The sequence below is a fragment of the Tinamus guttatus genome, unplaced genomic scaffold (genome assembly GCF_059628265.1).
Source record: "Tinamus guttatus ecotype Peru unplaced genomic scaffold, ASM5962826v1 Tinamus_guttatus_pri_ptg000214l, whole genome shotgun sequence".
In the NCBI taxonomy this organism is placed as follows: domain Eukaryota; kingdom Metazoa; phylum Chordata; class Aves; order Tinamiformes; family Tinamidae; genus Tinamus; species Tinamus guttatus.
Window position 1 is genome coordinate 259,932 of NW_028288748.1, and position 144,179 is coordinate 404,110.

The 144,179-nt window shown below is 42.2% G+C and overlaps 1 pseudogene; it reads right to left on the reverse strand.

The window, feature by feature from the left end:
- Positions 1–1,646: 1,646 nt before the first annotated feature.
- LOC148594685 (GTP-binding protein Rit2-like) lies at positions 1,647–118,787 on the reverse strand (annotated as a pseudogene).
- Positions 118,788–144,179: the final 25,392 nt, after the last annotated feature.

The following is a 144,179-nucleotide window of genomic DNA, read 5'->3' on the forward strand; positions in this document are numbered from 1 at the left end:
AGATCGGCAAGAGGTCGGAGGCCATTCAAAACGTAGGATCAGATCTGATACAGGTGATAAGACGTAACCCAGGAAACTGGAGATGGCTTGAGAGCACAGGCAACAGTATCTGGGCATGATTACTATCCTGGTTCAATTGGATTGATTGTGGAAGCTTGGGTTGATTATCATTATGGTATTGATTGGTGTCTTTTGCGGCATGTCTATTTTGTCATGTATAACCCACTATGTATTGCATCAGCTACGACGCTCACAGAAACAAGGCAGTCACAATGTACGCTATCAGCATCTTGTTCAAAGTAGTGATATTTAGGATACTTAGATTAACATGGGGAGGGGGAGATGTAGGGTACGGCGCTCGGAAGATCTCGCGATGTACGGGAAGAATAGGGAACTAAGGCATATGCCATATTAGGTAAAGAGCAACGCTTATTGGCTATATAGGCATGCTTCCGCCTTCGCTACCTTTATAAGATCCAGCCTGCGTATATTAAACGCCATTTGCAGCATCCTCATATTGGTGTCTGTGCTCTCTGGCCCAGGCACGGGTTGGACGTGCCTGGCCGCCTCGGCAGACGGAGTCGATTGCCAATGTCAGGCAACACCATATTGAAAATGTCAGGCACTCAGGACAAAAATAAAATTATTTTCCTGTGCTGTGTTTAGGGGAATATAAAGCCCATTAGCATCTGTTCTTCAGTGGAGAAAGCAGCTAAACTGCCATGTAGCCCAAATCAACAGTCTAGTGCCACTGAATACTCATTTCACCCCAAGAAATACACATTTCTACCCCCTCTTCCAAACTCCTGCATTTCCACCTTTTCTTCTGACTCCAGCAAGCACAGAACAACCTGAAAACTCTTCCCAATGTATGACATATTTAATGTTTTTCATGAAACAGAAAAACTTCACAATCATCTCCTTCATATGAGATGCCAAGAAGGAGAGCAGAAGAAATCAAGACTACCACCTGAATCCTACAGGATTCCTACTGCATCAGTATGGAATTTATTAAGTGAAAATGCCCAGATAATTCTGAGAATCTGGCCATACCTCTCAGCCTGAAGCCAGTGTAAGCCTTGTGTCTGACTTCAATGGGAGATAGATCAGGATTTCTGTGTCGATATCTCTTATATGGTTTGACACAACCAATAGCATATAATGATCAGAGGTGATTAGATTTGGCCTGTATTTTTAGTGGTCAGGACTCAGAATACCTGGGATAAGATTATTTGGATTTCAGAGGAGAAAAAAAAAAAACCTCTTATTTCATGCATTCCTCAGATTTAAAAATTCCAAGAAATTGTGGGATGCAGAAAAGAATGAGGAAAAAGGCATATATTACATTGTTAACAATGATGGAATATTGTATGAATCACAGCTAGAAAAGAAATAGGTAAATCGTCCCATGGTTTCAGTTATGACAAGCATCATTAAATGTAAAGACAGTCTTCCCCACCACCTCAGAGGAGATGTAAAACAAATTCAAAATTTCAGTCATTAACTACACATGACAGGAACACCCAAAGGGTGCCCTGTGGTGCCGGTGCATATCCTATACCGAGCACATCATTGATGCGAAATTATAATGTTAAAACACATACACATCAGTACATATAATACCCCACATATTTCTGACAGTGTTACTAGCAGACAATTAAAAAATTTGACACAACATATTTTCTCCATATTAATTTCTGGATTGTAGTATGTGGTAAAAATGAGATAGAGATGGAAACAGAGACAGACTATTTCCTGAGCAATAGATGAAACAAATGCAGTAATGATGCAAAAAATCCCAACTCTTTCTCATCTTTGAAATAACAGCAATCTGATGGGGATACAGGTAGGTTGTTCTATCATTCATTTAATCAAGATATTAAACATTGTCAACCCCCATACTGACCCCAGAGGAACATCACTCACAACCTACCACCATCCATACACTGAATTGCAGACTGGTACTCTGTGGGCCTGGTGCACCCACTAATTTTCTACTTGTCCTGTAGTCAACTCATTTGGCCCTGCCTTCCAGATTTGGCTATCAGGATACTATGGGAAACTATATTACATGCCTTGCTAAAGGAGTGTTGAACTCTAAAATCAGATTGGCTCTACATTCATGCCACCTCAGGCCTCCCCTGGGTATGTGAAGAATGAAACATTTTGTCTGAGTAGGTTCATTCATTCTCTGAAAACACATATTAAATAAATCATGCCACAGTAAATACCTTTTCTCACATTATTCCTTTTTCAAGACCCAAAACTTGTGTTGTCCTCTAAATGGATATCCTGGTAAATAATTTCAAAAGAACAAAATATTAGATACCCTAACTACCAGACTGGATCTGAACTTCTGATCAATATATACTGCATGCTTAATGCTGTTAGTGATTTTAATACAGGAACGTGAATTCTGTCATTTTATAGATGTTTGATGTCTTGAGTTGCAACCGTATAATATGTTTTAATGTCATTTTATCACGGGCAATATCCTGAATCTTCTTGAATTAGCTATGTCATATCAAACTATTTAGACAGGTTTAGAAGCTAATAGTCCACCATAGATTCTTTACTGTAAAGTTTGGAACTGTATGACTGAGAGATTGGAGGTTTCTGGTATCATATAGAATGGATAGAAATAAATAGACTGATTAGATAGAGATATTTTCCACTTCCTTTTCTTTTTCAGATTTGTTTTATTGAGACAGGATTTTAGGATTTTTTTCTTGCCTGTCATGACTGAACAGCTTAAACAACATCGCAGTGTGTGAAGTCAACATGCAGCTTTTCTTAGCCAAGTTGCTAGATCTGCTTAAAAAATATCTCTAACTTACCAGTTTATCTGGAAAAAAAAAGCAAGTCAATAAGACAAGAATACAACAAGTTTTTTTAAAAATAAGAACATTAATTAATCCTTTTTTTCTTAAATGCTAGGTCACAATGTTATTATTTGTGACACCACGATGAGCTGTAATTAATTCTGGCAAAATTTATTTTCTTAAGTAATTTGAGCTACTACTGCAAAATAATAGAAGAAACTACCATTGTTACCAGAAATCAACTTTTTTTTTTTTTTTTAATAAACAATTCACTCAGTAATTTACTGACCTTTATAGGAATCTTGGCTGCCTTGCCAAGGGATTTTCATTTTTTCAAAGTTGCTCATTACTATCTCAGCTTCAGGACAGCATCTTGGCTCAAATACAGATTAACTTGAAGAACAGGCATTAGCCCCACTCTAAGTGTATGCTTAAATAGTTTTCTGAATTGGAACTGTACTGAATAATATATGAGAGTTAGGCTGAAATCTTGATTTAAGGATACCTTCCCAGTGCATGCCATTCTATTTCACATTTATGTGCCTCTGTAGAGAATATGAGAGGATAAATCTTGAGAGATGGGAGATCATATTGCTTCAGGCATGGATGGTGGAAAGGCAAAACTGCCCACCAATTAGTACTGCCTGATGTGGTATGTTCATGCCTCTTCCCTTTCAGCAGTAAGATGAGGCATCATAATGTGCAAGAGGAAGATTCACAGACAGGATACTCGAGACCGCAGCAAATGAACTGAAATAGAATAAAATGTAATGAAGCACTGTCCCCAGTGCTGTGTCCCCAGGACTGTCCCCACTCCTTTCACATGAACTTTGCTTGAACTTTGCTCATTATAATGTGAAAACCACACCTCCATCCCAAAAGTTACCCGCCTCTGAGATACAACCACCCCTCACTGAGCATGCGCTCTAGATTTTCGGTTGACTGTACCTTTAAATGAAAGTGAGAAACTTTTTCACCAATCAATAACAATATTAAGTATGACTCTAGTCACTCAAGCTCCACCTGAATGTAAAGAAAAGTATAAAAGGTGAACTAAGGATGAAAAGTCTGGAAGGGAAGAAACCATCGTAACTCTCGGGTCAGTCGACAGGCTGAGCCCCCTTCCCTCCCCTCGCGCTGGGACGCTGCCTGAGGAGACTAAGGAGTGAGGGGGGAAGAAACCATCATAAATTCTGGATCAGTTGATGCGCTGATCCCCCTTTCCTCCCCTTGCGTCAGGACGCCGCCTGAGGAGACTCGAGACTGAGAGCCCTCTCCCATCTTCTGGGGTGAGTGATGATTGCACATTTGTACATCAGAGCTAGCTAAAACCCCACGCTCTAGTAGAGAATTTCCTGTACTGACATCCGAAACCTGCTTTGTAAATGTTGCATTTGAATAAATCATACTGCTTGTGAACTCGGCTACTTGTTTGGGGGGAGGCGATCGGACCTACAGTTGACAGACTGTTCGTGAATCTGATACTGCCAGAGTTGAGCTTATAGTTAATCCCACTATTTGGGAACTCGATTTGTTCCTAGGAAGGCGATCGGACCTACGGTCCACAGACTGTTTGTGAATCTGATATTGATTTGATATCTCCTTCCCCACCACCACTACGGCTTTCAAACTGCAACATTTTCACAAGCAGAACAACTGAATCCCTGTCCCTCCGCCATCTGGAATATAAAGCCACACATCGTGCACATGACACTGTTTCTAAGATCTCCAGCTAAGTATTAAGCTACAATTGGATTGCCACCATTAAAGTTTTGTCATGGTTTGATTTAAGGAGAAAGTCAATGGTCTGGAAACTCACGTGAAATTCTTTAAATGTACTTCATTGTATCTTCAAAGCCAATTTCAGGCTTAACACTGCCTCGGATTTTCTTAAGGCAAAAGGAAGAAAAATAAAGGGGGAGAGGAGTGACAGGATAAGTGGTAAAAGAGAGAAGATCATGTGAGCACAGATGCTAATGGTCTGAAAAATACCACTTTATTAAGCTGTTACATATGTCTGAACAGAAGGTCAGTCAGTCATTTGAAAGCAACTTTTATGTGTATAAAGATCTTCTTAGACTTTCACATAGAAACTATTTTTCTTCCCATTCAAAGCTTCCGTCTAAGATTAAGGACATTTCCCATCTTGTATTAACCCCAACCAAGCCATTTCTAAGAGAATCCCTCTCTCATTCACTATCTTGCTCACATACATACACAAACACATAGAGGAAGGGGAGAAGAAGCAATGGGAAAGGTGAGAAAAAATTTACTCCAAACTGACAGCCATATCTGTGCCCTCATAGTCAAAGAAATCTATATTTGATATCCATATCTATATATTGATATATATTGATATCTAGAACTGATAAATGGATGGTGGCAGCTGAAGTCTTGCATACAAATCAAAGTGAATTTAAGTCTTATATCTCCCCTTCTTACATTAATATTGTAATTGGCTTTTCAGGCAAAGATAATCTTTTACGGATTTATTTATCTTAAACTGGAATTGGTTTCAGTCTGGCTTGAGAAAACTTTAATCAAACAATTGTACAATTTACAATTTAATTGCACAATTGAACATTGTACATTTATGGAAAAAGTATGTCTTTAATAGAACTTTCAAGAAAACAGTTTCTTTTACCATTAAGATCCTGGCTGAATCTATTTCTACACTTATGAGATAAATAATATCCAAAGAAAACAGTGAGATCATTTACAAGTAAAAAGCAAGATCATTTGGATTTGGCCAAGAATACTTTAAGACCCATGTTATCTGATTGAAATGTATTGCTAAGGCCTATTTATTACCAAACCCAGTGTGTTGCTCTTTGATTAAACTTCATTTCGTGCTATTAATTCCCAGGAGTACTGCACAACATATGCTACAGAAATCCCTGAGGTAGCCAAGGGAAAATGAACCCAAAACAGCAGAGAAGTCTCTTACCTGTCTGAACTCTTCAAGATCTATTTTGTTTCCCACCAGCACCAAGGGGATGTCATAGTTGTGTCGGACACGATAAATGAGTTCCTTAAACTCATCGGCTTCTTGAAAACATTGGTGGTCTGTGATGGAGTAGCAAATAATGAAGCCTTCTCCACCTCGCATATATTGGTCCCTCATGGCTGTGAATTCTGCCTGTGGAATAAGAATATGTACAGCAATTTGGCAGGCAAAATTATCCATCTGTAAATAGTGGACTGACTTACTGAAAACTTTCCCCATTCCCAAATAATTACACATTGCTTGTTTTCATGTTTTAAATATTGCTTGCAGACAGTTGTGCATTCTTGGGACTCATCATCCTGGATAACACCCCACTAGGATTCTTCTTAGGACATTTTCTTCTTTTTCCCCTTAGGGGAACTCTGTCCTCTAAAAATATCAACTTCCTGTACTGGTTCCTGCAAATGATGCCTCATGTATTTCTTGAACTTTCAACAGCACTTCTGGTACACAGGGGTGACTTTCAATTCACTGGATACTAACAAGTATAAAAGAAGAACCATATCGGCGTCTAAGGATAGGAGGCAGGTACAAACTCCTTATTATGCACTTGATTGAAAAGCCCAGTAATATCAAAAAGACATTCACTAATTCCCACCAGCTTTGGAATAGTGCCTAAAATTATAGGAATGTAATCTGAAAATAAATAAATAAATAAATATTTGCTCTTTCAAATGTTTCCGAAGAAGCTGTGGTTTTCAATTCAATGTGGGATAATACCATTAAAATTAAATAAACAATTTTGAATAAAGTGAGAATTATCCTCTAATTTCTACTCCTGAATTTTTTTTGGGGGGTTAACATAACACTTTTTAAAAAGCATTTAAACTATGCCACATTCTAGAAAATCAAGTTTTACTCACACACTGTGGCTTTAGAATATGTTTTAAAGCCTGTTTCTTTTTCAAGTTTGTTTTCTCTTCTTGATCACAGCCCAAAATAACCCAATGCCATGGCAACAGTCGGTCAGAATCAGAATTCTCCTGACAGAATCAGTTCTCCAGAGATATTAAGATGCAGTCTGATAAAGTCTGATAAAGCAAGGAATACACATATCAATGCTGGACCATTCCTATGAATAGCAGCATACAATATCAAGTCCAGAAAATTTTAATCTGTTGAGAATTTAGTCTAAGATTCTTTAAAACAGTTTAAGATATATATACATACATAGCCTCAAATCTTACTGAAAATTGAAGGGAAATGGATCATTCATGCTTTTTTTAAAGTCTCAGCCTTAAATCTCTCTCAATAGTCACTCATGTTGATTGATAATACTTGCTGTGAATAGACTTTCATGTTGACCATTATCATTTATTCATGATGTATCTTCTACCCAAGGGCTTTCTTATATTTTGAATGATATATTTTACCTGCTGTGGGAAAAAGATCATATACTAAGCTCTAAAATAGCAGACTAATAGGCAATTTAAGGGCAAGATTCTGCTTTGAGACTTATTCAGAATTTCAAAATGTCTAAGCTAGCACCACAGGCATCCCAGGAGAGTTTATTAACTACTGAGCTACATGATAGTGTGGGTTAGGCCATGCTCTACCCCATCCTGTTGACAAGAAGGACACTAGAGTCTGTTGGATAGGGCAAGAAAACAAATGGTCTTTTCTCAGGTCTTTGCCTGCCATTTACATTAGAGAGCCATATTAAACAGAGATAGCCATTAAACAAAGCAATACCAAACCAGAAACCAGACCCAAAGTCTCCTGGCTATCAGTAGAAAGTGTTAATGACTAAACACAGAGACTTTTGCTTGCTTAATTATCCCCAGATCCTAAGACTTCCTGCTGGAACAGGGTTCTTTCCACCTATTCCCCTACTTTATTTTTCTGTTTGCATCCCTCACCTTGATTTAGTCTCTATCCTGATTAGAAGGACACTCTCCTCTGCTGCAGGGTTTGAACAAGGCCAGGATCTCCTCGGGTTGGTGAGAAAATTGAAACCTCACATAGAGTTAAGTTTGCAGATCAAGGCTTATTGATTTACCTGTCTATGGGCAGTTGTAGGCTGGTATCTAAGCTCCTTTTATATTTAATGGAAATCTAGTCAATACAATTAATGGACTACAGATTGCTTCTACTGATTAAAAATAGTTATGTATTTGAGGGTGAGCTGAGCATTTAGACAACAAAATCAAGCCTCTAGCTCCCATGCAGTTACTTAAAAGTAGATGTTTTGGTCTGGAATTTAAGTCCCAGCCCAGATTTCTCTTCTTCCTGGGTTAGGCCTTTCATAAGTCAACTGCTATAACACTGCATGATTATCTTACTCAGCTTCTTGCAAAAGATGAGCCCTGTGCAGTGAGACGATCCACCTATAGGAAGTGCTCCTAACTTCAGACATTCATTTATAGCCTTAAAGGACAATCAAAGATGGAATTCAGACTCATATTCCTGTTTAAGCTCTAAGTCACTTATATCACCATGCAGACTCCCAAGATCACTCCCCAAAAATGCTTAATGACCTTTAAAATGGTACTTTTAGGCACTGGCATTCTTGAGTTGGAGTCACCTATGTAGGTGCTCTGGTTCATACATGGGCATATTTATGACTGTATGAATATGAATCAATTCTGCATTTTTGTTATTATGACATGTTATTTCAGTTGATATATTAGACTGAATAGCCAAAACACTTTAGTGTCTTGCTTCCAGTGATCCATTTTTGCACGCACTAATTATTATATGCAACGTGGACTGGGGACACCCACATGTATTTTTTGTTGTTGTTAACTGAATTAGTCATTTTCTTTCTTATTTTTCATCCTAATTTCACCTAATAGTTTTTTTCCCCTTGGCATGATAACTCATTATAGAGTCAAAGTTAAATATAGGAGAACCAGAGGAAATATAAATATAGGAGATAAATATAAATATAGGAGAAATATAAATATAGGAGAACCAGAGGAAATATATTTGAGAAAAAGAATAAATACAATTCCCAATAAACATAATATAACCCTTGCAATAATTATGTATATTACACAATAAAACATTAAATTTCTTTGATCAACTTGTCCAAGTCTTTTTCCAGATTTCACAGTTTACAAGTATCTCTACAGCAAGTGGAACTAAAATCCAGAGGTTCAACTGCATTTTGTGGAAATTCAGAGGTAGATGGAGATGGTTTTGGAAGTTTTTATTTTTGTATTTCCCTGGGTTTTCTTATTAAAAAAAATGCATCTGTGCAACTAGCACACTAATATCTTCTCCAAATTTTTCCACACTAATATATTCTCCATTTTTTTCCTGCTATTATTGTGTCTTTTTTGTTAATCATTCAGGAATGGTACTAGATGCCATTTTTTCATAATAGGAGTCAAAAAAGAAACATTCCCATGTCAGTAAATGCCAAAGGAAATAGACAGGAGGAAATCATACCTCCTCAAGATGAAATCAATTCTAAGAATTAAAGTGAAGATTTGTCATGCTTGTAGCACTGGCAGCTTGACATCAGTCTATAATATTCTGCTGTGTATTATGACTAAGACTTAACTGAAAAGTGTAATAAAAAAAACTTTTGAAACAAAATAATCTTCCTACTGCTGTACTTCAGAACTAAAAACAAATTTTGATCGAAAGAGAATAAAACTTTTTTCAAAGTTTAAAGAAGGCAGCATAACTTTTTTCTTTCTCTAATCTAATTGATTGCTGTAAAAGCTGATGATAATCTTCATATGGCAACATGCAAGTCAACATTGTTAAAGAAAGCAGGAAAAGCAGCCTGTGATTATTTCATTCCTAAATGGATGTGACATTTGTCTTTCTCCAGCCATCTCATCTGATCTTTCAAAGAAGATAGTTACCTCAGAATGACATGGCACAGCTCCCTCAACATGCTTAGATGCATCTCACATGGTGTATTGGAGATGGAAATTTCTGTGATCTGTAGAGTCATAGCAATCTCCTGTGAGAAGAAGGGGCCAGACCTTGGGAAAGAAGATGTTTGCCTGCCTAGGCTGAGCAATAAGGAGCAGGGATGCAGCTGCTCAGCCCAGTTCACAGGCAGCACCCCCTGGAAACCTGTTGAAGCCGGACGCTCGGCTGGGCTTGTAGCCAACTTAACTGCAGACGTCCTCCAAAGTAGCTTTGGAGGTCAAACACCCAGAAATGAGGAAGAAGAGGAGAAAGGTAGGACCCTCGAATTGAGGGCTGGGAACCCCAACTGGTATGCACGCCTGCGCACCCAGAGGGGAGAGTTGCGCAACTAGAGGCAGAGTTTGTCCACCCCCCAGGCTGCCTCCTGGGTCATACTGACCCTACATGCCAGGATGCACCGGGCATAAAAGTGGACAGTGCGGAGAGAGCGGGGGCGGGGGGAGGGGAAATAAACTCATAACTCTGAGGCCTACGCTGTCTCCGCGGGAGCTGGTCAGCAACTCTCTCTCTCTGGTCTGCCAGCTCGAGAGGATGTTCAGATCCAGATCAGCAGGTATCCCCTCGTGAGTAGTTATCCATACTTTGCTTCTTTTTTGTGCTTTCACCTGAATAAATGCTTGATGTAGTCACCTCATTCTGGCTGATTATTGCCAAATCCCAAGCCCATCCGGAACACCTGCCTACATCAAATTCCCTTCTCTCAGCTTAACTAACCTCTTCCCAAATAACTCCCACCCCTGCTCAAGGGTATTACATCTCTTTCAGAAATTTTCCTGCTAGGCATGAAGACATGGGAGGTCTAGCCTCAAAATTTGCCAGTAAAGGCCAGAGTAAAGAAGACCCTGCAGTTGTTAGCCCTTGTTGTCATTATGCCACCCATTCCTTCCAGCAGTAGGCTCACATCTTTCCTCTTATCCCTTTAGCTACCAACAGACCTTTGGAGACGCATTTGGTTGCTTTTCACATATCTCAGCAATGCTTTGGCCTTCCAATCCCACGTTTTCAGGCCCAAGAAATACTTCTATATTCCTCTTTGGGAGCCTGTCCCTGCTTGTTCAGCCAAACTGACCTTCTGCCAATGTCCTCTTTTCATCTTAGATTTTAAGAGAACAACTTAGTGAGGAAGAAAATAGTTATCCTCCGATTTATATCTGTCACCCTGATTTGTCCTCTTTTATCCTGCTTTTCATACAGAACAATTTTTAATTAGCTTTTAAGTTAATTTTGTTTTCATATAAACAGAAGAACTTTTGCACAGCTCAGAATAGGGGTTGTTAGAAGCAACCTCTTTCACATCACCATTTTACAGCAGCAGAACTAAGAGCAGAAGCCAAGTCTCCCATATCGCACTCCTACACATTAGGCAATAGGCAGACTTGTCAGCACCTAAGGGATAAAACAAGAAATGGGAAAGGAAGAAATAATAAAAAGAACACAAGCAATGTAGAGGAGGTCACGGTATGTTCATTTTTTCCCATGTATGTGGTTTGCTTGAGGAGGAAATGTGGTGCAGTGCTTAGAAGTGCATGGCTTATCTGCACTCCTCAGAAGTGCAGCATTTAGGAATTTAAAGTTGTAGCCCCTCCAAAACATAGGTGTCATGTTTTTTCAAACGACACATGCACTCCACACCTTCTGATGTCTGTTCTTTTTTATTTATTTATTTATTTTTACAATCTTGGCTTGTATCTCTGGGAAAGGTCAGGGCCTCCCCAGAGAGGCCATCCTCACCGTTTGAGAAATGCCACTTTCTGTATCTTCTCGTCTTCTGTTCAGCTTGATTTTTAGAACCAGAAACCTGCTAACAGATATTCTTAATCAAAGCTGTCTCCCTGATTACCACAAGAGTCATTCTTATTATGAAGGGTTTCTTCCCCCCCCCCCCCTTAAAAAAAAAAAAAAAAAAAAAAAAAAAAAAAAAAAAAAAAAAAACACAAAACTCTAGAGAGCACCAGGGGGCTGTTTTTGGAAACAGGCAGGATATTGTTCATGTGTGACAATGAACAAATGAGGGTAAAATGAACCAGAAGGACAGGGGAAACAGCATGGAAAAATAAATCCTTCCAGAAGTGCATCAAGACTACAAGCCATATATCATAAAAGAAGCATGACAAAATACACTGATATACTGTTTTTATTCAGAAATTTGTTTACAAGACAGAAAATTCTTCAGTCTCAGGAAAGATTTTGCCAGTGTAGTCAAAATTTAATTTTTAGCAGCTAATGCTTTTTCAAAGCCAAAGTGCCATCCTCCCTTATATCTGTGTTAATAAACTTTCTGTCAATAAACATCCCAGCTGGCTTCACTGGAATTAGATATCATTCATCTGTCACAGTTTGTTAGAAAGTAAAAGAGCAGCATGGTTTACTGAAACAGATTTATCTAAGGAAAATTTATAACAATGTCTGAGAAGTGTTGTGATATTTATTTGCTATTTCACTACTTTTTTTTAGTCTTCTTTTTGTGTATAAAAGCAAGTGGCCTTTAGAAGCTTTGAAAAGTTTCTTTGTAAAATCAAGTACTGCATCAGTTTCCTTCAGAATAAGCAAGCTTCTAGAAGGAAGCAGCATGGATATTACTTCTTAGAAACTCCACCATTCATCTACTAGCATAGACATGAAGGATGGGACATTTTTCATCTGACTTCTGTTATGGGAAAGGTAGAACCTCTTCTATATATGTCTTCAAGTTTCTCTCTGCAGTAAACAGAGAAGACCAACTCCAGAATGATTCTTTCCATCCAGAGAAAAGTCTTTCAGACATCAGAGATGGCCTTCCCTCCTACCTCGCTCTATACACCAGCGGTACATAAATTGCACAGACTAATCCTGCACTTTGAGGCCTGCAACATGGGCCACAGCTCCTGCTCAGCCACATCCCTCATGCACTTGGATAATAAATTTTAATCTTCTTGTTCATTCTAAAGTCTGCACAAAGCTTCAGCAAGGCTGTTGTGTTTCCAAAGTTGTTCTTAGGGTCAGGAAGAAATAACACCTAACACCTAAATGCAATGGGTGATTTTTCCTATCATGGCCCACAGCAGTAAGAGATGCTATTCCTTAGCACGGAGTGAGGTGCATGAGGAGATAACAAATAGATATCAAAGTTGCAAACCTGCTATTTTGCCTGCATAACTCTACCATGCACCAGCTATAGGTTACCAATGACAACAGAACAGAGAAAAATAAAAGCACTGAATGATATCAGCATCCTATCACTTCACTTTTTCTTCCCTCCTTTTCCCAGTCATCCTTTGCAAACAGCAGGGACAAAAGGGACTGTACAGAAAAAGATACCAAAATAAGTTTGCAACAGGTGGTACTAGGCCACCTGTGCCAGCCAAAAATCATCTGCCACATCACTGAAGGAGAGCTCAGACACAGAGTGAAGAAAATGCCAGGGCTCTAACTTAAGTGCTGGAAAGCAGAGATTGATTCTTCCCTGCACCATGTCTCTATACTCTTTTGGCTGTACACCTAACCCCCTCTCAGTATCCCTTTTGCTTGCTCTAGCAATGATCCAGAAACAGTTAAAAATAGGATTAGTATAAATGAGAATTAGCCCATGAGTCTGCAGTAGTATAATAGTAGTATAATATTATTATTACTATTCCCTTGATTAATCATCAGCGTCTCATGCCTTATACTTGCAGGAAGCAATTCTGTTATAAAACAGCAATATCTCTTCTTTGAATTTGTAACAGGGACAAGATGCACTTCACAGAGGATAGGATCAGTACAAAGATGACATGAAAGATGCAGTCCATGTTCCTAGCAAACAAATGTCTTTCTGAACTTAATCTGACAGCCTTCCAAGGCAATATGATGAACTCCACACTGTACAAAATCAGTAGTCTCTTCTTAAATCTGGGAATGTAGAACAATTAAAAACCTGAGATGAATATTGAAATTAATCCATGATTTGGAGGGCAGCCAACAGCATCAACCCTGCTGAACTCAGTGCCTATTTATTTGGCCACTTCTCCACTTGTTCAAACTACTTATCTGGAAAGGGAAACAGATTGGCAGAAGGAGAGTATTTACAAGAGGCAATCAAAACTGGAAGATGAGGCATGATTTTCAGTTTTGTGACAAATAGAGGTTCATTTCTTTGCTGCTACTTCCCAGGGTTTTTTATGGGCAAGTACATACTCTGGAAACTGAGAAGTTAAGCTCCATCGGGTAGACCCAATGAAAGGATCTTCAGCACCTCAAGACCTGGCCTACAAAGACGACCACCCTTCAAGCCAAAGCATGTCAACTGAATGGATGGCCAGCAAGTTTTTTTTTTAAAAAAAAAAAAAAAAAAAAAAAAAAGCAACACTCGGAGTGAACATGCAATGCAAATATAGTTTTGCTTTCCTAATTATGTCTGAAAATTTATAAACTTTTCTCTCCTATTATTCTCCCACAATTACCTTCTTCAGCATCAATCTGCTCCCTCTAATAAAAGGTCTTCAAACCCTCATAGGAGATGGTATAACACTAGACCTCAATTCATTTTTATTTCTGGAGAAGACTAATGAATTTGCCTGGAATGAGATGGATTCCTTCACACTGGTTAATATACTTTTAATCCCTGAGTGCTGGAAATAATTTATAAACTTTTGAAGTAATGAATATAAAGATTTTTTTTTTTTTTTAAAGAAATAGGTCTTTATTTCTTCATCTAAATTACTATACCAGGTTCATTCATGGGGGCTTTAGCCTCATCTTCATTCACATAGGTCCAAGATTTTGATTCGTAAGTGTAAATTTTCACCCTAACTAAAAGCCACTAGAGTTTGTTATGTTAGTTCACTACTAGCTTTTTTTACACCATTGTGAGAAATTTCTTTCTATCACTTGTGAATTCATGCCCTTTTCTAAATAAGAGCTTAAGGGTTCACCTTCCTCTTTGCTTTCCAGTTATGATACATTTTTCCATCATATCTAGTATTGCTATCATTCACAGACACACCTGGATTAAGCCTTATGAAAGGCAGGTGGAGAGGCCCCTTCATGCCCTGAACATCAAGGGATGCCTATTGCCACACTGGCCAGCAGCAGAACATTTTGTTTTCCCTTGCTGTTCTGTACTCACACTGCTCTGCTTTCACAAAAACTAAACATCTTAGCTAGACATAAAGTAAGATTGAACCACATCAGCCTAATAGAAAAAAATAAGTAAAGGAAAAACACACACACACACACATATATATAAAGACAACTCAGAAGAACTTTCCAATAAAATAACACAGAACCTTAAAAAATAATATTCATAGAGTCTTCATAGCAGTAGCATCAAGAAGCATAGCAGTAGCATGAAGTAGCAGTCTAAAATATTCATAGCATCTGCTCTTCATTAATGTTCCCACTCTAATTGCCCTCTAGCCCTCAGGTGATAATGTATTTGCTAGTTTGCTGCACCTGTGCTAGGATCAGAAGCTTTTTTTTTAATGCTGCTTTTCTAAAGAGAGCAAACAGCTTGTCATATCCAGCAACAAAAATATACAGTCCATCACTAGGAGATCATATTGACTTTCCATTCACACCGAAATATGGATGATATCACCATAGCAGTTCTCCACAATGCCAGCATAAATGCCTCAGTGCTCCAGCCCCTAACTCAGAGAACTGTCTTTTTCTTTCATATTAATGCTAATGGAGTTTTCTTTAGGGATAAACACCTTAGTAATTTTCTCTTAAATGCATACACTGAAGCAATCTTCATCACTAACTATTTCTAAAACCCCCAATGCATTTAGTTTATCATGCTCTAAAAAACACTTTTTTTCCTCTCTCCTCATTGGTATGCAAGAAAGAATGAAGCCAATTTCCACCTTTTATCACAAAGGCATCATAAATAGGAAAGGGAGAGAATTAATAGCTCGGTAATTACATTTTAGTAAACAGCAGAGGGAAAAAAAAAAAAAGACAATAACGGGCTAGTGAAGAGGTAATGACTGCAGCTGCAAGCAAGGGCTCACCAGGGATTCCAGCGAGCTCCTGTCAGCTGACATGGGGCCTGCTGAATTGACGCTTCCCCAGCAAGGCTGGTGCAGCCTTGCAGCAGCAAAGCAGGAGGCCATAGGGTCAGGCATGCTAGTGCTGGCTTGCATATATACTCTCTCCTGATGACTTCCATTATAAGTTTGCTTACCTTAAAACCTGGGTACTTCCTCTCCCTTCCATTATGCCCTACTCATCAGTGGAGATACAATCTGAACAAAGAATCAAAAAAAAAAAAAAAGGGGGGGGGGGAAAGAAAGAAGATAAAAGAAAAAAGAGGCAAGCAGGCTGTGTGGTGGCTTCTTTTAGACTTTTGTAGCATTTAATCAATCGTGGAATCATTCTTGCCCTTGAAATTTAGCTCAGAGCTTATCTGAAAGATGTAATCCCTGGGGAATACATAAATCATCACCAATATGAATGCAAAACTAGCTGTTTTGTTATAGTTGCATTGATTTTATATTGCTCTCAGGATTAAAATCTGGTATGAATCTGTGACCGAAAAGGCCTGAGTTTTCATGTCCCTATGACTTACAGATTTATTCCTATGCAAAGGAGATCCTACCTTTTTCTTTTTTCCTTGAAGTAGAAAAATGGTTCCAGGACAAGTGATTAAATATAGTGAAACTGCTGTTTTTTGTTTTGTGTTTTTAATATTATTATTATGAATGGGTAAGAAACTTCAGTTGGAAAAATTCTTCTCTAACAATGCAAATTAATATCCAACATTTTATGGAGCTGATCATCACTCGGCATTCACTGAAGATTTCATCCATATCCATTACCAAGATATCTAGGTTTCAGAGTAAATTAGGGGCAATTTAACTGAAGATAATTCACTTCCAGTGAGGTTAATGAAATGGCACCATTTTTGGACCCACAGGCTGCATGTCTGCCTGTCAAACAGGACAGTAGTTTTCATTTCCTTGGGAAAGAGCTGTGAGGGTAAAGACAAATGTATAAAACTGTAGTCACAAGGTATCTAGGATCAAAGAATACTGAAAGATGCTGAGTAGCTCTTGAGAGATGCCAAAACTGTCCTATACAAGAACACAACTTGCCTACAATTTGGCAAGTGGAGTTTGACTACTTCAGCTTGCTACAATGCCATATTATAACTAAGACAGAAGAACTAATTTCATCGGCACAGCCAATGTATCTACTGATAACCTTTCATTTCTTTGTCTCTTTTAAAAGGAAAGATTGCTTCCTGACATGGTTTGTTTCACATCATCCTGCTGTTCTGGTAATGACATGGATAGCCTGTGGCAACAATTGGTTCTTCCCAGCCATTAGGCACAAAACAAAGCAGGAACAAAAATCCATACAAACTTATGAAGCAAGAAAAATACACATCTGAAATATAAATAGCTAAAAAAAGCAAAGCAAATAAAAAAAACATGAAGTGCTTCAAAATTTAATTAATTATTTTATTGTATTTCAACTTTGTTTTTCATTTCTTCTTCTATGAACCTAGGTAGCTGCAAAGTGTTCTGAAAATTGTAAAGGAGAGATGACAAGCGGTGAAGTTCAGATGGAAACATTTACTGAGGTACTTATTTATTTATTTATTTTGGAGATGGCACTTCCCCATTCTGGAGTAAGTGCTGGAAATTCAACTGTGAAAGATGGATTTTGTTTTTATATCCACTTCCACCAGTCCAAAGCCTGAGAGCATCCTCCTCTCCTAGTTTTTCTCATTGTCAAGGCAAATGGCACCAGGTGGTGCTGTTACACGTACTTGTTCCCTTAGCCTGCACGCCACGTTTTTAGTTCTGGAAATCTGTCTTTAATGTGACTTTTGTGAAAATTGCTACAGGTGGAAAGCAATTTTCTGCTCATTGGAATTACTGGTCCATGCAGAGCTGCTTTGTAATAACTGGCTTTTGATGGGCAAAACTTTGTAAAATGGGATTCTCTATGGGATTATCCAGGACAGTTACATATGTATAAAGAAATCAGGATGCAGTTAGGGCATGCCAAATGTCTCCTGGAAGCAGACTTCCAAGGGCTTCAATCTCATTTAACAGTGAGAAGAAAAGGTGTAAAATATGGTTTGTAACGTTACAACAAAAGGCAAGTTTAAATAATCATAAAGTTTTGTGGAAGACCTGGATAAGTTTAATTATATGGGATTTACTTATAAATGTGGTCTTAGTACACTGTATACTAGAATACAATTGCAAACATGGAAAATACTACAAATACCATATGGAAAGCATGGATTTTTTTTGACTAGAGTAATTTCTTCTTTAAAAATGCTCTTATTTTGTTCTTATATATATATATAAACCAAACCCTTTCAGCAATATCACTAGATGTTTGCCTACTTTTGGAAGAAAAAGTTACTAGATAAAGAGAGAAGCAGATTTCAAGAACATAAAAAAAAAGGATTTGTTGAAAAAAAAAAGAAGGTCAAGAATGCAAAGTCTTCTCCCATTTGCAAGATGGAACCACCAAAAGCATTGGCTTTTCTGCAGAGGAATGGGAAGTGAGGGGCAGGAAATCAGTACCTCCACACTCAGTACACCCTGATGTCCACCCTAAATAAACACTCCTTACAATGGGTTATTACATCTGTTTGAGAGAAAGATAAATGCAGGACTAGAAATACCACCTGATTCACTCCTTATTACAACATGATTCATTCATTGACAGAAACAGGACAGGAAATTGGGAATCTTAGTTGCTAGTTGCCCGTTCTTGCTAAACTAATAAACTTTTCACAGTATATGCCTAGATATTTTCCCACTGAAGCCAAAGTATATTTTGTCAAGAATTTGTAGGAAATTGAATTCAGATCTGCGATTTAATCTATGATATATTGGAACACTTTTCTTTCACTCAATATCTGTGTCCAATAAATATTTCTTCAAAATCTACCCTTCCACAAATCTAATGATCTGATCAGAGGAGTGATTTTAGTGGCCTAAAAAGAACAGCTAAAAAGAACAGCTGTTCTAAAAAGAACAGCTTCACTTGAGAAGCAATCAACCAAGTTTTAAACAAATAAAACTAATGATGTTCTTCACTAATAGACTGTATTAATGTTTGCTATTGAATTCACCGCTAAAAATAAAATGGATTTAATTTACTTACTACGGTACATAGCAAAAAGTATACTAAAATTATTTTCCTCTTAAAAGTACAAGCTGTAAAGACCCATTAAAATATAATGCCAAAAAGGCATTTTACATTTCCTTGAGATAAGCTGCAGTAGCTTAGTCTCAGATTCGACTTCCATTGATTCAGGATTACAGAGCAGCATGTTTAGATAATAAGCAGAAGGATCTCAGATAACAGCCTGAGTGAGTCACCGGACTATAGTGTTTAGTCTGAGAAAGTGTGTTTATCTGAAGGGCTCTTGGGACTAATATGGTTCCTCTTCAAAGCTTGAAGCAGGGGGCAAAAATCACAGTCCTGGAGGTTGGCAGGATAAAAATGTGCCGTGATTTGCTAGCAAATTGAGAGATGGATTTCACTACAGAGCACACTGCTGTTGTCACATTGAAAGCGTCTGCCTGAAAATGAATTCACGTGCACACAGTTCCAGACAAAGGAAAATCTCCCTGAAATGACATGCCAGCACATTTTAAGACCAATTTTTCAAGTCTCTGACTCACACTTGGGAAAGATACTGGTGCACTAAGTTTATCATAAAAAGCTCACATTTTAACATACAAAAATTGGTGCAATAATCTTGAAATGCACTATCACTGACAGGTACACAAATCTATTTTTCTACATATTTGCCTGCTTTGTGTCTGAGGAAAAAAAAAAAAAAAGCCTTTTCTACAATTGAGGCACCTCAGATGACTGTTTTTCAGTGAAGGTAATTCTGTCTGATGCTCTTTTAAAGTTTGGCTTGAGGTCTAAATTGGGAGCTGGGTGGTGAGTCATAAGGAGCAAACCTGTGCGAAGAATAAAAGTTCCTGTGTTGGTCAACAGTCTATAAATATAGCAGAAAAGATAAACGCTGTGTATGTCCCAAAAGGAGGAATCCAACCTGAGCCCCAGAAGCAGCAGCATATTTTTAAGTTTAAAGAGAGAATGAGAAAGCGTAAAGGAGTGAACATAAGGTTTCTCTAACTCCGTGTGGAGGCTTTTGTGCATGGTTGGAGCAGTTGGGGGTTGTCAGTCTCTGATGACAGTTGGGAAGGGAACTGAGCAAGGAATAAAAGCTTCAAGGTCTGACTGTCCTTTTATTTGCACCTACAGATATTCTGGAAGGCAAACAATTCATACTAGTTTAAAACAATTATGTGTATAAGCAGATGAGGCTTATGACTCACCGAAGAAGGAAAACCTCCAGAAGACCCTCCCTATCCCCGCAAGTCTTAGGGACAGAAAAGTCCATGGGGGAGTTTCAAGGGAGAATTACTTAAGAAATGTCCCAAGAACAAGATCAAGAACAAGACAGTATGAGCTGTCTTTCCAGTAAATAATTTGCATTTCCAGCTTTCAGTTAAAATTCTGATGCTTATTCCACGTGCCAAATTTCAGTCTACAGAATTAAAAAAAATAATTTATTTTCCTCCTAAAGCTCAGTCTCACATTTGCTCTCTCACATTTTATTTTATTTTATTTTATTTTATTTTATTTTATTTTATTTTATTTTATTTTATTTTATTTTATTTTATTTTATGTTTTGGAGCATATCTCACCTATATTCAATCCTTCAGTCTGCCCCTTCAGAAAGTCACAGCTCTCCCACTGATTCTTTGGCATATTTAAGCAAGGTTAAGCAAAGCTTTGGGTATCTTAACATTTCTGAAGTGGAATTGGATATCTATGTTTAGACTGTTGAATTCTACCTTTAATTACAATAAAAGATTGACAGGTTTGTGTATCACTGTTTCCATTTTCTCCCTTGATATTTTCATTTTAGTGAAAATCCCACTTAAATTTTTACCTCAGTGTTCTAGGAAACCAGATGTAGAAGTATTCGTATTTACTGCGCAAGGTAAAGTAACAAAGAATCAAACTTTAAGATGTTAGTTAGAAGATAATCATACATCTTGGCCTTCAGAAGATAAGTCCCAGAGTCTCAGAAGTGATTTTCAGAGAAGAATTATGTAAAAAGGAGCCAAAGGAATCAAGCTTCTTCAGGAAGCAAATATGAGGCTAAATATAGATGTCTTCTTCTAGATTCAGTTGTATCACTGAATATGAAAACCAACGTAAATTCCTGAAATTCTTATTTTGCCTAAAGTTGATTACAGAGGGCTCAGACAGGCTACCCTGCTGCTCAGACAGCTACCTAACTTTGTTTAAAACGACGTTTTTAACTCTGTTTGAATGTAACTTCTGAAAGCTGAGAACCAAAAAAAGTATTTCTGAAGTCCCATCTATTCTTTTGAAGCTCCAAACTACACCTATCAATTAAAATATTGAAGATTTGTATCCAGTTTCAGATATGAAATCAGATGTGGATTTTCCATTCTGGACACGGCAATAACAGAATTATATTATCACAATATCTTATCAGTGTTTGAGTGTGCACATGCACAGCAAGGAAAGGAGAATAATATTTGGTGAAACATATTCTATTGAACAGTGACTAAATATATTAAATTCAGTTGGTTTCTCTGATGACTTCTTGTGTTTCCTGAATGTGAGAGAATTACAGTTTTAGCTCCTTTATCTCCTAAGGAGATTAAAATCATGATACAAAGTTGATGATAAAGTATTTATGACTTTGAAGGCACCAGAGAGAAATGAAATTTCCACTGGATGATTTAGAACTTGTATAACCATTTCTGACTTTACATAAAATGCACAGAGGTTATCACGGAGCACACCATCATCAGCATAAATAGATGCTTTTTTTTTTTTTTTTAAAGCCACAAGAGAGTTTCAGTTTGAACTTGAGTGAACGTAACATTAAGCCCTCTGTGTGTAAACAGGCTATTTTAGCTGTTGACTTCAATAAAATTTGGATTAAGCTTTGATTTCTTTCTGGGTTGTGTTCTGAAGATAGAGAGACAGCAAATTCAAAAAGCCTAACAGCATTTACAAAGAAAAACAGCTAAATCCAGGATTTAGCTATTTTTCAGGACTTTCTAAAAAATAGGTGCCTAGGAAACTGGGAAGAGCTTCCTTCCTAGAACACCTGAAACATTTTCTTTAAGAGTAGTCCAGAAATGGAAGTAAAGGGAAACTTAAAGCAGAGCTTTTCTCATATCAGTCTAACTTGGAGCTTGAAACTGTATAGCCATACCCATATCTACTGAGTATGGTGCTACTGACACAGGCCTCTGTTTACACCAAAATCTCTGCATCACATTTCATTACACTCTAGGCCTCTAATATTATGGACATTTTGGTCTCTTTTTAATTGGTCTCTCCTTTCTCAATTGTTCTTATCATGAGTTTTCTGTACACATGCTTCTGATTTACTCTACTTGCTTTACAGCTGGCAGTTCTGATAAAATTTGTAATATTGGCAATACCTTCCCACCACAGACTCCTGTGAAGTTGGTTAATCCAAACAAAATTCAGAAATTGTACTGTTTTGTGATTAGTTTTTCCTAAAAATGTACTTGACTGAGAAAAAAAAAAATGAGCCTTGCTTAAACTGTGAGGCTTTATTTTCAGCTGCTTATCAGAAGGTCAGTGCACAGGGTCATTTTTTTCCCCTTTCTAATCTGAATCTAAAAATCTTTCAAAAGGCTTGACCATTTACCTCCAGTTTTCTTTTTTTTTCATTTTAAAAGAACCCATCAGACAATCAAATGTTCTCCCATTGGCCCCCCAAATTGTTATTCTCATGAAAAGAATGGGTGATTTGACATCTTTTTGGTAGAAAGGAAATCTTGATCATCTGGTTCTATCTTTTTTCAATAAGACAGACCTTCATGTTTCTAGTAAAAGAAAACACCTGGAAAAAATCAAGGTAGAAGGAATGATTCCTCTTGTCTTTTACAACATGCAACCTCCCCAGCTCAACTCACTACTTCCCTATCTCAAAATAAGAGAACTTTATCCATTTTTGGCTCATTCATCATCCATTCTTTGCTTTCATTTTAAGCTGGTTTGTTTCCTTTGTATATATGTTGTTTGCATGACAGTTACCGATTTGGGATCAGATAGCTCATGTCTGCACATCTCTATGAGCACAATGTAAGGAGGTTCATACCTTTTGTACCCTCCATGAAAGGAAAGACAAAATTGCAGTTACTATGGTTCATAGAGAATAAGTCCTACACTTTCTAAGAGTCTCCAGGGAAATAAAACACTAGTAAACTGGGAAGGCACTTACAAAGATGAGGAAATCCTCCAGAATATTTAGCTCCTCTTTCTATTAGCAAGTAGCTTAGTAGATAAATTATGATTCATCATTACTCTTGATCTCTGGGTAAAGAAGTATGTCACTTTAGCATTTTAACAATTATACGAAATCTGACTATAGTGCATTAAGCAGTAGAATAAGTGGACCTCAGTGATGAACTATAATAAAGGATAGCAAGGAAGGTTCCTAAACATATGGAGTTTTACAAGAGTAAATAGCTAGAAATATAACTCCCCTAGTAATTGCATGCTAATGACATTATACAGCTGAAGTTACTAGGGTCAGATTTCCTGAGTCAGCAAAGAAGATCTCTTTCTCCATCAAAAATATACGTATTTTCAGCCATGTTAATCAGGAACAACTGTGGTGTCCCTTCCTCTTCTCCCTGTTGAATCATGGCTGAAACTAACTTAAGGCGATTATGTGCAAGAAACTTCTGGGCTTGTTTTAATATTAAGCTCCAGGCCAATTAGATTCATAGCTTTGGAGTGCTGCCTTGAAATTTAGCTTAGATTTTCTGGAGAATCAAGCCCTTTCAGAGGATACTCGGCAGCAAATCCCCAGTTAACTGCTGGAACTATTTTAGGACAAGGAAGAATAATTCAGGGCATCTTTTGATTCTTGAAATTGTGTTGAATTCACTTTGAAGTTGGCCTATATTTCATTCACAAGTAAAACTCATGAAAACAACAATCTCTCTGAACTACATATGACCTTATATAACTTGATACTGTTCCAGTTCTGACAGATGATTGAATTTTCCACCATTTGCAGTACTCAGCTCAGATACTTAGGAAGCTGAGATCAAGGCTTCCAGACTTTTATTTCTCAAATCATTTTTAAGGACTCGTTCTTGTACAAGTTGCATATAAACTATGACAAGAGTGATCTCATGAAACTATCAAAGCCTTCAAAGAGAACCTGACACACGCCTCAGAAAGAAAATCAACCTACTGCAATATTTTCAATAAATGCTAAAAAAAAAAAAAAAAAAAAAGCAGGAAAGGAAATAAATTGAATCAGGTAGAGGAACTCTTGCATTTAACTTCTTCCCTTGCCTTACCATAAGCAAAAATGTATTTCCTTGACTGATGTCCATACACACGTCCATACACACATATATTCATGTTATATGTACACTGTATGTTCTTTTTTGCAGTAAGACCTTTTCTTAAGGGTGAACATTTGATGATAAAATATAAAGCAGAGAGAATAATGGCTACAAAACACCTGACCTATAAGCACACCAGGATATTCCAGTAATATATAGAAAGGCAGGAATAAAAAACATTTAAGAGAAATGAACAACAGCATTCATTCATTCCATGATTGTGGCAGATGTTTCTGCATACAAGAGAAAAAGAAACAAATATTTTTTTAACTACTACTTGATTAATTTTGTCTATCTCTTCTGGTCCAATTTTGAAGGTATATGATACCACTGAAACACTCCTTTAATCTTCTCCTCGATATTATTCTGACTCTGCTTACTTGTATTTGAAAAGGAAAGTTTGTTTCTAGCCTTGTGACCCATCTATCTGAGGTCAAGATCTTTGTTTTTCTCTGTTTATTTTTCTCTGGTAGAATGGTTTATATTGGAAAATTACTCACCTGTCCATCAGTGTCTAGGATGTCCAAATAAGCTGGTTCATCATCAATTCAGACTTGAGTTTTATAGGCATCCTCTGAAAAATAGTGCAGTGTTGCTAAGCATAGGAGTGGCTCAGAGGGTTGAAAATGAAACAGCTTCACTAACAGAATAGGTTTTTCAAAATCTCTCCAGTCTGACCTAACTTGGCTTTCTTTCAGGTCAAAGAGAAAGAGAAACCTTTTGAAATCCTTCCAACCCTGAAAAGTATAAGCAAAAGGGATGTCATCTAGTTTTCTCTGTCAAATATTAAAACCTCATATATTGAAGCAGTAAATTTGCCTCTGTTTAAAAGGACAGCACAGATGGTAGGTGCCGGTTAACTCGCAAAGTCAGGGGATCTTATGCTTGTTTTAACCTACTTCAATTGTACTTCTAGGAAGTTTTTCAAGCAGATACTCCAGTTCTGAGCTAAACATTGTCCAAGTTATTGGGAAAATCTCCCTTTGGCTGAGTATCAGATTTTCAGAGCAATTAATTACACCTTAGCAGATCTCTGCAGAGTATGCAAATTGACTTTTTAAAAATAAATTCAGTAATCAGTGTCCTCACACTCATAAGGGTTGGGAGGAGTGGAGGGATGAGCTGTGCTTGATAGATCATTCCCTTAGCTCATGATTTTGTCAAGCTAAATTTGGAAGGAGAAAAACAAAAAAGGTGAACTAATATTGGCATAAACTTTTTTTTCTCACATTTCTATTTCATTCTCCTCTCATTATTTGCATGTCCTGCCTAAGGTAAAATGCAGCTTAGATACAAGGCCATGTTTATACTCAAAATAGTCCTGGAAATTATCTGTGTTTAATTAAACACTAATGCAAAGCAGTTTGAATGGTCTGGGTGACGGGGATTATGCTTTGGCTGTGCAGTGAGGCATGAAGTAGAGACAAGTGCATTTTAATACATCTGTGAAGTGTCATTAATCAGCAGGAACATATGGCTGGGCCTGTCCACTTGCTCAATTCTTTAAGTACCAACTACCAGAAAACCATCAGGACTAGGCTCTTGATGATATTCTATTGCAGGTAGCAGGAATTATGAGGATATTCAAATTTGTCCACACATTTGTTACATTACATGAAACACTATAAAAGTATGTAAAAACCTCATTTGCATCTACTGAAAAAGCACAAAAAACAGTCAGTTATGAAGAATTCTACATGGCCTTCACTCTGCCCATTTCTGTGTGTTCAGTAGTGTGTTCAGCTATCTTTAATAACATAACACATGCAGTAAATTCCATGGGTATCATTCTTCTTTTAGGCCTCAGTTCAGTAAATTGTGTTGACACATGCCATGCTGAAAACACATACATAGTCCCATTGATATTAGGATGACCCAAAGGCTTAATTAAATATGGGATACACTGTCTTGCTGAGCAGGGCCAGAGCATTTTAACCCGCTTATATTTCAGTTAATGGATCTCTTTCTTGGAGAGAAAACCCAGCGCCAAAGAGGGAATGCATAATGAAATAAGCTATTGATAGTTTAAGCAAAATATTATAAGATAATGTGCCATGTACTAGAACTGTTACCTTTTAACCAAAAGTGAAAATCAAAATATATGAAATCATGCAAATCAAATACTGCTATTTCCTCCATATAAGCATTATTAATACTTTATTAAAAAATATCTTGACATGAAGATGGGTGCCCATTTGCATTATATTCATGTATATATAATTAACAAACAACTCACATAAATGTAGCTTGCACTCTTGGTTCTACAGCTAGATACCCTAAGGCCAACATGCTCTGGTCCTATTTCTCTCTTCACTTAGACCAATGTAAGTTTTAATACAGTAACTTCAAAGGAGTTACTGCAGAGAGACATTTGCATAACTAGAGAACTTAGACAAAAATAAAGCTGGAATCTAAAGAACCCCTGTCTTATTTGCTAAGTAAATGAATTAAGATTCCAGGGATAGTTATAACTAAAAGATCTATTGGCCTCTGTGAAAATGTCATAACTTTGAGTGTCTGATTCCCTGCTGAGCTGCTCCAGCTGTACCCTGATATCATGCCTGGAATCAGTAAAGTTTTAACTGTGAAAAGACAGAACAGGGCTATAAGACTGTGTTTAAAGCTCTTTTCCTTTGCAAAGATAGCACTGAACATGCAAAAATGTGTCATTTTTATTTATCTTGTTTTATCAATATACTGGTCCAAAAACACTTCATGAAGATGTGCCAGAACCATGATCCTATTTTTATTCTTAAAATATGCTAAAATAAATGAGTATGCTTTTATTCTTAAAAAATGCTTTTTTTTTTTTTCTTTTTGGTGAAACATATGCTATTGAATATTTACCAAACACATTACCATAAATGATTTTCTGGATAGTTGCATATGAAACATTATTTTTGTTTGTGAGATTTCTCTTTGCCACAAGAAATGCAGAGATGAAGCAGGAAGAGGATATGACTTCCATTTGTAATATTCTTTCTGTATATGTGCAAAAAGCAGGATATAGCAGAGAATTTAGAAAAGCTAAAAAGTATCCTCATCTGAGATGTGCTTAGCAGGTGTATCCTTGACCTGTATTTGCATGGGGAAGAAAATGGGAGACTCAGCACTCACTTTTCTTATGACAGTCACTGCTTGGATTTATCAGGGGAAGTACTAGACACAGCCCACTGCTCAAACACATTTGATCCCAGTACTTTGGAGCTCTAGGACCCAGGCAATGTATTTCTGTTTCAGCAGTAACTGTAAAGCTGCTAATCAGAAACCATGGAGTCTTTGCATCTATCCTAAAGGGCCTCAAAGGGGACTACAACATGGCCAGTCTTCCAGGCAACATAGTGCACATTATGGTCACACTAATGGATTTGAGAAACTCTGAATTAAAATCAGTGCGGAACATGTTGTTTAGACAGAGAAGAACAGATGAGAAGATGTCTCACTGAAAGAACATGTGAATCTATTTGATAGGATACAGGAAAGTCATCATCAGGAGCACCAGCAAGCCTACTGTCTAATGTGCTCTCTTTAAAAACTATTCATATTATTACAAATGCTCTCTGGTATATTTATAATGTATGAGTTCATTGCATTTTCTTTCACTTAATTAATAAATCAAAATCACTATTAGTCTTCTGTGAATCTATTTGTAAGGTCCCCGACTTCTTACATTTATGTAAATGCAGCACGTGATATTATATTGAGGATGCAGCTTATTGATGTTTCCATACATATATTTATAAATCTGTGCTTCCTTAAGAATTTCATTTTCTACAATAAGTTAAAACTTAGAATGAAAATAGGTAAAACATCAGCTTTAAAACTATACTATTTGTCTTGATTTATTACTGAGCTTTTCCTAATTTCAAAAGGGAAAAAAGTAACAACAAATAGAATCTCAATTGTTTTCTGATTGGCTCAAATTCTTTTTTATTATCAATTCTCCCCTGTTTTAATGAATATCTCCTTTAAACCAAGAAGAAATTTATTTTTCAAACATGTTTTCTTAATTGTACTACTGTCCTTTGCTGTATTATATTTCAAAATGAATTAGTGAAAAGAAATTTTTATTTATTCCTGTAAAATGAATACATTTTCTCTTTTTTTTCAGTTTTCCTTTTTAAAGAACATCATTCTGAAGACAGAAGAACAATAATTAATGCAAGCTGGTGCTGCTATCAATTATCTTAGCACCAGAGAAGCTGGATTCATAAAAAATATATCAAGCAGCTTTTTCAGCTATGAGCAGGTAACTGCTTCATGACAAATATACTTGGATAGCATACAACTTAAAGGGGAGCTGGAATGGACTTTTCATCTGCATGAGAGACATGTTCCAATCCCTGAAATCTAGGTCAGTTGCCTCATTCTCCCATTAGTTAAGTTTGCTTACATTCCTTCCCACAAAATATTCTCTCTTCTTCTCTCTCTTGCACACTATTAACTGCACTTAAAAACAAGCAGATTCTCGCAAATATAGATGAGCCAAAAAGTGTTTTATTTGTCTCAGGAGGTGCCAATCCAGCAGAAGGAAGCCCAGGCTCAGTAAGTCACACCCCGAGTTCTGCCTCTTGTTGTTCTTTTTGTGTGCCAAAGGCACAGCAGGAGACACAACTCTTGGTGTGCTTGGATTATCTGCTACATATGCATTTTAATTCAGAAATGCTTTTGAACGTGGGACTGATCTTGAATCTGGGTGGGTGAGGGTTGTTTCTAGTCAAAACAAGAATTTGTTTTTCAGTAAGAAAGGAATAGATGGACAAAGACTTAACTGGCCGAGATAAAAATTTGCATGTCACAGGAACTGTCCATCAAAATATATTGGCCTTATGATTTCCCATTGCATATAATCATTTTCCTGGAGTATGACTGTTTGGGTAAACATTGCTATCAGCATTCTGCAGACAAGGACAAGTCACAGAGGTTGCCTTCCTATGAGCCATGCACATATGATAAGCAATGAATCGCCACAGTAAAACTTACAATTTTGATTACCTTGTACCTTGAAAATACCTGTATACATTGGACTATCCTTAAAAATAAGGCAAGTAGGAATTGTTTAGGAATGTGCCTATCACATCAGACTAGTTGTCACACTACTTCAATATTCTATTTACAATTCTGCATATTGTTTCATTGTTCTCTATTATACCAGCAATTATGAATATTTCAGGGTGTTCTTTGCAGTACTGGCTGCTTTTTCTTTCTCAGCATTGAACTGCTTTTGCCCCTATACTGCTATTTTTGTAGCTTTGTCAGGTCTTTCAGATTTTGTGCAGTTTTTAGATATCAGCAAAAGTTGCTGGCTCTTGTTTATAATAGACAACATCATTCCAGGCAGAAGAATCTTGTTGATGGTTTACAATACACTGAAAAGATGACCACTGCCTTCCAAAACCTACAGATGGAAGCTGTTTCTTCAGTAAAACACACACACTTTGGGCATTTTTACTGTTGTCTACATTTCAATGAAAGAGAAGCAGAGAATTGATACATTCATTGATACATCGATACATTCAATGTAGTTAGTGTCTCTCTCTAAAGCTTATTCTTACAAAACAATATAGTGTAGGCCTTGGGAAAATTAAAAAAAATAATTAAAATATTTTATATTTATATAAAATATATAAATTAAAATAATACAAGAGAAAACAAAGCATTAGTCAAGTGTCAAGGAGCGTTGAAAACAAAAGTCAAGGAATTCATGCATTTATTCATTATACAGAGTTATATAAGAAACACAGCACTTTATTTCAGTTTTCATTTTAGCATTCAGATTAGCATAAACATATTTTCAGATAGGATATTAAACTAAGATCTTACCCGCATATGTCTTCAGAAAAGATTCTATAATGTTGTTTTCAAATGACCTTGCCAAATCCAAATGCATATTACTGCTATGCTCTCCAGCTCTGCTTACTAATCTCAGCTGAAGATGCAGTTCTCCATTTACTTTATTTAGCCCTTGTTCAGCATCATGACATGTTCTTAAATGGCCATCACATCCCATTTTAGATTTTCCTGCATTTCCAGTGATACTTAAAAGCCAACCCTTGAGTGTTCATAAAATACTTTATGATTTTAGGGAGTAAAGATGCAAATAGAAATATTTTAAAATATTTATATTCTGCAAATCTGAAATTAAAAAAAAAGAGTAGAACACCTCATAATTTGTAGGCAATTTTGACCTCCTAAAATAAGCAGTACTTTCAGTGGAGAGCAGAAGCATAGCCAAACTATGCCCAGGTTCCCAATGATTTTATGCCCTTAATCCTGCTGCTGCCAACGCGAAGTAGTGCCTAAATACCTTGAGCGACAGGACCTAGGTTACTTGTAAAGCATCCAGAATTATTGCAGCATAGTAAAGGTTTGGTTTTTGTCCCAGGGAATGATAATTCTGATTATTTATTATTACTTTTTGACTGAGCCACCTTCATTTTCATAATGTGGTCCCACTCCTTTCCTAACTTAGGCTCCAGCTGCCATTGACTGTGCTCTATCTGTGTCTGGTTTCAATAACAAAACTATAAAACTAAAAGATTCTTCAGCCTAAAGGGCATATTGTTTGGTTCTCACCTCACCACAGTGCTTCTCTTTTAATGCCATTATGTATCTGCCTTAAAACAGCTGCTCTCAAATTATGTTTCTCCCTATTATTGGACTGCTTAATGTTTCAGATCTGTGTATTGCAGGGCAAGACTGAAAACAGACAGCTGCTCAAGGAGCCTGATAGATTGATTTTCAGCACTGGGTACTAATGCCACTGCTTTTTCTGTGACCTGAAATGCACTCCATGCCTTCCAAACTGGGAAACGCATTATCCATTGCACTTTCTGTCTTCCTTTTTTTTTGCTGTCATGTCTATATGTACCTGCAAGAATCTCTTCTTCAGAGTCGGCTTGCAGTTTCATTACTGTGATACTCTTTCATTCTCTGCTCAGAAGCAGGGGGAGCACAAGCCAATTAATCTCACATAGCCTGCAGTAGGCACAAAAAAACAGCATTATTTGTTCTCTAAAAGGTGTGTGAACAAAAACCTGCGTGAATTGGAACCAAAATCAGAACTGGTTTGTCTTCTCCCATTGGCTCCTTATTGTCATGTCGTTTACTAACAAACCATAGGAAAAGTAGCTTTTCCAGCCAATAATGGTCATTTTCAAGAAGAACCAAAATTGAGTTAATTTATAGCACCAAAAGTTGTTTGTAATATGGTAAATTAATTCATATGTGGAGTACCAAAAATGTTTATCTATTTATTTATTTATCAGGACTATTTATCTAGTCCTGAAAACACTTAGGGCTAGGATGTGACTGAAAAAAAAAATCCAATACAGCTGTCTTCCGCTATGGAAAAATAGGCTTTTTTATCCTAGTAGTATATAATATTGCTATATATATATATATTTATATGCATATACATTATTGTTTTCCAGTTACATTTCTTTTACTTAAAATTCAGGATGGGAAGAAGATCAGTTACTAATAAAAACAAAATACTTGTTTACTAGAGATCGTGAGAAGCAAAATCATAAGAGTTATAGCACTAACTACAATTCATATAATCAAGATAAGTCTAGAAAACAAGGTGTTCCCCTTCCTTCTTTCCCATAGACATAACTATGGAGAAGTGGATTGCTGTATGGCATAACATACTATGAAATACAGGATTCCCTTAGAACTGGAGGAGGTCACTCTCCGTTAATAACAATGGGCTTTTGACAGAGATGCTGAGGTAGAGCAGAAGACTGGCAAAGTCTATCAAAAAAAATGGGCCCAGTGTAGTCACTACCAGTATTGATACAAATATGGTTTTCAACAAAGCCTCTGTTTATGATTTTCATTTGCAAACATTCACAAAAGTGAATATATTTATGTAAGGCTATGATTTGCTGCCCAGAAAATTCACTCCACACTTTATCAAACCTTGGATTACAACCTTTTAAGCAGGCTAAATTTTGCTTATAAATTGTGAATAAGACTACTCATATGATTTAGGAGTATTTTTTCCAGAACGAGATCTATAAAAGAAAATATGATTCCTTACAAATGTTAATATTTTTGCAAGTCAAGTCTAAAGGTAACTTGGAGAAACCATTATTGTAGCTCTTCCTTTTCTGTTAGAAACCACTTAGAATCATAGAATGCTTAAGGTTGGAAGGGACCTCTAGAGGTCATCTAGTCCAACCCCCCTGCACACTCAGGGTCACCTAGAGCATGTGGCACAGGACTGCATCCAAGCGGGTTTTGAAGATCTCCAGAGAAGGAGACTCCACAACCTCTCTGGGCAGCCTGTTCCAGCGCTCTGTCACCCTCACTGTTAAGAATTTTTTCCTTAAGTTCCTGTGGAACTGTTGATGCTTCAGTTTCTGGCCGTTTCCTCTAGTTCTATCAGTGGCCACCAGTGAAAAGAGGCCAGCACCATCCTCCTCACTGCCTCCCTTGAGGTACTTCTAGACACTGATTAGATCCCCTCTCATTCTTCTCTTCTCCAGGCTAAACAGGCCCATCTCCCTCAGTCTCTCCTCATAGGGCAGATGTTCCAGGCCCCTGATCATCCTTGTAGCCCTGCGCTGGACTCTCTCCAGCAGCTCCACATCCCTCTTGTACTGTGGAGCCCAGAACTGGACACAATGCTCCAGATGTGGCCTCACCAGGGCTGAGTAGAGGGGCAGGATCACCTCCCTCGACCTGCTGGAGACACTCTTCTTAATGCACCCCAGGATCCCATTGGCCTTCTTGGCCACGAGGGCACACTGCTGCCTCATGGTCAACTTGTCATCCACCATGACACCCAGGTCTTTCTCCGCAGAGCTGCTCTCCAGAAGGTCAGTCCCCAGCCTGTACTGGTGTCTGGGGTTATTCCTCCCCAGGTGCAGGACCTTGCACTTGGCCTTGTTGAATTTCATGAGGTTCTTCACCGCCCAGTTGTCCAGGTCCCTCTGGATGGCAGCGCAGCCCTCTGGGGTATCAGCTACTCCTCCCAGTTTCATATCATCAGCAAACTTGCTGAGGGAGCACTCTATGCCTTCATCCAGGTCATTGATGAATAAATTGAACAGGACTGGACCGAGGACTGACCCCTGGGGGACACCGCTAGCTGCAGGCCTCCAACTAGACTCTGCACCGCTGATCACCACCCTCTGAGCTCTGCCATCCAGCCAATAAATAAGAATAAAATAAACATTTAACAATAAATAACAATAAAATAAAAACTTACAATATGGATAATACTAATATTTTATCAAGGCATATAATTACTTTCTCTGCTTCCAGGAAGATGTCTTTTACTTCAAAGATATACATGAACAAAGTGATCAAAGTGAGCAAAGCACTCCTGATTAATCAAAGCATGATAATTAACAGGAGTCCAAATATCCTTATCTTGAGGAACAAGAATAGCAGGTAGCAATTTCACTACTCTGAAGTCTTCACTACTCTTTCAAGTCTGCGAATATGCTACCAAGTGGATGGATCTTACAGCTACAAATTCACTTCTTGTCATTTCAGGGAGAGTAATTAACAAGTTGACTGCATCTGCGTGGCTCTTAGCTTGGACGGTGCCTTCATTTTAGTAAGATGTAGAAGGCTTCCAGCTTCTATGAAAGAAAGGTTAATGGAGACATTTGTCCCGTGAGGCAGAACTTTGAATAAAGCAAGATAAATCAATCACCTCTAGGATATCAAACCATGAATGTCTCCTCCAAATTCATAAATCATTTTAGGAGGTATTTTTACAAATCATAATATACAGAAAATAAAAGATCGAGTCTTTCACTAGTGATCCCATTTGAGGCGATACAAGTTTCATTTCAGTTCAGCTTCTTTTAAGTTTATCATCCCAGTCACATTTGTCATGACTCTCCTAGTAGTAGTAGTAATAGTAGTAGTAGTAGCAGTTGTAGAGAATATTCCTCAGAATTGCTTTGACTTTGTCACAGTTAAGGGAATTGGTGTTCTAACACAGAACACTGTTATAAACAGATTTTGATTAGCAAAAATTGTGTTTAGCAGATACACCATTAAATTCTAAGGTATCTGTGAGCAATGCAGTGGCTATGTATCATACTTTGATCCTCCACGGACACTTTTCTCATTGGAGAGGAGAAGATAGGCAAGGCAGGAATGTATCCTAGCTCTAACATAAAGAGAGTTAAGGGACCTTTGGATGAAAATAAGTAATAATCACTAATAGTTAAGAGGTAGGGGTGCTTTCTTTTATATGACCATGCAGCATGTCTCTTGGCACCACAGAGCAGAAAGAGTTTTCTCGCCTGCTCCAGCCATGGCAGGCAGATGTTGAACAGAGACATTTGGGAAGTATAGGGGTCATTTATCCACTTGATTGCTTTCTAAAATGGGGGAGAAAGGCACAGCAGATCACTGGCTAGAGTATCAATTAATGTCATTTACAACAGGTAAAGGCTCTAAATGAGAATATAAGAGTAAAGCCATAGCAGACCAAGAGTCCATCTAATCCATTTTCCTCTTTTGGAGAGTGATCAATAGTCCAAAGAAGCCCATTCAGTGATTCCTGCCTGGTATACTCCCTCAGCTTCCAGTTATTTGCACCTCAAGGGCCCTTCTGAGCCAGAAGCAGAATCTTTGTTTTAAATTGCCCTTAATGGATTTTTTTTCCTCCAATAGTTTCCTAAATGTTTTTTTGAAATCATCTATACTTTTGGCACAGATAATTATCCCTATTCTCTTTGAGAACAGAAATCAGCTTGGGAAGGGATTTGGGTTCAGTGATTAGTGTCTGAGTGACAAGTGAGGTTAGATTCAGTTTTGACAGCTTGCCTCTCCCAAAATGAAAAGCTTTCTTTTCTCCTCTTTCATTTTAACTTATGTTCCCCAAATTTGTGGTTCTCCTCTGCTTCCTCTGGAGCTTGGTGAACTGTTTGCTAAACTGATGCAACTCATTAACTTGGTAGACAAATATGTTGTTTGGGGGTGGTTTAGTTTTCTAGTCTTCTTCTGGACTAGTTTTGAATCAGCTTGGAAAGAAGTCCAGTGTGGCCATAAGACAGGGAGAGGAGTGTGGAACGTCCTCCTTTTCTGCAGGAACGATTTGGTTCACCTTGTCTTGTAATACCAAAATTAGTTGTGAGCCTCCAAAATCTGCTCCTAAGATGTGATAGCTCATGAATCCTTCCTTGTTCATGGCTCAGGATAAAGAAATAAGTTATCTCTACACTGTTTCTCCTCTAGTTTTTCCCCACTTGAGAAGTCATAGCATATTGCAGATATTCAAAGGTGAAGCTGCCTCCCAGTAGCTCTGTGGATGAAGTGCATCTGGCACCACAGCTGCTGCTTCATGCTTTCTGAGGGCATGAGTGATGAACACAGCCAGGCGACTGCATTCCCAAGATTAGATTGCAGACTCAAATGCTAATGAATGATTTCTGATTAACCTCCCACCTCTGAGCAGCTGTATTGGTGAAAAGATAGGGGAAAATGACAGGTGTAGGAACAGCTCTCTGGGCCATCTAGTCCAGCCTTCACTAGAAAGACACAGCCTGCATTTGTAGTTTATATCTGAGGTATTAGCACAGGAAAATTACTTCATTAAACACAGTTTCCTGAGCCTCTGGAAATGCTAAGTGACAAGTAGTTGTCAGCGGCAGTAAACAGCTCTCAAATAATTGTTTTGAAAGTTGCATTTGTAAGAAAATACGTGACAAAAAAGTAGCAGCTTTAAATGCGTGCCCAGGATTTTAGATGTGATTACCTTGGGTAAGCACCTCGAAATTTAATGGTTGCCTTGGTTATTTCTTACATGAAGTCTGCAAACTGTTTAAGTCTGGATAATTGGTGTATCAAGAAAAAGTCCTGAAAAAGAAAGTTTAATAGCAGAGCTATAGAACATGTATCTAAGTAACACAGTATATTTAGAATGTCTGGACTATTTCATCAATGGGGTAACATAGTGAAGTTCTTAAGGAATGAAGGAACAAAAACAAAGATTACTTTGAACTAAGAATATCTAGAGCTGAAACTGTTACGTTGAGACATGATCCAACTATCATTATCGATTCTTTAAAGTAAAACTGCTACCTTTCAAAAATTTATTTTGGGAGAGAAATGGGAGTTTTTGTTTTTCTGTTATTTTTTGTTTGATTGATTTTTTAAACTGTTTCCACTACAGATCTGCTAAGATTTTACAGTCTCCATCCTCCATGTCTTCCATGGCTTCAAATACTTTGTTTCCCCTCTTGGAAGGATGTTATAATAATATAAAGCAGAGAGTTGACAATTTCACTGCCTTGTAGTCTAAACCAATGGAGCAGCTTACAAGCTTCTTGCATGCCTACCTTCTCTGCTGCTACTCCTTTCTTTTTTATTATGCTTTCCTTCAGCCTTCCAATGGGAGCACCCATGGTGCCAGAGACATGCCAATATTCTCCTCTCTTTGCTCACCACAAGGATACTGCATCACCCTCCTATCCTGTTTTCCTCCCTTTGCTGAGGGACATCTATCTGGCATTCATAGAGACACCATCAAGATCTGTGAAGGCTCTTGTTATGATCGTCTACCATGGAAGATCTGTGCTTCAGATTTAGGCATCAAACTTTAGACAGCTACAAAATGGATGTCTACATGGGAGGTCGCTATCTAAGATGCCCTTATAATTAACGGAATTACTGTATTAAATGGCCTACACGCAGATGATATTTGCTATTTGATATAGTCTAAGGTGTCTAGTCTTATTTTCTGTGTCTAGATTAGAAGGGCATGAATTCTCCATATGTCCTGTGACATATCATATCCACAGAGGACCAGATGATATGACAGAAGACTTACAGGAGACCTAAAGATTTCTATTAATTCCTTGATGTGACATATAATGCAGATGACAGCAACAGATACAAAAAAGAAAACTTAGTAATACCACACAAGTTTAAGAATATGGTTCAAATGTATTTCTTAATTTTCCATTCTATATGACGATAAATATGAAACATAAATGTGAGTAATTTAGATAGATCTACAAAAGGTTAGGTCTACAGTCTACAGCAGGGATCCTCAAACTACGGCCCGTGGGCCGGATACGGCTCCCCAGGGTCCTCAATCCGGCCCGCTGGTATTTACAGAACCGCCCCCAGCCCCTCCCCTGACGGGGGTTCAGGGGGGAAACCAAGCAGCCGCAGATGACTTCCTGCCACTTAATGCGCGCCGGCCTCCGCAGCCCCCAAGCACTCGCCGGGACTGGGCTGAAACCAGCGCCTCGTCCTCGACCTGCCCCCCCCAGGGGGCGCCTCTCGGCTACAAATCCCTCCTCCCCCTCCTCCTCCTCCTCCTCCTCCTCCTTCCCCTCCTCCCCCCCCCCTCCTCCTCCTCCTCCTCCCCCTCCTCCCCCTCCTCCCCTCCTCCTCCTCCTCCTCCTCCTCCTCCTCCTCCTCCTCCTCCTCCTCCTCGATGCGCGGCAGGCGAGAGGCGCAGGCATCTCCTCTGCCGGGCAAGCTCAGTCGGCAGCCTCTGGACTGCGAGGTCAGCCAACTCGGGCGAATCGCCAGAGCCCCGGCGCGGCAAAGTTCCTTCGGTCCCTTCTGGCCACCCTTTCCGGACTGCGCTCCCGGGCTGAGGAGGGGGGCGGCGGCATCAGCATCAGCGAGGTGGGCGGCTCCCCCGTCTCTCCCTCCCTCCCTCCCTCCCTCCAGCTCCCAGGCAGGACAAGTAAGCCAGCACCAGTGGGAAGCGCGCGCACCATCATGTCAAAAAAAAAGAAAAATTGATTCTGAGTGCAGGGTATTCCAAGAAAAGTGGACTTCTGATTATTTTTTCACGGAGTACAAAGAAAGAGCTGTTTGTCTGATATGCCAGAATTCAGTGTCTGTGTTCAAGGAATACAATTTGCGTCGACACTACGAAACTCAGCATAAAGATAAATATGATTCTTTGGTCGGACAAGTGAGAAAAGATAAAATATTAAGACTGAAACATGGATTGACAACTCAGCAAAATACTTCTGTGAAGCAAAAGCAGCTCAATATATCATCACTTTGAGCAAGCTATCAAGTTGCCAAGCTCATAGCGCGCACTTGCAAAGCATTCATAGAGGCAGAATTTGTTAAAGAATGCCTTTTTTCTGTTGCCAAAGAGATGTGTCCAGAGAAGGCGGATTTATTTAGTACAGTGAGGTTTTCAGGACCTACAATGACACGAAGGATTGAAGAAATGGGGGAAAATTTGAATCTGCAGTTGCAAAACTCCTCAAGAAAACTTTGCTATTTCTCATTGGCGCTCGACAAAAGCAATGATGTTCGTGATTCTGCACAACTTCTGATTTTCATTCGTGGGACAAATGATTCTTTCGAAGTCACAGAGGAGCTTGCTGCACTGAAAAGCATCAAAGGAACAACTACAGGAGAGGTTATCTATGAGAAAGTTTGCCAAACTATGAATGGTTTGGAGCTGGACTGGGGTAAACTATTCAGTGTGACAACTGATGGTGCTCCTAGCACGGTGGGGTCCATGAAAGGAGTGGTTGCGTGCATTAACAAAGAGATGGACAAACGCAACCATTCACATCCAATAACCATACACTGCATCATCCACCAACAATCACTGTGTTGTAAATCACTGAAGCTGGACTCTGTCATGAAAATTGTAGTTTCTTGTGTTAACTTCATTAGAGCTCATGCACTAAACCACAGACAGTTTCAGGAATTTCTGTCTGAGCTAAATGTTGCCTATGAAGATATTCTGTACCACACAGAAGTCTGTTGGCTGAGTCGAGGGAGAGTTTTGAAACGGTTTTATGACTTACTTCCACAGGTTTATGATTTTATGCTTTCTAAAAACAAAGAAGTACCACAGCTCAAAGATGCAGAATGGAAATGGCACCTTGCGTTTCTGACAGATGTAACAGAGCTACTCAACAATTTCAATGTCCAACTTCAAGGAAAGGGGAAGCTCATCTGTGATATGTATTCACATGTGAAAGCATTTCAAGTCAAATTAGACCTGCTCATTAACCAAGTAAAGGAGGGAAACTTCTGCCATCTCCCCACAACTCAAAACCTGTCTGCAGAAAAACCTGCAGTTGCATTCCCAAACAAAACATGTATGGATGTACTAGAAATGTTGCAAAAGGAGTTTCAAATTAGATTTAAAGAAAGAGCTTTGTCTCCATGAACAGGACGTACAGCTTTTCCGGAACCCATTTTCTGTCGACATTGAAACTGTTGATCCGATTTGCCAAATGGAATTGGCCGAACTACAGACTTGTGACTCGCTGAAAGATGCATTCAAATCAAGCAGCCTTACTAATTTCTATGCATCTCTCCCCTCAGAGACATATCATAATCTCAGGAACCATGCACTCAAAATTGCAACCGTCTTTGGCAGCACCTATGTCTGTGAGCAGACTTTTTCCCGAATGAAACATCTGAAATCTCCAATCAGATCCAGACTAACTGATGAACACTTGCATCACTTGCTACGACTAGCAGTGACAAATATGGAACCTAACATTGACCATCTCATTAGCCAAAAGCAAGCCCATAGTTCACATTGAAATATTAGTTGTTTTTGTTGATTACAATTGTTCTTCATTTTAAATATTGCATTATTTTCCCTGTTTTTTTGGTGCACTACTACAAATAAAATATGTGCAGTGTGCATAGGAATTCGTTCATTTTTTTCCAAATTATAGTCTGGCCCCCAACAGTGTCTGAGGGACAGTGAACCGGCCCCCTGTTTAAAAAGTTTGAGGACCCCTGGTCTACAGGGACAGTCTCTGGAGATCATTTTTAGATGTTTATCCAGTTTCAGACAAGGCTGATAAATGTATGGAGAATGATAAATGAAAAGTGGTCACCATTGGTTAGCTCTAGAATACATGAAACTTGTACAACAAAAAATAATTCCTGTCTTCAAAACCAGTTTTAATATGTGAAATCTTGTTCAGCTCAGCAGAAATACATTACCTATTATGGGAAAATGAATGAGAGATTTTATATGAGAATGAAATTAGGGATGGAATATAAACATATACACATTTGAGACAGTTGTAGAAATGATCTAAAAACTTACTTTATATGTACCCTAAAAAGGAATCTGAACAGTATGATTTGGTAAGAGGCTTCTCTACTGATCTAGTGGATGATCCCCATCTTTGTCTTTTTTCACTCTATCATTATTAGTGACATCTAAATTCCCTTGTTTTGCACTCTTCGTTATAGTACCCTGACAAAAAGTAAAAAATTCCTTGTTATACAGACATTTTGGGAATGTATTATATAAACTTAGAATATTTTCAGTCAAATTTTTTCTCAAATTTACCCATACATTTCCATCATCTTATTAAAGATGAGTTCAAATGTGTTTTATTTAACGCACTAGTGGATGCATTACTACGCTAGGAAATCTCATGGAAATTCATGTGCTTAATGCTAAAGTGCCTCCCATCCAACACCCATTTCAATTAAAGCGTGACATTGACACAGACTTAATGCCCTCAACTGCTCATTTGACACAATCTCATGCAGCGATATCTCCCCAAAACAGGAAGTCGCCTTCGCATATCCTTTGCATTATGTATTCATTTTAAGATTAGTCACATGGCTAATGAGCAGCTTGGAGGCTGTCCAGTTTGCTACACTGTGTCATGCTTACTTTCCTGCCACTCTGCTTGCATTAACTCCCTGTGATATTGCCAAAGAATGTATGGAGCAAAAATTGCTCTTATCCATTTGTTCTAGAAAATGATTGCATTCTCTGCCATTTGGAAATCGTACGTGTTGTTGATTGCAATTAAATATTAAAAGCATGCTGAAATCATTTCCTTTTCATGAAGTGCTAACCTCTGAAATTGTGCTCGCATATGCTCTGTCCAGTACTAAAGGAATTTTTCACCTTCCCCTCCTCGTTTACTTACAAAAATAATGTTCCTGTCTCAAAAGGTATGGCTACAAGAAGTCTAAAACACAGAAATTATTCCTGCTTTATCTGGAAGTACAATTATATTCAAAGTGAAAACATCGAAATTAACATTTCAGATATCCTTTAACTACTCAATATTCTATATAAATATGCAAACACCTATTAATATATTTAAGTGTATGTTTATTTATTTACATTTGTACATAATGCCAAATGCTCTGTTTATCAAGACCTTACAGCTTTTCCAAACTGTGACAATCAGATAAGACAAAGAGAAGTTTTATAGCCCTTTTTTAACTACGATCACTTAATCTGACAGGGTCACTAATCAGAGGATTTCTCTGAATAAACTCCCACTGCAGCAAAAATGCACTGAATAACAGAACAGCAGTCTATGACAAAAAAAAGGAATAAGAATGTGTCTGGATTTTTAATGATGCATGAACATTATTACACTTTTATATGGACTGAACCTGCTTTGGCTTTGTTTTTCACCTAGAATATCAACAAATTATATCAGTCGTCCTCATGTGCCTTGGGAATAGGCTTCATTGTCTCATCTTCTCTAACTACAGATAATGTTCACGGGTTTTATTTTACAAGAAACTATAGATGAAAAAAAAAAAAAAAACTAAAATTGTTATTCCACTCCCATGACAATTTTAAGGTGGAGAGTGAAAAATTAAACTGGGTCATGGTCTTAAATAATCCACAACAAAAACTGTTTGCATATCGAGAAATATTATGCAGTTTTCAAGGTACTGTAAGAGGTTCAAACGAGGACAAAACAAGGGGAAGGAGGGCAAAAAAGGGGAAAGCTAATTGTTTAAAGTAGTTAAATGGACAGCAAAACATTAAATATTTATAGTTAATTGGTCACGGAGGATATTCAAGTTTTTCAAGTTTTAAAGTGATTAGCCTCTTGGATTTGAAAGACAGTAATGTTATTTACAAAGGTACCTCCAATTGCTTCCCTTCCCTGTTTCCTCCTCCTCATTTTATTAATATATCTCCTAGGAAAATCCCTGTCACAAGGCAGGCAGGTATAATATCCTTCCTGTCAACACTAATCCACTTAAATCGAGGCTAAATTTGCATGGAAGAACAGTGATTACTGCTCCATCCCCAGAGAGAGTTGGGTAGCTGGTGTATGAACATTAAGGAAATGCATTGAGGCTTTTATTAGATTCTTATGCCCATGTAAAGCAAAGGAAATTATAGACTGTACCCTAAAGATTAACTAACTGCAGCAGAGTAGACTCAGCTGGTTGGTTAATATTTGAAATATGTGCGTTATCATTCTGTCACATAATATAATACTTTTGTTATTTCCATTGAATGTCACCTTTTCAGTGACATTCACAGAAACTGCTGTGGCTTAAAATTAAAACTAATAATACCACAGGAGGGCAGGAAATGATATTTTCAAAGAGGCATCCAAGGGCAGTGTGTCTAGAAAATTTTAGGACAGACAGCTCATGAGTTGCACAACTAGGATACGAATTCCTGAGAAACTAAAAAGGGGCCTAAAATGCATGACATAGAAGAAAGGCAATATATTGATTTTTACAGAGGCCAGTGATCTAAGTCATAGCTGAAAATCTAAGTTCAATTTTGTGCTTTATCACTCTGCTGCAAGGTGGGAGGGTGTATCATGTAAAGGTTTATTTTGTACATGGCCTGGTTTTACTTTTTTTCCTCAGCATCTCCTGCTGGGTTACTGTGAAAACAAACAAACAAACAAACAAAATCCTAACTAAACAGATCACTGTTCTGTCTCAAAAAGATAACTTTTCTGTTACATAAAACATCTTTTTGTGGCTTGTTCCTTGAAACCTTAGAGGAATAATTTCCCCTCAGGCAACTCCTGTTATCAATACAGCTTTGGTCCTGGACACGGAAATTCTGGGTCACCATTTATTCTGTCAACCCAGAAAATTCGCTAGAGCTCTAATATCTTAGCAGACATCTAGAAAATAACTTACAATATCCCTACCTGTCAATGTACAAAAAACATTGAGATGAATTCTAGGATTTGAAACCCATGTCTAATGAAACTTCTAGTCATATAAACTTTTTTCAGTGTAATGGGATTTTTAAAAGGTATTTACCACTATATTTCATACAACAAATTATTTCTTCTATTTTTTATTTTATTTTATTATGTCCAATGTTGAGGGGTGATACCAGAAATACATCCAACAGGACACACAGGTACTTATAGCAAAAGATTATACCTTGCTGTTTAGTACATATTCTAAAGTATGAATAGAAAATAAGCCAGTCTCAGGATGTCCTCAGCATGCTCTGAGAGACAGAAGTGCTGAGTGGATAAAACTCACAGTCCTACTTCCAGCTCTGCCCCTGGCAAGCTGCGTGAATTTGAATTCAAAATTTCACATCTCTTCCTATCATCTCCCTCTCTTTTCCTCTTTAGAGTGTTGGTTTTACAGGGTAGAAGTTGCCTCTTACTCAAGGAGACCTTCATCCTGATTAGGTCCTCTAGGCATTCCTGTCATGTGCACTTATAACGCATCATAAGCTTTCTTTCTCTTTATGATTATGTGTCAGTAGCTACTAATTCTCTTCTCTTTTCCAATTACATGTGATTAGATTTTTTTTTTCCTGAGTGCAACAAATGAATTGGCTGAAATGCCCTTGTGGCTTTGCCTTCTTTAGAGTTGTTGGTAAAAGTAGGAAATTATGGAAGGAGCAGGGGCTTAAGGTTTAGGACCAGAAGCCATTTTATTGAGCATCAGACCAAACATATATTCTCAGAGTATGTGAGCATACACTGTACACGCGCTCCCTCCCCCTGCCTCCAGCCAATTCCTTGACTCTATTGCTATCTGGGTCCAACCCTGCTAACGGACAACAGGTAAACAACCAGAGATCGGTGCGTCCAGCCTGTGTTTTAGGTTTCTCTCTCTGCTAATCTGTCATTCCTAACTTTCACAGTTTCTCACTCCTAACTTTCACTGTTCCCACAGCTTCCCACAGTTTCTCATGGTTTCTCAGTTTCCCACATCTCCCCCCTTTTTGTTTTCTAGCACCAGGCATAGTTAAGGACCCAAAACGCAATAGCCAAGGAGTTGGCTTTGGCAATGCTGTAAAACCTCCCAACAGTTCAGCAAGTTCTTCTTCTTTCCTTCAACGGTAGTGACTAAATTCGCATTCTTCTTTAGAACAGTTGTTATCGTTCTTTCCACTAAGGCACGTATCAATTGTATGAGACATGGCAAATACATACAAGGGATTATGATTACAGTTAGCACTATACATCCCATTACAAATATTCGTTTGAGTCCGGTTGCCCAGGTGCGCCAAGGTTACCCACACATTCTCTCGAGGTTGAAGTGGTGGTGCTGGCATTGCAGTGATCGCTTTGGTTGCAGCAAGTCCATAGAGGATTAGTCCTTCGATGATTGTTGGAACTCTTCCTTGGGATCTTCTCCTCTCCCCGCAGCCGTTGGTGTTGATAATGCCGGCTTTATCCATCGTGCTGGTACCCAACGATTTTGCCCTGCAACATGAATACAAGCATACCCTCGCCCCTAGGTTATTAGAGGTACTGGGCCCTGCCATTTTTTGCGTGTGTAAGTCTTTATACGTTACTTTTGCCTGTCCCTCACTTTGTGGCCCTTTCCTTGCCTGATGATGATGTTCAATCGGGATCAACCTGTGTTCTTCCCGATTTAGAAAATTTAATACATATATTGCCTTATTTAAACGGTCCTGGGAGGTGTACCCTTCACTCCCCCTTTTTTGTTTTTCTAGCATTTTTTTTTCAGAGAGCCATGAGCACATAATCGCCATTTCCTGCTTTTCATTTTGATGACAAACACAGGTGTGTCCCACAGGCTGGTGGACGGCCAAAGGTGGCCTTGACGTAGTTGGTCTGCAACAAGTTCACGAAGGTGGTGCAGCTGGTGCAGCTTCTCCGCAGGGAGGAGCCACCGATCCACCCACACTGGCTTGTCCGTGAGCCACGTGAGGGCAGGAGTCAGCTGCGTGTCAGTGGCCCCTAGGGAAAATGCAGTGTCGCTCCCCATTGGCTGAGAACATCCCAGCCCCAGAGGGTTACAGGAACAGGCAGGATATAGGGGCATGGAGTTGCTACCCGCCCCTCAGGACCTTCAATCAAACTCGAATGGGAGCTGACGCACAGAGCTGCCACGCCTGCCACCCCCCCACCCCGTGACTTCCAGGGGCGTGGCTTGGGTCGGCCATGTTGACGGCCAATCTTTCTGAGCAATAATAGTTGCATTGGCCCCGCTGTCCATTAAACCCGTGATTGTGCACTTGGCTGCCCCAGCTGTCAGCTGGGCGGACCACATGGGTCATGGTTCTGCTTGTATCTGGGTCAGCCAATAGACCTGGGCTATCGGATCCCCAGCACACACCTTTTGGGGTGGACATGGTGCCGAGACTTGAGCATATATTCCGTGCTTTTCGGGTGAGGGGATTAACCCAAATGCCCGACCCTTCTGATCCCTATACTAGAACTGGTCCCTCCTTTCGCTGTATGACCCACAAAGGAACCTTTTGGGGATCAGCGGTGGTCCACTTTACTGTGTGCCCTGCCTCAGCGGTGGTTCCCAGTTGCAATTCATGGGAGCTGCTATCTCGGGATCCACGTTCATGGCGTGCATTATTTGTGTCCTCACGCGAGCACCCCCCATGCTGTGCTTCCCGTTTCCCCCCCCCGACGCTGTGCTTCCCGTTTCCCGCCTTAGGCAAAATTCGTCCATCTTGATGAGTTAAAGAGCGGCATTGATGTGCGTAATGCCTTCCCTTTCCACAGCGGGGGCAGAGTCCCGGCGCCGCAGGCGGTTTACAGCGCCATGGACAGTCTCGCTTAAAGTGACCCATCTGCCTGCACACATAGCAAGCCCTGGAACCCACCGACCGAGTTCTGGCAAGACACGCATAAGCTCCAGCAAGCATCTGCAATGGATCGCCCGAGTTATCCTCCATTTCCTGCCCTGCTGCCTCTCCTATATGAAAATCATCGTCCTGCAACGCCTCACGCCTAATCATTGCCCACGGTTTCTCGATTCTTTCCCTTTAACGATCCCCACCCAGCTCAACGGGTGATGACACTACAACCTCCTGCTGCTAGTCCATAATCTCAATAATCACCCGCACACTCAACCTGGTGGGTTGAAAAGCAAGCTTTTATTAGCCGGCCGGCGACGGACCTCTTACAGTTTGCCTGAGATCTGCGCCGTCTTAGGAAAAAGTTCGTGTTTTTATAGACAGCTGCAACTCCTTCATACATTATTTGCAGTTACCAGTTCTTCACGGCTGATATCTTATCTCATGGTTGCAGCAAGAGCATGTTGGCTCAGCATAAGTAGCAAGCTATGCTCATAGAAGCAAATAGCAAAATTAGGTACCTAGTCAACCTTAATAACCTCTTACATGGCCTCTCTTTGCACAGGGTCCTACATTTCCCCACTGGCTGTTGTCCCCTACCTCAAACCACTGAGGTAATACTCTTCTCCTGGGAGTGGGTTATAGTATGTCCTCGTGTATTGGAGATGGAAATTTCTGTGATCTGTAGAGTCATAAAAATCTCCTGTGAGAAGAAGAGGCCAGACCTTGGGAAAGAAGATGTTTGCCTGCCTAGGCTGAGCGATAAGAAGCATGGATGCAGCTGCTCAGCCCAGTTCACAGGCAGCCCCCTCTGGAAAGCTATTAAAGCCGGCCTCTCGGCTGGGCTTGTAGCCAACTTAACCGCAGACGTCCTCCAAACTAGCTTTGGAGGTCAAACACCCGGAAATGAGGAAGAGGAGGAGGAAGGCAGGACCTTCGAATTGAGGGCTGAGACCCCCGACTGGTGTGCGCGCCTGCGCACCCAAGGGGGGGGAGAGTTGCGCAACTAGAGGCGGAGTTTGTCCACCCCCCGGGCTGCCTCCTGGGTCGTACTGACCTTATGTGCCAGGATGCACCGGGCATAAAAGTGGACAGTGCGGAGAGAGCGGGGAGAGAAGAAACTCCTAACTTTAAGGCCTACACTGTCTCCGCGGGAGCCAGTCAGCAACTCTCTCTGGTCTGTCAGCTCGAGAGGATGTTCGGGTCCAGATCGGCAGGTATCACCTCATGAGTAGTTATCCATACTTTGCTGCTTTTAGGTGCTTTCAGCTGAATAAATGCTTGATGTAGTCACCTCATTCTGGTGTGATTATTGCCGAATCCCAAGCCCATCCAGAACATAATTGGCGACGAGGATGGGATTCGGCAATTAAACAATGGATCTCACTAGTGGAGTGCGCAGCTAGGTGAGGTCGTGCCACTGGATAGAAATTGTGTTCATGCTGTTTGTGTCTGTGATCTTTATTGGCTATCGAAATAGTGGAACCCACTAGTAGGGTGCATAGCTAGGTGAGGTCGTGCCACTTGACAGAAATCGTGTTTGTGCTATTTGTGTTTGTCGTCTTTATTGTGTGAGTGACATGCCGTGGTCCTTTTTCGGGAGAGCTGCAGGCAGTACTGGCGACTGCAGGGAGGCTTTGACTCTGAGGGAGTGTCCTGAATGGGGGCCAGAACCATGGAATACTCTGTGGAACCGATGGGAGACCTGCACCCGGGTATCTCCAGAACCATGGACACAGAAGGTCCCCATGGCGGTGTTACAGTTATTGGGGTCAGTTTGGGGAGACTGACCGTACTAAGAACTCGGTCCGACTGGAACATACCGGTCGGATGGGAGGTGCTCTGCTGTGTGCATATAAGATTTTAGCGGGGCAGCTAAAGGAGGAACAGGAGAGGAATCAGCTCCTCCAAGAGCAGTTACAAGCAGTCTGAGCCACCCAGGTGGTGCAGAGGCAGGCTCTGCTGGAGGTCAATGATCAGAGGGAGCTCCTGGAGGAGAAATGTGCTAAATTGGTGACACATTACGTGATACGAGTGGTAAAAAAACAGGAGAGGGAGAAAACCAGGGCAGAAGTGGAGCCGAGTGCAGACTATCACCGACCCTGACGGGGACCCGGAAACTTGGGATGGGGATATTTGGGAATCAGACGAGGAAGGCCCCACACCAGAGGAGAAGAGCCCATCGCAGGACAAACCTAAAAGGCGAGCTGCCCCAGTAATACGAAGGAAAGCTGTGCTGACAGGGCAGGGACAGGTGGTGCGACAGGATGAACTAACCAATTTTACCCCCGAAGATTTTAAGAATCTGCTAGCGAAATATAAACAACAACCGGGGGAAAAACCACAGTCCTGGTTGGTGAGATTAATGGAAGAATGGGCTGATTCAGTGATAATTGACAATGTCGATGCCTCGAGGTTTTTGGGATTAACTAATGACATTTATGTACAGTCCGCCCTGTGAAGAGTGGACGGAAGCGGCAAGAGTCTTATTGCTGTGGTAGCCAAGGGTCTCGCTTACCGCCACACTAATGACGGCGATTGGCCCCCATCCAGCTCCTCCTGGGTAACAATAAGACAAGCATGCCAGATGCTTAAGGCAGAGGCCATGAAGATTGCTGTAGAATTGGGAAGTCCGGAGCTCTATCTGCAATAGCCATTGTTACCCGGGATGCGAAATAAGTTGTAGGAGGGCTGCCCAGGAGCGTGGCGCCCCTATCTAATTCCAGTTCTGATGTCAGAACAAGGAAACCCTATTGAGAACGCAATTGAAAAGTTGCAACAGATAGGGGACCTTCCAGGATTGGCGTTAGAGGTGGATGGAGAAGGCGGCAGTGAGATAAGGGGGCTGAGTGGGAACGCGGGGTCGGAATGTGGGGAGCGAGCTCGGCTCTTCCGTCTGCTTTTACAGAAGGGCGTTAATAGACAGGAAATTGATAGGAAACCAACAGAAATATTACGCCAAGTAGCACACCGGTATAATGTCCGTGCAGTCCAGACTGCGAAGCAACGCTCAGGAATAATGTCTGAGGTTGATAGATCACGGGTGCTGTACCCGTGGGAGGATTTAGAGCAGACAGTGTTAAGATTCAGACCGAAGGAGAAGCTGGAGACAGTTTCTCCCCCTCAGGAGGGGCTTGGACGCCCGAAACAAGAATAGGGGCGTGGCCAAGCTCCAGTGTCCGAAGGGTTCCAATGTAACATCGCTCGCCGAGACAATCGACCGTTCGTTACACGTGCCATTTGTTGTTCGGAACAAGATAGACAAACGGTTTGTGCCTTGGTGGACACGGGAGTGGAGGACAGTAGTGCACGGGAACCCAAAAAAGGGCAAGGGGGAAGTAATCCCTGTTTGGGGTTTGAGTGACCAGCCTGTCAAGGGAAAACTTGTGACTGACTGCCATCAAGCCATACACCAGACTCTTGAAGCTGCTGGGGTGCTGCGACCAGGGAAGGTCCAGGTGATCCAATCAATCAGGGTGCTCAACAACAGAGGGTTGACCAAAGAGTGGACACCCCTTACCCTGATGAGAGGGATACCCCGTGTGAATCGTGCGATAGCCACCTTGACTGTAGCATATGAATCTGGAGCGAACTCTAGTCTCTTCCCTGCTAGGGAAGGGTTGGTATTAAACCATAGAGGAATACTTGAATGGGATCCCGGGGGAGGACTTCTCGAAAATTAAAGCAACCCCCCCCTCCCCGCCCCGCCTCGCCTTCCCCTGCGAGTGGACCAGATGTTCTGGGGGGAGGAGGAGGATTGAGAGCTCTACTCTGACTTGTATCCTTGCAGAGAGATTAGGGACATAACTTCAGTATAGAATACAAGAATGAAGCGACAGCCAAGCTCCAGTATACGGGGCACAGAAGGGGCCAGCGACCCCATGTAGAGATCATTAGGTGTGCTGCAAGCACTGGGAATTGAACAAAATATGTTTCCTTTGTTCTTAGTTGCACCCAGACCCAGACATGGGTGCAGAGTGTCGTTGCAGGTATATTGAGAGACGGAGACAACAGAGTCCTGCTCACCGAGATCTGAAGACATCATGTGGGACGCGGCCACAGAGAAAGAGCGACAGCTTCAAGCGTGATGGAGAGACCTGCAGACTTCACCCATCAGCAGGTCCTCCGTGCAGTCATCACCTACGTACTGGCCCTGGCAGATGTCACCATTGAGAAGGTCTATCTGTGCTCTACCCGCCCCACCCCCACCCACCCATCCTCGAAGATGATGCCCTTAAAGCGAGCAATGTTTCCTTTTGATACTGAAGAGGGCTGATGCCATTATGGAATGAATCTGCAGAGTAATATTCAAACCGTATTAGCTTATGTAGGAAAAGGATGCGTGTGTTCTAGAACAAATTGTAAATACGTGTGCTAAGTAATGAAAGTTGTAATCAGACTCTGTTCAATGACTCTAATATGTGTGCTCACAATGTAGTTATTATTAGAGGCTGTGATTTTGTGTATGTTACCCATGTTTAATGACAATCTGTATGTGCGCTGCCATAATAGTGCCTTGTTACTGCATGAGGCAAGTGAGACACTATCTTGATGACCAGCTGAAGTCTAAGTGCCTCCTACCATAGTCAAGGGCAAGACTGAGTTGACCTCTGTGTTTGCCACCAAGAAGAACCTCGAGCTCCGCTGTTGGCTGCAACCCATTAGGCGTTGAGCGGTGGGGGCACATGCCATGCCAGACCTTGATGTGAGTGATGGCCACCTCTCTCTCTGAGGGACATCTAGGAGGCGAATGTAGGCCAAGCGGCCTGCTGCTGGCATGAGTGACAGCTAGTGTAATTAACTTCTGCACAGAACCACAGAAATTGCCTGAAAAATTGCTTATGCTAACTCTGCTGCACGTAGGCCCACTGGACTGCTTATGCCACTCTGCACAGTAGGGCGGCTTACTATTTTAGGTACCAGGTTTCCAAAAAAAAAAAAAAACTCAAATCAAAAAAACTCACGTCATTGCTCCAGGGATGACTGCCGCACAAGCACTGACCATGCTACACAGACCGGAATGCTGGCTAGCAAAATCCTGCAGTGCTACAATGACAGCTTTGCCATCATTGTTAATAGATGTAGACTCGGCTCGGTATGCAACCTTGCTGCAATGGGTATGCTTCTGCTTATGCATGGCCACAGATGTGAGAAGGCAGGGGCATGTGCTGCATGACTCTAAGCGATCATACCACATCTATGCACGCCTAGGTCCGGACGTTACAGGACCTGACTCATCAATTGAGAATGGATGGTGATTGGACTCCATTCGGACAATGGACGTGGGGTTGGCCATAGCTATAGAAACTGTTATTCGAGCTGTTATTTCTATTTCCAATATTATCATATGCTGTATTCCTTGCATAGTGATGCTGACGAGAGGCATGGTTGTACTGCTTTGAAAACATTATCTGTTCGGGTGGTGGCTATGACAGATTGACCTCTACAGATCACGGGGTGGTATGTATAGGAGGTGAGAACCTTTATGATTGTTTATGATCTCTACAGATCACGGGGTGGCATGTATTGGAGATGGAAATTTCTGTGATCTGTAGAGTCATAACAATCTCCTGTGAGAAGAAGAGGCCAGACCTTGGGAAAGAAGATGTTTGCCTGCCTAGGCTGGGCGATAAGAAGCACGGATGCAGCTGCTCAGCCCACTTCACAGGCAGCACCCCCTGGAAACCTGTTGAAGCCGGCTGCTCGGCTGGGCTTGTAGCCAACTTAACCGCAGACGTCCTCCAAACTAGCTTTGGAGGTCAAACACCCGGAAATGAGGAAGAAGAGGAGGAAGGCAGGACCCTCTAATTGAGGGCTGAGACCCCGGACTGGTGCACACGCCTGCACACCCAAGGAGGGGGAGAGTTGCGCAACTAGAGGGGGAGTTTGTCCCCCCCCAGGCTGCCTCCTGGGTCGTGCTGACCCTACGTGCCAGGATGCACCGGGCATAAAAGTGGACAGTGCGGAGAGAGCGGGGAGAGAAGAAACTCCTAACTTTGAGGCCTACGCTGTCTCCATGGGAGCCGGTCAGTAACTCTCTCTCGTCCGCCAGCTCGAGAGGATGTTCGGGTCCAGATCGGCAGGTATCACCTCATGAGTAATTATCCATACTTTGCTGCTTTTAGGTGCTTTCAGCTGAATAAATGCTTGATGTAGGCACCTCATTCTGGCGTGATTATTGCCGAATCCCGAGCCCATCCGGAACACCTCGTGACCATTATTTTTGCCTCTGAAATTGTACTAGCGATATGAGTGTGGATGAATTTTAAGATGCAAGGGATAATGATCATAAAAATAAGATTATGGGACCAGCTATTGCGGACATTAGGGTGGTGAGCCATGGGAAGCAGTTCATAGAATCATAGAATGCTTAAGGTTGGCAGGGACCTCTAGAGGTCATCTAGTCCAACCCCCCTGCACATGCAGGGTCACCTAGAGCACGTGGCACAGGACCGCATCCAAGCGGGTTTTGAAGATCTCCAGAGAAGGAGACTCCACAACCTCTCTGGGCAGCCTGTTCCAGTGCTCTGTCACCCTCACTGTTAAGAAATTTTTCCTTAAGTTCATGTGGAACTTTTGGTGCTTCAGTTTGTGGCCATTACCTCTAGTTCTGTCGGTGGCCACCAGGGAAAAGAGATCAGCACCATCCTCTGCACTCCCTCCCTTGAGGTATTTATAGACACTGATTAGATCCCCTCTCAGCCTTCTCTTCTCCAGGCTGAACAGGCCCAGCTCCCTCAGCCTCTCCTCATAGGGCAGATGTTGCAGGCCCCTGATCATCCTTGTGGCCCTGCGCTGGACTCTCTCCAGCAGCTCCACATCCCTCTTGTAGTGGGGGGCCCAGAACTGGACACAATACTCCAGATGCGGCCTCACCAGGGCTGAGTAGAGGGGCAGGATCACCTCCCTCGACCTGTTGGAGACGCTCTTCTTAATGCACCCCAGGATCCCCTTGGCCTTCTTGGCCACAAGAGCACACTGCTGCCTCATGGTCAACTTGTCGACCACCATGACACCCAGGTCTTTCTCCGCAGAGCTGCTCTCCAGAAGGTCAGTCCCCAGCCTGTACTGGTGTCTGGGGTTATTCCTTCCCAGGTGCAGGACCTTGCACTTGGCCTTGTTGAATTGCATGAGGTTTTTCACCGCCCAGTTGTCCAGTCTGTCCAGGTCCCTCTGGATAGCAGCGCAGCCCTCTGGGGTATCGGCTACTCCTCCCAGTTTCATATCATCAGCAAACTTGCTGAGGGAGCACTCTGTGCCTTCAAAGAGGCCGTTATACCACGACTGGAACAGATTCTGTTCCTGTGTCCCATGGTAATATTTTTCTTTTAGATTTCTGCGCTCCATGGCTAATGTTTCCCTAATGACTCCTGACTGGTTTGCATAAAAGCAGCACGTTTCTCCAAGAGCTACACATAGGCCTCCTTGCTTCATAAAGAGAAGATCTAGTCCCCTTCTATTTTGGAGGACTATTTCAGCTAAAGAGTCCACTTGATTTTCCAATCTTTCCACTGTCTCTTCCATATATCCCATATCTTGGGCTACACGTGAGCTTAAGTCCTGCAATCCCTCTTTTTGAGTGATTAACGCAGAAGGCCCGGCTGCGGTGGAGCCAGCTATTCCTGCCCCAACCAGTAATGGAATTAAGATAGGGGCAGCTCTTTTCTCTCTCCCGTTATGATGTTCAATGTAGCTCAGGTGGGCCCTTCCGTTATCCCCGTCATACAAATACACTTAGGGTAGAATATATACTAATACACAGAAATCAGGCCCTGCGCCCAAGGATTCAAGTTGCTGGGTATTTACACAGTCAGTCAGCCTGCTCATATAGGCCCACCATGCCCTTTTTCAGGGCCTCATAATACCTGGTTCTCGTAACATTAACTCTTAATGTTCAGTTACAATTTTTCTGGTACAAGGAGGTTATCTCTCGCCTTGCAGCAATCAAGCATAGTCCTGCTCCCTGCACATCCCCAAGGGTCAATCTGGGGTGATCCCATGTACACTTGTCAGTGCTTCCTGGGAGTAGGTGCTCCTTCAGTAGCTACGCCTATATAGTAAGGAGGTCTCAGATGTAGGCATAGCCAGCAATCTTTCTCAAAAGTAGGGGAATGCTTCTGTATTGTTATGGAGACCCCTGGGTCAGGCCCGCAGACATACAGCCGTAGTCCCCATGTCCTGCCCGTATTCCAGGTTATTCCATATCGGCCCCAATACTGGGGTTTAAAAAGGATCGGTTTGCAGGTTTCGGGTATACTGCATTTACCCTTCGGACCCCGCTCTATTCTTATGAAGGGGTCATGATGCCCCCAGGAGGATTCTGTTTCACAACCCCATTGGGCACAGTGAAACTGGCCATCCCCTTGACACCCAGGATTTCCTATAGCAGGGCATATGTAGTATTGTACCTCCTGTAGTAATTCCTCCCCCACAATGGGGACCACATCCCTGAGCCGCTGCTGCCTGTGACCCCCTGTTTGGTATGCTGTTCCTCCTGTTGCCAAGGCTCGTCGTATGGGTATCGCTATTTTGCATAAATCAATTGTTATTTCAGGGGCATCACTAGTGCTTATTGACTGGATTGTGCTTCCCATTTACAGTATCCCTAATTTTCCATTTCCAGTTAATGGGGCAATAAGGACTGTGCTCATACCTTAACCCCAAAGTTTGCATACACACTGTTAAAATTTACCAGGCTCCACATATCTGTCTACTGATTTTCTCCATATTGTGACCCTTAGTGGGTTACTAGGGTCCTTGGAAATAGTCCACTTATCTGAATCTGGATTCGGTTGAGGAGGAGTTGGTTTCACATGGGAGTGATGAATCCACGCAGTTTTTCCGGCGACCTTTACCGCTGTTGGAGTGTGAAGTATCACTTGGTGTGGCCCTGTCCACCGAGGTTCCAATGATGCTGTTCGGAACCTTTTGATGTACACCAAGTCCTCCGGTTGGTTTGGGTGAGCTGGCTCTTGTATAGGCTTCTGGCTCTCGTAGTGATCTCGCAAGCCTCGGTGTATTTGCTCTCGTACCTTTTGTAATGACTGGAGGAACACTGGAGAGCTGTTAGTAATGCTCATGGTTTTTGGGGAACAAAGGCGGGGGTCTCCCACAGAGTATTTCATAGGGGGATAGTCCTATCTTATATGGGGTGCACCGTGCTCGCAAAAGCACCATTGGGAGTAAATCGACCCAGTTAGCCCCTGTTTCAATATTCCATTTAGTAAGTATTTCCTTTAAGGTGCAGTTCATTCTTTCTACCTTTCCTGAGCTCTGGGGGTGGTAGATACACCTCATTTTCCAGGTGATTTCCAAGGCTTTTGCTACTAACTGTGTAGTAAACCAAACCGAGGAATTATTTCTTGCATGAGCTTTTTCGCAGTTATAGCGGCGGTTTCTGCTTTTGTTGGGTAAGCCTCCACCCATCCCGAGTATGTGTCCACAAATACCAGTAGATACGTATATCCTAACTTTCCGGGTTTTATCTCAGTAAAGTCTAGTTCCCAGGGAACCCCCGGTGCGTCCCCCACTTCTTTAGTCCCCTGGTTTGGTGAGGATATTTTTGGGTTCACTTGAGCACATGTAGCACACCAGGCAGAGATCCTCTCCAACTTCTGACGTAGACCTGGCGTCCAGAGGTGAGGTCATACCAACTCAAGTGCCTTTTTAGGGGAGAGGTGCATGCTGGAGTGCAAGTCTCGTAGCCAGGTTTCTGCCATCTGTTCAGATAAACACAGCATTCCTCCTGGCAGCTACCACCATCCTGCATCTCCCTCTTCCCCTTGATGGTCCTTTATATGAATCTTTCTCGGCTTCAGTATATTTGGGGGCGGTATTTCAGCCACTGGGTCTGAGGCATTAATGTTAATATTTGTAGTGGCCCCACTGCCTGTTGAGCCACCTGTTTTGCTTCTCTAAAGGCTAGAGCATTGCCCTGTATCTGGGGGCTATTTCCCTTTTGGTGTGCTGGCCAATGGATAATGGCTACTGCTCGGGGGGCCCACACAGCTTCCAGTAGGGCTGAGATCTCTTCTTTATTTTTCTATGCATTTTCCTTCTGATGTTAATAGTCCCCTTTCTTTGTATATCTGCCCATGCACATGGGCAGTGGCAAAGGCGTACCGGCTATCAGTATAGATGTTTATCGCCTTTCCTCTTGCCCATCGTAGCGCTCGTGTCAGAGCAATGAGTTCAGCTCTTTGTGCCGAACTACCACGCGGCAATGATTAGGCCCATATTACTCAGCCTTCTTGTGTTACCACTGTGGCCCCTGCATACCGGACTCCATCTTTTACGCAACTGCTGCCATCCGTCTGGTGGCACCCTGTACCCTAGTTGTTTCTTGGGACAGGGGGCCTAATGGTTCTTTAAGTTACTGAGTGTGACGCTCCGGTGCCAATAAGGAACGACACAGGTTGCCCCCAAACCTTCAAAGTTACCCTGGGCTCTTCAGGCTGTCAGAGCCCTGGCCCCGGCAGTTGTTTACTTTTTTTTCATAAATAGAATTTCTCGCGAGTTTAGTGGCACATTTCGGTAAGGACAATCATTTTTCCAATGTCCTTTCTTTTTACAAATCTTGCACTGATCTCGGTCAAGAATGGATCGTCTGGGTGGTTCCCCATATTATCCTTCCTTTCCCTTCCTTGGGGAAGCTTCCTATCTATAGGACGATGGGGTGGAGCGGCTTGTAAAGCTGCCACTGTTGCTATCGTTGCCTTGGTGTTTTTTTTTTTTTTTTTTTTAAGGCATCCTCAGGTGTATCCCAGCTATCAAATACTTTCTGAGAAATTTCTACTAGCTCGGTTCTAGTTTTTCCTGCAAACCCATCTTGTTTTTGTATCTTTTTTCTTATTTCTGGGGTTGATTGAGACACAAAGGCCAGATTTATAGCTCTTTGGTTTGCAGGGTCCTCTGGATCAATAGGGGTATAAATTCGATATGCCTCTAGCAGGCGTTCCAAGAATGCAGTTGGGGATTCAGAGGATCCCTGTTTAATTTCTGCTACTTTTGACAAATTCGTAGGTTTTCTGCCTGGTAGGTTTTTTTTTTTTTTTTTTTTTTGAAGCCCTTATATCAGAAACTGCCAATACTACTCAGTGGACCTTCACGCATCCACTGTATGGTAAGCCCACTCCGGCCGTTGGAGGGGCACACATTCATCTTGAACTTTTCTACGACCATGTTCGGTCAGGTCTTCTATACCTGGTATCAATTCTGTAGCTCTTCTTAATATTCTCTCCCTCTCTTCCAATGTAAATAGAGCATGGAGGAGGTGCTGACAATCATCCCATGTGGGTTGATAACTATACATTACAAATTTAAGAAGGGATATCATGCTCCCACGATCTTGTGAGAAGGGAGGGTTTTGTTGCTTCCAGTTATACAGGTCCGTGGTAGAGAAGGGCGTGCTCCCACTTCCTCCAGGGACCTGCCTTTGCTGTAAAACTGATACCAGGGAGCTGGTGGAGTCAGGAGGGATGGCTTCACTAGTTCCCACCTGGCCATAAGTTTGACCCCTTCTGGTGTGGGTGGGGATAAAGGGTCGTCCTGGAGAGGATCACCGTGTTGATCCGGCACCACAGGGGGGCTTTGTGCTTCTTGGGGGTTATAGGGTGGTAAAATCGGATCTTCGGGTAGCTCCTGGAGGACAGGGAATTTTGGCACAGATGGCGCAGATGGAATGGGGGGCTTTTCTTCCCGCCCCATTCTCATTGCTAGTACTTTGTGCCCGTTTCCACATTTTACCATACACATTTGTAGCCAAATGGGGGGTTCTTTTAGGATATCATTCCACGGAATGATATAAGGAATCTGATCGGGGTGGCCAGGATCCCCCATAAGGATAAAAAGTACTCTTCGGACTACATCGGGGTCGAAAGACCCCTCGGGAGGCCAACCCACTCCAAAAGTTGGCCATTCACTTTTACAAAAGATTTTCAATTTATCTGCCTTAATATTAAACCCATAATTTAGGAGGGTCCATCTCCTAAAATTTTGAAAATTTGACAAAAAACAATCAAGGGGTCCTTCGGGAACAGAACTCGATTGTCCCATTCCGTCTGGATCAAAGTGATTTAGAACACAACACAAATGACACAAATAACACTTAGTACGACAACTGACACAAATAACAATGATCATGATACTACTTGCGGAATGTTCCAACCAATTTCAACCTTTACCCAAGGCAACCCAGTGGCATCCCACGCGTGCCAGTGGCGGGGAGTTATTGTCTCGTCAGACCTCCCACAGTCCACCACACCAGAAATGGGGGAGCCCCTTAACCTCCTGAATCATACGATACCTTACCTCGAGGTTTTTCGAGATCCAGGGACCTGGAACGTCATCAGGTAGCACTCCCCCTGGACCTCGGAGTTCCCTTAAGCTTGCGAGGTGCCGCCCGGTCACCAAGGGAAGGCGGAATCCAGGGACCTGAAACATCATCGGGTAGCGCTCCCCCTGGAAGCGTTCCCCCGGAGAAGTCAGGCGGCCCTTCCCAACCAGGGAGGGCCTGGCGATTACTGAGCTCCTGGACAAGCCCCCAAAATGTTAGTCCATAATCTCAATAATCACCCACACGCTCAACCTGGTGGGTTGAAAAGCAAGCTTTTATTAGCTGGCTGGCGGCGGACCTCTTACACTTTGCCTGAGATCCGCGCCGTCTTGGGAAAAAGTTTGTGTTTTTATAGACAGCTGCAACTCCTTCATACATTATTCGCAGTTACCAGTTCTTCACGGCTGACATCTTATCTCATGGTTGCAGCAAGAGCGGGGTGGCTCAGCATAAGTAGCAAGCTATGTTCACAGAAGCAGATAGCGAAAAGCAAGAGCACGGTGACTCAGCATAAGTAGCAAGCTATGTTCACAGAAGCAAATAGTGAAATTAGGTACCTAGTCACCTCAACCCTATTAACTTCTTATATGGCCCCTTTTTGCACAGGATCCTACACTGCAATCCCCCTCCGGGGGGAGGGGAGGCTGTGTGTGAAGACCCGAGGCTGGGGGGGGCGGATAAGTATACATTGGTGGATAGCAGTCCTCCGCACAGGTGGCAAAGATAGCAAAGATAGCAAGGGTGAAGGTTTTGAATCGCTTGGAGGGGGTGGGGGCCTCGCTCGCTTCTATCCCTGTTTTTGATGTAACCGCATATTCTCGCAATGCCTCACATACAATACGCCACGAGGGCAACAGTGATGATGCTGTGAAGTCCCCTCGGGTAGCCCAGTCCCACAAAACAGCACCGAACTTGTCCTAAGCCCCAGGACCGCATATTGTTGTCTCACTTAAAGCGTCACAATTATGTAATCTCCATTTTAAAAGACAAATCAAATTCCCGGTTTGGATATCCTGACCTCTCCCGGACCTATCTAAAACATGCTGCACAGCCTGCAGCAACTTTTCCTGCTCCTTTGTCATGGATCCCCCCATCGTCCTCGACAGCTAGGCTCCCACTTCCCAGTGCCAGAGCTTCCGAGGCTCGCACTCCTGAGTGCCGGAGCTTCCAAGGCTCTCACTCCTCTGTGCCAGAGCTTCCGAGGCCTGCAATTCCCAGTGCAGGAGCTTCCAGGGCTCACACTCCCGAGTGCCGGAGCTTCCGAGGCTCGCACTCCTCCGTGGTTCAGAGCTTCGTTACCATTTATCATTTGTGGCTGCGTAGATGTTGTCCTTCGTCCGTCCTGTCTGGTTTTCTCCACCTCATGATCTTCCCCGTTTGCCTATCTCGGTCCCTGTTCGGGCGCCATTTGTGGGAAATCATCAAAGGAGCAGGGACTTAAGATTTAGGGCCAGAAGCCAGAAGCCATTTCATTGAGCATCAGACCAAACGTATATATTCTCAGAGTATGTGAGCATACACTGTCCACACGCTGTCCATGCGCTCCCTCTCCCTGCCTCCAGCCAATTCCTTGACTCTATTGCTATCTGGGTCCAATCCTGCTAACGGACAACAGGTAACCAACCAGAGATCGGTGCGCCCAGCCTGTGTTTTAGGTTTCTCTATCTGCTAATCTGTTATTCCTAACTTTCACAGTTTCTCACTCCTAACTTTCACCGTTCCCACAGCTTCCCACAGTTTCTCATGGCTTCTCAGTTTCCCACAGATAAATTCAATTTTATTCTGAGATTTTTGCAACAATTATAAAATTTCTACATGTGTAAATATTTCATAAATAATTGTTTCCTTCATTAAAAATCACCATTCATCAGAAGCTAATATCCAGGGAATGTACTATAGACATGAAAAATTAAAAGAAATACTACCGTTGGCTGATCTACTTAGCCATGCAGTAATTTTGTAGAGGTTGGTTGTACTAGTCTTAATATCCACAATATGAAAGCTAACTATACTAGATAATCTTTCTCGCCCTCAGACTGGGGAGGTGAAATACACTTTGAATATAAGTGATATGCTCTATGCAAAGACTAACTCGTCATCTTTCTTGAGTGAATGGTGAATTGTTAAATTCTTCAAGACTCTCTTGTCCACCTCCTTCATCTAGATATATCAAATATGGCAGTACATATTTCAGGTCACTGGCAAACCATGCTAAGCTCTGTAAAAGAGTCATAATCTTTCTTTTTTATTTCCTCTTTTTAAAAATTTAATAGACACATAATTAGATTTTTATTCGAAATTACCATTTTGTTGGCTTTATCTTATACCTTTTAATACTTCAATTAAATCAGTGTAAATGACCCAAACAAAAATGTATGGCAATGACCTTAGAGGTTTGCTGAGAAAACTGATCTTGGATTTATCTGAGACTGATGATTTCTGAGAATTCTTGAGTTACAGTTTACTATGCTGAAACACTGTTTTCCCTCTTGTGAGGTTTTTGTTTTCCTTTCTGAGACTAAAATTAAACAGTCAGTATGAGTTATAAAGCCAAAAACCTGTTATTAAGAGAGTTCTTCTGCAAAGCATTTCAGGAGCCAATGACTCTGATATGACCATGACACAATCATTGCCAACAGACTAACAAGGTTTAATCTAATTTTACAAATCTTACTTCTAACTCCAGAATATCTCAAACAGGCAGAAAGATTGAAAGGGATGAAGGGCAGAATAATCCTTACTCACCTATAGTTGGATCATGATAGTCAGGGAACCAACGGCTTATGAACTGCATTGTCATTGCTGGAGAGAAGAAAGAGAAGGAAAAAAAGTGGGGTTAGTCTTTAAATGACAACAAGCAAAAGAACAAGCAGGGAATTCATTCACCCAAATACCAGGCTAGAAAGTGAGTCAAAAGTTCTGTTTCATGGCTACAGATGTCAGAATGCAGTTGTATTACAAAGATAACTAAGCACTGATGAATAGAAGAAATAATAATAATAATAAATATAAATAATATAGAAGAATTATATAATAAATTATATAACTATATAATAAATTATATAATAAATAGAATATTTTTTTTGTAATTCTTAATGTCTTCTTTTTAAAAAGTCCATTTATCAGTTTCTTTATTAAAATATTACATCTTTTTAACACTTGGCAAAAAAAATGTTAACCTATTAGAAACTATAGAGGAAAATCAAAACTAAACTTTTTTTTCCCCTAGGATTTCCTCAGTTACATCATAGACCAGCGTAACTAACCCTAATTAGGTCCTCTAGTAACTGATATCTTCACAAAACTGGAGATTATAATTGTGAATCACATCTTTATTATGCTGAGTAATATAGTATACTAAGATAAAAAAAATCAAGATTCAGAACTTTTTTTAGTATATAAAAACTCTGTCGGGTCACTGAACTGTCTTTGTGCAGAATTTTCTGATGACAAATATTAAAGTTTTCACTGCAGCTGCCGATCTAAATACACAAACACAGAAACAGATCAGGATAGTCTGACCTGATGTAAAAGGAGGAAGTTTTATTTATTTTCTTGACTATTGGAAATTCCTAAAGATGTCATTCCCATAACTTGTAAAAATAAAAGCATTGAAAATGAAGTGTTATAATAATAAAAAACCCTTATCAATAACAAAAACTCACTAAGCAGTGAGTAGCTAAAAGGCAAAGTGACAATCTAGAAAATGTCGGTTTGTTTATACAGTGAATTTGAAATTATTGTGAATCCCCAACAATTATATCCAAAAATCGTGCCCCAAATGTCATGTATTGTGATACAGACAGAAACCCAGAATGGTTGAGGTTGGAAGGGACCTCTAGAGATCATCTAGTCCAACCCCCCAGCTCAAGCAGGGACACCTAGAGCACAGGATGGCATCCAGGCGGGTTTGGAAGATCTCCAGAGAAAGAGACTCCACAGCCTCTCTGGGCAGCCTGTTCCAGTGCTCTGGCACCCTCACAGGAAAAAAGTTCTTCCTCATATAGAGGTGGAACTTCCTATGTTTCAACTTGCACCCATTACCCCTCGCCCTGTCACTGGCCACCACTGAGAGGAGTTTGGCCCCATTCTCTTTACGTTCTCCCTTCGAATGATGAATGATCACAAGGTGAAAGTCACTGTCCCTAATTAAAACTATTTTAATTGCTATACAATACTTAAATAATTGAGAAACTACTGGAATTTGAACAAAATGGACGAACTTGACTATCTCGCACTTTCTCACAAACCAGCTGAGTACTCTCACAATTTTATACAGAAACCAAGACAGCAGGCTTGGCGATTCAGTGTGTTGCTTAGATCACAGTAGTACATCACTCATCAGAACAACATAGGAAGTTCTGCTCTCTCTGAAGTTTTTCCATAAGTGTTTAAATACTAATTTCAGCTCAGTTGAAAGGTACAAGTAGCTCCCTAACAGTGAGAGCTGTGAAGCAAAGAGAATGAGAAATGGGTAAATTCTAATGTCAGAAACATTAAGTAAAACTAGAGTCTAACATATATTTTAAACTACTACTTGATTTTAAGCCAATTTCCTGATATTTAAAGGATTATAAGTCATGTTTTTTAATGTTTGCATTAATTTTTCAATACAGATGCTACGTGGCCACTTGTATATATATATACAAATATATATATATATATAATATATTATATATATATTATATATATATTATATATATATATTTATATATATAAAAATGGTAACCCAATCCTACCTGAGTTATAACTATCAGTCCTAACACATTAATTCAAAAATAGGATTCTTACATCTTGAATATCTTACGTGCATTGAATAACAGAAGTTCTGAACAAAAAGCTTCACACTTTCAGATGGACATCAAGATAGTGTCTCACTTGCCTCATGCAGTAGCAAGCCACTATTCTGGCAATGCACAAACAGTTTCTCATTAAACATGGGTAACAAACAGAAAATCACAGCCTCTGGCAAAAACTACATCGTGAGCACACGTATTAGAGTCATTAAACACAGTCTGATTAAAACTTTCATTTCTTAGCATGTATTTACAAGTTGTTCTAGAACACACGCATCCTTTCCCTACATAAGCTAATGTGGTTTTACTATTAGTCTGTGGATTGACCCCAATATGGCATACGCCCTCTTTGGTATCAAAAGGAAACATTGCTTGCCTTAAGGGCATCATCTTCAGGGGTTTGGGGTGGGTAGAGCACAGATAGACCTTCTCAATGGTGACATCCGCCAGGGTCAGTACATAGGTGATGACTGCGTGGAGGCCCTGGTCATGGGTGAAGGTCTCCATAATGCTTGGAGCTGTCGCTCTTTCTCTGTGGTTACGTCCCACATGATTTTTTCAGGTCTCGGTGGGGACGACTCCATTGTCTCTTTCTCTCAATATACCTGCAACGACACTCTGCACCCACATCTGGGCCTCGGTGCAACTAAGAACAAGGGACACATTATTTTGTTCAATTCCCAATGCTTGCAGCACACCTAGTGATCTCTATATGGAGTCGCTGGCCCTTCTGTGCCCCTCATACTGGAACTTGGCTGTCGCTTCATTCTTGTATTCTATACTGAAGTTATGTCCCTAGTCTCTCTGCAAGGATACAAGTCAGAGTAGAGCTCTCAATCCTCCTCCTCCCCCAGAACATCTGGTCCACTCGCAGGGGAAGGCAGGGATGGGGGCGGGGAGGGGGGGGAGTGGATTTGCCTTAATTTTAGAGAAATCCTCCCTCGGGATCCCATTCAAGTATTCCTCTATGGTTTAATACCAACCCTTCCCTAGCAGGGAAGAGACTAGAGTTCACTCCAGATTCATATGCTACAGTCGAGGTGGCTACCGCACGATTCACACGGGGTATCCCTCTCATCAGGGTAAGGGGTGCCCACTCTTTGGTCAACCCTCTGTTGTTGAGCACCCTGATTGATTGGATCACCTGGACCTTCCCTGGTCGCAGCACCCCAGCAGCTTCAAGAATCCGGTGTATGGCTTGATGGCAGTCAGTCACAAGTTTTCCCTTGACAGGCTGGTCACTCAAACCCCAAACAGGGATTACTTCCCCCTTGCCCTTTTTTGGGTTCCCGTGCACTACTGTGACCTCCGCTCCTGTGTCCACCAAGGCACAAACCGTTTGTCTATCTTGTTCCGAACAACAAATGGCACGTGTAATGAACGGTCGATTGTCTCGGCGAGCGATGTTACATTGGAACCCTTCGGACACTGGAGCTTGGCCACGCCCCTATTCTTGTTTCGGGCGTCCAAGCCCCTCCTGAGGGGGAGAAACTGTCTCCAGCTTCTCCTTCGGTCTGAATCTTAACACTGTCTGCTCTAAATCCTCCCACGGGTACAGCACCCGTGATCTATCAACCTCAGACATTATTCCTGAGCGTTGCTTCGCAGTCTGGACTGCACGGACATTATACCGGTGTGCTACTTGGCGTAATACTTCTGTTGGTTTCCTATCAATTTCCTGTCTATTAACGCCCTTCTGTAAAAGCAGACGGAAGAGCCGAGCTCGCTCCCCGCATTCCGACCCCGCGTTCCCACTCAGCCCCCTTATCTCACTGCCGCCTTCTCCATCCACCTCTAACGCCAATCCTGGAAGGTCCCCTATCTGTTGCAACTTTTCAATTACGTTCTCAATAGGGTTTCCTTGTTCTGACATCAGAACTGGAATTAGATAGGGGCGCCACGCTCCTGGGCAGCCCTCCTACAACTTATTTCGCATCCCGGGTAACAATGGCTGTTGCAGATAGAGCTCCGGACTTCCCAATTCTACAGCAATCTTCATGGCCTCTGCCTTAAGCATCTGGCATGCTTGTCTTATTGTTACCCAGGAGGAGCTGGATGGGGGCCAATCGCCGTCATTAGTGTGGCGGTAAGCGAGACCCTTGGCTACCACAGCAATAAGACTCTTGCCGCTTCCGTCCACTCTTCACAGGGCGGACTGTACATAAATGTCATTAGTTAATCCCAAAAACCTCGAGGCATCGACATTGTCAATTATCACCGAATCAGCCCATTCTTCCATTAATCTCACCAACCAGGACTGTGGTTTTTCCCCCGGTTGTTGTTTATATTTCGCTAGCAGATTCTTAAAATCTTCGGGGGTAAAATTGGTTAGTTCATCCTGTCGCACCACCTGTCCCTGCCCTGTCAGCACAGCTTTCCTTCGTATTACTGGGGCAGCTCGCCTTTTAGGTTTGTCCTGCGATGGGCTCTTCTCCTCTGGTGTGGGGCCTTCCTCGTCTGATTCCCAAATATCCCCATCCCAAGTTTCCGGGTCCCCGTCAGGGTCGGTGATAGTCTGCACTCGGCTCCACTTCTGCCCTGGTTTTCTCCCTCTCCTGTTTTTTACCACTCGTATCACGTAATGTGTCACCAATTTAGCACATTTCTCCTCCAGGAGCTCCCTCTGATCATTGACCTCCAGCAGAGCCTGCCTCTGCACCACCTGGGTGGCTCGAACTGCCTGTAACTGCTCTTGGAGGAGCTGATTCCTCTCCTGTTCCTCCTTTAGCTGCCCCACTAGAATCTTATATGCACACAGCAGAGCACCTCTCATCTGACCGGCATGTTCCAGTCGGACCGAGTTGTTAGTACGGTCAGTCTCCCCAAACTGACCCCAATACTGTAACAAACACTGCCATGGGGTCCTTCTGTGTCCATGGTTCTGGAAACACCCAGGTGCAGGTCTCCCATCAGTCCCATAGAGCATTCCACGGTTCCGGCCCCCATTCAGGGCATTCCCTCAGAGGCGCAACCTCCCTACAGTCGCCAGTGCTGCCTGCAGCTCTTCCAAAAAAAACCCACCGCATGTCACTCACACAATAAAGACCACAAACACAAATAGCACAAACACAATTTCTGTCAAGTGGCTCTACCTCACCCAGCTATGCCCCCTACTGGTGAGTTCCACTATCTCAAAACTAATAAAGACCACAGATGCAAACAGCACGAACACAATTTCTATCCAGTGGCACGACCTCACCTAGCTATGCACTCCACTAGTGAGTTCTACTGTTTAATTGCCGAATCCCATCCTCGTCGCCAATTATATTCCAGATGGGCTTGGGATTCGGCAATAATCAGCCAGAACAAGGTGACTACATCAAGCATTTATTCAGCTGAAAGCACCTAAAAGCAGCAAAGTATGGATAACTACTCACGGGGTGATACCTGCCTATCTGGACCCGAACACCGTCTCGAGCTGGCAGATCAGAGAGAGAGTTGCTGACTGTCTCACGCGGAAACAGCGTAGGCCTCAGAGTTAGTAATTTCTTCTCCTCGCCACTCTCTCCGCACTGTCCACTTTTATGCCCAGTGCATCCTGGCACCTAGGGTCAGTACAACCCAGGAGGCAGTCCGCCTCGAGTTGCGCAATTCTCCCCTGCCCCGCCGGGTGCGCAGGCGCGCACACCAGTCACAGGTCCCAGCCCTCAATTCGAGGGTCCTGCCTTCCTCCTCTTCTTCCTCTTTTCTGGGTGTTTGGTCTCCAAAGCTAGTTTGGAGGACGTTTGCTGCTGGGGTGCTGTGACCAGGGAAGGTCCAGATGTGTGAATTGTGCGGTAGCGACCTCGACTGTAGCATATGAATCTGGAGGGAACTCTAGTCTCTTCCCTGCTAGGGAAGGGTTGGTATTAAACCATAGAGGAATACTTGAATGGGATCCCAGGGGAGGACTTCTCAAAAATTAAGGCAAACCCCCCTCCCCGCCCCGCTTCCCTCCCGCCTCGCCTTCCCCTGTGAGTGGACCAGATGTTCTGGGGGGAGGAAGAGGATTGAGAGCTCTACTCTGACTTGTATCCTTGCAGAGAGACTAGGGACATAACTTCAGTATAGAATACAAGAATGAAGCGACAGCCAAGTTCCAGTATGAGGGGCCTGGAGGGGCCAGTGACCCCATGCAGAGATCCTTAGATGTGCTGCAAGCACTGAGAATTGAACAAAATAATGTGCCCTTTGTTCTGAGTTGCACCCAGACCGAGATGTGGGTGCAGAGTGCTGTTGCGCATATATTGAGAGACAGAGACAATGGAGTCGTCCCCACCGAGATCTGAAAAAATTGTGTGGGATGTGGCCACAGAGAAAGAGCAACAGGTTCGAGCGTGGTGGAGGCCTGCAAACTTCACCCATGACCAGGTCCTCAGCGCAGTTATCACCTATGTACTGACCCTGTCGGATGTCACCGTAGAGGAGGTCTATCTGCACTCTACCCACCCCCACCCGCTCCGAAGATGATGCCCTTAAGGTGAGCAATGTTTCCTTTTGAAACCAAAGAGGGTGTATGCCCTTTTGGGATTAGTCCACAGAGCAATAATGAAACTGTATTAGCTTATGTAGGAAAAGGATGCGTGTGTTCTAGAACAAATTGTAAATACGTGTGCTAAGTAATGAAAGTTGTAATCAGACTCTGTTCAATGACTCTGTGTGCTCACAATGTAGTTATTATTAGAGGCTGTGATTTTGTGTATGTTACCCATGTTTAATGACAATCTGTATGTGCGCTGCCATAATAGTGCCTTGTTACTGCATGAGGCAAGTGAGACACTATCTTGATGACCAGCTGAAGTCTAAGCGCCTCCTACCATAGTCAAGGGCAAGACTGAGTTGACCTCTGTGTTTGCCACCAAGAAGAATCTCGAGCTCCGCTGTTGGCTGCAACCCATTAGGCGTTGAGCAGTGGGGACACATGCCATGCCAGACCTTGATGTGAGTGATGGCCACCTCTCTCTCTGAGGGACATCTAGGGGGTGAGTGTAGGCCAAGCGGCCTGCTGCTGGCATGAGTGACAGCTAGCGTAATTAACTTGTGACTAAGTACACAGAACTTGCCTGAAAATTGCTTATGCTAACTCTGCTAACTCACACGTAGGCCCACTGGACTGCTTATGCCACCCTGCACAGTAGGGCAGCTTACCATTTTAAAGACCAGGTTCATTTAAAAAAAAAAAAAAAAAGAATTGTAAGAACGTCATTGCTCGAAGCCACTGGCTCCAGAGATCGCTGCCAAGCAAGCATTGACCACACTACGCAGACTGGGATGCTGGCTAACAAAATCCAGCAATGCTACAACGACAGCTTTGCCATCATTGTTGGTAGATGTGGACTTGGCTCGGCACGCAACCTTGCTGCAATGGCTATGCTTCTGCTTATGCATGGCCACAGGTGTGAGGAGGCAGGGGGCATGTGCCGCCTGACTCTAAGCGACCACACCACATCTATGCATGCCTGGGTCTGGACGTTACAGGATCTAACTCATCCATTGAAAGTGGATGTTGATTGGACTCCAGTCGGATGATGGACGTGGGGTTGGCCATGGCTACAGAAACTGTTATTAGCTCTGTTATTTCTCTTTGTAATATTATCATATGCTGTATCCCTTACATAATGATGCTGATGGGAGGCATGGTTGAGACTGCTATGAAAAACGTTACCTGTTCGGGTGCTTGGCTACAATAGATTGACCTCTACAGATTGCAGGGTGTTATGTATAGGAGGTGGGAATCTTTATGATTGTTTATGATCTCTACAGATCACTGTGGAGGCTCCTTCAAAGACAATAGTGCCTTGTTAGCAGATAGTTAACCGCAAGGATGTCAGTCTTCTCAGCAGATGGGGGAGAGAGCCGAAAAAGGAGGAGGACTGCAGAACACCTCCCCCTGCCCCGTGTGGGGAGTGTCTTGTCAGAAGAAAAGAAACAAAGCCAGGACAACACGCGCAGGTGGCAAGATGCTGATTGGTTGTAAGCTTTGCAACACTTGTGTTAAGAAAGTATAAAAAGAAGTTGGTTTGAAAATAAAGTTGCCTCACTCTGCACCCCAGACTGAGTCCGTTTCTTCACAAGGTGCAACAAATGGCGTCCAACGTGGGGCTCAAAGACTAGCTGTCTCTCCGGTTGCACCGCCCAGCTGAACTCCCGGGAATCACGCTGAAAGGAAGCGTAAGGATCAAGCTCAAAGGAAGCTTACTTTGTGTGCACACTAAAAGCCTCTCGAAAGGAAAGAGGTAAGCGGCTGGGAACTATGGGTTCATACCTAATGAAGGAACAGAAGCATGATTTAGAAGCTTCTCCTAAAATCTTGAAACCGCAAAGAAAAAATTTAGGTGAAGAAGAGCTGCAAAAGGTTCTTGCATGGGCTTCTAAAGACGATCCTTCGGTGAATAGTAAGAATGTTTTTAATCTGGAAAGGTGGGACCAAATTGGGGTCCGACTGTGGGGTAGTGCCACTCGCGGTGATAAGGCTGCTGCTAACCTGTTGCCACAATGGCGAGTTGTATTCGAAACACTGAAATTTCATAGTGGGTCACAGTCGAACATAAATGACGAGGTCAGGGCCCCTGCCATCCCCTCCGCGCCTCCTTTACCTCAATCATGTCCTGATGAGAATCAGAAAAGAAAAAGTGCCGCAAAAGCCTTTGCGGTACAGTCACCTGATGACCAGGACGATGATCCTTTTGACCCAGGTCCTACTGACCCTGGAAAGGAGCCAGACCTATACCCCCCACATCCTCACGATAAATGGGCCTCAGCAAAACAAGGAGCAAAATAGGCAGGGGATGTGGGCATGCTGAAAACCTTTTCCGTTATCTATGCGCTGGACCAGAATCCGTGCTGGGAAGGTCTGTCGTATAATCTTATTAAGGATGTGCGATGCACGGTGACAGATCATGGCCTTGGCGCACCATATACCACCCACCTTATACAATCTCTTTGTGATTCTTCAGTTTTTACTCCCCATGATTTTCAAACTTTGCTTCGCCTCATTATGACTGATATGCAATATACGATGTGGGAATCGAAAATGAGACAGCTTGCTCGAGCACAGGAGGAAGAAAACCAGCGGCTGTCGAAAAAAGGTCCTTTATGGGCTGTTACTGTGGAGGTGCTAATGGGGGAGGGTGATCGCAGTGCTACAACAGCACAAGCAGAAATTCCCTCTGAGAGCCTGCAGCAAGTTAAGGCACTTGCTCTCCGTGCCCTTAAGGCCGTCCCGGAGAGTGGTAAACAAAGACAGCCTTTTGTTAGCATAAGGCAAGATGGGAATGAGCCATATATGAAGTTTTTGGATCGGTTTAATGAGGCGCTGGAGAAACAAATTGATAATGAACAAGCACAAAGCTACATTTTTAAGCAACTAGCAGTTGAGAATGCTAACCCCGATTGCCAGAGTTGTGTGGCCACTAAAGGATCCTACTATTGATGACATGCTAAAAGCATGTATTAATGTCGGTACCAAACAGTATGAATATTCACTGATGGCCGAAACATTTGCAACAATGTCTATGAAAAATCCATGTTTTGCTTGTGGCCAATTTGGGCATATTCATAAATACTGTCCAAAAATGCAAGTGAACAAAGGAGGAGTGCCTGGAATATGTCCGCGCTGTCACAAAGGACGACACTATGCTAATCAGTGTCAATCAAAATTTGATAAGGAAGGTCGACCGCTAGCCCCTTCAGGAAACTTCAAGCGGAGGGCGGGGAGGGGTCGGGCTGTGACAGCAAATCACCCCTAGGAGTGGCCCCGTCGGGAAGCAGCCGCCACCTGTGTGCCAGCACAGGCGGCAATACGGGGGTGGACCTGGCCACCACAATAGAAGTGCTAATTACTGATACATCAGTTGTGCTAATTCCAACTGGTGTCCACGGCCCCCTGGGGTGAGGAATGGCAGCACTGTTGATTGGGCGATCTTCAACAACCAGACAAGGGCTGTTTGTGTTACCTGCAGTTATCAATGCAGATTTCAAAGGAGAAATTAAGATAATGGTATGGACTCCGATACCACCCTGTACTGTGCCAGCGGGAAGCCGAACAGCACAATTAGTATACTTTTTACCACAGACACCAAATGCTGCAAACACTAACCATGGCACAGGCTCTTTTGGGTCCACAGGGCATGAGATTTTCTGGACTCAACAGATAACTATGAATCGCCCGCAGATATCTTGTACGTTACAAGCAGGACTGATAAAGTTCAAAATATCTAGGCTCCCTGGAATGGGCTGAGTTCCAGTTTTTTATCCTTCTGGGTAAATTTTCTTTCACCTTGTTGGTAATGCAGTTTTTGACCTTGATGTTCTTGTCACTTGTTCTGGTGTACTAGAGGATCTAGCTGTCTTAGAGGTTTATGCTGTATGTATCACCTTAGCCTGATGGATGGGCAGAAGCTGGACCTTGTGACCCCAGACCTTTCCATGCAATAGCAACAGGAGGAAAAAAGAAAAAAAGAGTGGATTAAAGAAATCTCAGAAACTTCCTTCATAATAAGGTCAAAATTCTGCTAAGGATTCTGAAGTTCAATTAGGAAGAGGATATATTGGGATGGAAATGAGGATTAAAGGTTTTTTTCTTCTTTTTTAATTGAAAGATCTTTTTAAAAGAGATTTTCTTACCTAGGCCAGAGAAGACCTGTATATATTTAGCCATTTCTGGATTCTCTTGATTATTCTAGAAGGTTTTTCTGTAATTAGATTTTTTTCTAGTGCCAGGATCATCACCTGCTTTATTACAGATCTGGAATCCATGTTGTTGCAGACCCTGCAGTGAAATTTGGCCTTGGTGCAGCTGTGGCATCAGCACCAAGTTCCCTGAGCACCATCACTCTCAGCTTTGGGAGCTGACTCCAATGGGAATCAGCACAGGCACTTGTGCAAAACCCGATATTCTTATGACTACCCAAAATACAAAGCAAGCACCCAGCTGTAGCTTGCAGGAATTGGAACTATGTTTCCTGATGCTAATAAATCTTTGGGAGGACTTTTAAGGACCCAGTGAAGGAGAGGGTATTCCCAATAGCCTGATGACACAGCACCATGCTGATTCAGAAATAAGTCAGTAGTTATTGTAAAACAGGAGAACCAGGTCTTTCATAAAGGTACTTGCAGTGATTTAAATGTGACAGAATGATTCATCCATCTTCAGCATTTTAGTCAGCAAAGTCTTTGGCTTAATGGCAAATATTTATAACTAGAAAATAACAGTATGCAATAAAAATGCTAAGCAGTAAAAATGATGTTAAGCCTATCCTATAAGATCTACATAGGAGGTCATTACTTCTCTAACCTTAAACAACATTCTAATACTAGTAATACTAGTTCAGCTCACTGTACTCATTTCTGTTTCTTCCTGCTTCAGAGAGGCTATGAGCTGGCTACGGCACTCAGCTAAGCACACAGAGATGAATAATCTGCCATTTCTTTGTGAAAATAATATTTTCTTGTGTGATATTTCACTTAGTACAGGTTTTATTTTAGTTTTGAATGGCATGCATGTCAGAGTTTCTGATCTTTTGTTTTGAGAGATCCTTCCATACAGCTCTTGAAGGACACAAACCAACATCCACTGAAATAAATGCAAAGTGATAAATTTGGCTTTTACTTCCCCAGTGCTATTTCTGCAATGTTCTTCAGTAGAAACCCTGGCCAAATAAAATACGATTAAATATCTTTCAAAGGAATTTAAAATGGATGAAATCATGACTGTTGAAATTAGCAGTAAAACTTTGAATTCATTGGGGTTGAAATTTCACTAAAGATATCAATGTAGGGTTGTTTGCCTTTACTGTAAAAATACATATATTCACTTCCCACGCATTTTCCTTTGGCACAAATATTTTTGCACACCTTGATATTCTGACAATTTTCTAAAGGGAAAGAAAAGTGCAATGTAATTTTTTAGGTTTTACTACAAACAGAATCAACTAGTGATCTTTATATAAATATATACGTATAAACTCAGAAATGCCTTTTTTTTTACAAAGAAAGAAATATAAAGGCCCAGGTCTACTGTACAGCTCTCTGTGGGAAGTTGCTTTACTGAAAGCATCCAGAATTTGGCTGAACCGAAGAGAGCAAGTGGAAAGTTTGGAATACAAAAACATCTTTTGTTGGAGGTTTTAAAATCCTTTTGAAGTTTGCCATCAAATTACATCTCAGATAAGTTCCTAAAGGCTTTTCTGTGGGGGTCAGACCAGAGACCTGTCTAGTTTAGTACCCTATCTCCAACAGAAAGCAATAGCATATCTAAAGAGATCTTTTCCAGTGCATACTTTTCTGCTGCTGTTCAGTGATTTAGGCACTTTCTAGACTAAAGATCTCATCTGGATCATTGTGCTGCACCTAAATTTTATATGTGGACATTTGACAATTGACTTGTATCTTGGGAGCTTGTTTATACCAATGGTCTATCCTCCATGAGGATATCCCTGAATTAGACAACCATAGATGTAGTCAAGTAAGAAAAAAATAATATACAGGATCCTCAAATGAATATGCATGCATGTATTAAGCCCAAGCAAATTCATAGTATGTACGTCATACTAAAATTATTTGCATAGATAGATTTCATTTAATGACTAAACCAGGGCTGATAATAGAATTCAGGAGACTTTGATTCTCAGCTTGATTTTTAATCAGTGGATCACCTTTTCCCTCAGAAGTTCTCTAACAATGAGGCAATAATATGTTAATATAAATAATGTCCCCTCCCCCCACCAAGGTTAAAAAGTAAAGATACCTACAAAAAGACTGCAGGCTTCATTCATTTCTTCTGCAGGCTTCATTCTTCTCAAATGTAAAATGGGCACAATGATTGCTCTTCTTTGTAACGTGAGTTTAGAATTATGCTATGAAAAGAGCTATACAAAAACTAGATACCACATAAAGGCCAAATGGTACTTTTAATTGATACAAATGGACTGTGTTTATGTTTAAAATATATGCATTTGTTTAACATATTTAGAAAATAAAGATTAGAATATATTATAGTTCTGTATTTTTATATTTTATATATTTAATATAAGAGCGGTGCATCCCTTTGAGTAAGAAGTCAGGCAGAGGGGGCAGGAGACCTGCGTGGATAAGCAAGGAGCTACTAGCAAACCTCAAACAGAAAAAGGCACTATACAGAAAGTGGAAAAAAGGACAGGCTCCTTGGGAGGAATATAGGAATGTTGTCAGGGAATGCAGGGATGTGACGAGGAAAGCTAAGGCACAAGTGGAATTAAATCTGGCAAGAGATGTTAAAAATAAGAAGACCTTTTTCAAATATATCAATAGTAAAAGGAAGACTAGGCAAAACGTGGGCCTGCTGGTGAACGGGGTGGGTGCCCTGGTTACGAAAAACACTGAAAAAGCCGAGTTACTCAATGCCTTCTTCACTTCAGTGTTTACTAAGGGCAGCCCTCGGGAATCCCAGACCCTAGAAACCAGAGAAGGTGCCTGGAGAGAGAAAGACTTGCCCTGGGTAGAGGAAGACTGAGTCAGAGAGCACCTAGGGAAAGTTCACGCCCACAAATCCATGGGCCCTGATGGGATGCACTCGAGAATGCTGCGGGAGCTAAGATGCTCTCCATCATCTTCAAAAGGTCCTGGAGAATGGGGGAGGTGCCAGAGGACTGGAAGAAAGCCAGTGTCACGACAGTCTTCAAAAAAGGCAAGAAGGAGGACGCAGGCAACTACAGGCCAGTGAGCCTCACCTCCACCCCTGGAAAAGTCACAGAGCAGCACATCCTGGCTGTTGTCTCCAAACATGTGGAGGATAAGAAGGTGCTCAGGAGTAGTCAGCATGGATTCACCAAGGGGAAATCATGTTTGATTAACCTGATAGCCTTCTATGATGGAATGACTAGCTGGGTAGATGAGGGGAGAACGGTGGATGTCGTCTATCTCGACTTCACCAAGGCTTTTGACACCATCCCTCACAACATCCTCCTGGGCAAGCTCCAGAAGTGTGGGATAGATGAGTGGACAGTGAGGTGATTTAGGAACTGGGTGGATGGCAGAGCTCAGAGGGTGGTGATCAGTGGTGCAGAGTCTAGTTGGAGGCCTGTAGCTAGCGGGGTCTCCCAGGGGTCAGTCCTTGGTCCAGTCCTGTTCAATTTATTCATCAATGACCTGGATGAAGGCACAGAGTGCTCCCTCAGCAAGTTTGCTGATGATACTGAACTGGGAGGAGTAGCCGATACCCCAGAGGGCTGCGCTGCTATCCAGAGGGACCTGGACAGACTGGACAACTGGGCGGTGAAAAACCTCATGCGATTCAACAAGGCCAAGTGCAAGGTCCTGCACCTGGGGAGGAATAACCCCAGACACCAGTACAGGCTGGGGACTGACCTTCTGGAGAGCAGCTCTGCAGAGAAAGACCTGGGTGTCATGGTGGATGACAAGTTGACCATGAGGCAGCAGTGTGCTCTTGTGGCCAAGAAGGCCAATGGGATCCTGGGGTGCATTAAGAAGAGTGTCTCCAGCAGGTCGAGGGAGGCGATCCTGCCCCTCTACTCAGCCCTGGTGAGGCCGCATCTGGAGTATTGTGTCCAGTTCTGGGCTCCACAGTACAAGAGGGATGTGGAGCTGCTGGAGAGAGTCCAGCGCAGGGCCACAAGGATGATCAGGGGCCTGGAACATCTGCCCTATGAGGAGAGGCTGAGGGAGCTGGGCCTGTTCAGCCTGGAGAAGAGAAGAATGAGAGGGGACCTGATCAGTGTCTATAAGTACCTCAAGGGAGGGAGTGGAGAGGATGGTTCTGGTCTCTCTTCACTGGCGGCCACTGACAGAACTAGAGTTAATGGCCACAAACTGAAGCACCAAAATTCCACAGGAACTTAAGGAAAAATTTCTTAACAGTGAGGGTGACAGAGTACTGGAACAGGCTGCCCAGAGAGATTGTGGAGTCTCCTTCTCTGGAGATCTTGAAAACCCGCTTGGATGCAATCATGTGCCACATGCTCTAGGTGACCCTGCGTGTGCCGGGGGGGTTGGACTAGATTATCTCTAGAGGTCCTTTCCAACCTTAACAATTCTATGATTCTATGATTACAGAAAACTATATTTCCGCATGCCACTTTAAGATGTTTTTCTTTTAAATATAATCATATAATGGGTACTTAGAAGACTAATGTTTCTTTCTTACATAACAATTTTCACACTAAAGTATCTCCAAATGCTTTATAAACAACAACACTTAACACATTTGTGCATATCCTGTCATGTTCTTGTTTTCTAGGCCACTTTATCAAAGAGCTTGAGTATTCCGACACTAAACGTGACCCTACTGACATTATTATGAACTACTCTCTTCAGTATAGAGAACTCTGTAAGCATGATGGGTTTACTTAATCAATACTGCCATGCAGCTTACCATTTCACTGTACATAGCAGGACTTGTGTTTGCTGTTAATTCAAACAATATATGTGGCCCTTTTAATGGTGTTAGGCAAATGGACTGGGGCGGATGCAGAGCAAAAATATGATTTTGGTCATAGGTTCCAGGGAAAGTGTTTCAGTGAGCTCCAAAAACAGTACAGTAAAATCTGCATTTTTCTCTGCCTGGTATTTTTATGAGTGTGTTTGTGTGTGTGTTCTTCATATAATCTTCTTCTAAATTTATTAATAACATTTTCTTTCCGGGGAGGAAATGAGGTCCTAGTCTGAAAGAAGACTCTTCTTGACTATAGTTTCAAAAAGAAGGAAAAATCCTAGTTTGTCTTCTTCAAGGAGCTCACAACTTGAGGATAGGATGACACAGAACAAGTGCACAATAAGAAACAAAGTGGATTTCAGGCAGAAACACAACGAAGTCGAAGATCTTAATGCATACAGAACTGTATCATATATTTGGAAGTGGATATGTATCAGTTTTGTACATCCAAATTCACACAAGAACTTGTGCTTGTAAATTTCATTGTAGAAATTGTGTTCCAAACTCAGCTTTAAGAACAAAACTAATTAGGTCATACTCCTTCAGAATATCTCAGAAGGAAGACGATGTGAAAGATTCATGGATCTACAGAACAAAAATAATTCATTATTTTGTGAATTATTCCTGTGATCCTTCTAGGGTTTGATCTTTTTATTAAAAATTACATGACCGTTTTCTTTACATGACAGACAACATCAAGGAAGTAAAAGCTTCATCCCTGCTGAGCTAAACAAGCTGAGGATAATTGCATAATTGTAGATGGCCAAGACTTCAAAATGTTAGGGATGTTAGCTCCATTTTGGGAAACACATCATAAGACAACTAAAAAAGGCCAATTTCGGAAGATAATGAAAAAAATGTTTATGAGAGTGATAGGTTAAGTAGATTACATGACTGAAAGCAGAGACCTTTTAACTTATTTGCAGTATCTGAACATTTTAACCATTCACATATCTTCCAGAAATGTGTCAATTAAGCCAGTTTATTTAAGCTACATTTTATCTTATATACACAATTAACATATTTTGTGTTTAAGGGTACATGTGAATTTTAAAGGATGATTTTGAAGACCAGATTCTAGATGCTAGATTCTTCCTAAAAGCCTACCGTGAAGATATACAATGCCTTTCTGTTGAGATCTGTAATCTGAGATCCATAGACAAGTTTTCACACATTTTATGTCACTTGTCTCCCACAGCGTAGCTGGGTGAACATTTTATTTCTCAGTGCATGGAAATAATCTTCATTATAGGGGTATATCTAAGGGGAAGAATAGATGGAGAAAAACACAAGCTGGCAAGGACAAACCAGATTCCTGAAGTTTCAGTATCAATCTTTGGACACGGTCTATAAGAGATGTAGTCCCGAAAAAACACTTATTTCTTCCCAGGCTATTTTTAGAATTGCAAAATCAAATAATCGTTGTGTTTGGAAGGCATCACAGGAGGACATCTGGTCTGACTTCCTTGTCAAAACAGATTCAGTACTAAATACTTGGTCTAGGTTGTTCTCCTGTACCTAAAATTGGACAGAGTGCTTCAGATACAGCCTCTTGAATATCAAATAGGGAAAAATGCTTATGTCACTCAAAACACTGGCCTCAATCTTGCTAATGCAACCCAGTATACAATTCAACTTAATTCCTGCTAGTGCAATGGTTACTCATGTTCAGCTTGTCCACCATGGTGCCCAGCTTCTTTCCAGCAAAGCTGACTTCTAGTCAGTTGATCCCTGGCCTGTCCCAGCATATCAACCCAGGTACAGGACTTGGATTTGCCATTGTTCATTTCGTGAAGTTGCTCTTAGTTCTCTCCTCCAGCTTGCTATGGCCCCTCTGAATGGCAGCAATTCCCTATGGAAATACCACTCCCTCCAATTTGGTGTCATTCAGAAACTTGCTCATATTCTATCCTATCACCCAGGTTACTAATCAAGATATTAAGCTGAATTACCCCAGTATCAAACCCTGACGTATGACATGTTTAATAGGCAGCAATTAGATTTCAAACCGGCTACTCTTATCTTTCTTGGGCCTGGAAATAGCATCAGATTTGCTCTATTATCTATTATTGCATCATAGATTTGCTCTATTATCTTTTCTATTAGAGGTAATTCACTCATATTTCAACAGGATATTTTTATACAGCACATAAGAAGTGTTTAGCTCAGTTTGGTTTCAATTATACAAAGACTGAGCAATCAGCATTATAAAACTTTTGAATCATAGCTGTGAACCTGATTGACATTCTGTAGGAAACGACAAAAGTCTTTCCAAGAATTACATTTGAGATTCAACCAATTCAACCAACATATTGATTTGGGAAAATATTAAACATATATATATATATATAAAGGATTTGAGAAAAAAGATACAAACAAGCCCATAATTTAATGTTTCAGATTATCTATGATTTAGCTATTTAGCTGGCAATTACTAATATGAAAACTCATGCTGTATCTTTATTAGCAGTAACTAGCTCCTACACAGAACACTTCACTGCTACATTTTCATGTTCTCTGTGTGCAGCATTGTATACTTATTTTACAGCTGACTGATTATGAATTGGGCAGTCTAGTTATGACATTATTCTTGAATCTTACTCATGTGTTCTGTTAACAATTATTACACAATTATTTAAGAATAATTCCTGTGATAATTGATTTATTGTTATACAGAGTTTACCTAAATAAATAAAAAAATAGAGAAATAATTACTCTGAAAAAAGTAAAAAGACCACTTGGTATAGTCTCTCATTCATCTTCCTCCCCAAAGAAAACAAACTTAGGACATTTCAGATGAAAAGCATCATTAGTTAAAGATATGAAGAATTTAGGTGCTTGAAGACTATATAAGTTGTACAGAGAGGCACTGTTTCATTAGGTCTGTATACAAAAAAACATATCACTGAAGTCTTGAGCACTAAACAACTACAGCAAAACTACTTTCAAACATAAGAAGCTTACAGCCATCCATAGTCATGCTCTGGGCCAAAAGGTTCCAGATACTAAAGTCATGGGGTTAATGAGCTCTGTGCTGGTAATCCATGCCAGAAGCTAATACACCTCTGTCAGCAAGCTGAATTTTCAATGAGAAGTTGAAATAAGCAGTGGAAAGTGCAAAATCACCCTCTTACCTCCTGAACACTACAAAAAAAAATGTTTTCATTTTCATAATGAAAAAAAACAAGTTTTAAAGCAAGACCAAGAGCTGGACTAGAGCTTCTGCCATACTACTAAAATGTTCATCAAAAACACAAATGCATTGCACATAAAGCATTTACTATGTTAATAACAGAGCTGACTCCCCAGGGTTTTATTCATATATGAGGATACCCATTGATTTGAACATTACTGCTTCAGTTTGTCACCCTGGAGAAGAGTATTAAACATAGGTCATACATTCCTCCCCTCAGGAGAAAGCCTGCCCAGAAGTCTCTTAAGTGCTTAATTCAAAAGGACAGGATAGCGTTGTACTTTTCTCTGGAAGCAGTATCTTCTGCTCCTAATGGACACATGTCAAGAAAAATTGCTCCCTCCTCGTTACAGCCTGGTATTACAGGAGGGCGATTTGTTCGCTGGGTGAATTCTGAGAAATACTAGCATTTCCAACCTACTGCTGTGCTAAATGGGACTCTGTTTGATGACCACCAGCTAGTGGGGAATGATGGGACCCATCTTAGCAAGAGGGGCACACGTCTCTGCCTAAAGGCTGGCCAACCTGGTTAGGAGGGCTTTAAACTAGGCAAAAAGGGGGAAGGGGAGTGGCACACTGACACGGCAAGCAGTACCGCACAGCCCAGGTCAGATGGCGTCCAGCGGGAGTATGCTAGTGCGGAAGTGAGGATAGGAAATGATCACGGAGGGTCCTTGTTGGAACCAGGCGCAGGACAACTGCACAGGCCTTTACGGGAGCCGAGCCGGATTACAAGACACGATCCCAATGTGAGTTTAGATCTTGCTCCGTTTATTAGCGGAAGTGCACATATATTTATACCTACAAGCATCTGAGGGATATCCAGGTTAGCTACGATTGGTTGCTAAGGGGGGTTGCTATGTCCCGGCCGCATAGGCTCTTTCCCAGCTCTGCAAAGTTGTTTACCAGAGACGGCTAACTACTCTTTCCCACATAGCTCCCCATTCCCAGCCGGCCAAGGACAACTCACTAACACTCCCCAGTACATTATCAGCAAGGCGCAGGTGGTGCAGATTCTTAGCACAGTGCAGATTCCCAGCACAGCATTTCTCTACAATTCCCCCTTTTTTCTTTTGCACTAATCAAGCCTTGCTGGTAAGTGAGAATACCTTATGTCTAATACATGCAAAAGCAGAATACCTTATGTCTAGTACATGCAAAAGCACAGCCAAAAACTACAGGGCATAAACAATAAAACAACTAGTAACATTAGCCGCGATTTACTAATACATGCACCCATCCCCAAGTCCGTGTTGGTCTGCAAGGCTTTTCCAGTCGAGAGTCCGACGTCCTGCTGAGCAGCATCTGCTGTCTATTGATCTGCTGATGGGCAGTTCAAGGACTCTTGATCATTTCAACTCCGAGGTTTTACCAACCGCCTGGAGCCGTAAGGTGTCCTCGATCTCCAAGCCATTCCTCTATAAGTCCTCCTTTTTTCTTTTGCATTAACCAGGCGTTATGAGTAAGGGAGGATAGCATTTGCCTTAAGCATGCAAGGGCACAGCTGACTAAGCCTAGGATTAAAAGCATAATAATCAAAAGCATCAAACTTGTTTTAAGCAAGGATTTCAGCCACCCGCCAATACCCAATAAATTAGTTAACCCATCCAGTCCAAAGAAGCCCACATCTTTTTGTATCTTCTGGGTGTGTTCCATCAGCTGTTGGATTTGCTGGTGGATTGCCTTAGAGTGGTCTTGCAGATCCATACAGCACGTTCCTTCAAAGTCTCCACATCCGTGCCCATGGGCTAGCAGCAGGAAGTCGATGGCTGCTCTGTTTTGTAGCACCGCATGTTGCACCTGTGATAAATCTAGCGCAAGATTAGAGAGGACATGACTGGTGACATTTGCTTGTTTAACCACCCAGCAGGATAGGGTGTCTAGGACTTTGTGAGCTCGCGCCGCTGCCGCCCCCGGTACAAAGAAGGATGTCAAAATTACCTCCCACTTGGACCAGAGACGGACGTTGTCATTACAGTCCTCCGTCCGGGTTATGCTACGCGCCATTCGTTGAGTTCTTCTTTTGACCCTGGTGCTGTTAGGATGGACCCAGGGCAAAGCCATACTTACTTGGCCTACTGTACATGGACCCCCTATGGGCTTTGATGGAATTCCAGACCAAGCCCGGTTGCCACATATGAGAAAATATCCTGCAGGCAACGTCCGAGGGGTTACAGGGCTGGATCCCGGATGTGAGGAATTGTGGGACATCTTACCACACCATTTATTCCAACGACTCCCGTTGCCGATTGGGTACAACCAGGTGGGTGCCTGAGAGCTACTGCGACAATTATTACTATAACCCGAAGCGCAACCCTTATGCGATGCATTAATATAAAGGCAAACAGAAGCGTTAAGAGAATCTATTAACTCTATCTCCTGTGGTTCAGGCCCTGCAGGCAGGTTGTGGCTCAAAGATCGAAACGGTTTATTCCCATTGCCAAGTTCTCGAATACTGTCAATCTTTTCAAGGTTTGGGGATTCCCCAACGACGGCATTGCCATTACTGCATTCCAGAAATACTTCCACGTGGTCTCGTTCACAGACACCCCAACTAGACATGTTACAAAGGGGGTACTAGGGGTGGCCAGACTAGCGCAGAAGCGCGTGGTATTTAGCTCTCGAGCTAAGGTCACCCAGATGTTTTGTCGAGGATCAAACAATCGTGGATGGTACCCTGGAGCCCCTTCCGTCCCAGAGCCCAGTACCCAGAACATCAGCAACGCTGCTGCCCACCACTGTCCTGCATGTCCCTTTCGACAGGACGCTCCCTCGTATCCGTGGGTCCTTTCGCAGGGCGAGTCCATCTGCTGGGAACCCATAGGGGACCTGTAGGTGTAGAAACACACATATGCCCTCGACCATTGAATACAACTTCTGCTGGACCCTCCCATAACCCAGTTCGAGGGTGCCGGTAGTGCACGCTCATAGATGATTCTTGTATCTTTTGACTACGGACCCGCTGCGCGTGCACCCACATGGGGGGTTCCGTGTCATCTCCAAACACACAAAGATGGTTTAATACAAACAGTGTATAGGACAACCGTTCTTTTGGGTCTGTCATTTCCTTAAATTTCATCAGGTAATCTTTTCAGGTGCGATTAGCCCGTTCTACCATGGCTTGGCCAGTGGGTGAATTTGGAATTCCCTTGACATGCTTAATACCCCATTTTTCGCAAAACTGATGAACACTGTCACTGGCATATGCCGGACCATTGTCTGTCTTAATCACTTCTGGGACTCCTAATACTGCAAAGCAAGCGGTTAGATGTTTTTTCACATGAAGGGCTCTTTCCCCAGGCTGAGCGGTTGCCCATATTACATGCGAGTAAGTATCGATAGACACATGCACATACTTAAGTCGAGCAAACTCCGGAACATGTGTGACATCTATCTGCCATATCTCTAATGCCTTCAGGCCCCTGGGATTCACACCAATGCCCAGACCTGGCCCGTGATGACTACATTGGGGACAGGCCTGCACAATTCCGCGGGCATCGGACATAGTTATACCATACATCCGGATCAGGCCTTTGGCATTAGTGTGGAACTGTTCATGAGTGATACGGGCGATTTCAAAACAACTCAGTGGCCCATGCTCGCGCACCAAGCTCACTAACTGGTCAGCCCGATCGTTACCCTCCCCCAAACCTAGTGTCCATTGATGACTCCGGAGGTGGATGATACAGAACGCTGTCGAACGCCACCTCACCGCTCTTTTGATTTGTAGAAACAGCTGGAACAATCGCTGGTTAGAAGTTTCTTTCAAAAGAGCATCCTCAATTCGCTGTACTACTCCGACGACGTATAGGGAGTCCGATACAATATTCAACGGGGTGTCCTTCCAGTGCATCAGCGCCCATGCGACAGCTGCCAATTCTAAAGTCTGCAACGAGTCACCTTCTACCGCTTGTAGGGTGTGGGCTTTCCATAGGTCTTTCTCCTTCCAGGTGATGGCCGCCCTTCTGGAAGATTTCCCTGCATCCGTGAATACCGTAAGGCCATCACGCAGAGGTCTTTCTACACACTTTGGTCTTTCTACCCACGAATAGCTGGTAAGGAAGTGGCCAAGCTTTCCTGCAGGTCTTTCCGAAGTCACCTCCCCAGGGAACTCCAGGAGCGCTAGCTGCAGCGCAGTGGAGTGCCACAGGGCCCATTCCAAATCTGCCGCCTGCAGGGGAAGGTGGATCGCCGCCGACTCACCCCCTGAGATTGCCAGCACCCGAATTCTCCCACGGCGGATCATGTGAGCCACCGCTTTCAACCGAGGGGTCACGCTCTTGCACGGTTGCACTGAGGAGAAAATCCATTCTAAAACTGCAAGGTAGTCTTCTCCCCCTTTTTTCTTTTGCCACTGCATGACTACCGCCGTGAGGGAATTCTCCCGTGAAAGAATGAGAAGACGCAAAGGCAATCCTGGAAGATACCGCGGGCATAAGCGCGTAGCTACTAACTCCCCTAATCGTTCAACACAGGCTTGCTGCGCTGGCGTGAGCGAAATCGGCTTCCCAGCGTCTGTACCTTTGAGCAAAGGACGTAGTGGCTCAAGGTCCTCATTAGAAATACCCAGCAATGAACGCACCCATTGTAGATCTCCCATTAGGGTCTGCACATCAGTTAATGTACGTAAATTCATATGTAAGGTAACCTTTTGAGGAGCGACTGTGGATTCTGTAATAACCCAGCCAAGGTATTTCCATGGGCTGGTATGCTGTACCTTTTCCGGAGCGATGACCAGACCGGAGCTGCTGAGTGTGTTGGCAATTGCTTTCTCATCCTCTGTCGTGAATCGAGTCTTTCGGGCAAACAGGATGTCGTCCATATAGTGGTAGATGATGGTATCAGGCCATCGTTGTCGGAGAGGCTGTAAGGTAGCAGTGACAAACATGTGACACATGTTTCGCATACCTTGAGGCAGGACGACCCACTGGAAACGCTGTGCCGGTTCTGCACGGTTCACCGAAGGTAGCATGAAGGTGAACCTCGAGGAATCCTCCGGATGTAAAGGAATGGTATAGAAACAGTCTTTTAAATCCACAATCAATAGATCCCACCCCTGAGGTAACATGGCAGGGGATGGAATCCCCGGCTGTAGCGCACCCATAGGTTCCAGTATCCGTAATGACACAAGCATACCCTTTCCCCCAGGTTATCAAGTCCAAGGCTCCCGTCCATTTTCCCGTGTTCCAGGCTCTCAGCATCACCTTACACGGACCCATTTTTACTTCTGTCAGGGCCCCCTTTAGCCCAGCCCTATGCTTGACCATCCGAGGGACCAGGCTACCATGGTGCTATCTCAAAAATTAAAACATATACTGCTCTTGCCAATTTTTCGTCTTTTGTAGCTGGCATTTCAGCGTTTGGTTCATATGTTCCACTATGTCATGGTCCTCAGGAAGCAATGGTATGGTGAAAAATCAATCTTTTAAATCAATTAGTAAGTATTCCCCTAAGCTCTGTCCAAGGATATAAGTCAGAGTACGGCTCCCAGTCCTCCATCGGTGGGGGGGGTGGGCGGGGGAGGTGGGGGGGGACGCTGTAGTCTGAGTTATTCCTGGCTTTCCCGTTTTCAAATTCTGGACTTTCTTGTTGTGCTTATTTAGCCCTCTCTGCTGATATATATTACACAATAAAGATCTAAAGGCCACAGACACAAACAGCACAAACACAATTTCTGTCCAGTGGCACGACCTCACGTAGCTGTGCACTCCACTAGTGAGTTCCACTGGTCATCGGCAGGACACTGAGATTGAACATTCTCTCGAGTTGGCAGATTAGAGGGTTGCTGACAGGCTCCTAACTCGGCGGGCGTCCCCGCAGAGACAACGTGGGTCTCAGTGTTAGTAGTCTCACCCCCCCTCTCTCTGCACTGTCTGTTTAAGCCCGGTGCATCCTGCCACGTAGGGCCAGTACGTGCCAGCAGGCAGACCAGGGGGCGGACAAACTCCACCTTCAGTCACATAACCTTCCCTCCTGGCTGCGCAGATGTGCATACCAGTAAGTGGTCCCAGCCGTCAGTCCGAGGGTCCTGCCTTTCTCATCTCCCTCCCTTTCGGGTGTTTGACCTTCAAATTAATTTAGAGGATGTTTGCAGTTAAGTTGGCTACAAGCCTGGTCGAGCGGCTGCCTTCAACTGCTTTTCGGAGGCGGTCGGCTGTGAGCCTGGCTGAGCAGCCACCTCCGTGCTCCTTATCTCTCAGCCTGGGCAGGCAAACATCTTCTTTCTCAGGGTCTTGGAATCTATTTCGCACAACAGTTTTATGACTCTACGGATCATACAAATTTCCACCTTTCAACCATACCTCGTGTCAGCATCAATATACAAAGGACACAACACATAATAGAGATGAACATAGCAAATAGAAACAATAGCCCTAATAACGGTTTCCGTCCTCACTTAAAGCATTACAGTTCTACAACCCCCACTTTTAAAAGATGAATCAAATTCCTCTGCACCTCCCTCCTGGCTTTCATCAAGCCCTCAGCAACATAAGTCTCCTTGATCTCATTCGCACTTTATTCGCCCCCCCCTTTTTTTTTTTTTTTTTTTTTTTTTTTGAGGTTATCTAACAAGTCCTGGACCCAGCCAGGCCGTTCTTCAGGCGCGACAGGGGCGGGTCCGGAAGCGGGGGCACAGACGGTGTAGGCACCGCAGGTGCAGGCACAGAGGCAGGCACGGGCTGGGGGGTTAGCGATGGATCTCCAAACACCAGCGGTTTTCGGTGGCGGGGCGGTCCCGGTCCTGAAGTGCTCGCAAAGGCGGACATGACTCCGGCGGCCACTTTGCTTTTGGCTTTCACATCGGATTTGAATACTAGGTGGGGCTCGGCTTTGAATCCATTCTCTCTGCACCAGATCAAAAGCTTGCAGAGGGTCTGTTCTTCAGTAGCTTGCTCCAGGGATTGGACGAGCCTATTCACCAAATTTCCGTAGGACTCCCGCAATCCCTGCTTCACCATCGTAAATGATGGGGCCTTTCGTTCTGACGGCACTAAAAACAGCGCCTGCTTCCGTGAAGCATTATACATGGGCATCGAGTAGGTTAGCTGAGTCGCGGGGTCACCATAGAGATCCCGTCCCATAAGCATCTGCCCAGTCACACCACACAACGGATCTCCCGAGATGTTACGTGCGTTCACCACCTTTTGGATTTGTTTCTCCCTCTCCCGTTCCCATAACAGATATTGCGCGGGAGTGAGGAGGACCTTCGCTATCATTATTTCTCGCCACATACAACCCAAGTCCTTAGCCATTTTACTACCCCCAATGGTGGCATCGCAGAGAGAGTCCCCTATCTCCTGCCACTCAGTGGCACTATACATAAGTTCCAGCGTTTGCAGATGTCCCATCTCTTGTGCCCATCGTAACAACTCATAGAGTTTCCTCGTACTCACAGCCGCCTCTCGCTTGGCGAGAATATACAATAGCAGCTGTGTTGCCGCCCCCCAGTCCATGGCTAGGGCGGTCTTCGCGGAGGGGCCCCGGCGGCTCAACCGCCCCCGCCCCTGGACCCCGTGCCCAGCACCCGGTCCCGGCGGTGTGGGTACCTCACACCGGACGCCGCTTCCCAGCTCCACAATCCTCCGTCAAGCCGTGGCGACCCGGGATCTTCCCCCGTCAAGCCACGCTGACCCAGGATCTCCGACCTGCCACAGCACCTTCCTGCCGCCAGGTCCCGACGACCCTGCCGTTGGGTCCCTGTTCGGGCGCCAGATGTTGGAACCAGGCGCAGGACAACTGCACAGGCCTTTACGGGAGCCGAGTCGGATTACAAGACACGATCCCAATGTGAGTTTAGATCTTGCTCCGTTTATTAGCGGAAGTGCACATATATTTATACCTACAAGCATCTGAGGGATATCCAGGTTAGCTACGATTGGTTGCTAAGGGGGGTTGCTATGTCCCGGCCGCATAGGCTCTTTCCCAGCTCTGCAAAGTTGTTTACCAGAGACGGCTAACTACTCTTTCCCACATAGCTCCCCATTCCCAGCCGGCCAAGGACAACTCACTAACACTCCCCAGTACATTATCAGCAAGGCGCAGGTGGTGCAGATTCTTAGCACAGTGCAGATTCCCAGCACAGCATTTCTCTACAGGTCCTCTTTCACCCCTCCTGGGAAACCTGTGGCCTCTGTTGCTTCCCTGAAATGCCTATACACCAATGCGCGAAGCATGGGGAATAAGCAGGACGAACTGGAGATCTGTGTGCAGTCCCAGCATCATGATCTCATTGGAATCACAGAGAAATGGTGGGATAGCTCGCACGACTGGAGCGCTGCCATGGAAGGTTATGTGCTCTTTAGGAAGGACAGGCTGGGAAGGCGAGGTGGTGGAGTTGCTCTTTATGTGAGAGAGCAACTGGAATGCATGGAGCTCAACCTGGGAGTGGAGGATGAGCGAGTTGAGAGCTTGTGGGTAAGGATTAGAGGGCAGGCTAATGTGGGAGACACTGTGGTGGATGTCTGCTACAGGCCGCCTGACCAAGACGAGGAGGTTGATGAGGCCTTCTATAGGCAGCTGGATATTGCCTCACAGTCACAGGCCCTGGTTCTCATGGGGGACTTCAACTACCCCGACATCAACTGGGAGGACAACACAGCCAGGCACAAGCAGTCCTGGAGGTTCCTGCAGAGCGTCGACGATAACTTTTTGACGCAGGTTGTGGAGGAGCCGACGAGGAGAGGTGGGCTACTGGACCTCGTGCTATCAAATAGGGAGGGCCTAGTAGGAGATGTTAAGGTGGGGGGTAGCCTCGGCTGCAGTGACCATGAGTTGGTGGAGTTCAGGATTCAACGAGGAGGAGGCAGGGCTATAAGTAGCTTTGCGACGATGGACTTCAGGAGGGCCAACTTTAGCCTCTTCAGAGACCTCCTCAGTAGAATCCCATGGGCTAGAGCTCTAGAAGGCAGGGGGGCCCAAGAGAGCTGGTTAGTTTTCAAGCGGCACTTCCTGCACGCCCAGCAACAGTGCATCCCTGTGTGTAGGAAGGCAGGCAGAGGGGGCAGGCGACCTGCGTGGATGAGCCGGGAGCTTGTGGCAATGCTCAAGCAGAAGGCAGCGGTATACAGAATGTGGAAAAAAGGACAGGTCCCCTGGGAGAAATACAGGAACGTAGTCAGGGAATGCAGAGATGTGACAAGGAAAGCTAAGGCACGTCTGGAAGGCAAGCTGGCAAGGGACGTTAAAAATAACAAAAAAAAATTCTTCAAATACATTAACAGCAAAAGGAAAATCAGGGAAAACATGGGTCCGCTGGCGGACGGGATGGGCACCCTGGTTACAAATAACACAGAAAAAGCAGAGTTGCTCAATGCCTTCTTTGCTTCGGTGTTTCCCAAGGGCAACCCATTAGAGCCCCAGGCCCTAGGGACAAGAGAAGAAGCTGGTGGAGAGGAAGACTTGCCCTGGGTAGAGGAAGATTGGGTCAGAGAGCACCTAAGGAAACTCAATACCCACAAATCCATGGGCCCTGATGGGATGCACCCCAGAGTGCTGCGGGAGCTGGCAGATGCCATAGCTAAGCCGCTCTCCATCATCTTGAAAGATCCTGGAGAACGGGGGAGGTGCCGGAAGACTGGAAGAAGGCCAATGTCACGCCAGTCTTCAAAAGAGGCAAGAAGGAGGACCCAGGCAACTACAGGCCAGTCAGCCTCACCTCCGTCCCCGGAAAAGTGATGGAACGGCTCATACTGGCCGTTGTCTCCAGGCACATGGAGGACAAGAAGGTGCTCAAGAGTAGTCAGCATGGATTCACCAAGGGGAAATCTTGCCTGACTAACCTGATAGCCTTCTATGATGAAATGACCGGCTGGATAGACGAGGGGAGAGCGGTGGATGTCGTCTATCTCGACTTCACCAAGGCTTTTGACACCATCCCTCACAACATCCTCCTGGGCAAGCTCCAGAAGTGTGGGATAGATGAGTGCACAGTGAGGTGGATTAGGAACTGGCTGGATGGCAGAGCCCAGAGAGTGGTGATCAGCGGTGCAGAGTCTAGTTGGAGGCCTGTAGCTAGCGGGGTCCCCCAGGGGTCAGTCCTTGGTCCAGTCCTGTTCAATTTATTCATCAATGACCTGGATGAAGGCACAGAGTGCTCCCTCAGCAAGTTTGCTGATGATATGAAACTGGGAGGAGTAGCTGATACCCCAGAGGGCTGCGCTGCCATCCAGAGGGACCTGGACAGACTGGACAACTGGGCGGTGAAAAACCTCATGCATTTCAACAAGGCCAAGTGCAAGGTTCTGCACCTGGGGAGGAATAACCCCAGACACCAGTACAGGCTGGGGACTGACCTTCTGGAGAGCAGCTCTGCAGAGAAAGACCTGGGTGTCATGGTGGATGACAAGTTGACCATGAGGCAGCAGTGTGCCCTCGTGGCCAAGAGGGCCAATGGAATCCTGGGCTGCATTAAGAAGAGCGTCTCCAGCAGGTCGAGGGAAGTGATCCTGCCCCTCTACTCAGCCCTAGTGAGGCCGCATCTGGAGTATTGTGTCCAGTTCTGGGCTCCACAGTATAAGAGGGATGTGGAGCTGCTGGAGAGAGTCCAGCGCAGGGCCACAAGGATGATCAGGGGCCTGGAACATCTGCCCTATGAGGAGAGGCTGAGGGAGCTGGGCCTGTTCAGCCTGGAGAAGAGAAGGCTGAGAGGGGATCTAATCAGTGTATATAAATACCTCAAGGGAGGGAGTGCAGAGGACGATGATGGTCTCTTTTCAGTGGTGGCCACTGATAGGACTAGAGGAAATGGCCGGAAACTGAAACACCAAAAATTCCATAGGAACTTAAGGAAAAATTTCTTAACAGTGAGGGTGACAGAGCACTGGAACAGGCTGCCCAGAGAGGTTGTGGAGTCTCCTTCTCTGGAGATCTTCAAAACCCGCTTGTATGCAGTCCTGTGCCACGTGCTCTAGGTGTCCCTGCATGTGCAGGGAGGTTGGACTAGATGATCTCTAGAGGTCCCTTCCAACCCTAAGCATTCTGTGATTCTATGATTCTATGATAAAGGGAAAACATTTCAACTTCTTGCAGAGCCTAGGATTGCGGTTTGACCATCTCGCCTCGACTGCAGGGGACTGTCAGGGTATTATGGGTGTGGAAAATACACTCTGAAGTACTGGCAGACAGCTTAGAAGATTTGCATTTAATAAGACACAGGTAAATATTCCTGTGCAATGTCTACTCTAAGAGTATAAGAAAATGCCTTACGTTAAGACAGTATCCAAAACCTATTACTGTCGTTCACAGGGATTTTCCCACTGATTCTCAGGGTTTCAGTATGGGCACAACATCCCTGTTTAAGGGGTCTATAAACACCATCTCTATCCACTATAAAATATGCCTAAGTTCAGTTCACTTGTCAGTCCTTTCCTATAGGAAAAGACTTCTGAATAAGAACCAAAAACCTAAAGTGTTAAATGGGTGTTGTCATGTTAGTCTTCAAAAGAAGAATTTTCAGCAACTGAATAGTAATTTTCCTCTGTTGTTATATTTTAAAGTGGGAAAAATTGGGCTCCTTTTACTTCATGTGAACTTTGTAAAATTTGTAGCACAGCTAAATATGGAGAAGGTGAGCATCAGGTCTTAGCTCATGACCTAGAGAAGTCAACATGAATCTTACTCCTAACTTCAACAGCTTTGGATAAGATAGAGATGTTAGACACAATTTTATAGAGCAGAAAGGGCAATCAACCATCTCAAATGTTCAGTCACTGATTTGGCCATTCATTAGATATTCAGAATAACAGTCTCCCTTTCAATTTCTTTTTAACACTGAATATCATATTATCGATTCTTTACATTATTACTTTTAAAGAATTACCCTCAAAGTTGGTTTCTTTTTCCTCTTCCTCAGAATGTCTGATATTCTCAAGTGGATAATAACAGGTACACAGTGTATTTTTATGCATTCTGCAATTACTGAATTGATTTTTGCAAAGACCTATTTTTCAAACAATTGTGCAAACAGTTTTGAAATGTACACCATTTATCAGAGTTTATTTTATATAGTTTATTTTTATATATTTCAAAAGATTGAGGGCAGCAATATCTATCTCATAAAGGGACCTTCTTGACCCTAATGTTTTGTAGCTGTAGGCAATTTAATAGCATTTGGAAGAGAATTCATGTGCTTTGATTCTGAAGCACAGACTTCTCTGGGGTCTTATAGAAGATCATGTTTAAGAACACACACACCCGATCTCATTCAGGTCATCTTTTCACCAGGTAGCTTTATCTGGTGATAAGGGACAAGAAGTAGCACTGATATCCTTCTTCTTAATATTTCTTCTGGTTTAGAGGGCCTTAGCTTTGTTCTTGAGCTCTGGCTATACACAGAATGGCAGGGGCTGATATGGTTAGTCAGGCCAAGATATGGAAAATGAGTGAAATCCCTATGATTGGTCCAATAGCTACTCTAGGGCAACAAATTGAGCTTTTAATTGCTCTTTACATTCATTTCTTTTTAATTACTTATTTATCTTTGAGACGGAATCTAGTGGAAGAATAGAAACCCAATTCTTAGCACTATAAAGAGATTACAAGCTGTTTTGAATGTCAATTTTAAAGCACTTGTTTTCAGAGGCTCTCCAAAGCATTGCATGATGTTTTCCTGAACCAGCTCACTATGGTGTCTAGATGCTATAAAGTGAAGAAAAAAATCTGGATGAGATCTTCATTGTAGTAACTGTTTAGCACAGAACTGTCTGTACTAATGTATCAAGAAATAATCAAGAAATGAGGAAAAGGTATCACTGGATGACAAAGAATGGGAAAGCGAGAAGTACTGACCTGTCATTGAGAACTCGAATAGACCAAACATACCTGTTTGGATAGATCTTCAAACATAGGTCAGTGGTGAATCTAAATCTATATGGCTCATTTTGTTGGCATGGTTAAGGATATTTCTTTTCAGAGCCCAATATGTAAAGGAAAAAGACAGGGATAACATCATATCCATCTGCTTTTGAATAGCTAGCCTCCTATCCATTTACATCTGGATTAACTAAATATGGATTCCTGAACAAGACAGACCAAAGTCTGTGAAATTGCACTTGAGATACTGCCCCTGTTGATTACAACATTGGTTAGCTAGAATTGGAATTGTTATGTTGCATCATCAATGGAAGTACATTAACTCATGCCAGTACCAGAGCTGCCACATTAAGAACATTACTTCCTCTTCCCTGAACATATGCAAGGCACATGTACAGATCAATTGTTTTCCAAGAAATGTTTCTCCTAGGACTTACAGAAAGTTTGGTGTTTATGAATGAAAAGCATGAGCAGTTCTGCACAAAAAAATGTAAAGAAAATAACCAAAGGATGTTATTTCTTACAAAGCATGAGAGATTTATATGAGGTAAAAAGTTTAAGACAAAGAAACATGACATGAACCATCATATATTGCATACTCACACCAGTATCATAATATGGCACAATTTTTGAAATGTATGAGAAAATACCTCTTCCTTGCACGGTAGAAAAATATATGACAAGATTTATCTGTTTAACCTAAATATATTGAGGCAGAAGGAAGTCTGGAAAAAAAAAAGTGGAGTAGTCAGAGTGTAGGAGCAAGCACATGCATGGATTGGGCTCCCTTACCACAGACATGCACCATATGTTCAGCTTTGACACATGTACACTAGTTATTTATTCATATTGCACTAGATGACTCTACCACTTGTTTCCGATAAAGTAATTTGTTCAACTCAATTACTATAATCAGCCACTAGATATTTTAAATTACATATCATCTCGCTGTTATGCAAAGTTCTTTCTTCATTTGTGTCTGATTGTTTCAGATACCACTGGGTATTACAGGAGATAACATGAGGGCATCAGACAGCATTTATCAAATAACATAGTTTCTAGGCCTGATAATGTGAAAATTGGACTCCCATTCTGACAGAGAAAAGGTGACCTTGGGGTTAAGACTGTCCTGTGACTTGGGAGCTATACATTCATTTCTTTCACTGTTGTATAGTTTTCATCTGAGATTCTCAAAAGTATCTATGGTCATGAGAACACTGCAGTTGTATTAGTTGAAAACTCTGGTGAAAATGCTCGGCCTTAATTGCAAGTTTAGATAAAAGTGAACCTTATAGAGATAACCTGCTTGCAGAAGGTCAAATTTTCATGCTGATGATGAGCAGCTATCATAATAAATAAAGGTACCAAGACATCAATGAAACCGTAATTTATCTATGTTAACTAAATGATTTAAAATAGAAAGTTTCCTTTAAAAGCAAATTGTTGTTCAGTATATAGGTCTATAGCTGTTTCTGAAAATTTAGTACTTAGTATTGGTACTTAGTGTCAAGACAGAATTATCCTTTGTACAAGGCCCCTCACTTAGGCCAATTACTTTTTGACATTATTTAGACAATTCAGTTCTGCAACACATTATCTGTATTTTTGCATGGGAGAATGGAGACAGAAATCCCAGAATTGTTATATATGGATGCATTCTGCTCGCTGGAGAAAATAATTGGCTTGAATTCAAAAGGAAAGCAGCACCATAAACTACAAACAATTTGTTGTCATGGGATGCATTTTTCATGCCCTTGGATCACTGATGGTGATGAATCAGGCGGCACAGAACAAAAAATCAATCAGGAACAAGTGCCAGTGAAGGCGAGAAGAAGAGCAGATGTGATGCGAAGAAGAAGAACAGATGTGAGCAGATTGCTGCTCTGCCATCCAGAGGGACCTGGACAGAGTGGACAACTGGGCGGTAAAAAACCTCATGAAATTCAACAAGGTCAAGTGCAAGGTCCTGCACCTGGGAAGGAATAACCCCAGACACCAGTACAGGCTGGGGACTGACCTTCTGGAGAGCAGCTCTGCGGAGAAAGACCTGGGTGTCATGGTGGACGACAAGTTGACCATGAGGCAGCAGTGTGCTCTTGTGGCCAAGAAGGCCAAGGGGATCCTGGGGTGCATTAAGAAGAGCGTCTCCAGCAGGTCGAGGGAGGTGATCCTGCCCCTCTACTCAGCCCTGGTGAGGCCACATCTGGAGTATTGTGTCCAGTTCTGGGCTCCACAGTACAAGAGGGATGTGGAGCTGCTGGAGAGAGTCCAGCGCAGGGCCACAAGGATGATCAGGGGCCTGGAACATCTGCCCTATGAGGAGAGGCTGAGGGAGCTGGGCCTGTTCAGCCTGGAGAAGAGAAGGCTGAGAGGGGATCTGATCAGTGTCTATAAGTACCTCAAGGGAGGGAGTGAAGAGGATGGTGCTGGTCTCTTTTCAGTGGTGGCCACTGACAGAACTAGAGGTAATGGCCACAAACTGAAGCACCAAAAGTTCCACAGGAACTTAAGGAAAAATTTCTTAACAGTGAGGGTGACAGAGCACTGGAACAGGCTGCCCAGAGAGGTTGTGGAGTCTCCTTCTCTGGAGCTCTTCAAAACCCGCTTGGATGCAATCATGTGCCACATGCTCTAGGTGTCCCTGTGTGTGCAGGGGGGTTGGACTAGATGACCTCTAGAGGTCCCTTCCAACCTTAAGCATTTTATGATTCTCTGATTCTATGCCGATGTCAGAAGATACATCTGCTCCATGAAGCGCTGGCTCATCTTTCACCAAACTTTCTAAATATGGTGAAACGATTTGGAAGCTGATGGCTCTACATGCTTCAGCAAAACTATGAATATCAAATACTTATCTGGTAAGACTCTTTAGCCTGAACACAAGCAAAGCAAAGCAAATTTTGAGTTACCTTCAATTCTACCTATATTTCTAGAAAAATTATGCACCATGTGATTTGAAATATTTCTGTAGTCTGCACTTTGTAAAGCACTCTACAAAAATTTAAAGTACTAGAAGCAAACAAGATTAGCACTCTATAAATAATAAGTGATTCACACATTTATCATATGTAGAATCTAAAATGTTTCTGCTGGAAAATGGATGGAAAGATAAAGATTTCAGAAAAACAGCACTTTCTGTTTTCCTCACTGAAAAAAAATGTCAGAATTTAAATCTGCATTAAGAAAAGTGAAATACAACAGGCATACAAGTGGAAGCTTCACCTCTTGAGCATGTGAAAGCTACTCTATTGATCACTGCTGATATTCAACTAGGGTATTCCAAAGCTAAATTCATGAGCTTGTACAGGCTAAAAGAAATGTAAAAGAAGCTGTTCAGACTTCCGACTGAAAATAATCTCACATATGCAGTGGATTAAGGCCTGAGGAAGACACACACAACCCTAATCACTGGACTATAGACTTTCAATTTAAAGGGAAGCATGAAGCATTTAAACAAGTGACTTAGCATAGATGATAGAATTCATGTAGAATTCATTTAGGTTCATATCCTTTTCCCAGAATTAACAAACTCCTAGAAAGCAGAATGGAAATTTTCCTGATCTTTACAACTTGCATGTCCTTTTAGGTAGCATATTGGATCACATACTGTCAGTATTAAGTTTTACTGAGGAAAAGAAGTGCAAAATAAAATATGCCCCCATCTTTTGAAATAGGAATTTGAAATACTACCTATTTTATTATTATCAAAATTCAAGGAAGTTAGAAATAACTTATAGATGGTTTTAACAGAGGAAAAATATCTTCAAACCAAATTTCAGTGGAATAATCATATACATTTTATTAAAAAGAGCAAATATTCATAAATTCCGCAGTAATACGAATTAGTACAGAAGTCCACAATTTATCACCTTTAAAAACTCTCCACATCAATTACTGCTTATCCTACCAAAATCTGAATTCTGGTTACTCTTGCTTATCCTTTGTCAACCAGCTACAAGACTCCAAATGCAACTGGTCATCTAGGAATCTTTCAAAGAACAAAAAGGAAAATATACTCTGTCCACCTCTCTCCCACTATAGTGGGAGTCTGCACATTTAGACTTAGATGAAGCTAAAATTAAGAGGGATGAAAGTACCTTAAATTCTCTCCAGAGTCTCCTGGATGCCTGTTTCTAGAATTCCAAGGGCTAGCTAGATCGCTTACATTTAAGCTTATCAAAGTTTAAAATAAACTATCATTTATCTTTCAGAGTTGCAATTTGGGAAAAATTCTCAGTGAAGAAGAAAAATATTGGGTCCCACCCAAAATATGTCCAAGAAAAAGTTGGCTGTTTCCCATAAATGGAGCAAGTAGAGATTCACAATCCCTCTTCACTTTGAGGAGATATCCAATGTTTTCCACTGATTGTTTAGTTTACCAGAGCATATTATAGACTGTATTTTAATTATTATGTCTAGTTGCAATAGCTTTACAGAAGTTATCTTAGTATTTAGCATATTATTTTAGTTATCTTATTGAGATAGTACAGACTCCAAAGAAATTGCTGGATAAAGTTCAAAGAACTATACTACACATGATGACCTCTTGTGGTTTGAATGTCTATAAGGTATATTATTAAATAGCTTTAGAAGAAAATTTTCCATTCTAAGGTCAAAAAGCTCATTAGAAAGGAAGGCAAATATCTCTGCTCTCATTTTAGAGAAGGGAAGCAGAAGTAGTGAGATGAGGTGATTCCCTCATATACATAGGCAAAAGGACCCAGCATTCTGACTCCTTGCTTCTCATTTCCATTCTGCACCAGAACACAAAACATAGTACAAAATGTGAAAATTATAAAAATGGACTCAGACTTTGTGTTCTAATGCAATTTTTTGGCATTAGATAATCAGTAGCAGAGTGGCCTCATTTCCCAGTGCGAGGAGAAACAAAATGCTTAGGCCAGAAAGGCCTTTATATGTATTTATATTTACTCGTGTATTATACTTGCAATATTTTTAAGATTTCTTCCAGCATGTGCACTAGCTGCTACACCACAATACCAATAAACTTGATTGTTACACATCTTGCAGCTAGGGAAAATTCAAATGTATTCCTTTTTATTTATAAGTAAAAAATGAGGTGATTATTTATGTAGTCAAAAACTGAAAATTAAATTTCAGCCTCATACTTATGGATGAAGGGAAACACTAGCTGACCCAAACTGTGGGTGTCTTTTCAGTGCCTAAAAACTAAACAATACTTTTAAAATCTTTATGTATGTAAGTGTGAACCAAAAAATCTACTGGGTTACAATACAGGATTATGCAGCCTACAGGCATAAGCACTGCATTAGATCAGATAAAACAGAGGTAAAAAAGTTTTTTTCTTTTAATTGTATTTATGTCTATCAAATTAACTTTCCTGGAGGGAGGAGGATGTTTCCCTTGAGTGAGACCATCTTCAAGAATCGCCAGTGCCTACCTTACAACTCAGCTGGATTCAAGCCCAGTGCTCGCTGGGACACAGAGGACAATTGGACTGTCCCTTCTTAGATATTTCTAATCTATTATGTGTGCTCTGCAGAGATAGCCTACAGCAATCCTATAGATTAAGATATAGGATCCTACAGTAGATTCCATATGCTTTAGGTGCACATAGAAATGCTTTTGGTTCCTGAGACATCCATCTCAGATTCCACCTCAGGTGCTTCTAAGAAAAGTGAAGAAGCAAAGTAACAAGCGGCAGTTTTTCAACAGCCAAATTAATTAACAAGAATTTCTTCTTCTTAGAGAAAGATGGTGATTTGTGGCCCCCAGTGACAACTGAACAAAACACTGGCACATGGCAGTACCAGGCTGTAGTTAAAATATGATATAAACATAGTGTCACAGACACAAAATACAAATAGCAATTCAGTCTCCCCAGGTCAGCCTCTGTGAGACTATACACAAATTCCTTACCCAAAGATTTATGTTCTAAACTTCAGAAACATTTTTGTAATCTTGAGTGAAATTTATCAAGTGTTCCCTTCCATAATGTATCAAACTTCACACACACCTGAGGTTCTTTGTTCTTCAAATCCCATTATAACATCTCCTGAACTCAGGATTATTTTATACTTGTCCCAAGCCTGAAGAAGTTACTGGAGCAATTCCTACCTCTTCCCTGCTCTCTGCTCCACCCCATTTAATCATGTATTGCCTTAACTATTTTAACACAGGTATTTGAGAGGATAGGGCAGAAAACAGGGGCTACGGCATTTCAAAGAGATGGTCAGGCACAAATATATGTTTCTTTCCTCCAGTGCCTCATTTTTGCGGTTTATCTCCCCTCATCACCCACTCCTGTATGAGAGGCTTCCCCATTAAGCTGTTTTTATTTGGATGGAAGTCTCAGAATCAGAAAAAAGAGCTGTGCTTTCCACTCTATTGCTAAGGTCAAGCAGAGAGTGTGCATTAACTGCCAGTTTTCTTTGTCATATGGGAGACAGCACAGAACACAAATTGCATTTCCGCTTTTATAAACTCCACAAAACTGGCAAAAATCATTGAGTTGAACAGATATGACATAGAAGACACTGATGCTGACATAAAAAAACACGTATTTGGTTATCAGTTTAACTAGAGATGGCTCTGAAGACATTTTTTAACACTATGCCATTATGAGAGAGTCGTCATATGCTAAATGTACTGAAATTCAAATAAATATGGAAATAAATTATATAAAAAATTTAAAGTGAGAACAGAAAAAATATTTCACAAATTTGTCAATCTAAGCCCTTCAATACTGCCATATTCCTGATAAAATGTTTTATTAACAGGAAATACACTTAAAGCAAGTTTATGAGAAAGATAAAAAGGATTATGAAATATAGCATGAACTTCGCATACTGCACTAACATAAACAGGTGGTGTTTTACATTTACCACATCCCTCATAAATTCTACCATATGTTTAAACTGAGAATCTGCAGGAAAAAAAAAAAAAGAGAGAAAAGTGGGAGGAAGTAAGGAAGCAAGTGCAAGCAATTCTACCATGAATATCACTTAATGATTTTTTATCAACAGGTTGTACCCTGAATATGAAAAGAATTATTCAGGACATTTGTCCATCACACTGAACTGGACCCATAAGCTGGGGAAGCCTTTGATTGCTTCAGGAATGTTCAATCTAGTGCAGGTTACTCTGTGCACTGTGGTCATTATCTGAGTATTCATGTCTACTAAACCCTTACGTGACCCCAGTCCAGATTCTATTTGTTGTGGATAGATTAGCAACAGTGCTGCAAAAGTTTTTTCCAATCCCATAAAGTATTCACTGCCTACAATTTGTATCAACTTCATTGGAGAGTCAGAAAAAGAATAGTTAAAAATTCTTTTGAACAACCATTTCATTTTCTGCCTTTTTTGCTGCTTATAGGACAAAAAGAAATACATTTAATTCAGAAACCTGCTAACTATGGCTATGCCAGCCTAAAGCAACTCAACAACCCAAATGCTTTAACTAATATTTGAAACTTAAAATATGAATAGTCATCCAGCAGGGGTAGTGATGCTTTAGAAACAAACCCTACAGCTTTATAACCTAGTTTGATCCATAGTTCATTCTGAGGAATGGAAACTTTCAGTCACCAAATAATTCTGTTCTTTAAATATACTGTCACTGTCAATCATTAGAAAGTGGTTATCTATCTCACTTGGTTTGGCAGAGCTTCCTGCAATTCTTCAAATAATATGTCAGGAGCTAATATTTTTTAACATTAAAGAGTGAAAATAGATGTTACTTTACACTTATTTAAACATATTTCAGAGAAATGTGTATTTAGAAATATTTATAGTCAATGGCATTTTGTTTTGATTCCTCCTCCTCCAGCCATTTGTCCACATTTGAATACAAGGGAGGTAGTTTTTTGCTTGCAGATAAGCATGAAGTGAAATAAAAGCAAAGGGACTGAGTGAACATAACAACCGAGTCACTGAAGGAAAACATATATACATGCATTTTTACTTTGCATCTTGACATTTTTCCCAGATCAGGAAAAAATTACCATTTTTACTCATCTTTTTTTTTCCCCAGTATTTTCTTAGCATTTTTCCTACGCCCTTTTCCTTCTCCATTTTTATCTGTTAATTTCCGTTCCCTTCTCTTTCCTTTTTTATCTCGTTTCGCTTTTTTTTTTTTCCAAACACTTTTCCACCCTCAAATATCCCATCTGATTGCCATTTTGAGCCTGTTTTCTGAAGAAGTGGAGTCTTCTGTGAAGGTACCACTTGTTGTTATGTGAAATACCTCATAACTTTTTTAAATTCCAGTCAAATTTTGTGCTAGAGAGGTTTCAAAAATGGTACTTTGACTCAACTTTCAGAAAACAGATCAGTAACGAGAGGTCCCACTGAGACAGAGATTATGATGCAAATTCATAGCTATTATTAGAACTCACAATTCACAAAGGCAAATACTGTAAATGAAAGGAAGCCAGGAAAAGAGGCTCCTGCAGCTCATGGGACCACATGATTATTAAGGTAGGTTGCTCTTTCTTCTCCGCTATTCCCACTACAGAAGGAAAATATCTCTAAAGCAGAAGTACAATTGTAAGGAGACCTCATAAAGCACAGGAAAACATTCTTTAGCTGTATGTGAAGCAACCTATGACATGGGATGCTGTAAGAAGCAACCTCTGGCAGATTCTTGGGCCTTTTCAGTGAATGAACAAGTGTCCACTTCACCAGCAGACTCAAATATGACTATTTCCCTGGACAGAAAATGCCTAATTTTCCATTCAAGTTGAGAGAGATAAAAGCATCATCCTATTTAAGACAGTTCAAAACAAAAGTTTAGAAAAGAAAAGAGGTAATTTTTGATCTTGCCTCACATTCTGCATAATTTAAGAAACTACTCTGGTGGCTTAAAATAATCAAGGATCTGACAACATTTGTTTTTGATCTTGAACATTCTGAGTGAAAATCTGAAAGAATGGTACATATTTTTCAGACTTCAAAAAAGAAGTTTCTATGAAGATGCTGGAAATTCTTATAGGCAGTCAGAAGTTCAGTATGATATAAAGAGCTCTTACCCAACTGGTAGGCTAGTAATTAAAAGCTCTTAAAGGAATCACAAGATCTGGCAGAGGATAAAAATTTCAGCTAGGTTTCCTTTAGTTTACTCATCTGCAAATAGACAAGGCAAAATTACAAAATTGCATAGCAATTTCCAAAATATTGCAAGGAAAGAAATGACGACTTTTCTTATAACTGTAGTCAATCCTAGTTAAGGCAGAACCTGGTGCATCTACCTCTTAGCTGTTTGATTAGAGCTTTTACTGAGCAAAATCTTATGGGAATCATTGATAAATGATAAAATTATAAATGTTAAATTATAATGTTAAAATTAATATATATATATATTTGTGGATGCAGTTTTTACTTCCTTTTAATATTTACATTAGTTCTCATTTTTAACTGAATGAAAATACAGAGAGAGCACTACTTTACAACAGGTAACAGAGTTGAACATATACATCTTTTAGAAGCCAATAGCCCAACTATTGGCAACTCCTAAGATAATATTTTACCAAATTTTCATTTTCTTTTCTCCCCTTCTTTTAAGTAGTCCCCTGACAACTTGAAACAAAATGGTTTTAGCCAGTATCTCTAGAGGGATCTGACTCCTGTGAGTGGGTAGGGTAATGTGTTAGCAAATGGCATTAGCTTGCAAAGCATCTTCCCAAGACAGAGAAGACCTGCAAAAATGAGACCAGGTACTGCTCATCCTATAACATTCAATAACTGTCAGTGGAACTGTGTGAGTATGATGAGTCTTCCAGCTTCTCTTTATACTGGAAAGGGAAAAATGAGAAAGGCTTGCAGGCATAAAGGCAGACTAATTAAAGTCAATGAACGAATTAAAAGTGGAAAAGGATTAGAGTAGGAATGGAGGGACTTTAAATAGAAAACATGGAAGGAGAAGAGATGAAAGCAGCAATAGCAAGGGAAAAAAAAAAAAAAAAAAAAACCCTTTCCTAATTGTGCTTTGAAGAATGTCAGAATGTCCCTAATGGGCTTCATCTCATCCAAATCCAGCAGAGAGCATGTGCCAAACACTGCAGATGGCAGCTCGGCAGCAGGGATGGTTTGGAATGGAACCTGCTCTTGTCACTGCCTCGACAGATTGTTTGCAGGAAAGACTCTGACCATGCCCAGTCATTGCCACGAAACACTGCTTGCTCCCTCACTCGAGGCTCCGATGTGGGCATTTCAAATGGCAGATCTGCGTGTGGCTGAAGCTGATGGCATCCTTAATAGTTCAATTCCTGTTGTCAGGGGACAGCCTAAAAGGGTTCCTATCTCATAATACCAATCAGTATGAATGGGAAGAGGAGAGCGGTGTAATTCTCACTGAAACACTCACTGTGTAAGTGAAACCCTCTTGGAATAAACGTGTGCGTGATAAACAGATTCATTAATATAATCTTCCATGTGTTATAACCACTTGACATCACAGTTTATACTGAAGACATTTGGATGGAGATCCTGAATCCCAATTCCAACAACAGAACAACAGACGTAGAGCACAGCAAACAAGTCTAGCCTTGAGAGCAGCCTTAGGATGTCTCTTAAGCAGTCTGAATCTTACTTTAGTAAGATGCTGGTCATATATACACTAGTAATGTTTAGTAATTTAGTAATAGTAGCTTAGCAAGGATCCCTCAGCCAGAAGTCCTGATGATTTTAGTGCATTTCCTACTTTTGAAGCATGACAGCATTCCTTCACCTCTATAAGAGATTGAAGATTATAAAAGCTACTTTTTTTCAGATGTACTTGCGCACCATGATCAGTCTCTGGTATGTATCTTTCTATCTTAACTTAGCATAATAAGACATTATTAACTAATATAAAAAACTAATAAAACTTTCACCAACCTCTTCCCTTCAAAGACTGTTCCAAAATCTACCCCATTGTGCTTTTAAGCAAATCTTTAAGGACTTGCACTGCTCTTAGTAACCAAAGTAAACGAGTGCCTGAAGATCTCATACATATTTAATTCTGTAGGAATTCTACATTCTAATTATACAACATATCCAACACTTATCTACCTAATCTAACTTCTACATATTTAATTATCCAACAGCTATACATTCTAAGTTTAATTTTATCTCATTACTCTTCATTAGAAATTCTGTCTTTTTCCTCCTCAAGTTCCTGCAAACAGGCTTTCTTTTCTTGATATTTATAACCTTCATATGTTATAGCTTTCCCTATCTCATACTGGCACTGCCTTGGTGTTCTTTAGCATTTGAGATTTGATTTACCAAAGTGGCGCAGTCCAGCCCTCTTGCTAGCCTTATCCAAGTAGATATCCATCATCCAGATGTTATGGTGGAAGAAGATGAACAGACTAGGTATTCACATTACAGTTGCATCCAGTCCCATGTACATTAAACCACTTTACACACACATCTAGACTGTTGGAACCAGGCGCAGGACAACTGCGCAGGCCTTTACGGGAGCCGAGTCGGATTACAAGACACGATCCCAATATGAGTTTAGATCTTGCTCCGTTTATTAGCGGAAGTGCGCATATATTTATACCTACAAGCATCTGAGGGATATCCAGGTTAGCTACGATTGGTTGCTAGGGAGGTTGCTATGTCCCGGCCGCATAGGCTCTTTCCCAGCTCTGCAAAGTTGTTTACCAGAGACGGCTAACTACTCTTTCCCACATAGCTCCCCATTCCCAGCCGGCCAAGGACAACTCACTAACACTCCCCAGTACATGATCAGCAAGGCGCAGGTGGTGCAGATTCTCAGCACAGTGCAGATTCCCAGCACAGTGCAGATTCTCAGCACAGCATTTCTCTACAATTCCCCCTTTTTTCTTTTGCACTAATCAAGCCTTGCTGCTAAGTGAGAATACCTTATGTCTAATACATGCAAAAGCAGAATACCTTATGTCTAGTACATGCAAAAGCACAGCCAAAAACTACAAGGCATAAACATTAAAACAACTAGTAATATTAGCCGCGATTTACTAATACATGCACCCATCCCCAAGTCCGTGTTGGTCTGCAAGGTCTTTCCAGTCAAGAGTCCGACGTCCTGCTGAGCAGCGTCTGTTGTCTATTGATCTGCTGATGGGCAGTTCAAGGACTCTTGATCATTTCATCGCCAAGGTTTTACCAACCGCCTGGAGCCGTAAGGTGTCCTCGATCTCCAAGCCATTCCTCTATAAGTCCTCCTTTTTTCTTCTGCATTAAGCAGGCGTTATGAGTAAGGGAGGATAGCATTCGCCTTAAGCATGCAAAGGCACAGCTGACTAAGCCTAGGATTAAAAGCATAATAATCAAAAGCATCAAACTTGTTTTAAGCAAGGATTTCAGCCACCCGCCAATACCCAATAAATTAGTTAACCCATCCAGTCCAAAGAAGCCCACATCTTTCTGTATCTCCTGGGTGTGTTCCATCAGCTGTTGGATTTGCTGGTGGATTGCCTTAGAGTGGTCTTGCAGATCCATACAGCACATTCCTTCAAAGTCTTCACATCCGTGCCCATGGGCTAGCAGCAGGAAGTCGATGGCCGCTCTGTTTTGTAGCACCGCGTATTGCATCTGTGATAAATCTCGCGCAAGATTAGAGAGGACATGACTGGTGACATTTGCTTGTTTAACCACCCAGCAGGATAGGGTGTCTAGGACTTTGTGAGCTCGCGCCGCTGCCACCCCCGGTACAAAGGAGGATGCCAAAATTACTTCCCACTTGGACCAGAGACGGACGTTGTCATTACAGTCCTCCGTCTGGGTTATGCTACGCGCCATTCGTCGAGTTCTTCTTTTGACCCTGGTGCTGTTAGGATGGACCCAGGGCAAAGCCATACTTACTTGGCCTACTGTACATGGACCTCCTATGGGCTTTGATGGAATTCCGGACCAAGCCCGGTTGCCGCATATGAGAAAATATCCTGCAGGCAACGTTCGAGGGGTTACAGGGCTGGATCCCGGATGTGAGGAATTGTGGGACATCTTACCACACCATTTATTCCAACGACTCCCGTTGCCGATTGGGTACAACCAGGTGGGCGCCTGAGAGCTACTGCGACAATTATTACTATAACCCGAAGTGCAACCCTTTTGCGATGCATTAATATAAAGGCAAATAGAAGCATTAAGAGAATCTATTAACTCTATCTCCTGTGGTTCAGGCCCTGCAGGCAGGTTGTGGCTCCAAAGACCGAAACGGTTGATTCCCGTTGCCAAGTTCTCGAGTGCTGTCAATCTTTTCAAAGTTTGAGGATTCCCAAAGACGGCATTGCCTTTACTGCATTCCAGAAATACTTCCACGTGGTCTCGTTCACAGGTACCCCAACTAGACAGGTTACAAAGGGGGTACTAAGGGTGACCAGACTAGCGCAGAAGCGCGTGGTATTTAGCTCTTGAGCTAAGGTCACCCAGATGTTCTGTTGAGGATCAAACAACCGTGGATGGTAACCTGGAGCCCCTTCCGTCCCAGAGCCCAGTACCCAGAACATCAGCAACGCTGCTGCCCACCACTGTCCTGCATGTCCCTTTCGACAGGACGCTCCCTCGTATCCGTGGGTCCTTTCGCAGGGCGAGTCCATCTGCTGGGAACCCATAGTGGACCTGTGGGTGTAGAAACACACATATGCCCTCGACCATTGAATACAACTTCTGCTGGACCCTCCCATAACCCAGTTCGAGGGTGCCGGTAGTGCACGCTCATAGATGATTCTTGTATCTTTTGACTACGGACCCGCTGCGCGTGCACCCACATGGGGGGTTCCGTGTCATCTCCAAACACACAAAGATGGTTTAATACAAACAGTGTATAGGACAGCCGTTCTTTTGGGTCTGTCATTTCCTTAAATTTCATCAGGTAATCTTTTCAGGTGCGATTAGCCCGTTCTACCATGGCTTGGCCAGTGGGTGAATTTGGAATTCCCTTGACATGCTTAATACCCCATTTTTCGCAAAACTGACGAACACTGTCACTGGCATATGCCGGACCATTGTCTGTCTTAATCACTTCTGGGACTCCTAATACTGCAAAGCAAGCGGTTAGATGTTTTTTCACATGAAGGGCTCTTTCCCCAGGCTGAGCGGTTGCCCATATTACATGCGAGTAAGTATCGATAGACACATGCACATACTTAAGTCGAGCAAACTCCGGAACATGTGTGACATCCATCTGCCATATCTCTAATGCCTTCAGGCCCCTGGGATTCACACCAATGCCCAGACCTGGCCCATGATGACTACATTGGGGACAGGCGTGCACAATTCCGCGGGCATCGGACATAGTTATACCATACATCTGGATGATACAGAATGCTGTCGAATGCCACCTCACCGCTCTTTTGATTTGTAGAAACAGCTGGAACAATCGCTGGTTAGAAGTTTCTTTCAAAAGAGCATCCTCAATTCGCTGTACTACTCCGAGGACGTACAGGGAGTCCGATAAAATATTCAATGGGGTGTCCTTCCAGTGCATCAGCGCCCATGCGACAGCCGCCAATTCTAAAGTCTGCAATGAGTCACCTTCCACCACTTGTAGGGTGTGGGCCTTCCATAGGTCCTTCTCCTTCCAGGTGATATCCGCCCTTCTGGAGGTTTTCTCTGCATCCGTGAATACCGTGAGGCCATCGCACGGAGGTCTTTCTACACACTTTGGTCTTTCTACCAACGAATAGCTGGTAAGAAAGTGGCCAAGCTTTCCTGCAGGCCTTTCCGAAATCACCTCCCCAGGGAACTCCAGGAGCGCTAGCTGCAGCGCAGTGGAGTGCCACAGGGCCCATTCCAAATCTGCCGCCTGCAGGGGAAGGTGGATCGCCGCCGGCTCACCCCCTGAGATTGCCAGAGCCCGAATTCTCCCACGGCGGATCATGTGAGCCACCGCTTTCAACCGAGGGGTCACACTCTTGCACGGTTGAACTGAGGAGAAAATCCATTCTAAAACTGCAAGGTAGTCTTCTCCCCCTTTTATCTTTTGCCACTGCATGACTACCGCCGTGAGGGAATTCTCCCGTGAAAGAATGAGAAGACGCAAAGGCAATCCTGGAAGATACCGCGGGCATAAGCGCGTAGCTACTAACTCCCCTAATCGTTCAACACAGGCTTGCTGCGCTGGCGTGAGCGAATTTGGCTTCCCAGCGTCTGTACCTTTGAGCAAAGGACGTAGTGGCTCAAGGTCCTCATTAAAAATACCCAGCAATGAACGCACCCATTGTAGATCTCCCATTAGGGTCTGCACATCAGTTAATGTACGTAAATTCACATGTAAGGTAACCTTTTGAGGAGCGACTGTGGATTCTGTAATAACCCAGCCAAGGTATTTCCATGGGCTGGTATGCTGTACCCTTTCCGGAGCGATGATCAGACCGGAGCTGCTGAGTGTGTTGGCGATCGCTTCCTCATCCTCTGTCGTGAATCAAGTTTTTCGGGTAAACAGGATGTCGCCCATATAGTGGTAGATGATGGTATCAGGCCATCGTTGTCGGAGAGGCTGTAAAGTAGCAGCAACAAACATCTGACACGTTTCGCATACCTTGAGGCAGGACGACCCACTGGAAACGCTGTGCCGGTTCTGCACGGTTCACCGAAGGTAGCATGAAGGTGAACCTCGAGGAATCCTCCGGATGTAAAGGAATGGTATAGAAACAGTCTTTTAAATCCACAATCAATAGATCCCACCCCTGAGGTAACATGGCAGGGGATGGAATCCCCGGCTGTAGCGCACCCATAGGTTCCAGTATCCGTAATGACACAAGCATACCCTTTCCCCCAGGTTATCAAGTCCAAGGCTCCCGTCCATTTTCCCGTGTTCCAGGCTCTCAGCATCACCTTACACGGACCCGTTTTTACTTCTGTCAGGGCCCCCTTTAGCCCAGCCCTATGCTTAACCATCCGAGGGACCAGGCTACCCTGGTGCAACCTCAAAAATTTAAAACGTATACTGCTCTTGCCAATTTTTCATTTTTCGTAGCTGGCATTTCAGCGTTTGGTTCATATGTTCCACTATGTCATGGTCCTCAGGATGCAATGGTATGGTGAAAAAACAATCTTTTAAATCAATTAGTAAGTATTCCCCTAAGCTCTGTCCAAGGATATAAGTCAGAGTACGGCTCCCAGTCCTCCATCGGTGACGGGGGGTGGGCGGGGGAGGTGGGGGAGGACGCCGCAGTCTGAGTTCTTCCTGGCTTTCCCGCTTTCAAATTCTTCACTTTCTTGTTGTGCTTATTTAGCCCTCTCTGCTGATATATATTACACAATAAAGATCTGAAGACCAAACACACAAACAGCACAAACACAATTTCTGTCCAGTGGCACGACCTCACGTAGCTGTGCACTCCACTAGTGAGTTCCACTGGTTGTCGGCAGGACACTGAGACTGAACATTCTCTCGAGTTGGCAGATTAGAGGGTTGCTGTCAGGCTCCTAACTCGGCGGGCGTCCCCGCAGAGACAACGTGGGTCTCAGTGTTAGGAGTCTCACCCCCCCTCTCTCTGCACTGTCTGTTTATGCCCGGTGCATCCTGCCACGTAGGGCCAGTACGTGCCAGCAGGTAGACCGGGGGGCAGACAAACTCCGCCTTCAGTCACATAACCTTCCCTCCTGGCTGCGCAGATGCGCATACCAGTAAGTGGTCCCAGCCGTCAGTCCGAGGGTCCTGCCTTTCTCATCTCCCTCCCTATCGGGTGTTTGACCTTCAAACTAGTTTAGAGGATGTTTGCAGTTAAGTTGGCTACAAGCCCAGTCGAGCAGCCGCCTTCAACTGCTTTTCTGAGGAGGTCGGCTGTGAACCTGGCTGAGCAGCCGCCTCCGCGCTCCTTATCTCTCAGCCTGGGCAGGCAAACATCTTCTTTCTCAAGATCTTGGATTCTATTTCGCACAACAGTTTTATGACTCTACGGATCATATAAATTTCCATTTTTCAACCATACCTCGTGTCAGCATCAATATACAACGGACACAACACATAATAGAGATGAACATAGCAAATAGAAACAATAGCCCTAATAACGGTTTCCGTCCTCACTTAAAGCATTACAGTTCTACAACCCCCACTTTTAAAAGATGAATCAAATTCCTCTGCACCTCCCTCCTGGCTTTCATCAAGCCCTCAGCAACATAAGTCTCCTTGATCTCATTCGCACCTTATTCGCCCCTTTTTTTTTTTTTTTTTTTTTTTTTTTTGAGGTTATCTAACAAGTCCTGGACCCAGCCAGGCCGTTCTTCAGGCGCGACAGGGGCGGGTCCGGAAGCGGGGGCACAGACGGTGTAGGCACCGCAGGTGCAGGCACCGGGGCAGGCACGGGCCGGGGGTTTGGCGATTGATCTCCAAACACCAGCCGTTGTCGGTGGCGTGGAGGTCCCGGTCCTGAAGTGCTCACAAAGGCGGACATGACTCCGGCGGCCACTTTGCTTTTGGCTTTCACATAGGATTTGAATACTAGGTGGGGCTCGGCTTTGAATCCATTCTCTCTGCACCAGATCAAAAGCTTGCAGAGGGTCTGTTCTTCAGTAGCTTGCTCAAGGGATTGGACGAGCCTATTCACCAAATTTCCGTAGGACTCCCGCAATCCCTGCTTCACCATCGTAAATGATGGGGCCTTTCGTTCTGACGGCACTAAAAACAGCGCCTGCTTCCGTGAAGCATTATACATGGGCATCGAGTAGGTTAGCTGAGTCGCGGGGTCACCATAGAGATCCCGTCCCATAAGCATCTGCCCAGTCACACCACACAACGGATCTCCCGAGATGTTACGTGCGTTCACCACCTCTTGGATTTGTTTCGCCCACTCCCGTTCCCATAACAGATATTGCGCGGGAGTGAGGAGGACCTTCGCTATCATTACTTCTTGCCACGTACAACCCAAGTCCTTAGCCGTTTTACTACCCCCAATGGTGGCATCGCAGAGAGAGTCCCCTATCTCCTGCCACTCAGTGGCACTATACATAAGTTCCAGCGTTTGCAGATGTCCCATCTCTCGTGCCCATCGTAACAACTCATAGAGTTTCTTTGTACTCACAGCCGCCTCTCGCTTGGCAAGAATATACAATAGCAGCTGTGTTGCCGCCCCCCAGTCCATGGTTAAGGCGGTCTTCGCGGAGGGGCCCCGGCGGCTCAACCGCCCCCGCCCCTAGACCCTGTGCCCAGCACTGTCCCGGCGGTGTGGGTACCTCACACCGGACGCCGCTTCCCAGCTCCTCAATCCTCCGTCACGCTGTGGTGACCCTAGATTTTCCGCGATCCTCCGTCAAGCCACGCTGACCCCGGATCTTCCGCCCGCGGATCTTCCCCCGTCAACCGTGGCTATCCAGGATTTCCGACCTGCCACAGCACCTTCCTGCTGCCAGGTCCCGACGACCCTGCCGTTGGGTCCCTGTTCGGGCGCCAGATGTTGGAACCAGGCGCAGGACAACTGCACAGGCCTTTACGGGAGCCGAGCCGGATTACAAGACACGATCCCAATATGAGTTTAGATCTTGCTCCGTTTATTAGCGGAAGTGCACATATATTTATACCTACAAGCATCTGAGGGATATCCAGGTTAGCTACGATTGGTTGCTAGGGAGGTTGCTATGTCCCGGCCGCATAGGCTCTTTCCCAGCTCTGCAAAGTTGTTTACCAGAGACGGCTAACTACTCTTTCCCACATAGCTCCCCATTCCCAGCCGGCCAAGGACAACTCACTAACACTCCCCAGTACATTATCAGCAAGGCGCAGGTGGTGCAGATTCTCAGCACAGTGCAGATTCCCAGCACAATGCAGATTCTCAGCACAGCATTTCTCTACACTAGACAATACAGGAACAAGGCCTAGTGGTTTAACAGAGATATTTGAATTCTGCCACAGTAATTTGTGATCATAAATCCTATTGCCACAGCTCTTTTATCATCTCTGTTGGTCTTCTCCAAACTTTTTCCTATTTATCAGACTGTTTCTGGTACTGAAGGAACTAGAACTGCAGATATTCTCAGTAGCCGATTGGTACTCACATGTAGAAATCATCCTATTAAATAAATGTAAGAACCATAATTGAATCCTCCATCCTTCCAGTCGTTGGATTATATGAATCGACAAAATAATGAAAACATCTTTAGCTTATTTCCCCAAGGCAAATAATTCTGACCAGAAGGCTTGCCCATAGCCAAGAAAATTAATGTATAAGGAATGTGCTTAATCCTGCCAAGTGGATAGCCAACACACTAAAGACAAACAAGGAATATCAGAAATGTGCATAATTATTTGAATAATTTGTTTCAATGGTCACAACCTAGAAAAATACTTCCAAAACAAGATAATGCATATAGAAATGCAGAATTCAGGCTACCACTAGAGATGTGGCAGTACAGGTGGCAGAGCTGGGGGAAAGGGTAGAAGACTGAAGAGTTACTGTAGATATTTCCCTTTACTTTATTTCTGTGAATTACACTCAAACAAAAAGAGCTCATGTTATTCCTAGAGGAACAGAACAGGACTACATTAAGTAGAAATCAGCAAGCAAACTTACTTCTAGTAAGATCATTAATAAAGCAGCAAATCAGCGTTTTGAATTCACATTTAGAAATTGATGTGGAAATACTACAGCACTCAAATTAAGCTTACAAAATGGTCTGAACAGGAAAATAAGCCTCATCAAGTGATGTTTCAGATAGTCATTCTGTTGAAGAGAAGGCCAAGGCATGACCTCACTATTGTCTGCCAGTACTGACAGATGGAAAAGTAAGAGAATAAGGAGCTTTTCAATCCTGTTAACAAAGGAATGATAAGATAAAATGGCTAGAAGCTAAAACTACCCAAAATCAAGCTTGAAATAAATTCAATATCCTATCTGTGAATGTAATTGAAACATTAGAACAGTTGGCTATTAAAGATCACAGATATGTCAGTACTCCACATCTGTAAATTCTCCAGTGTCTAGTCCAGTTTACGCAAAAGACTGAAACCTGCCGACTCCCAGGGATGCGTTCGTCTCGCTTTAGCAGACCTTTTGTGCAACCCCTTTATTTGTGGAGAAAATACAACCTGCTCCACCACCACCCTCATTACGATGTTTGTAAATCTTCATTACAATTGCTGTAATTCCCAGTTTACACCATCCCAGTCACAATGGACTTTTCAGAGGGATGAGGAATGTCTGTATTTACTAATTAATGCATATGTTGGCTTCCCAATTTCTACTCAAATTAGGGAAGATGGGAATTTGGTGCAGCCATAGGAGAAGCCGCACAAAATTAGACACCAAAAACTATACTTACACTGATGTTGCAAGGAGAAAAGAAAATAGTTCACTTTTACTGTAACTCACAGCAGGCCTAAGCAAGAGGCTGCCATTTTTTGATGGACTAGATTATCTCTAGAGGTCCCTTCCTGTGGGAAACTGAGAAACTGTGAGAAACTGTGAGAAGCTGTGGGAATGGTGAAAGTTAGGAGTAAGAAACTGTGAAAGTTAGGAATAACAGATTAGCAGGGAGAGAAACCTAAAACACAGGCTGGGCGCACCAATCTCTGGTTGGTTACCTGTTGTCCGTTAGCAGGATTGAACCCAGATAGCAATAGAGTCAAGGAATTGGCTGGAGGCAGGGGGAGGGAGCGCGTGTACAGTGCGTGGACGGTGTATGCTCACATACTCTGAGAATATATACATTTGGTCTGATGCTCAATAAAATGGCTTCTGGTCCTAAACCTTAAGCCCCTGCTCCTTTCGATGACTTCCACACCTTCCAATCTTCCAATGATTCTATGATTTTTCACCTTACCTCATACTAAGAAATAACTTAATCTTCTCTTTTTTTCCTGGGTATCAGTTTGCCTCAGAAGACAACAGAAGGTCAGACTTTCTTCCCCTGATCATTTACTAGGTATTTAGGGAAATATAGCAGGACCTAAACAAGACCACACTGGTCACCAGACTATGATAATATTTCTGTTGTTCTCTGTTGTTCTGGCTAGCAATACATTTGTGATACTTAATTTGTCATACTTAATGGTTCCACAAAGTCTGCCCTACACTAGAGATCAAAGATACAACTTAGTACAGATGTTATCTGTATATATATATTTGTGCAAGAAGCAGAGAAATATCCCCTAAGAAATTCTTTGATGCCCAACTCTCACTATCTGATAGCTCAATAGGGATACTGCATGGCTGTACCTGACAGCCCTGAACACAGCTCAATCCTCAAATCTCATGTCCATCAAAATGATGGAAATCTTTGATTTCCCTCCTCATCCTGTTGCCAACTATACCCTGGCATATACAGGCTCTGACATTACTCTGATGCTTGAATTTAACCCAGAAGATAACTTTGCACTTCCTTTTACTTTTAGAGAGAAGGAATTTTCTCATGGGGTGATGAGTTGAGTCAGCTCACGGGGAATGTCATAAGCAATTGAGGAAGATGAATAGTGGCATCACTCTGTCTGTGATCATCGCAAATTAGACTTCTCAAGGAATTGCTTCAATTCCAAGGTGATAGAGCCAAAATTCAGTCTTAGTCTAAGCTCAAGTTAGTTGACATTTAATGACTCTGATGCAAGTACGTTCTCCCAGCAGGTGAGTAAAGGAAAATGTGATGAATGGGGAAAAGATAGAAGATTATTGTGAAGAGCAAAAATGATTTGTTTTTCACAAATGCACCCAATTGCTTTCACTTAGGAAGTTAGTCACTACCAAAGTTGGCAATACACTAATTCCAAAATGGCTAAAAAACATGAGCGGCCTTACACGCTGGCCTGTGGAGTAATGGAAGTTACTGTGCTTTGTCCTATGGTCTCATGAAGCATTCCACGATAATTTATGTTCATGTGAAAGGATAAAGTCAGTATAAGTGCAGTACATTATCTATGGACTAATATTGGACAGGACTTGACAAGGAAAGATTAAACTATAGAAGTGAAGTTGTGGCATAGGTTTCTGGTATAAGTGGTAGGGGGGAAAGAAAAAAGAAAAAAAGAAATAATTTGATCAATTTATGAAGTTTGTTCTAGAATGCTGAGTTTTATAATTGAGGAATACCAAAAGCAACAGACCCACCCAAATGGTCCTTCCCAATCTGATCTCTTTTGAAGCAAGAGGAATTTCTGGTTCTGCTCCTCATGCTTTCCCAGTATAGTCTGGATCACAAGACAGCTCATCTCCAAAGGATGAACAAACAGCAAGACTGGGCAAGTTCTCCAGGATGCTCTCCATGGTGTAAGAACTAACTTTGCCATTTCTGTTTACTTGAGACTCTTAGTATTTAAAGCTGGACCAGTTCTGCTTGTTCTGTATAAATAGATCACATTCAGTGTTTATCAGGAAACAAAAAACAAAACAAAAAAGGCAGTTGATCATATAAACAAAAGAAAACTGAGGATTAATCATGCTTTTAGAGCCCAAGTTCCTGCAACACAAAAAAGGATTGCTGTTTTCATACATTTTGGTATTAATTTTGTACAAGATCCTGAAACTAATGGGATGAGTCACTCATAAAATAGGGCATTCAGCAACATGAGCAAAAAAAATGAAGAAAATGAATAGGAGAAGCAAGCCACCTCTATTCAGATTAAGAAACACATTTCTTTCTTTGCCCTCTTCCTAAAACACCCCTCTAAGAAATCCATATTCTTAATTCCTTCTCTCAACTCCCCTTTCTTCTTAAACAGAAGCCTTGAAAAAATATATCTATAGTTCATATTAAAAGTATCTATCAAAACTAAAAAAATATGTATTTTAAAAAATCTTGGGGTAAATGTTTGTCAAAGCCTTCAAATCTTTAAATGGCAGCAAATAAAATGGCAATCAATTTGAAATATAAATCTTGGGAAATGGCATATTTTCTCTAAGGTAAAATATAATTTTTCTAAGAACAAAATTTTTTTCTTTGATTTTCTTACTAATTCCTCTTCTCACCTGAAATGCAACTTGGTTAGGACAGATAGTATGAAATTCATTTTTCATCTATGCTTTACCTGCTGTGTGGGTAAATGCCTAATTACAGTTCTCAGGAGTAACAATAGATCTCCTTTACCCATAAATGAATCAACTTTAATGGTATTAGAAAGAAAGCAGAATGACATTTTCATTCAGCAAAGGAAAGCACAGTTAGCTTACAAAGCAATCTGAAATGCATTTGAAAGATGCCTAGATAATAATAATTCCTCGTTAGTGTTCCGGATGGGCTCGGGATTTGGCAATAATCACGCCAGAACGAGGTGACTACATCAAGCATTTATTCAGGTGAAAGCACATAAAAGAAGCAAAGTATGGATAACTACTCACAAGGTGATACCTGCCGATCTGGACCTGAACATCCTCTCGAGCTGGCAGATCAGAGAGAGAGAGTTGCTGACCGGCTCCCGTGGAGACAGTGCAGGCCTCAGAGTTAGGAGTTTCTCCTCCCCCCGCTCTCTCCTCACTGTCCTCTCTATGCCCCAGTGCATCCTGGCATGTAGAGTCCCTACGACCCAGGAGGCAGGCTGGGGGGCGAACCAACTCCACCTCTAGTTGAGCAACTCTCCCCCCTGGGTGCGCAGGCACACACACCAGTCGGGGGTCCCAGCCCTCAATTTGAGGGTCCTGCCTTCCTCCTCTTCTTCCTCATTTCCGGGTGTTTGGTCTCCAAAGCTAGTTTGGAGGACGTCTGCGGCTAAGTTGGCTACAAGCCCAGCCGAACAGGTTTCCAGGGGGGGCTGCCTGTGAACCGGGCTGAGCAGCTGCATCTGTGCTCCTTATCGCTCAGCCTAGGCAGGCAAACATCTTTTTCCTCAAGGTCTGGCCTCTGCTTCCCTTGGGAGATTGTTATGACTCTACAGATCACAGAAATTTTATTCTCCAATACAGTTAGACAGAGGTTTATCATTTTATTCACGTGTCCAAGTACAGCAATTTGTTCTTTTTGGTAGTCATTGTACAACCTCCTCAGTTAATTATTGCTAATGTTTTGCAGAGTGTGTTGCAATTAATTACTGTTATTAGTGTAATTAGTGTTGCTAAATATAAGGTAGCAATGAACAGCCTCAGGATTTAGAGGCTGCTTTGTGTATATTTTTTTGTCACAGTGAAAGAGAGCTAAGCCCACTGCTTTGTGCTGCACTATCTGGCTAGAGAAGATGAAAGTACAAGGTTCAGTGTCCAGAGACAGGGCTCTGAAGCTCCTGATAAGCAAAACTTATCACTTGTCACTACCTAGTAAGCAAAATCTGTTCAAAACCACAAAGATTCTTATGTGTCAGTCAACTTGGGAACTTAGGTGTCAGTCAACTTTGGATCAACTTAGGATTCTACTGAAATATTCAAGCCCAAACCACACTGGAAGGTTGCAGTCAGTTAATGATGAACTGTCCACTCCATTTCTTCTAGTCTCATTAGTCGTCTTCTTTTTTTTTTAATCTAGTTTATCACAGAAGCTTTTAATTAATCCCACTGTATGTCATAACTATTCACGTAATGTCATTTTATTTCTCCAGAGCACACAGACACCCAGGTCTTGAACAATTACCTGGTCTTTCTCAGCTTTGGAGATGTACTATAACACTTCATAATCCACAGTTTTGAAGGTTTTATTCACACAAAATGATCAGCTAGGGTTTTCTGATGAAGGAGAGGAAAGTAAACCTCATTTGTGCTTTAAAATTCTTAAAAGGAAACTATTAAGGTTTCTTCAATGCGTACATATAATTTTTCCCTTGTGATTCAATTATACTATGAATACAGCATAGTTTGTAGTATCTTTCATTAAATGAGTCTTCAAAATGACACATTTCTTACAAGAATACGTTTCAAAAAATTGATGCCATCTTTTGGATGCACTCAGGAAAAAAAATGCAAGACAAGTGACATTTTGCTGAAAGTTCCAGCTGACACATCCTTGATATCTGCTTTACCATGGATAAGTTAATTTGAAATTGCAAAAAGTTCTTCTGAACTAACCAGTATTTTCTTCTCCCTCATTTTGCTTAGGGATAATAGCATGAAATCTCTGCAAATATTGTTTGCTTGGTAAGATAATACTGAAAGGAAAGAACTTTCATTGAAAGATGTGGCCCTGAAACCAAAACCGAACAAAACAAGAAAACAGATTATGAGTATATAGGGGTAAATTATATCTACTCCCAATACTTAGTATCTATCTACTCCCATTATTTAGTATCTATACCTAGTTTTGTTTTTTTGTTTTTTGGGTTTTTTTTTTTTGTAGAATAGGAAACAAAACTTGTTTGAGTTATACAGTCACCAGTTTACTGTCACAGTCTATTTATCCTGTCTGACCTGAAACTTATTTGGAATCCAGGCTGATGTATTATATTACTTTTCTTCATTTTCTTTTTTTCTTTTTTTTTTTTTTTTTCTTTTTAATTTCCAGAAGATGCAATTACAGGCCAGCTCAATATACTGGCTACTGAGACAGACATTGCATGCTCAGCAAAGTCTTTTTGAGAACAGGGGATGCTAGTGTCAGTGAGAATAAATCAAAAGGTAATAGTACCTGGGAAAGAGAAAACACTGTCCAGAGAAAATAACTCCTCCTCTGAAGAGATATCATTGTCAGACAATAGAGTATCTTGCCAGCACTGGACAGTGATATTAAAATATGCTGCAAATCTCCCTTATCACCTGGGGTGAGACTCAGATATGCATCCTATAACTGTCCAGGCAGTAGGGGAGACTAACACCAGCTGAGCCATGCTGACAATCAGCAAAAAAGGAATCAGGAAAAGATGCGGGGAAGCAAATGAAAGCACCGAAGTCATCCTCCTCACTTTGCACTTCAGGGCTGACTTTGCAGGTAGTTTCATCTCCACAGGTAGCTTCGTCTCTGCCTGGACAGAACTGTCAGACCAACAAGTTGTATTCACAGTATCCAGCAACCCATCACCCCTCACAAAGTGTTACAGTGCCAGGAGTGCAGAGCCAAGCATTACACTAAGAGCAACAAGCAGGCTCAGAGCCAACAGAGCCGAGGCTGCTTTTGCAAAAGAGTCCAACAAAAAACCCTTATAACATTTCACTCTGCAACAAATCAAGCTGACTCACTGCCCCAGTTGCTAGTTATACTCTTTTATCCAAGACGTGCAGTAGACAGAGCAATGAAAGCTCTCGGCAAACCATGCTACTTCTCTGAACTTTACACTCCCAGTTCACCCTTTCTCCCCTAAAATGTTGTTGCTGAAACTTACTGCTTTTGCCAACTCCCCCTGCTCCCAGCATCACCACCTTGTACCCTCTGGAGCCTGCTGAAGAATTTCTGGAAGAGCTGATCATTTCATTTTCTAGCTCCATCTTGCACGAGGCAACAGAAGAGAGCAGAAGGGAAGAGAAAAGCAGCTGACAGGTGCCTGCTCTGATCTTAAACAACTATAAATGCTTAAAAAAAAAAGCATAAAGGAAAGGCATAACACAAGAGGTACAAATTATCACCCTCACACTCGCTGCTGTGCCTATGTTAGCTGGAGAAGGTCTCATAGCAACCACTTTAACAGCTTCCAAAAAAAATCTTTCTCTGCCCCCTCCCAGCTCTGTATCATTCTCCGTGTTTCTCTTCCCGGACAGAAGCAGTTTTGTGAGGCTCAGGAGCCCTGGTACCTCTGGGTGTTGCTGTGTCATTGGAATCAAATGGAGCAGAGCCTCCAGAAAAAGAGAGCACATTTCTTAATTATGAGGCTTCATATTCTATGTAGCATTTGCTTGGATTTTAAACAATAATAAAAATTTACCAGATGATAACCTCCTTGCTATCTTAGAGCTATTTATCCTACATTCATCAAGTTTGCTAAATTTACAAGTAATACAATTGCAAGCAAAATATGAAACAATTTTACAAAGTTGTTGTTTGTCATGAAGCTGACTTCTAATTAGACAAGTTTTCTAAGGTCAGGCTTGTCCCCAAATCAAGTCTCTTTTGGTGTATTTTGCACTATTTACAGAAATTTACAGGTATTTTAGCTTTTTTTTTCCTTACAGAATTTCAGAAGGGGATTGGGTGTGGAGAAAGGGGGAAAAGAATAATCCATCCATATCACTGTAAGCAGAGAAGAAAAAAAATGCTTTGTTGTAAGTATTTTATAATAATATGAAGTGACTTATCTAACTAACCTGGTCAGCCCAAATAAATTACAAATGAATAAAGCAAAAAGTGTTTGTACAGCATTGAACATAAAAATACATCAGAATGAGCCAGTGAAAACTTAAAACGAAAGATCACAGCTCTTCATTGTTTAAGAAGTTATTTTCCAGAGGTAACAACTTTAAGGAATGCGATAATTAAAAAATACTTGTTCAGCTTTATCTGTTATTCAGTATGTTTGCAGACTGAAGAGCATCTAATCAAAAGCAGGAGAAAGCAAAAGTTTGCTCTCCTCTGAAAAGTGCAGGGATTTGCAAAATACATGCAACCGTTAGAGAGACAGAGAAATGGAAATAGGGAAGTGCCTGGTAATCAGGCTTGGAAGCCCAACACCCCATAGGATTATCATCTTTCCACTCTGCCAATTATTTCATGGAGTATAAATTTAGGGCATTAGACAGGAATCCAGACTTAAAGGTAGAAAGAGATAGAAATTAAGAAAAAATCATAGCCTTATTAAGGACACGATTTAAAGAAAATAAGAAAAGGAAAGAAAAGGCATAGAAATCCACCTATATGGAAAACAGTCCAGTGACTAAGAAAAGAGATGATGTAAGAGAAGTATAATATAGGCATATTTATAAAATTAGAACTGGAATGGGGAAGCTAAAAAACATAAATACTTAAATATAGAGGCACTATCTGTGAAACATTGCAGTTTGAAAGTCGTAGTGGTGGTGGTGGAGAGGGGAAGGAGATATCAAATCAGTATCGGATTCACAAAGTCTGTGAACCGTAGGTCTGATCACCTTCCTAGGAGCGAATCGAGTTCCCAAATAGTGTGATCAACTATAAGCTCGACTCTGGCAGTATCGGATTCACAGTCGGTCAACTGTAGGTCCGATCGCCTCCCCCCAAACAAGCAGTCGAGTTCACAAACAGCATGATTTATTCAAATGCAACATTTACAAAGCAGGTTTCAGATGTCAGTACAGGAAATTCTCTACTACAGCGTGGGTTTTTTGGCTAGCTCTGATGTACAAATGTGCAATCATCACTCACTCCAGAAGATGGGAGAGGGCTCTCAGTCTCGAGTCTCCTCAGGCGGCATTCCAGTCCGAGGGGAGGAAAGGGAGATCAGCCCATCAACTGACCCATGAGTTATGATGGTTTCTTCCCTCCTCCTTTTCATCCTGAGTTCACCTTTTATACTTTTCTTTACATTCAGGTGGAGCTTGAGTGACTAGAGTCATACTTAATGTTGTTATTGATTGGTGAAAAAGTTTCTCGCTTTCATTTAAAGGTACAGTCAATCGAAAATCTAGAGCGCATGCTCAGTGAGGGGTGGTCGTACCTCGGAGGAGGGTAACTTTGGGGATGGAGGTGTGGTTTTCACATTATAATGAGCAAAGTTCAAGCACAGTTCATCCAAAAGGAGTGATTTGCCACCCTTGCTAGCTCAGCACCGGACATGTTATCGTATATCTCCCATTGGACAGCTACTGTGCGGCTTATCAGCAGCCCAGCACAGGGAGTGCAACACAGTTTGGCCGTGGTGTCTTCACTCCGCTCCATCCTCCGTTACTCCTCTTTGCAGCTGCGAGGAGGGCAGATTGTGTTGCCTAGGGAACTGTGAAGGAGCTGAGTCCGTGCGTACCAGCCATCCTGGAAGTGGCAACTGTGTTATCACCCCAAGCAGGCCTCTGTAATGCCAAAACTTCGGTTAGGCCCTAGTTTTCCTCTCAGTTCCTGCTTTCAAACAATTCTTCCACACTATCTCTTGATTAACAAGTGCCTAAGTCTCACACTAACCTGCCCAGTGAAAACACTGAAGTATTATGGTCTGCTCAAGCTATAGTAAAAAGTGGCAGAGGGGGAGCACTTCCCCAGAATAAGGATCCTCTGCTGTTGACCTTCAAGATTTCTGTAGCGTCTGTGCTCTGAGGAGCTTTGTACTGTCATGGCTGGTGCCTGTATTAATACCTGGAGGTGAACCTTGGGATTCAGGAGGATTTAGCCTTCAGAGACTAGAACAGCACTTAAACAGGAAATTCTGAATGCAATAATGTGAAGCCTAAATACTGAACTCCAGCAGTAAGAGTAAGGTAGGTCAGTAAATGCCTATTGTAATTAGAAGGTGATTTTAATGAAAATGAGATTCAAGTGCTCAGTATTGACATATTAGATTAGGCAGCATGCTTAATCAACACTATTCCTTGGAGCTAGGGGTTTCCCGGTGATCTCCCATCAACCCAGCAACCTCTTCCTCAGGAGCTTTTATTACAAACGCTGGCAGTAACTCTTGGCTGACATTAAAACAAGCCATCAAAGTGGATGGTTGTGTGGATGACTCAAAAGACAGACTAAGGCAAATATTCCAAAAATATTGTTGAAAATTATGTACGTATAATAGATTTATATCCTCTTTTTCCCTATTAATGCTTCCCAGAGAATACTGATCAATTCAATTTTTTTTTTTCATTTCTCTGGAGCTGGAAAGTGGGAAGGAATATGTGGAAATGGAAGAGGCTACAAAAGTGAATTATTTTAGAACAGGGAAAAGTGAGACAAATATAAAGCCATTTCTTTATCTTTTAAGCTAATCTAGAAAAATGAAGACAGCATTTGTACACCCAGAAGAGTGGAATTAAATATTTTTAATCTATAGTTCAGGGATTAACCATTTAAATAGTTTTAAGACAAGTATTCATATTTAATAAACAGTTAAATAAGGCATAATATAGCTACTTGGACAAAAACATGCTCCTGACTATGCCACTTTCACTGGGATTTGTCCTGAGCCTAAAAAGGAGATACTGCATTCCCACTCACAAGGCTGAATTGGTTCTAATTGAGTGTCATCGTAACTTCCTATTGCCAAACAGATGGTTTGCCCTAATTTCATTCATTTTAGTAGTGGAGAACAAGTGTCTTGTCTTAGCTTCATTCCCATTCATGATAACCTCAATTAGCGGTCCTTCTCCCATCTAAGCAGAAAAGAACAAGGTTTTGTTTTCAGTCTGCTGCCAAAATATTAATGTGGAGATGATTTGAAATGACTTATCCTGAAATTCTTATAAGATAGTGCAAACATTTTAAGGAACCACTCATAGGCACAAACTATGCAAAATACCACACTAGATCCTGAGATACTAGAGCTTTTGCCATGTGTGGTTCATTCATGCAACAAATTCCAATCCTCTTTTTTTCTTATTTCTGTCTTTCTTTCCCTGTTTCAAGGATATATTTATCATGATGCAAATCCATAGAAAACTGTCCTCCAGAAAACAGCAGCAGCTACAAAGGTGGGAAATAAGCTTGGGGTTTTAATGTGTAATGAAGCATTTATTTAGCAAACTTGAGCTCTGTTGTTGTTGTTTACACGTTGTTTATGAACATACAGCCTGTTATCCTGTTTTTTTAATTTTTTAAAATCTGTTATTTTAAATCACTTACTTTAAAAAAACCTAATTCACTGAAAGCAATCAGTATTCAACATCTGTGAATTGCTTTGAATTCATATTGTGACTGTTAATATTGAAATAGATGTTATAAATATACAGCAATACATGTTCAGATCTTTAGGAGAGGCTGAGTTTTAAGCAGAAGACAACATATAGATAGGCATCTGAGAAGTAGATGAGATTTTTTTCTGGAGAGAATACCATTAGAAAACAAATTCCATTCATCCTGCATCCCCATTTGCTCTGGGGGTGTTGAATAAAATAATGAGATGTTAATACAACACGTAAATGCTCTGAAATTGTTTCCTACAGCACTTTATGTTGACAAGATTTTATCAATTAACCTGGATAAAAATTCTTGTCATTAAGGAGAGAGCTCATGAGTTTAAAAACTTGAATAGCAAGCAAAATGTGAATCTTGACTGATTTCTGCTCTAGTAAGTGAAGGGTTTAAAGGCATCTGAACCATTTAATAATAAGGGAATATGCATGAGCCCACTTTATAAAAAGGCAAATAAGCCCACCTTACTGAATTATTGAAGTGCTGCTATGACAAGAAAGAGTGCTAATGCAGAAATTACTGCACAGCACTGGAGCACGGATGAAATTTGCTCCTAAGAAACGCTGCATTTGGCACGCTAACCTACCTTGCTCAGTTCTGAGTGAAGCCAGAATGATAGAGTAGTTGCTAGGGGACTTCAAAAAAATTAAATTTAACATTACCAGATTTAACATATTTATTCTTAAATATGCTGAGCACCTCTGAATTATATTGCTAAGGGACCTCCAACACACAGCAGGAGAAACTCTGCATCTTTGTCATTCAGATTTCTATTAGAAATACCCCATTGCTCAACAACCCATCTGCCAGAGACACTCAAACTTCCTTAGCTAATCTCCATCATTTTTCTGTTCACCTGTAGGATGAGTCACTGTATCACAGATCCCTGCCTATGCCTCGTAGGATTTTTGACAGCCACCCACTTTGATCCTGGCTCTTTGGTTCAAGCTGTTAAAACATATGCTTTTTGTTCTGAAGTTCTTATTTCTATCCCTAGTGCCACACAAGATATTGTCCCCTGCCTCTGCTGCAATGCATTTCCATCTAAGCTCCATTAGTATGTGGAGCAGCAGTAGTAAATTAAAGGAGAAGAGACATAACACTGACTACTAAGAGAAAATGTGAAATTACTTCAGAATCCACCAAATAACAGAAGAGATAGACATGGCGCTTCCAGTTTTGTAGACAAGGAGAGGAGGTTTGTCCATGAGTCCAGAGCAACATATTTTCCTTGTTTAACACAGGTCAAACAATCCCAGAATGGTTGAGGTTGGAAGGGCCCTCTAGAGATCATCTAGTCCAACCCCTCTGCTCCAGCAGGGACACCTAGAGTACGGGGCACAGGGTGGCATCCAGGCGGGTTTGGAAGATCTCCAGAGAAGGAGACTCCACAGCCTCTCTGGGCAGCCTGTTCCAGGGCTCTGTCACCCTCACAGGAAAGAAGTTCTTCCTCACATGGAGATGAAACTTCCTGTGTTTCAACTTGTACCCAATGTAATTAATATTGCGCATAGGTTGTAGAAACAGGGGCAGTTCACCACATTCTTGAGAAAATTCAGGTAGTGTAACTTCAAAGAGCCCTTCCAAGTGGCTGCTCTAACTTCTTCAACAGAAAAATTGAAGGTCACATCCTAGAGCATGCCAATGCATAATGCTGTTTTCTCTTGGTTTCCAATAACATTTCACAAATGATTTATGATCTTAACATCAAGAACTATTAATGATTGCAGGTCATTTATGGATTACTTTTGAATTTTAATTACATTCATAGATAAGACTTCTATATTTTTAAATGCAACACTGATATTAAGAATGCGTATATCTGAAAGATCTTATAATTTAACTAAGTCTTATAATTTAAATTATAAGTCTTATAATTTCACATAAACACATCCTCTGTGAGCATGAATATGTTTATTCTAAATCCATGTATGTTCCAGTGACTCTGCTAAAGAAGAAAATAAGAATAAATATAATACGAAATGTTACAAATATGGAATTATATGAGCACAAAGTCATCTTGTTTATCCGTGTGCCACCCCAGAAATCCACCTTATTTTTTAAAAATGTTTATCTAACCTTTTCTTAAAGTCTTCCAGTGAGAAAAACTACACTTTTTTTTTATGTTAATAGTGAAATGAACCACCTTACTACTCTTATTAGGAAGTTCTTTAAAACACAAATGTCCTTTACTACACAGTAAGGCTATCCCTGCTCATTCTACCTGCTACAGCTATTATGAAAAGGCACAAGGAACAAACACATTGAATGCATATTTAAATAGTGAACTAGAGAATGCAAAAGAATACAGTGCATATAGAGAACAACAGTGAATGTTGTTCTTGCAGGCCTTCCAGTCTTTTTATTCATTCATGCCTACTCGTTTTCACCAGAAGAAAAAGTCTGTCAACCCTCTTTCAGAGGTCATTTATTAACCTCTCATTTTTGCTGTGTTCCCAAAGACTCTCCGCTGCATACCTGTTTTAAGTGTGCTTACCAATTCTGGCCATATGATTTTTTTAAGACTTATGCAATAAGGATTTACTGCTACTAGAACATTTTAAGCTTAGAATAATTATAATAACAGGCAATCAAAAGTGAAAGATGTCAAATTTTCAGTATTGTCTAATCTGCTCTTGAGTGCTCTCAGTGACATACCACAATCCACTGGGATTGTGCCAGTTTCTTACTTCTAGCTTCTAACTGCTCTTTTCTTTCTTCAAGTAATCCCTGTCATATTGGTTTCTGAAAAGAGAAGATTCTTTCAATTTGATTGTCACTTTGAGGGAGCTGAGTTTATGGATCATAGAAATGCTTACATCCCTTGAGTCTTTGCACTTAAAAAAGATTTTAAAAAGAATTTTCCTTAATCTTTGTCACATGCTTTATACTGAAGTCAGTGTTAAAATTTTAGTTGTCCATCTCTCCCCTTCTTCACACCAAACACTCCCTGCATATGTATTTATTTATATGCAAATTATTTTGTAGACATGTATCCAAGAGCTGAGGCAGAGAGGTTTGGGATTTTGTTTTTACTTGCTACGGTCACATCATGGTGGTTGATCTAGATACAAGTTTACACTTGTCTTTTTTCAGCCTTGAGATATTCCATATGGTTCGCCTATTAAATGGACAGAGCTTATTCATTTTTCCAATGTACACAGATTAAATCACATATAATTTTCACTTTCCCATTGTTCTCCTTTCTTTAGGCTAGTTCACTGTTCAGTTCTCATATACTGGACATGGCTCGTGGCAAAGTGCTGTAGGTGACCCAGCTTGAGAAGGGGGTTGGACTAGAGCATCTCCAGAAGTCCTTTCCAACCTCAGCTACTCCGACGTTCTGTGAGACTGCTATAACTCCTTCCATACTTTTAAGTACCACTGTGGTTTTCACTGCCCTGTTAAGAAAGCAATCTCTTTGCAATCTCTGAAGTAGATTCAAAAGTATCCAGAAACATAAATCACTCTCTGCTCTACAAAGAAAATATTTAAGTGTTCAGTCGTATAACTATAAAATTTGTAAAAATACAGCTTGAAGATGGGGAAAAGAAACTATGACATAACTGTCTAATGTCATTATCAAAGTTCGGGTAATCAAAGTAAAGCAGCTATTTGTGATTATGTTATTTAAAAAATAATTTAAAAAGTCAATAAACAGTGGTTATTATAGATGAAATCTTTCATATCTCAGTGAAGCGCTTTAAACAAAAACTGCATAATAAAATATTTTCTTCTCCTAGGAAGATAGATTTTTTTAGACACAGAAAACATTTTTCATAAATTCTGTATTGAGGAAAATCTCAAAAGGTCACAGTTAAAGTTTGTAAATGGACTAAAAAGGTTTTAGGAAAGCTAAAACTCTTAAGTTTGTCTTTCTTAACTTTAAATGTATATAATCAAGAAGTCTCCAAGTTGCAGACAAAAGCTAGTTTTTCACTGAAAATTAAGTCCCATTGTTTCTATATGCTTAACGAAGTTAACATGTCACTTTTTCAGAAGTACACGGTTTAAAGAGTCTGTCATTTCACAGAGGCTGTTAGTATCTCAGTTTTAACTAGAAATACACTCTAAGAAAGAAAATACATCCTGTTCATTGGTTGTGCCTTCCTAATTCATCCTTAGTGATGGAGAATTCTCAAGGCAAGTACAAGAATTCCTTTAAGCAACTGAGCTCATAAGAAGCATATGTCTGTATACAAAATAAATATATCTTACATATTAAATTCATCCTGGTGACAAGTGATATTCTACTGTTAACAAACACATATGCCTTCCAATTTCTGCCTCATGTCCACAGATGAGGCATTTTCCTTATTATGTTTTTGAAAATTGGAATCAAATGTATACATAGTATGTAAAAACACATACATAATGACATATACATGAAAAGTTCAATGTAAAAAGGAATATTTTAAAACAGGACTTACTCTGCAACATTATTTCCAGGCATGCATTCAACTGATGTGAGTTGTTATTATCTTACTGACTACGTTGGTCCAGGGCTCTATAAAAGTGTGAATGTTTGCATTTGAAAGCCATTTAATTCGCTGCCAGTAATAACAAAGCAGTAACAACAAATGTCCTGCTCGATTTTCCCATGAACAAAGCTTGAACAGGAGCCACATTTGGTTGAGTCTCAAGTCCCAGATGCTTTTTACTTCCATACGATCAGGTCCGGAGTTCTGATGCAAAAGCCCTAAGGATCAGAGCCCCTGCACTGGACTCAGGTTCAGAGAGAAACAGCAACTTCTCTTTGGGAAACAGTTTGCTATCTGCAAGCATGTTCATGGGCCTGGAAGACACAGCCACTTATTCATGCTGGAGGGATAAACTGAAAAATTTCTTTTCCTTAGTTTTGCCGCAGCTGCTTGTTGCAGAGATACCTCAACCGTATAAAAAAAGGAAAAGGCTGAGGCTACAAGGGATTCTTAATGGGAAGGAGCACACAAAGACCATGTTAGACAAAGTCTAACAAAGATTAGGGGAATTTATATTCTTCCTATTAACTACAGCCTGTATTTTTGAATACTATAATCCAGGCAGGTCCCTAACACAGTTCAGACGAGACACACCCTTTCCCAGGGGCTTGACTGGATTTCAAGAATCCTTCAGAACCTCAGTACAATCCTGGCAATATCCTCAAATTACAAATATGAAATTTGCTAATCTAAGCACACAGAATTGCAATTCTATTTTGCACATATCTCCCTCCAATCTCTGGGCAAAATGCTTACAATTTACAAATCTAACCCTAATTCTTACATAGGCTATTGTCAAGATGTCTTTTATTTCCATGTGGTTTTACTTATAATTTAAGGTCTGTTTCAAATCAAACGAAACATCTGTTTCTGTGGAAAGATCTTTCAGCTCCTCATATTTCTACTTTCATTTACACTTAAATGACTTTGAAGATTTGCTCATTCTGATGGCATTAAAATGAACTGCCCTTTCTCTCCCACTGTACCTTGTCTTTCTCCGTTGTGTTGCTAAACTGCATATCCACACTTTCTTCTTCCTCGAGCAGGGACTATTTTAGAACCACACTGCTTACTGTTTTAGTAAATAATATACTAAGTACCTGAATAACAGTCTTAGATCAACACTGCCAAATAATGTCCTTTAGCATCTTAAAGACTGGAGGAGAAGCTTTCATAAAACTATTCATATAACTATATTTCAGGTAACTATTCATATAACTACTGCTTCTCTGCAACTATTCTCTACAACACTTAAATTCCTTATTCTCCAGAATACAAGATACAAGATACACTGTCTATAAAATCGTGCAAGTTTAAACTGATAGGTTTTCTTCTCTTTCTTTTCTTCCTTTTTTAGAGAGAAGTCAAGAAGGCAACCACTCTTATGAACAAGTTGATAGCTCTGTTAACACATCACTCCTTTTGATTACCCTGAAAAAAGATTTTCCTCTATCCTGAAAGAGGACATTCTCATTATTAAATCAGTCTCTCAAGATGAAGAACAGAGCTATGTCTTACTTCCTTACATAAAGGAATAGACATTCTGCTCTTTTTGAAAGCAGGCTAGTTCCCAGTTTGCCTGGAGTAAATGGTGTCTAGATTTATCATGCACCTTATTGCATACAGTTAAGTCCTTCTATTAAATATCACTTATTGTGAAATACTGACTTGGAAAAAAATGTTAATGCAAAAGAAATAGAAAGGGAAAGCAAAATACCATGATAAGGATTCATTTACTGGAAAGATGGATTTGAGATATTGTAAATACACTTGCAGGTAAGAAAGATTATTTCTTTGCCATATTTAACAGTTATGGTAATTGCTACATAGCTAGCAACATAGCTTAGTAATTCCTTAATTATTTTTGGCAACTTTTTCATTCAGCAATTAGTAATGTAAATGTATCTGATCATGCAGAAAGGATCACTGACAATAACTATTACCTTAATCCATTAAAGAGTCAAAATAAGTTTGATTAGGACTTTTGTGTGGTGCCTATCTATACTCTCAGTATTGTAGAATCATCCCTAAAATTTACTCAAAACAAACTGTCTTGTTGTTCATTTTTGCAAAACAAAATAGTCACAATTTATGTCTTATTTTGTAACATTCTTTTTTCTCTCATTTATTCTGTTTGTCACCAATTTTGACAAAAAAAATCTCAAGGAAGACTTCTCTGATGCAGGATTTGTAGAGTCTACACTTAGCTCCAGAGGATCTTTGTTTAATACTATTGAAGCACATTGCTCACACCTGCCCAATGCTGAATGTTCAGTTTTCTAGCTATTTTTTTCTTTGTGCTCAACTACAGTGTACATTTCCATGCACAAATGACAGGGTTACCCAATTTAAATCTTTCTATAAATTCCATTCACACAATCGAGTGCTACACAACTTTTTCTTCTATCATGTATATGTAATAGTGATTAATCTGGCAGGTATAGGCCATGAACTACACTGAAGAATCCTCCAATTGCAGCAGAAATACACTATAATGAGTCTCATTAAAATCACAAAGTCTGACATTGAAAGGACATTGGGAATATTGATATTCAGGTGTCTGGAGAGCAAGGGTGAATGAACATTACCATACATTTGCCTAAGTCTGTAAACTATTCTTGCCCTGCTGTAATTTGCACAGTATAGCAATTAATTGTGGGCTATCCTTATAGGATAAGGATGAGTCACATTTAATTGACAGTCCATTGGATCTTAAGGAGATTTGATTTTATAGAGTTCTGAATCTTCAGAAACCTCAAATTAAAGGCAGACTGATATCGTCAAAGCTTTTCCAATTAATCATGATTTGTTTACCAATGCACTTTACAACATAGTGATTGTCTTGCATCCTGTTCTACCGAAAACAACAATGTCAAATACAAGCTTTCTATTAACGTATTTTTTAGATGAGCTTCCATTTTTTTTTTAAGCCACTGACAGTATGGGCAGTTCCTGGTGACTTGCTGGCTTTTTTCATTCATGAGTCAATGTTCAGATCTTAACATTTTCTTGTTTAATGTACTTAAAATTTTCTCTGAAAACTGTACATAATCATCAAATTTCCTTCATATATCTTTCTGGTGTGCTAATCATAGAAACTTATCCTGTTCATGTCTGAAATTATAATTTTATTTACCTACTATCCTGTTATTTGCTTGCATAGGTAAAATGGAAGTGTCTGAGTCATGTAGCCCTTCAAACTATCTGGGCTCTAATTCCTCTCCTTGAAATTCATGAATGTAATGGATTTTGCAGGGATGCAGCCTAGAAAAGATACACTTCTCTCATGGGCCCTATTCACTGCCCAGTGACATAGAATCATAGAATCATAGAATGCTTAGGGTTGGAAGGGACCTCTAGAGATCATCTAGTCCAACCCCCCTGCATACGCAGGGACACCTAGAGCACGTGGCACAGGACTGCGTCCAAACGGGTTTTGAAGATCTCCAGAGAAGGAGACTCTACAACCTCTCTGGGCAGCCTGTTCCAGTGCTCTGTCACCCTCACTGTTAAGAAATTTTTCCTTAAGTTCCTATGGAATTTTTGATGTTTCAGTTTCCGGCCATTTCCTCTAGTCCTATCAGTGGCCACCACTGAAAAGAGACCATCCCCGTCCTCAGCACTCCCTCCCTTGAGGTATTTATATACACTGATTAGATCCCCTCTCAGCCTTCTCTTCTCCAGGCTGAACAGGCCCAGCTCCCTCAGCCTCTCCTCATAGGGCAGATGTTCCAGGCCCCTGATCATCCTTGTGGCCCTGCGCTGGACTCTCTCCAGCAGCTCCACATCCCTCTTGTACTGTGGAGCCCAGAACTGGACACAATACTCCAGATGCGGCCTCACCAGGGCTGAGTAGAGGGGCAGGATCACCTCCCTCGACCTGCTGGAGACGCTCTTCTTAATGCACCCCAGGATTCCATTGGCCTTCTTGGTCACGAGGGCACACTGCTGCCTCATGGTCAACTTGTCATCCACCATGACACCCAGGTCTTTCTCTGCAGAGCTGCTCTCCAGAAGGTCAGTCCCCAGCCTGTACTGGTGTCTGGGGTTATTCCTCCCCAGGTGCAGGACCTTGCACTTGGCCTTGTTGAATTGCATGAGGTTTTTCACCGCCCAGTTGTCCAGTCTGTCCAGGTCCCTCTGGATGGCAGCACAGCCCTCTGGGGTATCGGCTACTCCTCCCAGTTTCGTGTCATCAGCAAACTTGCTGAGGGAGCACTCTGTGCCTTCATCCAGGTCATTGATGAATAAATTGAACAGGACTGGACCAAGGGCTGACCCCTGGGGGACCCTGCTAGGTACAGGCCTCCAACTAGACTCTGCACCGCTGATCACCACTCTCTGGGCCCTGCCATCCAGCCAGTTCCTAATCCACCTCACTGTCCACTCATCTATCCCACACTTCCGGAGCTTGCCCAGGAGGATGTTGTGAGGGACGGTGTCAAAAGCCTTGGTGAAGTCGAGATAGACGACATCCACCGCTCTCCCCTCATCTATCCAGCCGGTCATTTCATCATACAAGGCTATCCGGTTAGTCAAGCAAGATTTCCCCTTGGTGAATCCATGCTGACTACTCTTGAGCACCTTCTTGTCCTCCATGTGCTTGGAGACAGCAGCCAGTATGAGCCGTTCCATCACTTTTCCGGGGACAGAGGTGAGACTCACTGGCCTGTAGTTGCCTGGGTCCTCCTTCTTGCCTTCTTTGAAGACTGGCGTGACATTGGCCTTCTTCCAGCCTTCCGGCACCTCCCCTGTTCTCCAGGATCTTTCAAAGATGATGGAGAGCAGCTTAGCTATGACCTCTGCCAGCTCACGCAGCACTCTGGGGTGCATCCCATCAGGGCCCATGGATTTGTGGGTATTGAGTTTCCTTAGGTGCTCTCTGACCCAATCTTCCTCTACCCAGGGCAAGTCTTCCTCTCTCCAGGCTTCTTCTCTTGTCCCTAGGGCCTGGGGCTCTAAAGGGATGCCCTTGGTAAACACCGAAGCAAAGGCGGCATTCAGCAACTCTGCTTTTTCTGTGTTCTTCGTAACCAGGGTGCCCATCTCGTCCACCAGCAGACCCACGTTTTCCCTGATCTTCCTTTTGCTGTTAATATATTTGAACAAGTTTTTCTTGTTATTTTTAACGTCCCTTGCCAGATTGCGTTCCAACCGCGTCTTAGCTTTCCTTGTCGCACCTCTGCATTCCCTGACAACGTTCCTGTATTTCTCCCAGGGGGCCTGTCCTTTTTTCCACTTTCTGTATACCACCTTCTTCTGCTTGAGCATTGCCACAAGCTCCTTGCTCATCCACACAGGTCTCCTGCCCCCTCTGCCTGACTTCTTACACACAGGGATGCACTGTTGCTGGGCGTGGAGGAAGTGCCGCTTGAAAACTAACCAGCTCTCTTGGGCCCCCCTGCCTTCTAGAGCTCTAGCCCATGGGATTCTTCTGAGGAGGTCTCTGAAGAGGCTAAAGTTGGCCCTCCTGAAGTCCATCGTCGCAAGGCTATTTACAGCCCTGCCACCTCCTCGTTGGATCCTGAACTCCACCAACTCATGGTCACTGCAGCCGAGGCTACCCCCCACCTTCACATCTCCTACTAGGCCCTCTCTATTTGATAGCACAAGGTCCAGTAGCCCACCTCTCCTCGTCGGCTCCTCCACAACCTGCGTCAAAAAGTTATCGTCGACGCTCTGCAGGAACCTCCAGGACTGCTTGTGCCTGGCTGTGTTGTCCTCCCAGTTGATGTCGGGGTAGTTGAAGTCCCCCATGAGAACCAGGGCCTGTGACTGTGAGGCAATATCCAGCTGCCTATAGAAGGCCTCATCAACCTCCTCGTCTTGGTCAGGTGGCCTGTAGCAGACCCCCACCACAGTGTCTCCCACATTAGCCTGCCCTCTAATCCTTACCCACAAGCTCTCAACTCGCTCATCCTCCACTCCCAGGTTGAGCTCCATGCATTCCAGTTGCTCTCTCACATAAAGAGCAACTCCACCACCTCACCTTCCCAGCCTGTCCTTCCTAAAGAGCACATAGCCTTCCATGGCAGCGCTCCAGTCATGCGAGCTATCCTGCCACGGCTCTGTGATTCCAATGAGATCATGACGCTGGGACCGCACACAGATCTCCAGTTCGTCCTGCTTATTCCCCATGCTTCGCGCATTGGTGTACAGGCATTTCAGGGAAGCAACTGAGCCCGCGGGTTTCCCAGGAGGAGTGAAAGAGGGCCCTCCGCGATCATTTTCCATCCTTTTCCTTCAACTGAGAAGTCCAGACTTCTGGAGTCTTGGAAATCTTAACTCTGGTATGATGAGTCCATCCATGCTCAGCTGTCTTGATTGATGTTTCTGTGGTTAGTAATACCTGATAAGGTCCACACCACTTTGCTAGCAGTGGTGCTTCTTTCCATTCTTTGACCAAGACCCAATCCCCTGGTTAGATATTATGGATTGCAAAATCCAAGGGGAGGGTCTATGAGAGCTGGGCTTCCTATCGGAGAGACTTCACAAGAGAATGTATTCTGTCCACATATTGCTTTAAATATATATCACTTATCTCCACCTCCTTGCCAGGTTGGGTGTTAGCAGGATAGGGAATCCCAAACATTATTTCAAAGGGGGACACCTGAATGTCTCCCCTTGGTTTTGCTCTTATTCTTGCTAAAGCTAATGGGAGAAGTCGTGTCCACGGCATCTTAGTTTCTAACACCAATTTCAAAAGATGCTCTTTAATGTTCCCATTCATCCTTTCCACTCTACCAGAGCTCTGGGGATGCCAAGGAGTATGCAAGTCCCATTGAATCCCTAGGGCAGTCATGACACCTTGAAGGATCTTTCCTGTAAAATAAGTGCCTCTGAATCTTTTGCCTCTACCAACCCATATCTTGGAATCATTTGTTCTAAGAATACCTTAATCAAAGATCCGGTTGTTGCTAAGGCAGTTGGAAATGCCTCAAGCCATCCCGTCAACTGACATACTATTACCAGAAGATACTTAAGCCTCCGTATACGGGGCATCTCAGTAAAGCCTGCTTGGCATCGCTGGAATGGGCACACAGCCCAGGGTCATCCTCCCCTTGCAACTTCTCTTATGGCTCAGCTGTTTGCCCCACAGCCCTCAGTAGCCCGTTCTCACCAGAACAAAAAGACCAAGGGCAGCATAGGTTTTGAGGAAGGCCCTCATCAGTCCTCCAGAGCCCCAGTGGCCTCCTCCTTTCCTCTGCCCCACTACTTTTAATTATCTCATTCTTCTGGCAGAAAAGACATCTTTTCTGGCAATGGCTGGACTACTGGGAGGAGAGGGAGGATCGTAGAGCCTACCACCTCCTCCGAGTATCCTGTCCAATGTCCCCTGATATGAATTACTAAGACCTTTTTGGGGAAGTTCACCACCTCCAGCAGGCAGGTAATCAGATCCTTATGTATCAATGTCTTTCCTTGGCAAGTTAATAAAGCTCTTTCTTCCCACAGCTTTCCAAACATATGTACCAACCCATATGCATATTTAGAATCTGTAAAGATATTCATTACCTTGCCTTGGTATAATTGACAGGCTTTTATTAGAGAATACAATCCTGCTGTTTGGGCTGACCAGGTAGATGGCAGCTTTCCTCCCTCCAGCAGCTCCCTTCCCTTAATGATAGTATATCCTGTGGCCCGTTTCCCCTTTATTACTTTTGAAGATCCATCAATGAACGCATTGTCCCCATCTGGCCAAAGGGTTCCTCTCAAATCTTCCCTAGCCTGGGTCCGGATATCCGCCACCCTCGATGCTTCTCCCTTGGGGCCAGTCAGGCAAGAAGCTGGGTTAAACCCTCCCCCGCTTCTTAATTTTAAATTTTGTCATCCATTCAGAAGCCCCTTCAGGTAGCAACACCCCGACCAGGTATGGGACCTTGACAACAAGGGATCCTCCTGTGGTCAGTTTTTGGGCCTCAGTTACCATTAGGGCCGTAGCTGCGCAATTCTGCAGACAATAAGGCCACCCCTTAGCCACTGGGTCTAACATTTTAGAAAAATAAGCTACTGGTCTTCGCATGACTCCGTGCTTTTGCACTAAAATTCCCTTGGCGTGGCCCTGTTTGACATCCACATATAAGTCAAATTCTTTCTCTGGGTCCAGAAGAGCTAAAGCTGAAGGCTTGGTCAATTTATCTTTTAATTTTCTAAAGCTCTGTTCTCCTTCTCGTGTCCATACCACAACATTGGGGTTGTTTTGGGTTAAACCTCCAGCCAAAATATGCCCCAAATATATATATATATATACACACATATATCTATATACACACATACATATATTTTCTAGACACCCTAAGTCCTTTTTGGGCCAAGAGTAACTTCACAGCTGTTTCCTTCACCACCCTCTCTTGTTCCCCTGACAGGGGAAAGTCATCCATGTAGTGCGATAACCTGACTCCTAGGGGTGGGATAAATTCCTTCAGTATTTTCGCACCCCAGGATGCCATTGGCCTTCTTGGCCATGAGGGCACACTGCTGCCTCATGGTCAATTTGCTGTCCACCATGACACCCAGGTCTTTCTCCGCAGAGCTGCCCTCCAGAAGGTCGTTCCCCAGCCTGTACTGGTGTCTGGGGTTATTCCTCCCCAGGTGCAGGACCTTGCACTTGTCTTTGTTGAATTTCATAAGATTTCTCACTGCCCAGTTGTCCAGTCTGTCCAGGTCCCTCTGGATGGCAGCGCAGCCCTCTGGGGTATCAGCTACTCCTCCCAGTTTCATATCATCAGCAAACTTGCTGAGGGAGCACTCTGTGCCTTCATCCAGGTCATTGATGAATAAATTGAACAGGACTGGACCGAGGACTGACCCCTGGGGGACACCGCTACCCACAGGCCTCCAACTAGACTCTGCGCCACTGATCATCACCCTTTGAGCTCTGCCATCCAGCCAATTCCTAATCCACCTAAAGGTCCCTGGTTCGATCCTGGGTTTCGGCACCACTGTGCTGAAACCCGGGAATCATCGCCTGGACGGGTGAACAGTGGCCGGAGCGAGTGGACCAGCCCGGCAGAGAGGACGCTACCAGAGCAACAAGGAGGATGGAAGCCCTTGTGAAGGTCGTATCACAATTACATAAGCATTGGGGGATTGATTGTAAGCCAAAAGATTTTACTCTTGCTGTTGCAAGGCTTTTAAAAATTAAGGTTATAGACCAGCCGGTGGATATTCTGAAGTCCCTGAAGCGTGTCCCTGAAGTGTGGGACAAATGTACTAAGGCGTTAGCCGAGGAGACGATGTCTTCGGGTTGTGGGAATAACCTTTAGGCTTTTGGAAAAGTTGTACAAGCCTTGCAGAAAGCTATAAAAGAGCAGGAGACCTGGGTGGCGGTAAGGGACTGTTTGTTGGCCACCCTGAAAATGGGAGTTGGAGCAGCTGCACAGACTTTGCACCCCCCAGATGATGGCGATTCTGCTGAGCCTAAAGATCTGCAAGAGGGCGATACGGCCCCTCCATCCCCGAACCCCATCCCACTTATCACTCAGCCTAGGCAGGCAAACATCTTTTTCCTCAAGGTCTGGCCTCTGCTTCCCTTGGGAGATTGTTATGACTCTACAGATCACAGAAATTTTTATCTCCAATACAGGCTCTTACAGGGTCACTGAATACCATCTCCCATCACACACAACCGTACCCTATATGGCTGCTTTTACTTTTTCAGTCTGTTGCCTTTACTCTGCTTATCATAAAAAAGGACTCGATGCTTTATGAGATGCAACTTCTCACAATTCTTCCATTCTTCTACAATATTCCTTAACTTATTATATCTTTTGAAAAAAATCATTGGCATCATTTCTATCTTTCTACTGAATTAACAATTACATGGCTTATTTCCTTATGAAAGGATTCATGTAGCTGTGATAACATTTGTTTCAAATGTTATTTTTATCTTTTTGGTCATCTCATTTGCCAGAACACCAAGCTAAATGGAGCTGCTTTTCTAGTTTATTCCCTCACTTCTGAGGCGGGGGCGGGAAAGAGAGAGAAATGTTCTTAAAAACAATGTAACTCACAGTATGGTCTTATCGTGCTTCCAAGTGTCTTTTTTAATGCTGTCCCTAATGGCCTTTCAATTACATAGTTGTAGAAAATAAAACTATTTAAAATATTATCAATAGCTTTTTTGTAAAGCAAGAAAAATGTTGTTTTATATTTAATTAGAATATTATGTAAATATTTCAGTAGAGTAAACATCCAGCAAATGAGCAAGACAATTCTCCTAAGATATAAAAGTGAACCAGATTTTGTCTTATTCTTCTGCTGCCTTATTTTGATACCTAGTCTAAACTATTCTATCTGATGTTTGTGGCTGGGTTATAGATTTCCCTCTCTAAGCAGAGGGTAGAGAAAGAATTAGCTTGTAAAGAGAACTTCATTTCCAAAGCGGCATTGGTAAATCTCATGTGATTATTAGGAACATTTCAAACGTACAGAGACTCTTATAAATTCAGGCAAAGAGCCAGTAGAGGAAGTTGAGAATTTTGTAAGTTCGTTTTTATATTGTATTAGTGTTTAAGCAATAATGAGATATGGGAAAGGGCAGAGTAAATATAGCAGGATCATGGATGTTTTCCCTTTTATCACTCAAAAAAGAGGTTTCCTACAGCTTTTCTCTCTAATTTCAAACAATTCTTAGGCTAACAATTGCCTAATGCGTTATTCTTTCTAAGGATCTGTCCTGATGACTTTAAGGCAAAGCAGAGTCTGTACATCTGTGCTGAGCTTGAATGATGTTGCTTTTCATTATATCAGGGCTAATAAAGTTTTAAATTGTGACAGACGGAGAGATCAAGACAACCCATTATGTTGCTTATTTTCCTCTACAGAGCAAATCTTTCCATATATTTAGCTCACATTATGAAATCTATAAGCATGGAAACCAAGAATGCCTGCATTTTACTCCTTGTATTGCATTGAATCAATAACAAAGTTTTGGACATTGTATCAATGCTAGAAACATCGACATAGAAATTTTGAAATATAGTATTCTATCGTAAATACAGCATTACCCTCTAACAAATGTTTCCTTCTGGCAGTGCGGTTATGACATACAGTACACTGTGAGAGCCCCAAAATGAGTAACCAAACAATGTCTAACACAGAGTCTAGTTGGAGGCCTGTAGCTAGCCGTGTCCCCCAGGGGTCATTCCTTGGTCCAGTCCTGTCAGATTTATTCATCAGTGACCTGGATAAAAGCACAGAGTGCTCCCTCAGCAAGTTTGGTGATGATATGAAACTGGGAGGAGTAGCTGATACCCCAGAGGGCTGCGCTGCCATCCAGAGGGACCTGGACAGACTGGACAACTGGGCAGTGAGAAATCTTATGAAATTCAACAAACACAAGTGCAAGGTCCTGCACTTGGGGAGGAATAACCCCAGACACCAGTACAGGCTGGGGACTGACCTTCTGGAAAGCAGCTCCGCAGAGAAAGACCTGGGTGTCATGGTGGACAAGTTGACCATGAGGCAGCAGTGTGCCCTCATGGCCAAGAAGGCCAATGGGGTCCTGGGGTGCGTTAAGAAGATCGTCTCCAGCAGGTCGAGGGAGGTGATCCTGCCTCTCTACTCAGCCCTGGTGAGGCCACATCTGGAGCATTGTGTCCAGTTCTGGGCTCCACAGTATAAGAGGGATGTGGAGCTGCTGGAGAGAGTCCAGCGCAGGGCCACAAGGATGATCAGGGGCCTGGAACATCTGTCCTATGAGGAGAGGCTGAGGGAGCTGGGCCTGTTCAGCCTGGAGAAGAGAAGGCTGAGAGGGGATCTAATCAGTGTCTAGAAGTACCTCAAGGGAGGGAGTGGAGAGGATGGTGCTGGTCTCTTTTCACTGGTGGCCACCGACAGAACTGGAGGAAATGGCCAGAAACTGAAGCATCAAAAGTTCCACAGGAACTTAAGGACAACATTCTTAACAGTGAGGGTGACAGAGCGCTGGAACAGGCTGCCCAGAGAGGTTGTGGAGTCTCCTTCTCTGGAGCTCTTCAAAACCCGCTTGGATGCAGTCCTGTGCCACGTGCTCTAGGTGACCCTGCGTGTGCAGGGGGGTTGGACTAGATGACCTCTAGAGGTCCCTTCCAACCTTAAGCATTCTATGATTCTATGAATGGCCTTTTATTTTGGACTCTAAGTGTAGAGTGCTCCTGACAATCCAAGAGTACCACAACAAAAACCTGCAGTATTTTTTTTTCCAGATATCCACCTGGTACAGCTCTATTGACTGCTACTCATCTATTTTACGATATATGGCTACAAATCTCACAAGCCTCAAGCTTCTCACTTCTTCACAAGGCTTTCACTGCCTTTCACTGGAGAAAAATTGCTGGGCAATATCATATCGAGTCCTATACTGCATCTCTTGATCTGCCAAGCCCTATCTTCATCTCTCTGCTGCAGGGAAGGACACAGGGACAACAACGGCATTTCTTTGTGAAGTCACCGGGCTGGAAAGAGTCAAGGGCCCATGTTTGGGACTCCCTGAAAATTCTGCAGAAAATCTTATGTCTCCATTACTTTTCTCCATAAGAGGAAGTGTGATATGAGAAAAATAAGGATTCTTAATCACGACAGCAAAACTAGCTTGTGTTCAGAGACACAAATAAATGGCAGTTCCAGTCCTGTACTCTGCAAGAGTTCTCTGTGTTGCCCTCAGGTATAATACAACCATCAAAGAGTATTCCTCAGAGGAATGAGTTTGTAATCCCCTTAAACTGCCCTTATCCCCCAAATTCTCTTTACCTGTTATTATTACCTACAAGAAAGTAGATAAGGCAGCATATAATTTGGATGTAAACCCATCTGGTAGGGCCCTCCTTTCTTGCTCATAGCACAGTGCTAAGCAAAAATCTCTTCCCTCACTCATCAGACAGTTTGGTGGCAAATCTCTCATCACAGAAGACATGGATGTCTTCTCCATTTTTCCTCCAATGCTATGTAGAAGATATGGAGGCAACATAACAGGACCTCTTCTATTGTCTGCTGGGTATGTTCCCAGTTACTTGATACTACTGCATTGTCCCATTTATCAGAGAAGATTCTTAATCTTCATCATAATGACAGGCTGTTTTGTTCTATCTAGCTCTTATTATTGAAATTATGCAATCTTTTGATACCTGAGTGAAAAACCAATTGTTACAAATTTTCCTGAAGGAGAGAGAACCAACAGCACGAAGTATGTCTACTTCATCACTAGTATCTGTGTTTCTTTACTGGTGAAAGTGTTTGCTCTCAACAACCCCGTCTCATATTTTCTTTCCTTAAGCACCCATTTCTTCATTAATTTATTAAACTAGTTGAATGTGTGGTCTGACTGAGTATGAGTGATATGAAGTCAGGTAGGAACATGGTATCAATGCAGCCAAGCAAGATACTGGATCACTAATTGCCTAAATGACTTATTGTAAATATCTTAGCTACATTGCCTTCGTTCCTGTTTCATATCAATTTTATGGACCATATTTCAGATGGGACTCATATCAAGCATTGTCTGCTTCATATATTTGCTATATATTTTAGATCTAGGTAAAGGGCAAATTCAGTTAAGTGTCTGTGGATGAGTGATATTTTATAGTGCCATGTGTACATGACAGATATCAGCACAGATTCTAAGACAGATGTTATCTTTATATAAAGTTTTAATTGCAATAATTGATGTTGGATGACAGTATAATCATTCTGCAGATATTTCTTAGCTCTGGGCATCATAATTCTTCTATATTTCCATGTTGCAAATTACCATTTGAGAGAGGAAAACACACCAAACACAAGCTCTAATCTGATTACTTTTATAGCAATTCTTAGCCATACTCATCCACTTAGTTTTGCAAGTGTTCTTTCATTGAGGTTTATCATCATTTTGAGAAGCACTGCCACATTCTTTGCCCTGAGGTTTTGCATACAGCCAGATGTAACCAAGAATTAAATACCAGGGATATTTGGGGTCAATACTGTTCTTCAGCCAGGAGACACAATTCCTGCCAGTTCATACTTAGATATTTATACCAACTTCTTTATGCCTCTACTAACTTCAAAAGATAAGGCATTCAGTTTTACAATGTAGAAACATATTATTGCTTTTGCTATTCTGGCTTCTAAAGACTGTTGTAACAAACACTGATATTTTATGCCACACACTGAAATAAACAGTCTAAGAAAGGACTTTTTTTAAAAAAAAAAAAACTTCAATGTGATTCTGATTCTGACTTGTGTTCCTGACATGATTTTGGACCTGCTTCATCACCAAGGACTTGCCTAATGATCCAGACCATCCCCAGCTGCCATTCCTGTGCTTGACTGCTTTGCCTTGCTTAAGTGCTGTGGAACAGGACCCCTGCGCTGTCAGTTGTGTTATCATGCTCGGCTCCTGATTCCCCATGTCCTACTGAGCAGCTAGCCCTTGCTGTTCCCTCAGAGAACCTACAGTCTGGACTGAGGGCCATAGCATGTCATATCCTCACTGATTTAAATCAGAATTCAGAATGATCATCTGGTGATACCTAACTTCTCCCCTTTTACAAAAGGGGACCCTAACTTATTCCTTTAATACAGGTATCTCAGATGCCAAGAACACAGTTCTAACAGCCTTGAACTTTAGCTATGCTCCTACAAAAGGATTAGCACCTGAGGAATATAAGGTAATTGCTGTTAAGAGTTGCAGCCAAATGACTAAGCCAGTCACTAGGCCCTCATGTGAGATTCATTTAATAGGACAGCTACTCAGTGTGATGTGAGAAACTGCTGGATGAGACAGTGTAAGAAACTGAGAAAAGTTACAGACACTGCTGTGAGGGGTGGCTTGATTTTAAAAAGTGGCTATGAAGTTAGGTCAGGAATGGCTGATCTTCATAGACAATTGGAGACTAGCACTGGGGACCTCTGAGAGGCTCAAGCCTCGCAACTCCAGCAGTGTCCAAGAAAAGATGCAAGTAAAATCATAAAGCTGGTGTTACTTAGGTAACAGTATCAGAAACGCCAAATTTAGGTATGGATGTTACAAACTAGTGTCAGTGGGTAGTAGCAGAAGTGGGTTGCTTATTTGAGTGGAGATTGGGTCAGAGAGATATCAGGACACCAAAAATGAGAAAATGAGGTTTAGAAACAGGAAAAAGGATAAGGTATGCAAATGTAACCCCGGCTGTCACGGGCACATACATACCTGCCGAGCAGCTCTGTGCTTAACTGCCAAGCCTAAAGCAAGGCAATAAACCAAACTCACTGATTTAAGATACTGTCAAACCTACTTTTCTGGTCTGCAGAACCAGGGAGGGGAAACAAAATGGGTATAGGGGAACATCTGAGACAGACAGAGCATCTACCATGTCATTACAGGACAAATTAGCACCAGCCTCTTCCCAATCATTTCCTAACGGTGAAATCTTGGTAGTTCTTGGGGTGACTTGGGGTACAAAGACACACAATATTCAACCCCTGTATTCAACCCCTGTGACTTGGGGTACAAAGACACACGATATTCAACCCCTGTAGCAGATGTTCAAAGCACATTCAAAACCAGTCAGTTTTAGGGACACTGCTTGAATGGTAGAAGGAATCCCAAGTAATTGATGTGAATCAGAGCAGGCTAAAATATGGGTGTATTATTGTTTCCACCAAATGAATTAGGGGTGAAAACAACCAATATATATTAAAGGCAAGCTATTATCGGCTTGTTCTGAGGAATTCTGACACTTCCACTTCGCCTCTCCTGACCACATTTTATTGATGTGCTCTCTTTGCACATTGATTTACTTACTTATCTATAACTTTCATTGCTGCTTAATATCATTTCATTTTTAGCCTGGAATAATTCTCTATTATTATATGCCTATTTGTGATTCACATCTACTTTCTTATCCATACATATCCCTTGCAACCTACAGCTCTAAGGAATTTATCTGAAGAAAATACAGTCTGTGAAGCAGCATTACAACCCTGGAGAGTGGTGAAAATAATTCATAAGAAAATTTAGCAGCTGCTCCTGATGTTTTGGAGCTTTATCCTGTGCTACTGAAAAGAAGATGGAGGATAATATGTTTATTTGCTTTATAAATAGATATACATATGCACCTCAAGATGCAGACAGAAGCTTCCTTGTCCATCCATTAGTGTCCAACCAGGAATTTTCATTCACACCATCCTAAAGGCAATTTAATTTGGAGGGTATTACTGAGATGTAATCAATATTGCTATCAATATTGTGAGATACTTATTTCCTTAAAACCTGTCTGTTGCAGATAGTTAGGGTCCGGCGGCCGGAAGATATCGTGCTGTACGGAAAGATAGGGCCGATAATAGCCAATAGTGTTAGTTTATGATGTAAGCAGACGGATGTGACGTTGTAAACCTTAGCTATATAACACCTTGTTACCCATCAATAAACGCCATTTGCCGTCCACCACATTGGTGTCAGCGAGCTGATGGCCCGAGCGGCCTGGGGGTGGTTGCCGTGCCGTTCCTGAACCAGGTCGCCACGCCGCTTGAACGGCAACACCTGTCGTGTTTTCAGAGCCATGTATTTTCCTCTGACAGATGCTCTAAGTATCCTACATGGCTATCTCCATGATTGTCCCCAAGACTAAACTAAATCTAGCAGTCACCATACAGCACCCTTAGGTGGCTAAAGAACTGTAAGAGTCACTACATTAATGTTACTTTAAAATGATGCTTGCCCTGTAGTGATTTCAAAAGATAATGGTCTAACATGCTTCTTTAGGGCTTCTTTGCCCTTCTGCATCATGGGGTTTGAGGGTGGGTGATAAATTTGG